The 144179-nt window shown below is 40.6% G+C and overlaps 1 protein-coding gene across 1 annotated transcript; it reads left to right on the plus strand.

Moving 5' to 3' along the window:
- The first annotated feature begins 321 nt into the window (after positions 1-321).
- On the plus strand, positions 322-85816 carry TUBGCP3 (tubulin gamma complex component 3). Its single transcript, XM_081084513.1, has 22 exons — positions 322-577; positions 8891-8998; positions 12495-12562; positions 17177-17254; positions 18322-18536; positions 20902-21074; positions 23327-23445; positions 24510-24635; positions 28532-28600; positions 29231-29363; positions 30778-30944; positions 49048-49158; positions 49735-49843; positions 57290-57479; positions 59755-59890; positions 60965-61033; positions 65298-65433; positions 76441-76529; positions 76659-76790; positions 78482-78622; positions 80635-80751; positions 84447-85816. The coding sequence occupies exons 1-22, from the start codon at positions 502-504 to the stop codon at positions 84603-84605; spliced, it is 2721 nt and encodes a 906-aa protein (XP_080940639.1). The 5' UTR covers positions 322-501; the 3' UTR covers positions 84606-85816.
- The last annotated feature ends 58363 nt before the right edge of the window (positions 85817-144179 follow it).

Below are 144179 nucleotides of genomic sequence, written 5' to 3' on the forward strand. Positions count from 1 at the left end.
AAAATTATTCAATCCTGTATATCTTTAAACAGACTTCTTACACCAAAAGTGTGACTCGAAACGACTTTTTTTTTTTTTTTTAAATTATGGACTATAAAAGCGCTCCTGGGCACCAACCAGTTTCACAGCAAGTCAGTGACCGCACCTTTTGGGGCCAGAGCACTTGGAGCAACACGTGCAGGCAGCAGCTGGGCGGTTGGTGCCGGAACTTTGCGCACCAGGCGGCGGTCAGCGCGGGGAACCTTTAGGCTAGCGCACAGGCGGCCCCGCGCGCCCGGAAGAAGCGGGGCATTGTGGGAAGCGCCCGCAGTTTCGGCGGGTTCCGTTAAAATGGCGCCCTTGTCGCCGGCGGTTCCCGCGGGGCCTTAGGTTTTTGGGGACACCAGGAGCCCGTGGGGCACGTGGCGGGGCGCGGCGGGGCCTCCTGAGCGCGCCGGCCTCGAGGCTGGCGGGCTCGGGCCGGCGGCTCCGCGGGGCCCCCGTGGGCAGTCTCCGGCGAGGATGGCGACCCCCGACCAGAAGTCGCCGAACGTCCTGCTGCAGAACCTGTGCTGCCGGATTCTGGGCAAGAGCGAAGGTAGCGGGGCTGGGCCGGGCGGCTCGGGGTCCGTGGAGGGGCCTGGAGGCCGCTCCCTGCGAGTGCCGTTCGGAGGCGTCCCAGGGGCTGGCGGGGCGGCCCCAGGCTCTGCAGGCCGGCAGTAGCGGAGCCGCGAGGGGCGCGGCCGGCCGCTGGGGTGCTGCTGCCTCCCGGCCGAGGGAGGGGAGGCCGGGGTCCCCGGGCAGAGGGCAGGAGGGCAGGGCCTGGCGTGGGCTGAGTCACCGCTCCCCCCGCGCCCAGATCCCGGGAGGGAAGCCTGGGAAGACGTCAGCGCGCGAACCGCGTCCACCTTCTCTGAAGCCCCAGGACGGGCGGGCGGGCGGGAGAGCGGCGGGCTGGCCCCGTCACACGTCTGTGACCGCGCTGCGTGCGGCCGCGGAGGGGCTGTCGGCGGTGCGGCCACGTCAGGTGCCCCTTCCCTCAGGAAAGGATCGCAGGTTTGAGTGTGATGCACAGTGGGTGCTTACGACCTGTCCCTGCCATGCGTTTCTATGAAGGGCTGAGGGCTGGGTTTCATGCAAAGCTACTTCTGGAGAGCGCGTAAAGCGAGCGAATACTGCCACCCGCACCCAGTTCTGTACAGTATGCAAAGCCATTCTGTGGTCGTGGTACTGTAAACAAAAAAAGGGGGGGGGGGAGACTGTCTGTCGTTTCTTGATATAATCTTTTTTTGTTGTTGTTGGCGGGAGGGAGTGGGGAGTGGGGATGCACCATGAAGGAATTTTCTGGGTAATCGTAGCAACTGGGTTACTTATTCCTTAAGCACCATAATGTGCAAAAGAAATCGTGCAGTGTTTGCGAGACGACTTGAAGCAAAATTACGTCTCAAATAGTAATTTATGATTGTGTACATACTTGTGTCACGATTTATGACAGTGCACATATTTTATTTGGTGTTCTGTGATCATGTTATGGGCAAAGGATGGCATTTTGGGGGGTCAGTCTGTTAAATGGCACTGACTTCACATATATCTTGCTACTTATGTGAAGGTTCACTCTGCCGAGAACTCTTTGGGCACCCCCACCCCCAGGCACTCCGCTAGGTGCTGGCGAGGCAGAGCTGCACAGACAAGGCTTCCCTCTTGTGCGCTAGTGGGGACCTGGTACAGTAGGTAAATGGATAATGTTAAGTAGTGATACATGCTGTGATGCAACGACAGTCGTGCAGAGGGGTGCTGGGGGAAAGCCTGTGAGGAGAGGCTTAACGCAGACCTGAGTGGAGGGAGGGAGGGAGGGAGGGTGGGCCCCGGGAACACCTGGCGGGGGGGGGGGGTGTCTGGGTGGAGGGTGCAGTGGCCGTGTGCTGGGTGTGAATGTGCGGTGTGGGCTGCGTGTCCTCCGAGGTACCCGTCTGACTTGCTGTTTTTAATGACGTTACGGTTTGCCTTATGCTTTTTTAATACTATGAAATTGGGGTATAATAGACACTTGTTACTTTTAATGTGAATTTTATGAGTCAATTTTTTATAGATAATTAAAAAAAATTTTTTACAGTTGGTTTCAAGAGATTCAGAAACAAACCACCTACCTTAAATAGTGCTTGACATTTTTATAAAGTTGTATAACCATTATTTCCTACCTTTCCCAGTTTATAACAGCTGTGAATTTGTTTGAAACAATTTTGCCAACCAGTGACAGGAAAATTCTCTCTTCACATCCCTGCCCCTTCCCCAGAGCACATTTTACTTATTATATCTTTGGAAACAATTTGCTTGATGTTATAGTGTTCCAACTCTGTCAGAGGCAGTATTCCTTTGCATACTTTGTAATTCACGTTCTAGCTGCAAGAAAAAGGAGAAATAAAGGAATTTTTATTAGATAAGTATTTCAACATAAATGCTTAAGTACGACTGTGGTACACTACATATTAAAGTAAGGTGATTGCCCTAATCTGTAACACCTCTGAGTGTACTATGAGCCATGGTTCAGACAGATAAAGGAAGGGTGTCATGTTGATTCATGGACCCACAGGAGAGGGAGAAAGAGATAGAAACGTCAGTGATGAGGGAGAATCATGGATGGACTGCCTCCTTCACGCCCCCTCACCGGGAATTGAGGCTGCAACCTGGGCATGTGCCCTGACCGGGAATTGAACTCCGAGTTGTAGGTCCATGCTCAACCACTGAGGTACACCCAATGGGCTTAAACAAAAACTTTTAGGGTTCTTCAATCATAAGAGTATAAAGGGACCCCAAGACCAAAAAGTTTGAGGACTGCAAATCTAGAGCAATGTTTTTTATTTTGTTTCAGTTTTAGAGCATTGCTTTTCAACTAAAGCTGTGCATCAGAATCATCTGTGGTTACACAAGAAACTGGTAGCATTGATTGTGGCAAGGGGAACTGGTGACTAGACAGTAGTCCAGGAAAGAGGACTTTATTTTATTCTATCTTGGTGCCTTTGGGATTTGAATTCTCTAAATGTGATACTTACTCAAAATTAATTTTATGGATCCCATCTCCAGAGATTTTGATCTTCTAGATCAGTGGTTCTGAACCTGTAGGTTGCGACCCCTTTGGCGGTCGAACGACCCTTTCACAGGGGTCGCCTAAGACCATCCTGCATATCAGATATTTACATTACGATTCATAACAGTAGCAACATTACAGTTATGAAGTAGCAACGAAAATAATTTTATGGTTGGGTTACAACATGAGGAACTGTATTTAAAGGGCCAGAAGGTTGAGAACCACTGCTCTAGATCTTTTTGTAGCTTAGCATCTGAAACATTAAACACACAGTCATTCTGACCTTCGTCTGGCATGGGGAATTGCTGGTTTATGTGCTGGACAGTGTTAGTTGGCTTTCCTTTGCAACTCACTGTCCCTTTTCCTGTCCTTTAGAAAAACAGCAGCATGTACAGAGGAGATGCAGGATGGCAGAAAGTTTTCTTGCCAAACAATTCAACTTTCCCCCCATCACTTTCTGAATCCCTAGAAAGCGTACAGTTGTAGAGTTTTTGTATTCACTTGAGCTGTGCTTACTTTTGTGCATTGAGTTCAGTTGTCTTCTTTTACCTGGGATACCAAAGGCAACTGTCTTTCATTTACAAACTCTTGGGTCCACATCTAAATGTTGGAGCCTTCACATTTGGGACTGATCTGCAGTTCCATTGCATTTCTTGCCCTGGTTTTGCATTTCCTCTAGTTCAGTGGTTCCCAACATGGGGCACATGCCCCAAAGGGGGACAATTTAATTTTAAGGGGGGCAATTCCAGAACAGTGAATTTTTTGAATTTCTTATGATTCTAGAGGCCTCATATTCAGTATATAAATATATATTGTGACATATTTATGCATTATATGTTTTGAAACTTTATTTGCTACTTTTTCATATTACTTCATATTATTATTATTTTTTTAAACAATTTAGTGATTTCTTCCTCAGTACTTCAACTGTCCTTATGTTCTTTTATTTTTCTCTTTCATGGATGCCATATTCTTAGGAAGCTTGTTTAGACCAAGTTAATGGCTTTTTAGGCTTCCTCCACATGAATAGGAGTTTACTTTTTGAATAATAAGAATTATATGTCACAGGGGGGCATCAGGATTTTAGAGATGCTTAGGTGGGGCATGCCCCCCCCCCAAAAAAAAAAAAAAAAGTTGGGAATCACTGTTTTGTTCCTTTTCTGCTTTGCAGCCAGGGATACTTTCTAGACAACAAATCTAATCAGATCTGTTAAAGAGACTTAATTTGTTCTCTATCTGTAATCTATAGGATGAAGACCAAATTATTTTGCTTACAGTTAAAAACTATGGGTGCTTTATTGAGTTGTGATTTTCTTTTTTTTTTTTTTTATATATTTTATTGATTTTTTTACAGAGAGGCAGGGAGAGAGACAGAGAGTCAGAAACATCGATGAGAGAGAATCATCGATCAGCTGCCTCCTGCACATCCCCACTGGGGATATGCCCGCAACCCAGGTACATGCCCTTGACCGGAATCGAACCTGGGACCTCTCAGTCCGCAGGCCGACGCTCTATCCATTGAGCCAAACCGGTTTCGGCTGAGTTGTGATTTTCATGGCTATAGTAGACAGCATGCATTTAAACAACATTTTCAGTTTAATAAAAATAACATTCATTGAGTATACTATATGATTACACTCTGAGATAGTGTATTTAATTTACAAATGACTCAGGGAGGTTGGAATAATTATTGTTAACCTCATTTTATTGGTGAGGAAACTGGGACTTGGAGAAATTAAGTAGTTTGCTCACTGCCACCCAGCTAGTGAATTGTAGGGCCAAGATGGAACCCAGGTCTCTGATTCCAGAGCCTGTTATCTTGAATTAATTCATTCCTACTCTTCTGTGTAGAATCTGACTGCTTATTTCTCATTGTGCTGACTGAGGTGGGAAAGTCACAGCCCTGCCGGAGGGATGGCCTCTCTCCTCTGCCCTCATCAGCTTGTTTTGTGTTAGCAGCACATCTGCCTCTCTGGAACTTGTCACACAGTGTATCCTTGATTTCATTGGTGTCCAGTTCTTAAATAAATGTTTTCAGAGGCTTGGCAGAGGAGTATTACCTGCTTCCCTTTCTAGGCTCCTGATAATCACCCACCCTCACACATTCCAAGAGCAGATTGGAGGTGAAACTATAATACATTCCTTTGCTACTTTGTGGTCAAAACATTGAATACTTTAATTTTTAGTTTGGATTAAAGAGCTCCTCACTTGGAGCTCTTGTTGAAATGACTTCGGTTTTTATGGTTTAGATTTTAGAATCCAATGGCATTGGCCTCTTTTGAGGAACAGTGTACCAAGTAGCTCTGTGAGTCTTAATATTGTGTCCTTTTCACCGGTTTCTTTGGCTTTTCACAAGGCAGGCTCTACCTCTCTTAAAATTCGCTTCCTTAGAGAGGCCTCCCCAACCAACCTATTTCATGAAGTCTTCCCTGTAATTTGCCACCATGGTGTCCTGCTTGTTTCCTAAGTAGCTCTTATCACAATCTAATTAGACCCAATAGACCGGACATCTTCTGGATAACCTTCCTGACAAAGCTGGGGGTGTGGCTGGCCTGCAAACTGCCGGCCCCTCACCCAGGCCCGCCCCGCCCCCCAGTGGGGACCCCCATCCCGATCCGGGGTCCCTTTCAGGGCAGGCCAGCTGACCTCCACCCATGCACCAGGCCTCTATCCTCCTATATAATAAAAGCCTAATATGCTAAGTGTCTGGTCGTTTGGGCCTCCATTTAATCAATCATAATATGCTAATGATATGCTAAGGCCGCTCAACCACTCACTATGACATGCACTGACCACCAGGGGGCAGATGCTCCAACTGATAGGTTAGCTTGCTGCTGGGGTCTGGCTGATAAATCAGGTCTGAGCGAGATGGCTGGACACACCCCGGAGCCCTCCTGCAGTGCCTACCCAGCTGACCCTTCCCAGCCCTGATAGTGCACCGGTGGGTCCCTCGGCCTGGCCTGTGCCCTCTTGCAATCCGGGCTGAGGGACACTACCCCCTGAGTGCACAAATTTTGTGCACTGGGCCTCTACTTGTAATTAATAAAAGGGTAATATGCAAATTGACCCTAACGGCAGAATGACCACTGGACCACTCACTATGAGGTGCACTGACCACCTCTTGGTCCCTTTCCCTGTCTGTCAGGTACCAATCACCTGATGGTGAACGGGGAACCGGGGGTGGGTGGTGGCAGGGGGCAGGGCCAGCTGCGGGCAGCTGGGGAAGATGGCCCTGGTTGCAGGCCAGGTCTAGGAACCATATCCGTGCATGAATTTCGTGCTCCGGGCCTCTAGTTGTTATAATAATGATATATTTATATTAACTAAACTTCATACTTTACATATATTTCCTCAGTTATTACATAATGTCCCTTTACTATCCTAGGGTTTCATCCAGGATGTTATGTCACCTTTAGCTTTCATGTCTCATTGGGCTCCTGTGGCTCTGACAGTTTCCCAGACATTAACAATATTTTTTTGATGACCTTGACAGTTTTGAGGATTGAAAGTCAAGTATTTTGTGTCATGTCTCAATTGGGATTTGTCTGATGTTTTTCTCATGATTAGACTGGGTTTATGTGTGTTTGGGGGGAAGATCCCAGAGGTAAAGTGCCTTTCTTATCATATTGTATCCAGAGTACACACTATCAAGGTGGCTCATTGCCATGGATCTTGATCTTGATCACTTGGTTGAGGTGGTATTTGTCAGGTTACCCCACTGCGTAGCACTCTCTCCCCTTTTTATACTCTACTCTTGGGAAGGAAGCTACTGTGCAGCCAGTTATTAAGGAGGGTGTGTTAATATTTTATACACCTCCATGAGGGGCTAATACCTACAAAAGTTTTTTAAGTTATGTGGGATCAATGGTAATATACCTCTTTCATTCCTAAGTTTGTTTCTTTTCTTATTTTTCTTGGTTACCAATTTATGTTTCTTGATTCTATTAATTTTTTTTGGTTTCACTGATTTTTTTTCATATTTTTGTTTTAAATTTTATTGATTTTTGCTCTTATTTTTATTATTTCCTGATGCTTACTTTGAATTTAATTTGCTTTTCTTTTTCTAGACTTTATTGTATAAGCTAATATTATTGATTTGAGACCCATCTTCCTTTTTAATAAAAGCATTGTATATTATAAAGTTTTCTGTAAACACTATTTTAGCTGTATCCCACACATTTTAATGTGTTGTATTTTCATTCAATTAATGATATTTTCCAATTTCCCTTGAGACTTTCTCTGGCCAGTGTATTAAGTAGTAGTGGATTAATTGACTTTTAAATATTTGAGGATTTTTTTAGATAACATTCTTTTATAGATTTTTAAGTTAATTCTATTACTGATAAATAACATATTTTGGATAATTTCAGTTATTTTATATTTAATATGGCTTATTTTGTGACCCCCCCCCCCCACCCCTGTCCCCCAAATGTAGTTTGCCTTGAGGAGTGTTCCATGTGCATCTGAAAGGAATGACCTTGACCTTTGTTGATGGATGGAGTGTTCTGTAACTTGGATGTAGTTGGGTGTTGTTGTTGAAGTCGATATGCTGGCTCACTTTCCCATCTATTTTTCTGACTACCAAGAACAGCACTTCTCATAGTGGAGTCTGTGGGCTGGGGGTTTAGTTTTGTTACTGGTTTTTATTTGGTGTAGGATTTGGCAGCACTGCAGCGCGGTTGAGCTTTAGTGGAAAGGTGGAGCTGGATGTAGGAATTTTCACTCCCAGTGTGGAGGTGGGGGTGGGGAGGGGGCTGGATCCTTAACGTTCTGCCCTCTACTTTTACTTCATATTCTTTTCTCTCTTGGTGTTCCATTCACACCCTGTTTGGTTTGCTTGGGTAGGGCAATTGAGCAGTTGTCAAGGATCCAGGAGTCAGTTTTCTATCCAGACTTTCAGCCAGTCCTCCTTCTGCCCTACTTCATCCACATCTTCTGAGGTACTGAGTTCCCTTTCTGGAGCCTCCCTGGGCTTCTTTGTTTCTTGGCCTTTGTCTCCCCTAACCCCCTTACCCCAGCAGGCATGGAGCTTCAGGTTTCACTGTCCCCCTGAATCAGCTCCCACCAGCCCATTTGCTTTCCAGCTTCTCACATTTTGTTGACTTCTCTTTTGCATTGTTTCTGCCTTGTTTTCTTTGCCCTTATTGATTTATGACTTAAAAAATATGAACAAACTTTGGCCCTGGCCTGTGTCACTCAGTTGATTGGAGTATTGTCCTGTGCAGGTGAAAGGTTGCTGGTTCAATTCATGGATTAGGGCACATACCTAGGTTTTGGGTTCAGTCCCTGGTGGGGGCGCATATTGTGACTTTTCCTGTTCCTTTAAAAAAAAATGATTATCCGTCCAATTTGTTTTCTATCTCTTAGAAATTTTTCAGATTATCTGGCCTGCTGCTGTCTCCCTTTCTTATTTTATAGAACTGTTATTTAGTTTATTCATTTTGATTTCTTAATAGCTTTTCCACCCTCTCATTTTAAAACCTTGGGAGGGTGGAAGGTAAGTACATGTGCCAGTCCACTATCTTGAACTAGAAGCTTCAGGTGATCAAAAGTGATTGGCATGCAACAGACCAAAGAATTTCTGAGGGAAGGAGGTGGGAAGATTAACCAAAGAATTTATATGCATTATGCGTAACCATGGACAGAGAATAGTGCAGTGAAGACCTGGAGATGGGTAGGGAGTAGGATGGAGGGGATCAATGGGAGAAAAAAAGGATACATCCGAAATCCTTTCAACAACAAAGATAAATTTTTAAAAATTAAAAGTAACCTTCAAGACAAAAAAAAGTGATTGGAAATAATTTGCATTCTTTTATTACCTTTCAGCTGATGTAGCTCAACAGTTCCAGTATGCTGTGCGAGTTATTGGCAGCAACTTCGCCCCAACTGTTGAAAGAGATGAATTTCTAGTTGCTGAAAAAATAAAGAAAGAACGTACGTATTCTTCCTAAATGTTAAAATGTGTTGGATTCATAAACTTGCCAGACCTTAACGTGCACGCACACACACACAGGGTGGGGCAAAAGTGGGTTTACAGTTGTTGGTATGGAAAATAATACATTAATAAATAATACAAAAATAAACTCTGTACTCACCACTGTTAACCTACTTTTGCCCCACCCTGTATGTAGTTCCTAAGGCACTATTATCTATTTATCTATATGTTTCTATGTATGTATATATGTGTGTGTATGTATGTTAAAAATAAAAACAATTTAATCCTGTCTTTTGTTAGAACATAGTGTAAGAGAATTGTTTAAATACTATTATAACAACACTAGAATCCTGATGCATGAAATTTGTGCACAGGGGCGGGGGGGTGGTGGGGTTCCCTCAGCCCAGCCTGTACCCTCTCCAATCCGGGACCCCTTGGATTTGAAATGGGCTTTGGCCTTATTTCTAAGTGTGCTGGCAAACCGGTAATGACATCTTCTAGATCTGTTCTTGGCACAGTTTCCCACCCTAGCTCTTGTATTATTAACTATTTGGCCACTGATCTGTGTGGATGTCCTTTTTCAGAACTGTGTAACTGAGCTGGATGGTGAGGTAGCAGGTGCTAGAGTTGAGGCTGGGGCATGTGAGTAACTGGATCTGGCCATGGCTACATTTACATGTTTAGAGGTTGATGAGCAATGCAGGTCTGAAATGATGATTCTGCTGATATGAGTCACTTAGTGTGTATGTCTTATTTAAGGTAGAGAGGTAAAAATGCAGTATTTATCCAGCTATCTATATATATAAAAGGCTTATTTGCAAAGTGTCCCCTCGGGAGTTTGACCGGGAGACCAGGAGTTCAATCGCTTGCTATGACGTGTGCTGACCACTAGGGGGCGGCATGAAATGAAGGAAGGCCCTGGCTGGCAGCTGGGGAAGGGAGGCCCCAGCTGGCAGCCGGAGGATGGCTCAGGCCAGCAGCTGGAAGACCCTGATCGGCCCGATAGCTGGCAAGGCCTAGGGACCCTACCCGTGCATGAATTTTGTTCAGCGGGACTCTAGTTAACTTGTAAGAACTTATTTTCCTTTCTTATTATAAAGCTGATATATAAGAACACTGTACTCTGTTCTTAAACACTGATGATTATTACGTTCTAGATTATTTTTACATTTTAGGTTATTTTATATTTTATATTACTAATGAGAACTCCATCTGTTTATTGGATACTACTTTAACAGACCAATCCCTTTGCAAATTTACATTTCCAGGCCTCCTGGTGAGCATGCTACACGTAGGTGTAGTAGCTAAAAAAAAGTTTGAAATTCAGACTTAGAGAACTGGCAGCTACATTGTTGCAGTATATGGCAAGGAAGTGGTGGAATTTCTTTTTTTAATAAGAAAATACTAACCATGTACAGTCTTTTTCCTGTGTATCTTCTGTGTTTTTGAAATAAGACTTGCTGTATATTGACACAGTTTGCCTCTCTGCCCATTCCCACCAGGTGTTCACAGCTTCTGTTAGGTACCCCTGCCATTATCCTCCTGGGACCCCTGCCATTATCCTCCCGGAGTCCCCAGCACTGATGTAGCCCAGCTATAGTTCATAGAATGTTATTGATGGCCCTCTAATGTAATGGTCATCATTGATCTATCATTTTTCAATAATTCTTACACATAGTTTTTATGGTTTAACATTTTTGAAATTTGATTAGTTTTTAAAAAAATATGTTTTTATTGATTTTAGTGCGAGAGGAAGGGAAGGGGAGAGAGAGATAGAAACATGGTTGAGAGAGAAACATCGATTGGCTGCCTCCTGCACAACCCTGCTCTGGGGATGGAGCCTGAAACCTGGGCATGTGCCTTGACTGGGAATCAAACTGTTGAACTCTGGGTGCATGGGTCAACACTCAACCACTGGGCTACAACCAGTCAGGCTGAAATTTGGTTAGTTTTTGATAGATGATTGAGTTACAGTAGTTTTGTTCTCTGGAATAATACAAAAAAGTTAAATTTTCCATTTTATGTGGCTCACGTGAAGTATGAAACGCTAATATGTTTTATATTGAAACAAATTGCAAAACTTATCATGTGTGATAAAATTTAACACTTATTAGTTTCTTAATTTTTCACATTGGTGAGTGGAGTACATTGTAACTCAAGGTTCGTTTTGCTATGTTTAGCAATCTATTAGATGAAACTTTTCTTTTTTTGGTAAATATTCTGTGTTCATTTTTATTTGTATTGGTTTTGTTGTCCTCTGACTAATTTTATATCTGGAATTAGTGTCAGTCTCATTCTATAGAAAGAGCATTATTTAATTTCATGGTAGTGTTTATTTGGAGTATTTTTTATATAAGCTTTAAGTGATAGTAAAGTATATTAAATTTTAGTTGCATTAGTTTTGTTGAATGCATTTTGTAAGAATGCATTTTAAAGATAGTTTTACCTTTTGGCATAGGAAGACTTGAAAGTGGAGATGAGATGAGGATGATGTCACCTCTGGTATGTGGTTCATATAATCAGTACATGATACCCACACCATTTCCTAGCTAATAAATATGAGAAAGTGTTGAATGTAAAGTCAGCCATTGTCTTTCTAAAAGTGAATTTGAACATTCAAAGCTCAGTGAGTTTAGCTGATGAAATTTTAAGAAAGCAGTCCTACTAAATTGGGATAAATAAACACAAAGGTTACTTGGAGAAGCTCTTAGCTCGCTTTTAAAAATGGTGCCTTTTCTCGTGGGTGTAACAGGGCTTCTTAGAAAGAGATGGTGCGTGAGTATTATAGATGTGGGTGAGCGGGGTCTCTTCCCTCAGGGATCCAAATCCTGTGTGTAGTCTTCTTCATGGAACAGAGTAGAGCATGGACTTCTCATTTGTAATCGGGAAATTTGTAAGTGTAGTGGCAAGCATCTGAAATGCTTACTAATAGAATGAATTAATGGGTGAAAATTAGCTAGTAAGCTGTTTTGATTTTGATTTTGAAACAGTAATTGGCTATTAATTTTGCTGTATGTGTTAACAAAAATGCTTTGAATGTATAGTTTTAAGTCAGACTATTATGAACGGTATATTTTTTTGTTACTACCCTTTGAATTTAGGGTTCCAAAGATGTTTTCACTTCACATCCCTCCCTCCAGATAGCAATTATTAACTATGGTAGTTAAACTGATGGTAAGAAAAACTACATTGTACTATTTATTCCTATTTGTAGATAGAAACTAAAAGGTCTCATCATTCTTTTTACTTGAGTTAATTTTTACATAAACTATTTGATTCCAAACTAAAGTTGTCCATATTTTCCAAATGTCATAGAGATTACATGAATTGACCAATTCACAGAGCTGAAATGTCACTCATTGTCTAGTTTTTTTTTGATTCTTAAGCTCAGGATTCTTTTCAGACTCGAGTTATTTGTTACTATAGGTGAAATAGTATAAAAATGAATTTTGCTGTATGTGATTAATATGCTTATTTTCTTTTCTAACTTTACAGTTATTCGACAAAGAAGAGAAGCAGATGCTGCATTGTTTTCAGAACTCCACAGAAAACTTCATTCACAGGTATTCACAAGTATTCTGAAGGCCATTCCAGTAATGGTGAGGCCGTGAGAGTGATCTGCAAACATCTGAACATTTTTCTGTGATATCATTAAACTTTCTGTATTGAATAATGGCTTTTAATTGTGGATGGAGTTTGCTTTTTAAAAGATTTTCAATGCTAGAAGTGAGTTTTAGCTGGATTTAGTGATACATTGCTTATAGAGTTGAAAAAGGCTACATTGGGAAAGTAATCAGACTTATATACACAATAAGTATGTTTTACAGAAGCCTTCAATCTGTTACTGGGAGGAAGCACATTGGTATAGCAGCAAAAGCTTATCTTGTTGATACACTTCATTGTTTATCCAATCCTAATTTGTACTGGTACAGTGAATAATTTAAAAATTGATTTTGAACATTTTGTGATTGGACGTTGATACTTGCACACAGTGCTTTTTCTAACCTATTTTTATAAAAGACTGCCAGCCTATACACCAATAAATTAATTGAATAATAGGGTGAGATTTTTGTGATCCTAGTTTATCTAGCTGTCTCTGCTTTTTATGGAGAAGAGAGTTAAATCCAGAGAAGTTTAATATTTTGCTTAACAAATATTAGGGTATTACAGCAATAAAAATCACTGAATTGCACCTAAGGCTGCTCATAATTAACTCATTATTTTTCAGGTCTTTTATTTATTTGTAAAAATAAGCTTAATTTATTTTGCTGACCACTTTGATTCCTTAATTCAACTTGATTTACCTAGATTCACTGTTTTAATTATGCTTTTTCATCTCTGATAATATTTACTTTGCTGGTAGTAATTCTTACCTACTTCACCACCTCTCGTTTCCCTTTCCCTGTGCAGTTGCATCTCAGTGTGCAATCCCTCTATCAAACGCTCTTCAGCAGACTGACCCTGACTGTTAAATTATCTATTCTTCTATGTTAAAAAAAAAGTTGACACCACCTTTAAATATGTTGCTTACTAATTTTCTATATGCAGTTTTGGGGGTTTTTTGGTACTTTCTCCACTCTCGACCCCGTATATATCTTTGTTTTTCTGAAACAGCTGAGGATCTAACCCAGGACTGTTGCTGCACAGGTAGAACATCTGCCGTGTTCTTGATGCCTACTAGGCATTTTTATGTAGCCGCTCCTTAGGAAACACTCATAGGGGCTTGCAACTTGGCATCCTGGGAACTGAAAGGATCATACTTTAAAGACTTCATACTTCTAGGAGTCCATTCACATCCACCCACATTAAACCTGCTTCTCTTTCCATGTTCTCCCTTTTGATGAATGATAACACCATTCATCGATTGCCAAAGACTAGAAATCTGGATGTCATTTTGACTCTACCTCTCTCCCCAAATTTGATCTGTTCCCAAGTCTTATTGATTGTTTCTCTTATCTGTTCCTATGGAGTCAGGCAGACCTGGGTTTGAATCCTGGCATAAAGCTTTGTGGTTAAGTTATATAACTTTCACCTCCGCTTCATTTATTTATGGAATGAAGAGAATAAAGCTGTGTCTCAGTGTGGTTGTGATGATTATGGGATATGATGTCTGTAAGGACTTGTCCCAGCAGGCCTCCTTTAAATGACAGCTGCTGATGACAAACTGCCCTCTAACGCTTAAAGGAAACGGGATTGGTAGAGAGAGCCCCAGAGGCTCAGCTTATGGGGCTTGTCACAGTTACCTTAGCAGATAGTCAGAGAATCCCAGCTGAGCCTCTGGGCATTTCCCCTCCAGATAACTGCCATTTCCTAAGGAGGGCCTCTGTGTCTTGGTTTTATCTCCCCTGTAGTCCATTCTCCATGGGACTGTCAGTAAGTGCATCCTTCCTGCATGGAATCCTTCAAAGGCTGCCTATTGTCTTCCCTTAAAAATCCGAATTTCTTGGTACACCATACAAGGCATCCTTTGATCTGATCCTTCATTCAGTTTTCAGTTTCTATTCTCATGTCTGGCTTCAGCCAAAATTATTTCTTTCAGTTCCGTGAAGAAGCCATGCCTGTCCCCCTTTTCTACCTTTGCATCACCCATCTTTCTTTTTTTTAAATTTTTATTAAATATATTTGTATTGAATTTAGAGTGAAAGGGAGAGGGAGAGAGAGAGAGAAACATCAATCATGAGAGAGAATCATTGATTGACTGCCTTCTGCATGCCCCTAACTGGGATCAAGCCCACAAACCAGGCATGTGCCCTTGAACCTGGGACTCTTCAGCCCGCAGGCAGTGGTCTATCCACTGAGCCGTTTTGGCTAGGGCTGCATCACCCATTTTTCTGAGAGATTCACATTTCCTCTGGCACTCCTTTCCTAAGCCTGGAGCACTTGAATGATCCTCCTATACCAAAATGTAATTTGTCATACTGAAATAATTTGCCCATTGTCAACTTACCCCTGGACTGAGGACTCTGTCAGAACTGGGCCTCTTTCTTCCTGTGCTGTCCCAGCTGGAGACTTCGTTGTTTCTGCAAAGTTCTGTGTAAATCAATTTTTAAAATTAGGCAATAATTTAAATACCCTGGTTGAGCTATTCTTTAGAGAAACTTTCAAGGAACATTTTATATAATGAAGAACTTGCATAATGTAAGTAACCACCCCATAATTTGTTTTGTAAATAAATATATTGATATATTCTAGCCTGTGCATAAAAAAGGTAAGGCTATATGAATAAAGTAGAATGCTCTGGAAATTTGGATGAAACATATTGAGGGTGTGCTGCTGTTAATGGTTGTGAATCAGGGCAGAGGGTTAGGTAATGGAAAATTAATGAAATCTGTCAGATAACCTTACATAGAAACCTAGGAGTTAATTATCCTGACAACTAAGATCTTGAGTTTGGGTATGTGTGATGCCGAGACTTATATCTTGCACTTTTGAATTCTTTAAAAGAATTTTTTTCAACTTACTAGGTTTTTAATCCTCGCCTGAGGATATGTTTATTGATTTTAGAGAGGAAGGGGGAGAGAGAAAAAGAAAACATTGATGTGAGAGAGAAACATCCATCGGTTGCCTCCCATATGCATCCCAAATGGGGATTGGATCTGCAATCTAGGAATACGCCCTGACAGAATCGAGCCTACATCCTTTCCATGTACAGGATGATGCTTCAACCAACTGAGCTGCACCAGCCAGGGCTAAAATAATTTTTTGTAATACTCTATTTTGTGGCCTAAATGGGACATTGATAAGGGTAGGAGCAACACGAATTTTATGATGGCATTTTTCTTATAATTACTATACTAGGGGCCCGGTGCACGAAATTCGTGCACTGGGTGTGTGTGGGGGGGGGGGAGAGTGTCCCTCAGCCCAGCCTGCCCCCTCTCACATACTGGGAGCCCTCAGGCGTTGACCCCCATCACCCTCCGATCACCTGATCGGCCCCTTGCCCAGGCCTGACGCCTCCGCCAGAGGTGTCAGGCTTGGACAGGGGACCCCCATCTCCCCCTGATCACTGGCTCTGGCCCCCGCCCAGGCCTGACGCCTCTGACCCAGGCTTCAGGCCTGGGCAGGGGACCCCCATCTCCCTCTGATCGCTTGCTCCACCCCCCGTCCAAGCCTGACGCCTCTGACCCAAGCTTCAGGCCTGGGCAAGGGGACCATCATATCCCCCCAATCCCCGGCTCTGCCCCCCACCCAGGCCTGATGCCTTGGCCAGAGGAGTTGACCCTCATCACCCTCCGATCACCAATCACCAGATTGGCCCCTTGACCAGGCCTGAGGCCTACGGCAGAGGTGTCAGGCCTGGGCAGGGGACCCCCCAGCTCCCTGCGGTTGCAGGCTCCGCCCCTGCCCAGGCCTAACGCCTCTGGCCTAGGCATCCGGCCCGGGCAGCGGGGACCCGCAGCTGCAGTGGGGGGCGCCGCGATCGTGGGCTTCGCTTTAGGCCCAGGCAAGGGACCCCTAGCTCCCGGGACTGCCAGCTTCGACTGTGCCCAGCTCCCATTGCTGGCTCCACCCCTACTTCCTGCTATCACTGGCCAGGGCGGTAAAGGCGCCTGATTCTCCGATCATGGCTGGGGGGCAGGGCAAAGGCGGCCCCAGGGCCGCCTTTGCCCTGCCCCCCAGCTCTTAGCTCCCCCTGGGTTTCCGATCACTGTCAGTGGCAGGGGGCTTCTTCCTGCTTTCCCTTTCACCTCCCTGCATTGTGCCTACATATGCAAATTAGCCGCCATCTTGTTGGCAGTTAACTGCCAATCTTAGTTGGCAGTTAATTTGCATATAACCCTGATTAGCCAATGAAAAAGGTATCGCTGTATGCCAATTACCATTTTTCTCTTTTATTAGTGTAGATTTGGAAAGTTGGTTATTATAAGAATTATTTCAGAGGGAAAATACTGTTATTTAGGAATAGGGTAATTTAGAAAACATGTTCTTATTAGGGACTTTAGAATTAGTTTTCAGGGGATTAAAGGTTCCAAAGATACTACCTCTTGAGAACATTATCTGTAGCCTTCTGATGGATAGTGCTATTTGCAGTGCTTGGAAAATAAATTTAGATTTGATGTTACTATGTGAGTTTTAAAATATAATTCTATTTTGGAAATAAGGATAATTTAGAAGAAACAAGGGTAAAACTGGGGAGTAGTACAACATTGTCCTTTTAATGTTTTCTTTCTAAACAGGGAGTTTTGAAAAATAAATGGTCAATTCTCTACCTCTTGCTAAGCCTTAGTGAAGATCCACGCAGACAGCCAAACAAGGTGAGAAGCTATATTTTATCAGCTCAATACGTTTATAAAGGACACTTTCCATTTGTGGTTGGGACAGTTATGCCAAATTTTTATAGAAATTGGGTTGTTATACTTAAGAAAATAGTATGAGTAAAACAAGCTGATCTTGTATTTTGGGCAGTTATGGAAGGCTAAGAGATTTTTTTTCCCTTTTTTTTAAAGGATAATTTTAATCGTTCTGTTTTCTTAAGATGTTTTGCAAAATTGTTATTTAAATATAACAATGTTTAATTAAAATAGAGCATACACTAGCAGTTTTCAAATTTTTTACTGTTGTGACGTTATTAGTATCACCATAGCTGCGTAATTCTTTGAGTTAGGAGACCTTTTATAACTTTTTTGTGTTTTTAGATATCATTATGAACATTAATTAGTTATACCAGTGAAAACTTTGTTGTCATACAGGTTCAATTTTTGACCTGTGCAGTGTTTGAAAAAGCAATTTGGCTGCTCCATGTGCCAGCGTGCTTGTTACAATAAAATGCTCTACTACATTCTCTCTCTCTCTAAAAAAAAAAAAAAAAAAAAAAAATAATGAAAAAAAATATTATGACTTCCTCCCTCATTAATATTTCTATCTCTCTATCCCTAGCCCTTTTTCTCTCTCTCTAAAAAGAAAAAAAATCAATGAAAAAAATGCTCTACTACAGAAATTTGAGTGCTTAAAAGTTGAAGAGTATGGATGAAAGAGTCATATTTATATCTAAAATCTTATTCTGAGTAATGAGCATTCTTTCATTATAAAAGATTGCCAAACTTAAAAAATTTGAGTAATGAGAGTTTTAGTTTGCATGGATTCTGAATAAAGTGTTTAGTTCTCACATCACATGGGAGTTTTATTGTTCAGAAAACTTGTGAAGCGATATCAGTTCTGGCATATTTCAAAAGTATAACAACTAATTTATTGTCTGATAAGTGCAAAATTCAGTTACAGAAATAGATCTAAAATCTAAACACACATTATCTTTGTTGATTTGGGAAAAGTGTTCTGTAATTTTATATCTCCATATACTTAATACATTTTAATTTATTTTCAGGTTTCTAGCTATGCCACGTTATTTGCCCAAGCATTACCAAGAGATGCTCACTCAACTCCGTACTACTATGCCCGGCCTCAGACTCTCCCATTGAACTACCAGGATCGCAGCACCCAGTCAGCACAGAGCTCTGGCAGTATGGGAAGCAGCGGCATCAGCAGTATCAGCATGTATGCCCTAAATGGCCCGACCCCTACACCACAATCTGTTCCAGGGTAAATCAAGTCTACATGATTGATCCCTGAAATAGTAGAAATAGGAAAGTCCTCAGGATTTAATCAGGCATTTTGTGTTCACTGAAACTACCTTTAGAAGCTTGTACGAGTATGTGTCGGAAATGTTGTAGGCACTGTGTCTGATATGTTTGGTCTTTGGATATTACTCTCCCTAAATACTCAGTTTCAGATGGGAATTCTTTCCACTTCTAATCTTAGTTGACTGTAGATTTTTGGCCAACTCAAGCTATTAATGCAAATGCATATTAGTTCACAAGCATGATGTGCAGAGCCTTCCACTTTGAGGTAACTGATTGACATTTCTCTTGCTACATTCTCATATTTATCTATCAGTGAACATTGTCCCCTTAATTGATGTATGCGATTCTCTTCATTGAGTTATTTTGAGTAAATGTAAATTAAAATAAAGCTGTCTCCTCAGATGCGAGATCTTCAAACTAAGAATTATGGCATCTTAAAGTACAAGTGAATTAAGATGAGAAACTATGGAACACACGATACTTTGCAGCTTAACCTGCTGTTACATCTAATTACATTTTGCAGAAATATAGAATTTATGGTTGAGAATACAGCAGATACCAGAATTCCAAAGTGTACTAATGGACTTAGAACTTTGGTTGTTTACTTTTACATACACATTTCAGTGCACAGTTCATTCCTGGAAATCGTATTAAAGTAGACTGTTATAAAATACCAGAAGAATAGTGACCAAGGATTCACCATCAAATGACGTTTTCCACATGAGCATAATATAATTATAAATCATTGTTGACTTAATAAAATTATGTTCAAGTTATTAGAAAATAGAATGTACCATACACATGGATTATAAATGGAGTCTAGAGTTCTAGAAAGACAGCATTACACATTCTATAAGTTTAATCTCAAACTTGTATCCTGGTTAAAAGAGTAGACACTTTCTCATTTTTTCACCTTAAAATTTGAAATAATTATTGTCATGATATGAAAAAAAAAACTTTGTAGAGAACTTTGAACTAAAGTGGTTTTTTAGAATTTTTCTCTTAAATTTAGAACTGTATTCAAAGACATAGTTTTGGTAGTTATTTTCCCCATTGAAAATAGAAAAATGTAAGAGCTGTTTCGGTTTTTGCTTTTCTCTCTTACTTCATCAGTGGATTATAGATGGACCCACTAGTATTTTACCAGTAATAAATCAGCTCTGCCACTTAGAAGAAGCAGTGGCATTGTTGAAATTTTTGTTTTTGCATTTTTAGTCTCAGGAAGTGATAATTTTGTTGCAGTTTTCAAAACATATGTCATTGGAAATCAGCTGTCATGTTCTTAGATCTTCAAAGAGCATCTTTGACATAGTCTCCCAATTATTAAAAGTTAACTTTTAGACCTTAGATTTTTTCCTTAGATTTTGTTTGTACATTTAAAATGTATTTTTTAAATATATTTTATTGATTTTTAACAGAGAGGAAGGGAGAGAGATAGAGAGTTAGAAACATGGATGAGAGAAACATCGATCAGCTGCCTCCTGCACATCTCCTACTGGAGGTGTGCTCGCAACCAAGGTACATGCCCTTGACCGGAATCGAACCTGGGACCTTTCAGTCGGCAGACCGACGCTCTATCCACTGAGCCAAACCGGTTTTGGCTGTTTGTACATTTAAACAATTAATTATAAATTAGGTTTTTCTTTTCCTATTGAGCACCGTGAAGGCTGGGAGACAAGTGAGGTCAGGGAAGAGAGACATAGTCCAAGTTTTATCACTCCTGTGCTCAATAAATGTTGAGTGGATGAAATGGTGTTAATATTGAAGTTAAGTCCAGCCGGTGTGGCTCAGTAGTTGAACATTGACCTATGAACCAGGAGATCATGGTTCGATTCCTGGTCAGGGTACATCCCAGGTTGTGGGTTGGATCCCCACTATGGGGTGTGCAGGAAGTAGCCGATAAATGATTCTCTCTCACCATTGATGTTTCTATCTATCTCTCTCTCCTTTCCTCTCTGAAATCAATAAAAATATATTTTTAAAAAATATTGAAGTTAAAATTAGTAATGAATTTCAAAGTGGTTTTAGAGGAGTAGTGTATGTTATATGTTTGTAAAGAAAAGTCAAATAGATTTTGGTTTTAATGGTGGGAAGTATGTGTGGAGGTGGCAGTAAGAGCTTGAATGCCAGCTAAGGATCCCAAGGAGACTTTGGATTGATCATTGTTGTCATATTTGGATGTGGTTAAGTCATTCACCTGTCTCAGATTTATAAGATTATATAATTCAATGTAGTCATATAAGAACACTTTCTGAAAGTGTTTTTGTCTCTTCATTGACTAGCCTGGGTATTTGAAGATATAAAATGCGCTTTTCTTTTTTTAGACAGTCTCATCAAGCTCCAGGAGTAGGAGACTGTCTTCGACAACAGTTGGGGTCGCGCCTAGCATGGGCTTTAACTGGAAACCAGCCTTCTTTACAAACCACTACCTCAAAAGGTATACCCAACACTGTTTCTCGCAATGTGACAAGGCCAAGGAGAGATTGGGATGCAGGTGGTGAGTAAGGATATATTTCAATGTAGCTTTTTTTTGAACATTTAGAATTTATGCTTCACTTGTTTTAAAATACTGATCATAACTTCTGAGTGGTTTCTGGTTCTTATGATGAAATTCAGAATCATAAATATTGTCTGTGATACTTGGGAAGTTTGGTTTTGTCACCCCATGTTACCCTACCTTGTATTCACCAGCGTCATCCACTTTTTAGGTCATTGTCTTAGTGTTTTTCTCTGTCTGGACCTCTCTCCCCTTTCTTGTCACAGTCCCCTTATCTTTTTATTCTGATTTTCTTCCTGAGAAAGGGGGCTGGAATAGGCCCCCTAGTAAAAGTGACCACCTTCCACCACAAGTCCAAGTTCCATGAAGGAGGGGCATTTTTGTCTTGTTCACTGTGCTAGTAACTAGCATAGTGCCTAGAATGTTGAAGAACCTAGTTGAAGATTTATTTGGTGGGTTAATTAAATGCCTCATTGAATTTTAAAGTTCTGTTAGATTCCAAAGCAAGTTTGAATTTCTTACATGAGAACACACAAATAGCGATATTTGGAACATTATTATCCTAAAAAATAGAAGAATGGGTTTTATTATTGGTTCATAATCTACTGATTCTGAAATTCCTCTAGCTATTTTCTATCCTTGTGTAGGATGGGAGGATGAGCTGTGCCTTTTAGACTTGTGAGGACATTCATACACAGCTTGGCTTGTCCCCGTGTAGCTGCACTTACCAGCCTCTAGCTGTCCTGTGACATGTGACAGGTGTGTGCTCTTGGGCGCAGAAGCTCTAGTGCCTAGACCAGCGGTTCTGAACCTGTGGGGTCAAACGACCCTTTCACAGGGGTCGCCTAAGACCATCCTGCATATCAGATACTTACATTACGATTCATAACAGTAGCAACATTACAGTTACGAAGTAGCAACGAAAATAATTTTATGGTTGGGTCACAACATGAGGAACTGTATTTAAAGGGCCAGAACGTTGAGAACCACTGGCCTAGACGGAGTCAGAGTGCCCTTCTCTGCTTCTTTATTTTTGTTTGCTATGACTCCTGATCCCTAATCAGTGCCTTCAAATCTGTTCTATACAAAGCTAAGAGATAAAAGGACTTAAAAATGTACTTGATTAATCCAAAAGAGCAGAAGAAGTACAAAGGAAGAAAACGGTGGGATAAATAAAAAACATACCAGAATAAGGTACATTTAAATGCAAGCATATTGGTAATTACATTAAACTCATGGGGATAGATACTTTTTTCAAAATATTTAAAGAAAAAAGAGACATTTTAAATATAGGGACACAAATAGGTTAAAAGTAAAGGGATGAAAAGAATATCTCTTATAAACACTAACTAGGAAAAAGATGGGTGACTATATTATTAAAGTCGATAGTGGCAGGAGTGTTAGAAAGGACAGGACATTTCATAACAATAAAAGAATCAGTTGTTTGGGAAGAAATAATGCTCCTAAATATATATATTCACCTACTGACAGAGCTTCAGATGCATAAAGAACAACTGAACGAACTGCAAAAAAACCCAGACAAATCCGTAATTACAGTTGGAAAGTTCAACCTGTCTCTCAGTAATTGATGGAAAAAGTAGATAAAAATGGTCAATAATGATAAGTAAGGGTTGAGCTATACTACTAGCAAATTGATGTAATTGATATTTACAGAATATTTTCCCTACGACTGAAATACAAACCTGTTCTGACTGTGCTTTCTGGGTTCTGAGAGTGCTGATCTCTGACTGTGTACTCTGATTAAGTTTCTCCTGTCACTGATATAGTGGGTATGCGGGCATTGCTTTTGAGTAACACCTAAATTCTGACTTAGCTTTTGTTCCAAGGTTTCTGGAAATTATAAATAACTTTCCTGCTGTATTGGGAATGGACAAACATTGGTACACTTGCTGTATAGTAAGCCAGTTTTTCCAAACACCATCTATGAAATAATTATTCATCCCTTTGTGATTGATTTGTGCTGCTCTTTGATTATATATTAAGTTTCCACATGTTGCATTGTCCTTTGAAAAGACTTCTGTATGAGGACTTTGTGATCTCCATATTTTTTTCAGAAAATTCTTGTTTCTAATAATTTCATGCTCTCTTTTCCATTTTAAGCTTGTTTACTTAGTTTTAAATTTTTGTCCTGAATACAAATATATAATCTGGAACTAATTGTGTCATAAAATTCATTTCATTTAAAAAATGTGTTTTTCAGTAATTGCTCTCTTATAAAAACCATTTTACAGGTACTTCAGAAGTTACTGAGGCAGTCCTTGTCAGAGACATTTTGTACGTATTCCAGGGCATAGATGGCAAAATCATCAAGATGAACAACACTGAGAATTGTTACAAAGCGGAGGGAAAGGTACAGTAACTAAAACCCCTTCTAAGATATTAAAAAAAGAGAGAGAGAGAGAAATGTGATTAAGACCAAATAGGAGCTATTAATTTGTGAGGTGTTATTGCGGTAATGAGGGCTGGACTTACAGAATTGTGTGTACGCCCCCCCCCCCCCCCCCAGCTGGTTTTGCTCAGTGTATAGAGCATCGGCCTGCAGACCAAAGGGTCTTGGGTTTGATTCCGGTCAAGGGCATATACCTTGGTTGCAGGTTCTTACCCCTCCAGGTCCTTGTTGAGGCATGTGCAGGAGGCAACCAATTGATGTATTTTTCTCATATTGATCTTTCTCTCTGTCTTTCCCTCTCTCTTCCATTCTCCCAGAAAATCAAAGGAAAAATATCCAAGGGTCAGAATTAACAAAAAGACCAAAAAACAAAATTGTATGTACTAATCAAGTTGCACTATTAAATTCTTGTTTATATTTCCCTGTGCAGTTTGTGACTTAGGTAGTCTTGTTACAATGCCCTTGGTCAGTCTTTCCTATCCTTTTGCATCCTTTCCCTTGCATTTCTTTCTTGTTTTCACTGATGCAGTCCCCCTAAGTTGATTTCTTTATCTCGTGATGGTGATGTCGGAGGTACCTGAGGGACAGGATATGGCTTGGCATCTCTGCTGCTGGATATTGGCTTCCAGATAAGGTGCCTCGGCTTGCTTTTCCTTCCCATTCTAGAATCTGCCTTTTCCACAGCCCCTTCTTGTTGATGGTGTGTTCTTCTTGACTCTCAGCTATTTCACAAGGTGACTGACATCACAGACTGTCCCTGCCATGCTTGGGGACCCTGACCAGTCACTCCTTGGGGTGATGCTGCTCAAGCTTAACATTTACTCAGAGGTGTTTTACTTCTCTTCCTATCACTTGAGGCTTTTGTTTTTCAGAATCTCATTGGTCTCACTTTAATGATGGCATATTAGTTATTTTTAAATTAAATATGTCGAAGCCCAAGAATCATATTAAAAGTACAAATGGTTGAGAAAAATAATAATTAAAATTCTAGTGTTAATTTTTAACTCTTGATATTTACTTTTTAGGCAAACCTGAATAAATCTTTGAGGGATACGACAGCCAGACTTGCTGAGCTGGGATGGTTACACAATAAAATCAGAAAGTACACGGACCAGAGGAGTCTAGACCGTTCATTTGGACTTGTAGGTCAGGTATGTTCATTATTACTAGAACGTTTGGGATGCCATTCACTTTGGGAAATGCTTAATCCACTTAAAATCTTATGAAAATAATTCTTAAGAGGGTTCTTCTTAAGTAAAGAAGCTTTGGTAATGTCTACTGTATCAGTCATGATCCATGCAAGAAAATAGAAATCACAGTAGGTATTGACAAAGATAATCAAATATAGCACATTGTTTCCATAGCTATTGGACAACTACAAAAGCAAAAGAATATAAACCAGTGATGGCGAACCTTTTGAGCTCGGCGTGTCAGCATTTTGAAAAGCCCTAACTTAACTCTGGTGACGTGTCACATATAGTAATTTTTTGATATTTGCAACCATAGTAAAACAAAGACTTATATTTTTGATATTTATTTTATATATTTAAATGCCATTTAACAAAGAAAAATCAACCAAAAAAATGAGTTCGCATGTCACCTCTGACACACGTGTCATAGGTTCGCCATCACTGATATAAACACTACTTAAAATAGAGGTAAAACTTGGGAGCAGAGAGAACGTGTTGGGGTTATCAGAATACAGTATGTTGGAAGAGGGGCTCCCAGTGGACACAGCTCTCTGAGGGGGTGCTGCTGGGACACAGGCCTGTGAACTGAGACACTCCCAGCTGCTGTGTGTGCCCTGGGCAGCACAGTGAGACTGGATTGGGAATGCTCCAGAAGTTAGAGGGAAACCAGCTGCTGCTGCTGACCTGAATGGTCACAGCTAGAGCAGTGCGTAATTGGTCCTCTGGATCCTGACAGGAGGCAGCCAACTCCTTTAATGGTTAAGCAGCATAGGATTTTGCCCTCAAATTGATTTTTGAGCAGTAATTATTTCTTTTTTTTTCTTTTTTTTAAATATATTTTATTGATTTTTTACAGAGAGGAAGGGAGAGAGATAGAGAGTTAGAAACATCGATGAGAGAGAAACATCGATCAGCTGCCTCTTGCACATCTCCTACTGGGGATGTGCCCGCAACCCAGGTACATGCCCTTGACCGTAATCGAACCTGGGACCTTTCAGTCCGCAAGCCGACGCTCTATCCACTGAGCCAAACCGGTTTTGGCAAGTAATTATTTCTAATGAAGTCTCAAAAAATTATTGAGGGGGAGAGAGAGAGCTGAAGTAAACTGCGAGACAGCACAGCACAACACAGCGATGTGGCTGGTGCTTAGGAGCGTGGCTTTAAAGTGAGACTGCCCAGGGGTCACGATGGCTTCACCTTTTAATAGTTATGTCACCTGGCACAAGTTACCTCCCCTTGGCCTTAATTTTTGTGTATGTAGAAGGGAGGTGGTGATATTAGGTAAAATGAAGATAATCTCCAAGGTGGTTAGCATTAGGAGACAGTGCCTAGAAAGCTGTTTTCCCGAGGCTAGCACTGCTGTTAATACCATTCACCAGTGTAGAGAATTGGCGAGATGGGTCAGGGACCCTTTCCTCTCATTGTAACACAGATGAGTAGCAAGGCCTTCAGCGCTCCTCCTGAAGGTTTTAATGATAAATGGAATTTGCAAGCCAGTTGAGCTCATTGGCCATCCCTCCCAGCTGCATGCTTTGATTTCTGTGAGTTGTTGCACTCTTTTCAGAAGGGACCATTTTATCATATCTTAATATCATTCTCTCATGAATGCAAATTCCACTGATATAGCCTAGTCAACTTATTAGATATGAAATAAAACAAACCCACAATGAATACAGGAAAGTTAAATAACTATTACATAGATGTTCTATTAAGTAAATTGCTAATCACTACAGTAATGTCATATAGTATTTTATATTGCTGGATTTAAAAGCCTTTTCTCTCATATTTACTTTGAATAACAGCACTCTAAAATTAGTAGGGCAAATGTAATTGTCCCCATTTTACAGATATAAAAGTTGAATTTCAGAAAGTTTAATTGAGTTGTCCATGTTGTCTTGACTAGTAGAGGCAGATATGGGATCAGAATATGACATGTAATTTCTACTTTGTAGTTCTTTGCATCCCACTCTCAATTCCTGTGCTACCTGGGCACCGAAGAAGTAGTGGTTTAGCTTATTAGAAGAATCACTGAGTGCTCTTTTGGAGTGGTCATTTGTGGCAGTTAGCATGGGTAATACTAATTGGTGCCTGTTGGTCCAGAGTAATTATTATTAGTCCCCTTTTACTCTCAGAAGTGTCCTGGCTCTAGACATTCTAAATAGAACAGATTTTATTTTTAAAGGAAGATATTGATTCCTAAGTATGAATCTTATATTTGCTCTATAATAAACCAAGATGAGAACAACTTCAGTCAAATCAAAACCTTTCATGTTGAATACACAGGGTTCTGAAATGCTCAGATTGTAATTCTTTTATTTTGGTGGGAGAGTTCTTATATGCTGATTTGTATACTCTGTATATTTATGTTCTACATGATGAATTATGATTTATTTCTACTGATCAGCAGTTTGGTTTTTTACTTTTATGTGTTTGTGCACATGTCTTTCTGTCTTAGACACTGGGATGGGGTTTTTGGAAAAAGTGAGGTTATGCCTGAAAAGATGCCATGTTGTTTTATCTGTAAATGTCACTTAGCTGACTATTGAAGTATTCCTTTGAGTCTACAAAATTTGTATATAAAGTTTTGTAAAATTTTTATAGTTTATAAGGGAGGAAATGTTTATAGTAGATAAAAGTCCACAAAAAATACAGTAAAAATAAACTTAATAGATGACTGATTATGTATTGCCTTAAAATAAGCAGAAAAGTGTAGAGAGTGATACTTAGAGAAAACAGGTTTTATCCTTTGCAAGTTCTGTTCTAGGCTGTCTCGGAAACCAGAGCTTCCCATTGAGTATCCCTGGGTTTACATCCCACAGGTCATTCCAAAAAGTTCTTGTCACAGGGCTATGTGAAGGTCCTCCTTACAGCTTCTGATTTGAAACCTTTTTAGCATTTAAGATTGGAGAGATACAAAAACATTTTTAATAATATGGATGAGAAAAATGAGCAGTGCAAACCAAAAAACACTGGGTGAAAATTGGCATTAAGTTGGCAATTAAAAATTTTTTTCAATTAAGAGCATAAAAAAATTACATTTTAATGCTATAAATTTAGAAGGGGCATAATTTAAAAATAAAGAATCATTATCTAAAGTGAATATACTTTTAGCTTTATGAAAAACATACTTTGTTGTTTTTATTTCTTTTCTCTTCTGTAAAGTTCATGCTAAGGGACAACACTTCCCTATCATTATTTAAATATTTAAATATAGCCGAAACCGGTTTGGCTCAGTGGATGGAGCGTCAGCCTGCGGACTGAAAGGTCCCAGGTTCGATTCCGGTCAAGGGCATGTACCTGGGTTGCGGGCACGTCCCCAGTAGGAGATGTGCAGGAGGCGGCTGATCGATGTTTCTCTCTCATCGATGTTTCTAACTCTCTATCTCTCTCCCTTCCTCTCTGTTAAAAATCAATAAAATATATTTAAAAAAAAAATTTAAATATACTATATATTGTGGAGGTTAAACCTGCCAAAAGACCGTTGATAGAAAGAGAATATAAGGCATGCAGAACACCTGAACTTCGTCTTAAAGCAGTGGTTCTCAACCTTGGCTGCACATTAGAATCACCTGAGAATCTTTTTAAAATTCTGATTTCTGGGCCCCATCCTCCAGAAATTCTGTTTCTTTGTTACTAATGTTGTGGCCCCACCCCATAACAAACAGAATTTCCGGAGGATGAGGCCCAGAAATCAGAATTTTAAAAAGATTCCCAGGTGATTCTAATGTGCAGCCAAGGTTGAGAACCACTGTCTTAAAGCATTGTGCTTGTGCAGTTCAAATGAGTTGATGTATAATGACTGTGTTGTGTGTAAAGATTATGTTGTGCTTTAATTATACTTACCCCTTTCTGCACAGAGCTTTTGTGCTGCCTTGCACCAAGAACTCAAAGAATACTACCGATTACTCTCAGTTTTACACTCCCAGGTAAATACCTTATTTTTACTTGAATTTCTTCATGATTTGAAGTGTTACAAAATGATAGTTACATAGAACTTTAAAGTTTTTCACATATTACTTTTGTAAGATAAAAATCTGTTTGTTAATACTGTTTGTGAGGTCTGGATATCTATAAAGTTTCACTGTTTTCCTATAGGCAGTTATTGCTAATTTTAGGGTCCTGTCTACCATTTAAACAAATCACTTGTAGTTTGAAGGAACTATTGTTCTTTTTTTTTGAGTTTGAACACTTTTCTTTCTTTTTAATATATTTTATTGATTTTCCACAGAGTGGAAGGGAGAGGGATAGATAGCTAGAAACATCAGTGAGAGAGGAACATCAATCAGCTGCCTCCTGCACACCTCCCACTGGGGATGTGCCTGCAACCAAAGTACAAGCCCTTGACCGGAATCAAACCTGGGACCTTTCAGTCCGCAGGCTGACGCTCTACTCACCGAGCCAAACCGGTTAGGGCAAACTATTGTTCTTTCAGAGGGAAACTTTTGCTTCGTTTTTATGAGAATAAACCTGTCTCCATATTTACTTTACCTGGATTAAGAAATGGTTGACATATTTAGTGACCTGTACTTACACATTATATCTTTATTGTTTTTTAGCTACAGTTAGAGGATGATCAGGGTGTGAATTTGGGCCTTGAAAGTAGCTTGACACTCCGTCGCCTCCTGGTTTGGACATATGATCCCAAGATAAGACTGAAGACTCTTGCGGCCCTGGTGGACCATTGCCAAGGTTGTTTTGCATCTGATGGACCTGCTTCATCTCAAAGCAGGATATAGGGAATGTCATCTGGGTTTATTTTTGTGCCTGTTCTTTTGTATCTGTTTTATAGCTGTTTATCTATATTTCTCTTTTACTTGACTCTTAGCCAGAAGGCTTTTCTAGAGTTTCATTCCTCCTGAGATTATGTAGGAATGTTTAGCTATATGTTACAAGTTCCCATGTTTGTATGTCTGGCTTAGTTCTCTCCTGGACTCTCGGTCTGTGTTTCTAGTTGCCTTCTGGACCTTTTTTCTTATTGTTTGTACTACCATGGCCAAAAATCTCTCTCTTTTATTTTCTCATTTGTGACATTGGGGCACTAATAGTCTGTACCTCTTGAGATTATTACGACTGTGAGATGTGAGATGCCAGTCATCTGCTCGTAGTTCATGGATCAGTGTTCGATGCTGTTCTCCTATTGGATGATTCACAAAGACCTTAACTTCAGCATGTCTAAATCCAAGTTCATCATACCGTCTGTGCCCTGCCTCCTCCACCTTTATACTCCTCCCAGTCCCCTCTCCCCCCATCTGTTTCAATATCCAGTTAGCCACTAAAATCCTGATACCTCTAACACCTTCATAGGTCTCAAATCACTGCCTCTCCCAAATCAGTGTCCTCAAACAGGATTCTGTTTGAATCCTGCTCTTTATTCTCTCTGTGCTATTGTAATAACCTGCTTACTGACTCTGTCCTCAGTCTCATCCACCTCCATTTTTGTGCATGCATGAAGAATCTTATTAAAATCAGATCACCTTAGTCCTTCTCTTAAAATCTTTCAACAGTCTAATAAATTCCTGAATTCTTAACCTAAGAAATTCTTCACGTGCTTATATTTTTGGACTTGATTTTTGCCACTCTCAATTCATTATATTGAGCTATGCCCCCAGGATACAGGGGACTGTAATCTCAGTGTAGTGTAGTGTTTTTAGGAAGTTGAGATTAGCATATTATATCACAAGAGAAAAGGAAGAAAATAGAAACTATTAATTAAAGTGTAAGTATTGTTTTGTAAACATATATATATTTATATTATTTGTATACTGGATTGCAGTATAAAGTGTGAATCTTAATGTGTTTCTCAGTCAAAAAAGTTGAAAAATCATGTTCTGAATCATATAACAAGTCAAGTTTTTGCTACTAAAAAACTCTGTAGGGATCATGGAGAGTTGAGTGACTCGCTCTGACCCATGTAAAGCCAGGGGAAGACTCTTGCTCTCTTGGCTCTTGATCCATGACATGTTTATTGCTGCTTCTATGTCCAAAGTGGTATCAAGAAAACAAACATACTTTATCTTCATTACTTGACCATTTTGGTTAGTTTTAAGTTACTGGTTTCTACTGTGAGTCTAAATTTGGGTGTTTTTCATGTATTCCCCCTCAGGAAGGAAAGGAGGTGAGCTGGCCTCAGCTGTCCATGCTTACACGAAAACGGGAGATCCATACATGAGGTCCCTGGTGCAACACATTCTCAGCTTAGTGTCTCATCCTGTCCTGAGCTTCCTTTACCGTTGGATATACGATGGGGAGCTCGAGGACACCTACCATGAAGTAAGGAATGCTACTCGATTGTCAGACTTGGATTTATGAAGCATGAACACCCAATTACTGTTTTTCCCCTTGTGATTACTGTTTTCCCTTAACGGTAATGCTACCACACTTTATTCGAATGCTGTGGATATTTTGTACAGTGCTTGAAAGCCAATTATCTCGTTTTTTGGCAGAACTGTATTTGGTTAATGGAAAATTGTTATCCCATTTTTAATAGTGTGAAACTCAGCAAGGTCAAATCACTTATTCAAATTTACTAGCAATATCAAGTTTACGGCAAAGTTAGGACTAGGTCTCCTAAGTCTTAGTCCAGTTTTCCTTGCAACACAGTATTATATGTTCTGTTGCTTTGCATGATTCCATGAAACTAACTATGGTGCTAACAATTTTAATGAAACAAGTTACTTGTATACGTACCCATAGTACAGTTAGTTCTGCTATAATGCAATGTGTGTTCCTAAAACAATCACCATGCTAAAACCACAGAGTAAAAACCATAGAACTTTTGACAAAAGGTAGAATGAAGGGGGCATCACACTAAAAATTCTTATCAGTGGTGTTAAATAAAAAAGTGTATAAGAACTTCATTGAAGTTGTAGCACAGTTTTAAACACATATTAAATTGTCAAATAATATATAAATTCTAGAATAAATGTGGTATTTGCCTTGAAAGAGCCCTAATGTTGGCTTGTGGACATGGGCCAAAGGAGGCTTGTCTGAAGTGGAACAGAAAGTTGTGGTTGCTGACACGCATGATGATGGATTAAGGCAGCTGGTGGTTTGAGATGTGTCTCTGTGTGCAATTTGTGGATTCCTGTGTGGCTGGGTTACTATTTTCACCTAGTTTCTCATGGAAGAAATTGCCCTTAAAATAATCATGAAATTTGTGTTAACATTCAAAGTTTCCTAATTATCAATGATGCCGTAATAAGTTTTAAAAACACGCACAATAGCAGAACCAACCGTATGTGGTATTTTGTGGTGCTTTTGGAACACATAAGGGGTGTTCTGTGTTCTCTGTGCATATGTATTGTGCAAATCACTCAGTATGTCTTGTGGCTCTTTCCATGGCAGTATTATAGTTGTACTTTATTACTGCATGTTATTTCACTGTATGGACTTAATATTTTACTTAGCAGCTCTCCTATTGATGGCGATTGTGTTCTTTGTAGTTTTAAACCTTATGAATATTATTAAAATCAACCTCCTTACATGTGCCTCTCTGTGCATATTTGTGAGTTTCTCTCAGGTAAGTATTAGGAGGTGGGATTGCTGGGTGTGGGGAATGCATACTTTAAATTTTGATTCAGCCATTTGAGCTCTGGAGTGGCTCAACCAGTTTTCCTGACAGTCATCAGTTTCCTGCTAAGGTTCTTGTTCCTCCATCTTCATTAGCATTTCATATTACCTAACTTTAACAAAAGTGTTTTTAACCTTAAGTATGAGATGTACCATTTCCAGTGGTATTTATTTGCATTTTACTGGTTACTAGTGAGATTGACCAGCTTATCATGTTTATTCATTATTTTTATTTCCTCTACTAATTGCTATTTATATTCTTGCCCAGTTTTCCTGTGGATTTGTCTGTCTTTTTAGAGTTGAGTCATGGAATAATTTTATACATTTGGGTAACTCATTTGTAGTGGTATTTTTTCCCTTTAATTATTTTTCTTTTAACTTTATTTTCACATTATTCAGATTGAGAGAAGAGTTGTTAGATAGTACAAAGAATCATAGTCTTGACCAAAACTCCCTGAATGTTTTGCCACATTTTATATAGTAAATTCCCATATACACTTGAATCTGCTTCTGGACTGTTTTTATATTGTTGGCTATTTGTCAGTATTATTTAAATAACTATAGTTTTATGGTTTCATATCTGATAGGAACAGTTTGTTCTTTTTATAGCTTTCCTGTCTGTTTTTGCACATTTCTACTTAGATGTGAATTTAGAATCAGCTTGTCAATTCTGCCAAATTAAAAAATATATAGGGATTACACACTGATTTATAGATTAATAAGAAATATTTTCATGCTTTCTGTGTTCTTTTTGTTAAATGTATTTTTAAACTATGAATTGAAAACTTTGAAAGGTCTGATATATATGTTTTCATTTGACTAATGATTACCTTTCAGTTTTTCAGAACTTTCTTTAACCTATATTTTTCTAAATGCTAATGTTAAGAATAAAAATCTGTTCCTACTTTTAAGGTAAGGAATTTTGTGTTGCCTCAGATTCTTTTCTGCCATGCAGTTAATTTCTATAGCTTTTGCTGTGTTGTATTATTTTCAACATTTTTATATTCAATTTGTAAAAATTTCCTGCTCTTTTAAGGTTTTAATTTATTTTACTTTGCCTTTAGATTTGTATCACTTATTTAGACTTACATGTTTTATGTTTAACTGGTCTTATTCCTTACCACTAAGCTCAATTATAATTTCCTTTATTGAGATCTACATACAGAGGAGTACACAAATTATAAAAGTAAAGCTTGATACCTTACTACAAAATGAGCTACCATCCAGATCAGGACAGTATCTTATCGGCACCCTCATTGTATGCTCTCCTTCCCACCACCACCCACTCACTGCCCCTTTCCTTCTTCCTAAAGGTAAACACTTTCCTCACTTCTAATAGCATAGTTTTGTCTTATGTTAAATTTTACATAAGTGGAGTCATATTTTGTATATGCTAAAATGCATTTTACATGCCATTTGAAGGGAAGCATCTTTGTATTCATCATCGTTAAGTATGAATCTTGAAGTTTAAATTTCTGGAAAGTGCTATATAATTGTTTTTTAATTAAAACTTTAAATCAAACAAATATTCAAGATGAAATGGAGACTTTAATTCTTGTGCAGTTAAGTTTTTATCACTTATGTGATAAGGAAACTTAGGAAGTGCTTTCATTTTGATAAGAGCGAAACATCATTTTCGATTAATTTGAGGTCTGTTAGTCTGTAATTACAGGATGAGGTGAATTTTGGAAGCTGTTTTTACAATGCATATATTACTAATTTTACTTTTGAGGTTTATCGATTTATCACCCATTAAAATTATACCTATATAACTAAAAAATAATCTTTTAAGGCAGCCTTCTAAAATTAAATTATTAAAGGATGAAAATTTATTTGTTTATTTATTTATTTTTATTATTAGATAGGATCTTTATTGTTCAGATTATTACAGTTGTTCCTCTTTTTTCCCCCCATAGCTCCCCTCCACCCGGTTCCCACCCCACCCTCTGCCCTTACCCCTCCCACCCACCCCCCACTGTCCTCATCCATAGGTGTACGATTTTTGTCCAGTCTCTTCCCGCACCCCCCACACCCCATTCCCCACTGAGAATAGTCAGTCTACTCCCTTTCTATGCCCCCGATTCTATTATATTCACCAGTTTATTCTGTTCATCAGATTATTTATTCACGATTTTTAGATTCACTTGTTGATAGATGCATATTTGTTGTTCATAGTTTGTATCTTTACCTTTCTTGTCTTCTTCCTCTTCTTAAAGGATACCTTTCAGCATTTCATATAATACTGGTTTGGTGGAAATGAACTCCTTTAGCTTTTTCTTATCTGTGAAGCTCTTTATCTAACCTTCAATTCTGAATGATAGCTTTGCTGGGTAAAGTAATCTTGGTTGTAGGTTCTTGGTATTCATCACTTTGAATATTTCTTGCCACTCCCTTCTGGCCTGCAAAGTTTCAGTTGAGAAATCAGCTGACAGTCGCATGGGTACTCCCTTGTAGGTAATTGACTATCTTTCTCTTGCTGCTTTTAAGATTCCCTCTTTGTCTTTTGCTCTTGGCATTTTAATTATGATGTGTCTGAGTGTGGTCCTCTTTGGATTCCTTTTGTTTGGGGTTGTCTGCGCTTCCTGGACTTGTAAGTCTATTTCTTTGACCAGGTACGGGAAGTTTTCTGTCATTATTTCTTCAAATAGGTTTTCAATATCTTGCTCTCTCTCTTCTTCTGGCACACCCATAATTCGAATGTTGGTATGCTTGAAGTTGTCCCAGAGGCTTCTTACACTATCTTCATACTTTTGGATTCTTTTTTCTTTTTGTTTGTCCAGTTGGGTGTTTTTTGCTTCTTCATATTTCAAATCTTTGACTTGATTTTTGCGATCCTCTAGTCTGCTGTTGGAGCTCTGTATAATATTCTTTATTTCAGTCAGTGTATGCTTGATTTCTAGTTGGTCCTTTTTCATATCCTCGAGAGTCTTACTTGATTTCTTGAGGGTCTCACTAAATTTATTGGCGGTTTCTAGAAAATTCTTGAAAAACCTTATAAGTGTGGTTTTGAACTCTGTATCCAGTAGTTTGCTTTCCTCCATTTCTGTCATTTGTGACCTGTTTCTTTGTCTCCACATTTTTTATGCTTCCCTGTGTTGATAGAGTGGCTTTCTGTGCTAGGTGTCCTATAGGGCCCAGTGGCTCAGCCTCCCCAATTACCTGAGGTGGACACTCTTGATGCACCCCTTTGTGGACTTTGTGCACAGTCTTGTTGTAGTTAAGCCTTGATTGTTGTAGGTATCACTGGGAGGAATTGACCTCCAGGACAATTGGCTGTGAGAATCAGCTGTGTCTACAGTGGGAGAACTTCTGTGCTGGAGACACCCTTCTGGGGCAAGACTTGCTTTAGTGGGGCTTTGGTGCTCACTGAGTCTGCCCCCTGAGTGTGTCCTTTATGGATCTGAGGAGTTGTAACCTGGATGGTCCCACTCTGACCACTGGGTAAACTGGCTCTTGGATCTCTAAGGAGGTGCTAATCTATCCTTTGCCTGAGGCTACCCAGCAGGAGCTATGGAGAGATCTGCAGATTCCTCTTGTTTGTTTGTGGTTTGGAAGTTCCCAGATGAGGCCCAGCTGTGAAGCAATGCAAGCTGCTGTGGGGTCTTGGGCCTTCTTTTGGAAGTTCTGGGTCTCTCTGACCCAGCTGCAGTTTGTTAGGTAATTTTCAGATTGCAAAGGGCCAGGCCTTTCATATGCAAAGGCCTCTGCACACAGCTTGGGTAGGGCGGGGTCTCAGGGAATCAACAGGGTTTAGCAAACAGCTATGGCTGATCCTCAGTCCTACCCCAAGAGGCCCCACGTCTCAGTGTCCCAGTCATCGCCGCAAGCACCTTTGAGAGAAAGCTGCTCTCGAGTTCCGAACGCTGCCAGACAGTCCAGTTTCTCCCCGTATGATTCTGGGTCCCCAGAGACTCGCCCGGAACTGGAGTTCAGAGCAGTTAGGAGCTTGAGACTCCCTCCGGTTTGAAAAAGACAACCACGTCCTCAGTTGTCAGCCCTTTCCACGTGTGCCTCCATACCTCTGCACTTACTTCTGCACCTCCTCTGAGTCTCAGTGTGCTTTTCTCTTTCCTTCTAGTTGTAGAATTTCCACTGAGCCAGCCTTCCTGTGGTTCTGGATGATGTCCGTTTTGTCTTTTAGTTGTATTTTTGAAGTGGTTGTGCGAGGCAGCAATTTCCGGTGTTTACCTATGCTGCCATCTTGGGTTTCCCTGAAAATTTTTTATTTAATAAAAAATATATTCTAATCCCTCCCTCATCCAGTAATTATAATATGTTACTTATAATATGAATTTGTTTACTGCTATGAACTTCTTAGCTGCTGATCAGTTAACTTGATGAACCTGGTTTTCCTCAGAGGTTGGCTTGGGAATTGTTTGAGATATATAGTGCTACCAATTAAAACAAAAATTAAAGCCACAACTGGGTTATTATCTTTTTAAAGTTCGGTACCTAATTTCTACTTTTGTCTTTTTTCTTGAGAATAATTTAATTCGTATTGTCTAGCAACCAGATTTTTAAAGTAGTCCTTAATTATATTACTAATTCGTTATGGACATCTGTGTTTTTAAAAGAGTTTTAAAAGTACCACCAGTTTTTTATTGATTGTATGCCTTATGGGTTATTCAGCCTTATTTATTCACTTATTTTATTGACAGTAATTATAGGACTCGAATTGATGTAAAATGTAGAGAATTGGACACAAACTTCCAAAATTGATTTTCTTTTGGACTTTTTCTTTACTATTTCTGAACATTGGTTCACTGAGGTAAAACAAACTTTTTAAGACTAGTATAGCTTAAATTTGGTGTACTTTTTTTTAAAGAAGTCTTGTTTCATAAAACATGTATAAGGCAAAGTTCCAGGTTTTATTTATTTAAAGATAAAATACAAAATAAGTATTTATGACTGTTGAATACAATATTAGCATTAGTAGCTCAAATGCTCAATCACTTAAACTTATCTCAGCTTGCCTCATTGGTAAAGTTATTTATTTTTAGATGTCTTTATTTAACTGTAGACTTCTGGAAATGTTGGAAGAATTATAAAAAACATTCCCAGGTACCCTTTCCTCAGATTACCTGAATGCTAACATTTTACTGCAATAAATTTATCTTTTTAAAAAGATTCTATATTTAGTGGTATTCATACTTAGGATCTGAGTTTAAATGGGACTTTAGGAAATTAAAGATTTGTAAATTTTTATTTTTTAAAATATATTTTTATTGATTTCATGGGGAAGGGAGAGGAAGAGAGAGATAGAAACATCAATGATGACAGAGAATCATTGATCAGCTGCTTCCTGCACACCCTCTACTGGGGATCGAGCTTGCAACCTGGGCATGTGCCCTTGATTGGAACCGAACCTGGGAACCCTCAGTCTACAGGCTGATGCTCTAAACAATGAGCCAAACCTAAAAGCTAGAGCTAAAGATTTGTAAATTTTTAATTTGCTAGTATTATACCTCAGATGTTACTGTTTACTAGTTTTGCTTGTGGGATTTTAAAAAATTCATTGTGATTGATAGAGCTAAAGTTAATCCTTCTTGACAATATATTTTATGTTCTTTGTGATGGGCTTGCATTGTTTAGTTCTGCTATGCCATTAGCTTTATCACTTAACAGTGTCTTGTTATAACTCATCTGCTTTATTGCTGTGGGGTAGAGCTTAAGAGCTCAGGTTCTGGAATCATATAACTTGGTTTTGACTTTCCCCTTCAGTTTCTAATGGCTCTGTATCCTGAGTGAGTAATTTAGCTTCTCTTGGCTTTACCTTCTGCATTTTTATATGTGCAGAATAGTAGTGCCTATTTCATGGGATTTGGTGTGTGTGTGAAGATTCAGTCAGGCAAATAGTAAGCATGCAATGTGTTATCTGCTGATAATATAAGAAAAACATTGCATACAATTTGAATATCCAGTAGCCCTAAGATGTCGGTGGCCTTTCTTTATTTTCATTGTTCTCTGACTTGTGTGTTTTCTGTTGAACCCTAAATTTATAAATATTCATTTAAGTCTCTTTAATTTATTCTGGGTTCTCTTTAATTTATTTTAAATCATATGTTTACCATAATAATTTGGTAGTTTAGACAATTGTATTCTGTGTTTGATCCTTAAGTAATTAAAATTTGGGAATTATTTTTTTCTTCAGTTTCTACATGGGCTAATTTTTTCTTAATTTGCACAATGAGTTATAACTTGGTTGTAAAATCAGTTGTCTTCAAGTGTATGTATAGTTAACTCTAAACTGGTATACATGAGCTTTATAACAACCCATTTAATAGTAATTTATTTAATATTTGCATAAAATTGCTACTTTCTAGAACAAAGAAAGCACAAAATATGAATAAGCAGATAGTAAAAAAGGAACCAAATAGAAATTTTAGAGTTGGAAAGTACAATAACTGAAATGAAAAAAATTATTCATGGGGCTCAACAGCAGGATTCATGGGATTCAAACAGAAAGAAGAAAATAAGCAATTTGAAAATAGATCAGTTAAGATTATCCCGTCTGTGGAACTGAAAAAAAAGGTGGCAAGATGAAAAGAGCCTAGGAAAACTCCTGTGCTACTGAAATTTGATGAAAAAACATAAATCTCTACATTCACGGAGCTCAACAAACTCAAAGTAGGATAAACTAAAAAAGATCCATAGTCCCAGGTTCGATTCCAGTCAAGGGCACATGCCAGGGTTGGGGCTCAGTCCCCTAGTAGGGGGTGTGCAGGAGGCAGCCGATTAATGATTCTCTCTCATCATTGATGTTTCTATCTCTCTCCCTCTCCCTTCTCTGAGATCAATAAAAATATATTTAAAATAAAATAAAATAAAAAAGATCCACAGTAAGACACTTTATAGGCAAACTAGGAAGACAAAGAGAAAAATATTGAAAAACCTCAAGTGAGGAAAACTCATCATATAGAAAAGGATCCTCTGTTATATTTAACAGCTGATTTCTCGTAGAATCCACAGAGGCTAGAAGGCAATAATATGACATATTCAAAATGCTGAGAGAAAAGGGCTGTTATTTAGGAATTTTGTAGTCTATAAAAACTCTTTCAAAAATGGTAAAGGAGATATGAAGATATTTCCAGGTAAATAAAGCCTGAGAGAATTTCTAGAAATTAGCTCTCAAATGAAGAAATAGAAATTGTGAATAGATCTATATAACAAGTAAAGAGATTGAGCCAATAATCTAAAAAAACTTTGCAATAAAGAAGAGCCCAGAATCAGATGGCTTCTCTAGTGAATTCTACTAAATATCTAAAGACCTAACATTAATCCTTCTCAAACTCTTCCACAAAATAGAAATAAAAGCCAATAAAATACTAAGCATAAATTTAACCAAGGAAGTATAAGACTTGTATGCTGAAAACTAGAAAACATCATTGAAAGAAATGAAAGAAGACCTAAATAAATGGGAAAACTTTTTGACTTCATTACTTTTGATTTAATGTAATCTGTCAAAATTCCAATGGCCTTTATTGCAGAAATGGAAAAGCTGATTGTCAAATTGGCATGGGAGGTCACAGAGCCCCAAATAGCCAAAATACTCTTGAAAAAAAAGAACTAAGTTGAAGGACTCACACTTTGTGGTTTCAAACATATTAATAATGCAAACTAATCAAAACAGTATGGTACTGGCATAACTATAGTCTGGTAGATGAAGTAGAATTGATTCTAGAAATAAACTCATTCATTTTTGTGGACTTGGTTTTTAATAAATGTCCAAGATCACTTAATGGAGAAAGAATTCTTTTCAACAAATGGTGCTGGGACAACTGGATGTCCACATTGAAAGAATGAATTAGGACCTCAATTGCATTCCACATATAAAAATTAACTCAAAATCAATCACACACCTAAAGCTATAAAACTTTTAGAAATAAATATACATATAAATCTTTGTGACTGTGGATTAGGCAATAGTTTTTTTAAAATATATCACCAAAAACATGAGCAACAACAGAAAATAAATTTTATAATTAAAAATGTATGTACATCAAAGTATATGATTGAGAAAGTACAAAAGAACCCACAGACTAGGAGGAAATATTTATAAATCATATATCTGATAAAGGCCTAGTATCCAGAATATGTAAAGAACTATTATTACTTGACAACAAAAAGATAACCCAATTAAAAAATAGGCAAAGTACTTACAGATATTTTTCCAAAGAAGATAGACAAGTGGCCAGTAAACACCGGAAAAAATTCTGATCATTATTAGTCCTCAGGGAAATGTAAATCAAAAACTACAGTTAGATACCACATCACACTCACTGGGATGGTATTGAAAATATAAAGCAAAATAATAGTTCATGAGGATTTGGAGAAATTGGAATCCTCATACATTGCTGGGGGGAATATAAAATGGTATAGTCATTGAAGAAAACATTTTGGCAGTTTTCAAAAAGGTAAATAAATGAAAACATACATTCATATAAAAACTTATGCATGAATATTCACAGTATTATTTATAGTAGTCAGGAAGTAGAAACAACACCAGTACTCGTCAACTGATAAATGAGTAAGCAAAATGTATATCTATACAGTGCAATATTCTTCAGCCTCAAAAAGGAATGAAATTTCAATACATTCTGCAACATGGATGAATCCTGAAAATATTAGGCCAAGTTAAATAAGCCAGGTCCCCTTGTATAATTTCATTGATAGGAAATGTGCAGAACAGGCAGATTCTTAGAGACAAAGTAGATTGTGTTGTCAGGATTGTAGGGGAGACAGGTAGGGGAAATCACAGCCTAGTGAATATGGAGTTTCTCTTTGGGTGGTGAAAATGTTCTGGAATTAGTGGTTGCACAAGCATATTGTGAATAATACTAAAAAGTATTGAATTAACACACGTTAAAATGGTGGCCTTTATATTATGTGATGGGTGCTAGCTACATCTGGCTCCTAAGATTTAACTTTCTGGCTCATTTGCTTAGTCTTCTGCCTCATTGCTGGTTAAAGGAGTTCCTTGCTATCCACCACGTAGTCTCTGTGCCTAAGTAGAGCTCAGTGGTTCTGAATCTGCATCCCTTTGGCCCACACTTGGGAAGCTCGTAGGGAGTTTAAGAATTTCCAAATCTCCGTGGTGTTTGTGATATGTGGCAATGCTTGACCTGGTATGCCCACCTTCTGAACCCCTGCAGTACCAGCCAGACTTGAGTGGGACATTGCAGAATTTGCCCCAGAGATTGGGGGTTACAAAAGGGAGAGGAATTCAGAGTTCCTCCTTATTCCACAGCAGCAATCATTTATAGAAACTTTCCTTGGGAGTTTTTCTGTGAGGAAAAAAAAATGTTTTTGGTCAATTAAGAATAGGAAACAGTGCATACTAGAGAAATTCTATAGTGAAGAACTTTTATCTAGTGTTTCTAAACTTAATATTAAATTAGTAACGTAGTAATAATGGATGTGTGTTTTTTTTTTTAAATGTATTTTGTTGATTTCAGAGAGGAAGGGAGAGGGAGAGATAGAAACATCAGTGATGAGAGAGAATCATTGATCAGCTGCCTCCTGCATGCCCCCAAGTCCGCAGGCCTACACTCTATTCATTGAGCCAAACCAGCTAGGACTGGATGTGTGTTTTTATTAACATTCAATGAGAATGCTTAGTGGCTATTTTAAAGTATGTGCAACGACTTAACGTGCAATGTGGAAATACATGTTTTCTATTGGTGACAGAGTCACAGGAACTGTTGCTTGTTATTTGAAGGAAAAGCCACATTTCAGATAGAGGATAATGCAAATAAGGTGTAATAAACTTCCTAGTCACAGACCTCTCTGCATTCTGTGTTTGTGGACTCCCAAGTCCAGAAACCCTTAGTTAGAACAGAACTTAAATAACGTCTCGAACTGGCCCTGACACCATGGAATGGAGCTAGCTTTAAAATATATATATATTGATTTCAGAGAGGAAGGGAGAGGGAGAGATATATAGGAACATCAGTGGTGAGAGAGAATCATTTTTTGGCTGCCTCCTGCACGCCCCCTACTGGGGATCAAACCTGCAACCCAGGCATGTACCCTTGACTGGAATCGAACCTGGGACCCTTCAGACTGCAGGCCAACACTCTATCTACTGAGCCAAACTGGTTAGGCTGAATGGAGCTAGTTTTCTGCAGAATTATCACAGGGGTGAATGTGAACATCCATCTCTTGGTTTCCTGCCTTGGAACTGGTGGAATGCCAGTCACATGTGGGTCTGGGAACCATCTCTGCCCTTGTCTGTTTTTGTTGGGCTTCTTGGACCTTCTTTTTCTGTGGCCCAGCTGTGCACTCCTCGGTAACTTTCCTGCGTTAGGCTCTCTATGATGGCTATTCAGAGTTCACTTTAGGTGTAAGTAGCTTTGTTGCTGTTGGCCTGGGAAGCTCTTTCAAATGCCCAAGGTTACCTGTTTCCAGGAAAGGCTTTCTCTTCCCTTCCTGCTGCTGAGTAATGCTCGGTGTCCTGCCTTAACTGCTTCCGGGTTTGGCTGATTTGCAACCCAAGGATGAGTTTTTGCTCTTTTTACCTGAAATAAAAACTTCCAGGTGGCCTCTGAGCATTGCTCTTTCTGGTTTGGCATCATTAAAATTGGTCTTTCGGTCCACTAGTTAGGATTTTACTTTTAATTGTTAAAAATATATTATTCCCTAGCCCAGTGGAACAGGGACTGGTGTCCAACTTTTATTTATTTTTTTGTATAAAATGCAAAGGCAGGCAAAAATAGAAGGCTATAATAATTTACAGATGTTCTGAATGATTAGTGTAGAAAGTACTTTCAGCATTTGGGGAGAGGTTTCTATTTGGCTTTTTAAGGGTAGCACTGTAGAAGAAAACCAGGTTTTTTTTGTTTTTGTTAGGCTTTTTAGTAGCTTATCTGGATTCTCTCCATGATAATATGAGTGAGGTAAATAAATATGCCAATATGTTCAAGGTAAAAACAAGATAGCTTAGTGTTAGTTATTATTATTATTATTACTACTACTACTAGAGGCCCGGTGCACGAAATTAATGCAGGGGGTGGGGGCGGTTGTGTCCCTCAGCCCAGCCTGCACCCTCTCTAATCTGGGATCCCTCTCACACTCCAGGACTGCTGGCTTCCAACCGCTCACCTGCCTGATTGCCCCTAACTGCGTCTGCCTGCCAGCCTGATCACCCCCTAACCACTCCCCTGCCAGCCCGGTCCCCCCTAACTGCCCTTCCCTGCAGGCCTGGTCCCCCCCCAACTGCCCTCCCCTGCAGACCTGGTTCCCCCCAAATGCCCTCCCCTATAGGCCTGGGTCCCCCCAACTGTCCTCCCCTGCCAGCCTGGTCACCCCTAACTGCCCTCTCTTTCAGGCCTGGTCCCTCCCAGCTGCCCTCCCCTGCAGGCCTGATTGCCCACAATTGCCCTTCCCTGCTGGCCATCTTGTGTCCACATCGGGGCAGCCATCTTTGACCACATGGGGGCGGCCATCTTGTGTGTTGGAGTGATGGTCAATTTGCATATTACTCTTTTATTAGATAGGATGATGATGATGATGATGCTGATGATGATTGGCCTGGTGCAAGAAATTCATGCACTGGTAGGGTCCCTAGGCCTGGCTGGTGATCAGGGCCAATCTGTGGGGTGACTGGTCAGGGTGATTGGGCCCCCGCTCGCACTGGCCTTGGTGCTGCCCGCTTGCTGGTCCTGTCCCCTGCTGCTGCCGCTGGTCACCTCCTTCTGCAGGGTGACCTGCGGGGCATTTGGGGGGGCCCCACTTGCACCTGCCTTGGATGGCCTGGCACCATCAGTTCAGATGTGCTGGTGGTTCTGATGTTCGGTCGATTTGCATATTAGGGTTTTGTATAGATAGATTATTGCCTTTTGAATAAACTTAGCAGAGCTGTATAGGATAGGGGCCTCAACTAGGAGCAGGAAAAGAAGAGAATATTAAAAGTACGATCTCTTGCTTTCAAAATTAGAAAATTTTCTATTTTGCTTCAAATGTTTAAATGCTCTAATAACCTCCATCCTTGAATTAGAAGGTCAGTGAACTATAGATAATGTAGGGACTGCTTTTGGGATTATCTGTCTCTGTGGATCCATTAAGCTTTCATTATTTTGTTCCTTTTATACTTTTGCTGATAATTATTGAAATTTAAAGGTTTCCCATATACATATTTTATTGTTTTGGTCCTTTTATGCTCCACCACTGAACTAGTGTAATTTATCAGTTTACCTTGTCAATTCCCTTTTCAGGCTTCCTCTGACTCAGAGCCTTTTTAGCTTCTCTAGGTGTGGATCTCTTGGTATTGCCTGCAGGATTGACAGGTTGAAGTTGGGTCTTTTGTGGTCTGTATTAATGGATCTGGTTCTTAGAAACTAAGTTCCTTGCTAAGAAAATTACCCTTTTCACTTCTGTTTCTAGTAGGGAGGCCTTGGCATTTGTCCAACGGTTAATGAGAAATCGTGGTACAATTATGTTTTATTTTTCCCCTCAGTTCTTTCTGTGGTTGACATAATGCTGAAAATTAAAGAACCTTGAGTGGAAAATGCATCAATAAAATAAAAGCATATTGCAATTATATTCTGACCTTGATTTTTTCTCTATAACTATATATTTTTCACAGGATTAATTAAACTCTAAGATGTACCCATTCCTCTCAGTGTTTGCTACTAGATGTTTGCTAGTAAAGTAATTGCATGCTACTTTGCCCTCAGATGAAGTGATGCTTTCATAACTTCTAAAGAAGACAGAATTGTCTGAGGTTCTTATCTTTGAAATTAAATTTTCTTATTGTTCATACTGATAAAAATCCTGCTGCACTCCAACTCTCAGGATAAATTGGTGTGTTGTCTGGAGAAACTAGCTCTTCTGTCTAACTGAATAACAGATAAATGCACTTTATATGCAATTAGTCTGTGAATGGCAAGCTACAGAGCAGTCATAGCATGGTGATTGAGTAACCTTTTAGATTAGTACTCCTGGTGGATTATAACATGTTTTTATTTCTATCAGGGATAAATTAAGTATATGTTAAAGTGATGATAGTTGCATTATAGTAGTATTGTTTATCCCGTAGAAACATCATTAGTTATGTGTTTAAAATTAGAAAGGGAATATAAATTAAAAATTAAAAGATAAAAGATCAATAAATACTTTAGTAATTTAAATTAGTGCCTAATGATAAGAAATTTGAATTGAAAATAAATATAGCGATCTCATTGTGGTCATAAAAATGTTGGCATTTATTCAAATGCCTACTTATAACGGAGACCATACAAAATTGATACCATCTAGCCCTAACTTACAAGGGTCAAATATAAGATTTTGACATTAAAAATTCTGTTTCCTTAAATATTTACCCTTGGTATTACATTTGTGTCAACAGAAGAAACATCTTTTTTAGTTGGTTGCCCTGGGAAAATGTAGTTGCTAAAACAATTCCTGCTGGTATTATATGTTTGCTCACTGGCTTGAATTACTCAGTTTTTTTGAACAATATTTTTTCTAATTTAAAAGTATTTGTGTAATTACAAAATTTTTGAGCATTTAAACAGTAGAAAAGTAAAATTTATTAGTAATCTCACGATAAACAGATAACCTGTGTTAATATATATTCCTTTTTTTAGTTTTAGTTATACATTTCTGTATGTATCATACCATGCATAGCATTTTGTAAACTTTTTTACATGAAGTCAATAATGAAATTAATTTCTTGCCATTAAATATTATTCTTTTATACCAAGTCTTCAAATATAATCTCTGAAACTCCTGAGTAGTACATAGGGTTATATGTTTTTGTGGATATATGCATTTTTCCTGGGAAAAAGATATGTACTTGTTATATGGTTCTCAGAAGGGTTTGTGATTGTTAAGAACAAACTTTAGTTGGGCTGGCATGGCTCAGTGGTTGAGCATTGACCTATAAACCAGGATTGATCCCCAGTAGGGGGCACACAGGAGGCAGCCGGTCAATGATTCTCTCTCATCATTGGTGTTTCTTTTTCTCCCTTCCTCTCTGAAATAAATAAAAATATATTTTAAAAAAGAACAAATTTTATTTTAAATGACTACATAATAATGTTTTATAATTCATTATATATTTCCTTGCTTGTGCCCTGACCAAAAATATTTTATCCCAGTAATGCAAGGGTAATATTTTATTCAGAATTTCATCTATATTCGTAAATGAAACTGACTTATAATTCCATTTTGGATATTTTATCAGATTTTGCTAGTGTTATACTGGATTCATAACTAGCATTCTGTACATTTTTCTGTGATTTAGAATACTTTAAAATAACAAGAACGATAACTTAAAAAGTAAGCTCTTAATTTGTTTTTATTATACTTCAGTTTAAAAGTCTGGGTTTTAAATGCCTTGGTGATAACATCTAAACATATTGCTCTTTTTAGAGTCTCCCCTCTCCTTTTTCTTGGGTTAATTTTGGTTATTTAAATTTTGCAAGGAAACCATTAATTTTGTATTGCTATGAAAATAATAAAAACATTTTTAAAATTATTTAAATCCATTTAGTATCTATGGACACACCTTCCTAGTCAGGTTTGTGTGTTTACCTGTTTGTGATTTGGAATTTATTAAGTTTCACCAAAAAGGCACTTTAGGTATTTTATGACTTAAATGGACTTTACAGTCTCCTTGGGGAATCAAGCCGCCATATATAGCAGAGCCAGTGCTGAGCCTCAAACTATCCAGCTTCCAACTGAAACAACTGTCAGGTACTGAGGTTGTGGTCCAAATGCCATTTCTCCTTAAAAGGAACTAGAGCTCTTTGGCAAATTGACTGGATGTAGGTCTGATATAGAAACAAACAAGATGAGCCAGGAGCACCTTCTAAACCAGAAACAAGGAGGACAACTCAGGTGAAGTCTGAAGAACTCAGGAACCTGCTTGAAGATGCTCCCACATCCCAATCAGGATAATAACTCATGGATCGAAACTCCAGATATATGTAAATTCATGTTCATGATGATAATTAGTCACCACTGGAGGATGGTAAATAACATCAAATATCTCCTCTTGATCTCTTGATATAGTCAAATTTCCCCCCTTTCAATCTATTGATATAGTTATAATGGTAATTTCTGATGAGACATCCCTAGCTCAGAGGAAAGGATGGTGTGTATTAAGTAAAAGTTGCTGACCTGGCCATTAAAGAGAAAATTCTGTAGAAGGAAACACAGTTCCCTTTATCTTATTTTATCTAAGATAAAGTTTGAAGGAGAGAAAGATCTAAATAATAAAAACACAATTGGAATACTAAAAGAAAATAAGGGAGAATATACTGTAATCTGGGAATGGGAAGGTTTTAGGAAGATAGGAGACTCAGAAGCTATAAAGGAAGGCATTTACCTACAAAACACAAAAGTAGAACAAAACAAACAGTGGCAAATCATTAACTTGGAAAAATTAAATTTGTAATACTTAATGATTCACAAACAGTCACCATACCTAATTAACAGTCTGTTGCTAAGAAAAAGACAATAGTCAGTGATGGCGAACTTATGACACGCGTGTCAGAGGTGACACGCAAACTCATTTTTTTGGTTGATTTTTCTTTGTTAAATGGCATTTAAATATATAAAATAAATATCAAAAATATAAATCTTTGTTTTACTATGGTTGCAAACATCAAAAAATTTCTATATGTGACACGGCACCAGAGTTAAGTTAGGGTTTTTTAAAATGCTGACAATGCTGAACTCAAAAGGTTCATCATCACTGCAATAGGTCAAGGACCTAAAAAGAGTTCACAAGAGAAGAAAAGCAAATGGCAATCAGCATTGTGAAACATGCCCAACTCCCTTTGTTGTCAGTAAAATTGCAGTATAAGCAACCATGATTTTGCTTAACTGACTGACAAAATCTAAATGAGCAAGGATGCAGAATATCGAGTATCCTGCTGGTAGGAATGTTAATCGACACAGCTATTTGGAAGAGAAATTGGCATAAAAAAATAAACATTTGACTCACCAGTTCTGCTATTAGAAATTGAGTTTATAGAAATAAAAGCACAAGTCTATTAGTATATATGACTAAAAAATGAGAATGGCCTCATTGGAATAGCAAGCGAACTGGAAACAATAGCAATTTAGTTTTCTTCTTATCATTCCTTGTTTTTTCTGATGTCAACTATCAGGCTGGTTGGTGGGGAAAGCAAATGTGAGAAGCGTAGTAGACAGGGGACAAGCTTCTGAGTGTGGGTGGTTCTTGGGCAGAGCTACAGGAGAAAGTCACTTCCTGTTGTGCCATTAGGTACACTGGTGCTGGCCATTCCCCTGTGTCATGGTCGGCCTGTAGCCGGCAGTCTGAGCGGAGTATGTTGGCCTAGGCACCTCTTGTTCCTGACTCCGGGCTCGCAAGAGAGCCACAGAGGGCTGGCACACTGGTAGAAGGAGACACAGCTGAGTCGATGGAAGTAACAGACGGAAAGCTATGAAGCAGGCTTGAATTTAATATTCAAACAGCTCTAGAAGTCGCTATGTTTTTACTAAGGTCCAAAGCAGATTCAGTAGTCCTCATACTTAGATCTTTGCTGATACACGGTAGAGGCCATAATTGATACTCATAATGAAAACCATGAGTCTTCAAGAGAGCTTAACTTGTTCTCCTTATACTTTGGTTTGAAAAGTCTGGGAAATATGTGATTTCATTTGGAGAGATCTATCCAAAATGCTTTTTAAAACAAATTTTAGTATATAAACGGTAAGTTTCCCTGTATTTAGAGAACTTTGCTTTCTAGAATAACATTCTTCAATATTGCTGTTAGATAATATTTTGCCATGCATATAGCTTATTAATGTTTCAATGCCTCTTTGTTTTCAGTTTTTTGTAGCATCAGATCCTACAGTTAAAACAGATCGACTGTGGCATGACAAGTACACTTTAAGGAAGTCGATGATTCCTTCATTTATTACGATGGATCAATCTAGGAAGGTAGGATTACAAGAGATTTTTGGGATTTTGATATTTTAATGCTATCTCAACCTGGATCATGTGACAAAATGGATCTTCAGTTAAAATTTTGTTGCATTTTAGGATTAGCATTCTTTTTTAAAAAAATTTTATCTTTATTGTTGAAAGTATTACAGATGCCAGGACTTCATCACACTATTATCTGGGTCCATGGATTATGCATATATGCATATAAGTTCTTTGGCTAATCTCTCCCCACCCACCCACCCCAGCCTTCCCTCTGAGATTCATCAGTCTGTTCCATGTTTCTATATGTCTCTGGATCTATTTTGTTCATCAGTTTATTTTGTTCATTAGATTAGATTAGGATTAGCATTCTTGAGGCGAAGTATATATTAATTGGATACATCAACATATTAATATGTGTTTGTTAATAACATCTTTTCAGTTCCTAGAATTCACTTCATACCATCCCACATATTCTTGTTATTTAATTTTTAATCAGTTAATTTGTTTCTTATGAATATTTGTTATAGTTGGATGATTGACCATTTTAATTTTATATAAAGGTGACTCTAGGATATTTTCCTTTTTTAGGTTCTTTTGATAGGAAAATCAATAAATTTCCTGCACCAGGTTTGTCATGACCAGACACCCACTACAAAGATGATAGCTGTGACCAAGTCTGCAGAATCACCCCAAGATGGTAGGATGATGGTCGTTGTGGTGATGGTGGTGGGACTGTGATGATGGCGGTGGTGATGATGGTGATAACGATAATATATATTGTTTGAAGTATTTTTGTTCAACAGGACTAACACATTTTCTAAATTATTATCTAAAAATACCTTAATACAGGTATAATGTGTATAAAATGTTTATTACTATTTAAATGTTGCTTACCTTTTTATACGGTTAAACAATAAGTGGTGGAATAGATGTAAACTGTTTTACTCTCATTATTTTTTAATCCTCACCAGAGGGCATGGTTAGAGAGGGGAAGGGAGAAAGAGGAGGGGGGGATTGGAGGGGGAGAGAGAGAGGGAGGGAGGGAAAAACCACCGATTTGAGAAATATTGAGAAACACTCATCAGTTGCCTTTAATTGGGGATCGGCCCTACAACCCAGAAATATGCCATGATTGACAGTTGAACCGGCATCCTTTCAGTGCACAGGACATTGAGTCAACTGACACTCCGGCCGGGCATGTATTGCTTTTTTTATGTAGTGACAGTATGCCAAAATAAGAACATAAAGAAAAAATGTTGCTAATGCTAGCCACACTTTGAAACTCAGAGGCTTGTCCAGAAATCAGCAAGGATTTACAAGTGTTTATTGTATTGAAAATGCTAAGTATCTTTCTGCCTGCATTAAATGACTTATGGTTATTCCTCATTCACTGCTATTTTCTATTTTTTCCATTTGCTGCCTGCCTCAGCCTCAACAGTTTCATGGTATTTTGTGTCTTGTCTATATTTGCTATTTAGATTGTCATCTTAGTTCATTCAAGTTTACTTTTCATATGACATTGTGGTAGCTATAGGGGAAATAATATAAATTCTCCATGGTTGTGACTTTCATTAGCTTATAATCTAAATGTGTAATAGAGGCTGTTTGGACCTGAGTCTTGTTTTCTTGCCTTCCTCCCTTAACAACATGAGCTTCAGCAGCTGCTCCAGCTTCTCCACCAACTGCTGGACCCTGGGCTCCATGCAGTTGTTCAGCCACTGGGCCTAGCGAGCCAGCAGAGGGTTCAGCATCTATGCAGGTGCCAGGGACTTGGGCTCCCAGATCTCTGTGTCTCACTCCACCAGCGTGTGGGGCAATTGGGGGTCCTAGGGCCTGGCTGCAGGGATAGCTAGGGGTCTGGCAGGCATTGGGGGCATCCAGAGCAAGAAGGAGGTTATGAAATGCCTGAATGACCACCTGGCCTCCTACCTGGAGAAGGTGAGAGGCCTGGAGGCTGACAGTCGGAGACTGCAGAGCAAAATCCAGGAACACCTAGAGAACGAGGGACCCAGGTCAGAGACTGGAGCATTATTTCAAGACCGTGGAGGACCTGAGGGCTCAGATCTTTGCAAGTTCTGTGGACAATGCCTGCATCTGGGTGACATCCTAGACAACAGCAACTCTATACAATCCATCCAAAAGATCGTCACCTGCAGGATTGTGGATGGCAAAATGGTGTCTGAGGTCAATGACACCAAAGTTCTAAGGCACTAAAGGCAGCAGAAGTGGGGTACTCTTTTGGGGAGGGGGCAGGAGGCCATTAAAAAGTTAAGAAATTTAAAAAAGTGTGCAGTGAAGTAATAAATAAAAGAAAGAAAGTGATAAATGAATTGAGATGTACAGATAAAGTGTTTTAAGTATATAATACAGTAGAGAAGAATATTCTTAATTGTAGACGCCATATAGATCACTGTATAGACTTGCTATATAGGTCACCAGATCTTATAACCAATGTGCTACTGTTTGCTTCTCTGAGTTTAACTATTTCAGATTTTACATATAAGTGATATTGTTCAGTATTTGTCTTTCTGTGTTTGGCTTATTCACTTAGCATAATGTCCTTCAGGTCCAACCATGTCACAAATGGCAATTGCCTTTTTTAAGGCTAAATAATATTCCATTATATCTATAGATTACATTTTCTCTACCCATTCATCTGTCACTAGATATTTAAGTTGTAATTGTAAATACCTTGACTATTGTAAATAAAGTTGCAGTGAACATGGGAGTGTAGGTATCTCTTTGAGATTCTGATTTCAATGCCTTTGTATAAATATCCAGACATGGAATTAATATATCATATGGTAGTTCTTTTTTTTTTTTTTTTTTTGAGGAACCTCCATACGGTTTTCCATAGTGACTGAATTAACTTACATTTCCACCAATACTGTACAAGGATTCCTTTTTCTCCACATCTTCACCAACATTTGTTACTTCGTGTCTTTTTGATAACAGCCATTCTAACAGGTGTGAAGTGGTATCTCATTGTGGTTTAATTTGCCTTTTCTTGATGATGAGTCATATTGAACATCAATTCATGTACTTGTTAGTCCAGTGTGATTTTCAGTATCTTAGAGAACTCACTAGGGCAGACTTTCAGAATGTATTGAAAATGTAAACTTTTACAAATGGAAGCATAAGATATGCCTGAATCATCCTATATAATAAAAGCCTAATATGCTAAGTGTCCGGTCGTCCATTCAACCAACCAAAGCGTAATATGCTAATGATATGCTAAGGCCACTCAACCACTCACTATGATGTGCACTAACCACCAGGGGGCAGACACTCCAACCAGTAAATTAGCTTACTATTGGGGTCCAGCCAATCAGGGCTGAGTGAGATGGGTTGGACACACCTTGGAGCCCTCCTGCGGTCCCTCCCCAGCTGGCCAACCTCCCACGTTCCTCCCCGGCCCAGATCGTGCACTGGTGGGGTCCCTCGGCCTGGCCTGCCCCCTCTCGCAATCAGAGACCCCTTGGGTTTCAGCCTGATCCCTCTCAATGCAGGAGCGCGCCACTCAGCCAGAAGTCGGGTTCACGGCTGGCTAGCGCAGCAGCGGTGGTGGGAACCTCTCCTGCCTCCAAGGCAGTCGGACATTCCCTGAGGGCTCCCGAACTGTGAGAGGGCACAGGCCAGGCTGAGGGCCCCCCGCCCCCTGAGTGCATGAATTTCATGCATTGGGCCTCTAGTTAAGGAATAAGAATGTACAGGGAAGCTCTGGATGGTATGTCTTCTGCTAGGCCACTTTGGACTAAAAGTTTTAAACTTTTTCTTTGTAATGAAAATCTTTAGTGATTCAAACAATGGTATAGTAAAAACATTTCTGGGAGAAAACATCTGGATTTTTTTTGTTTGTTTGTTTTTTTAAAAAAAATATTTTTTATTGATTAAGATATTACATATGTGTCCTTATCCCCACGTTACCCCCGCTCATGCCCTCACCCCCCCTGTTGTCTGTGTCCATTGGTTAGGCCTATATGCTTGCATATAAGTCCTTTGGTTGATCTTTCCCCCTTACCCCCCACCCTCCCCTACCTTCCCTCCAAGGCCCAAAAGTCCAATCAATGCCTCTCTGTCTCTGGATCAGTCCTTGTTCATCAGTTTATGTTGTTCATTATATTCCACAAATAAGTGAGATCATGTGGTATTTATCTGCTCTCCAGTTCCATCCATGCTGTAGCAAATGGTAAGAGTTCCTTTTTCTTCTTCCTCTTAAAGAATACCTTTCAGCATTTCATATAATACTGGTTTGGTGGTGATGAACTCCTTTAGCTTTTTCTTATCTGTGAAGCTCTTTATCTGACCTTCACTTCTGAATAATAGCTTTGCTGGATAAAGTAATCTTGGTTGTAGGTTCTTGGCATTCATCACTTTGAATATTTCTTGCCACTCCCTCTGGCCTGCAAAGTTTCTGTTGAGAAATCAGCTAACAGTCGTATGGGTACTCCCTTGTAGGAAACTGATTTTCTTTCTCTTGCTGCTTTTAAGATTCTCTCTTTGTCTTTTGCTCTTGGCATTTTAATGATGATGTGTCTTGGTGTGGTCCTCTTTGGATTCCTTTTGTTTGGGGTTCTCTGCGCTTCCTGGACTTGTAAGTCTATTTCTTTGACCAGGCAGGGGAAGTTTTCTGTCATTATTTCTTCAAATAGGTTTTCAATATTTTGCTCTCTCTCTTCTTCTGGCACCCCTATAATTCGGATGTTGGTATGCTTGAAGCTGTCCCAGAAGCTCCTTACACTATCTTCGTATTTTTGGATTCTTTTTTCATTTTGCTTTTCTGGTTGGGTGTTTTTTGCTTCTTCAAAATTTCAAATCTTTGACTTGATTCTTGCGATCCTCTGGTCTGCTATTGGGAGTCTGTATAATATTCTTTATTTCAGTCAGTGTATGCTTAATTTCTAGTTGGTCCTTTATCACAACATCGAGGGTCTCACTAGATTTCTTGAGGATCTCACAACATTTATCGGCGGTCTTACCAGTCTTTTCGAGGATCTCACTACATTTATCGGCGGTCTCACCAGTCTTTTCGAGGGCCTTACTCAATTTATCGGCGGCTTCTAAACAGTTCTTTAAAGACCTTAAAAGTGTGGTTTTGAACTCTATATCCAGCATTTTGCTTTCCTCCATTTCTTTCATTTGTGTCCTGTTTCTTTGTCTCAGCATTTTTTTATCCTTCTCTGTGTCGAAAGAGTGCCTTTCTGTACTAAGTGTCCCAATTACCTGAGGTAGACACTCTTGGTGCACCCCCTTGTGGGCTTTGTGCACAGTCTGGTTGTAGTTAAGCCTTGATTGTTGTAGTTATCACTGGGAGGAATTGAACTCCAGGCCAATTGGCTGTGAGAATCAGCTGTGTCTGCAGTGGGATAACTTCTGTGCTGGAGACACTCCTCTGGGGCAAGACTTGCTTCAGTGGGGCTTTGGTGCTCACTGAGTCTGCCCCCTGAGTATGTCTTTTATGGTTCCACAGACCTACAAACTGGATGGTCCCACTCTGACCTCTGCGCTTCCTGGCTCCTGGATCTCTAGGGAGGTGTTAATCCAGCTTTTGCCTGAGGCTATCCAGCAAAAGTCTCCTTGCAGGGCTTGGGCGGGGTGGGTCCCATGGGATCAACAGGGTGGGGCTAGCAATTATGGCTGCTCTCAGACTTGCCCTCAGAGGCTCTGCTTCTCAGTGTCCCGGTAATTGCTGCAAGCCCCTTAGAGAGAAAGCTGCCCTCGGGTTCCGACCGATGCCAGACAGTCCTCCCTCTCCCGTATGAGTCTGGGTCCCTAGAGACTCGCCCGGAACTGGAGCTCAGAGCCTGAGACTCCCTCCCGATTGAAAACGATAACCACACCCTCAGCCGCCAGCCCATTCTGCATGCAACCTCCACACCTTAGTATTTTACTTCTGTACTACGCCTCCTCTGAGTCTCGGTATGCTTTTCTCTTTCCTTCTAGTTGTAGGATTTCCACTCAGCCAGCCTTCCTGTGGTTCTGAATGATGTCCGTTCCATCTTTTAGTTCTCATCTGGATTTTTAAAACTACATAGATCAGTGATGGCGAACCTTTTGAGCTCGGCGTGTCAGCATTTTGAAAAACCCTAACTTACCTCTGATGCCATGTCACATATAGAAATTTTTTGATATTTGCAACCATAGTAAAACAAAGACTTATATTTTTGATATTTATTTTATATATTTAAATGCCATTTAACAAAGGAAGATCAACCAAAACAATGAGTTCGTGTGTCTCCTCTGACACGGGTCATAGCTTCGCCATCACTGACATAAATCAACAGAAATATTCACTTTCTCCTTAAACTAGGTACACAGCTCACTGAGTAGTGTCCTCATGTTATTGCATCATCGTACTTCCCCTTCTACAGAAAATAGGTTCTGTTTTCCTCAGTGTGGGCACCCTGCTTTTCCCATATTAATGTGTAATTGGAATAGTGGCAGTGCTAAAATAGGTCCTTTTTTTTCTCTCTCTCTTTCCAATTTATTATGCATCCATTTAGAAATATTTGCCTATACAATTTTTATGTTTATAGTTCCCTCTTTCTAGCACATACTTATACATATTTACATATATGCACACATGGACTTTGTACTTTGAATTTTCTCATTGAATTGTATAGCTTGTAGTTTGTTCCACATTGCACAAAAAAATCTATCCTACTCTTTTTAATGGATGTGTAATAGTCTATTGTATATTTGTATTTTTCTTTTGTTCTCTCTCTTTCTCTTTTTTTTTCAGTAATTGTTTTTGAAAGTATTACGTATGTCCCCCTCCCCCCCCCCCATTAACTTCCTTCAGCACCCCCACCCCAGGCTTTCACCACCCTATTATGTGTGTCCATGGTTCATGCATATATGCATACAAGGTTGTTGGTTGTTTGCCTCCCACCCACCCACCCACCCTCCCCTGCCTTTCCTCTGAGGTTTTGCATTCTGTTCCATGCTTCCTAAAATAGGTTCTTCTTAATGGGTCTATTATTTTGAAGAACAAATAAAAACAATTCTAAAGTCTTCTGGTATTTTCAAATTGATAACAGATAGTGAGGGAGACTTAACCTGAACACTGCAGACCTTGCCTCTTCTTGTTTAACTTTGAAAAGTAGTGTTCTACCTTTTTATTTTTTTAATGTATTTTATTGATTTTTTTACAGAGAGGAAGGGAGAGGGATAGAGAGTTGGAAACATCCATGAGAGAGAAACATCAATCAGCTGCCTCCTGCGCACCCCCTACTGGGGATGTGCCCGCAACCAAGGTACATGCCCTTGACCGAAATCGAATCTGGGGCTCTTCAGTCCACAGGCCGACGCTCTAGCCACTGAGCCAAACTGGTCAGGGCTGTTCTACCTTTTTTGAAGCTTAGATTGTTTCTCGACATTGGGATTATTTGCTAGCTCAAGTGTTAATTATAGTTTTTATATAAAAGTAAGTATATAGATATAAATGGTTTTGTGATATAAATTAGCATTAAAAAGCATTGTTAATCTTTACCTGTGATTTCTTTTCAATTTAAAACTGTGGAAATGGGTTTTTGTTGGTTGTTGTTGTTTTTTACATTATTGCTTACAGTTTGACTTTTTTGTTGGTGACAATCTGCTCTTATTACATGTCCCCTGGAAAATCTTCAGGTCTTTCCTTAGTTTACTCTCTGATACTCTGCTAATGGCTTTATGACAACAGCACCTAACCTTTACACTGAGTTGCACAATCCACAAAGCTCATTACATGTGCCATTTTGTTTATTCTTCAGACTAGTTTTGAAATGTCTTATAGGCATTTGTAGGTGTTCAACTTTGACCCGCCATGTTCTCTTTGCACTTTTCAACAAAGTGAGATTTTTGAGTTAGTTCCATTGTAAAAGGTAATTTGAACTTTTTAAAAAATCTGTGATGAACGGTGCTGTTAGGTGTTCTCCTGTAGGTCACAATGCAAATGTCTGCTATGAATCCAGCCATACATTAGTATTTTCAGTTTCTTGGGCTCGGGACTCTAGTTTGCCTCCCAGCCCATGACCTGTTTGGGCTGCCACCAGTGCCTTTTGCAGGCATTGGCAATGACTTGTACGTGTGTGTGCCTTCAGTTTTTCCTTTGTTAAAATACAAATTACGTATGTATGTGTACTTTTCCTTTTGTTCTTTACAGCTGCAGACTTATTCACAGATTTGGAAAATGCATTTCAGGGGAAAATCGATGCGGCTTATTTTGAGACCAGCAAATACCTATTGGATGTTCTCAATAAAAAGTATAGCTTGCTGGACCACATGCAGGCCATGAGGCGGTACTTGCTTCTCGGGCAAGGAGACTTCATAAGGCACTTAATGGATTTGCTCAAGTATGAAAACCATTTTGATTTTCATAAATATACAGTAGATTTCAACATAAGAGTCTTACAATTTTTGTTTAACGAATAAATGACATTAGAGGGAAATCTGTTGCATTTCTATACAACATATGGTAAGATAAAATCAGGAAAAGAAAATTGTCACATTGTCGTGTGAAAGTGTCTTTATTTTTGCTTGTTCTGTGCTTTGTCTCAGGAGAAGCCTGTGCACTTCACGAACACTGTAGCCCTGGCAGTCTAGTGTAGGAGGAGCACACAGCATAGTCACAATTTGCTTAGCCTAACTTTGAAAGTAGTCGTAAAAAGAAAATGTATTTTAAGATTGAACTTTTTAGTTTAAATTGCTTCTTGTTCTAAAAGTAACTCAGAAAAACAGCGATTACTACTCTTTTTGTTTTGTTCCATTAATTAAATGTGCCCTTCCCCTCTGTCCATCGAGATGCAGACAGCTCTGTACCAGAGCCCGTCATGCTCCTGGCTCTAGAGTAGACAATTAGACCCTCCGGATGCAAGCCGGGGCTCCCAGGCAGCACTGGTGAGAGTGAGCATGCGCGTGTGGGCCACAGCATGGGACTAGTGATTTTCCCAGGCATGTTAGAATGGAAATTACTATTATTTTTTCGGTGTTCCCTTTAGGACACTTAAAAAAGTATACTACTTCTCAATCATATCTGTGCTAATCAAGCAGTTGTTTCAGAGTCCCTTAAGGGGCTTGTTGAAATGGATCGCTGGACCCACTTATAGAGTCTGGTTCTGTAGATCTGGGGGAGAGCCCAAAAATGTGCATTTCTAACAAGGGCCCAGCTGAAGGTGATGCTGCTATGTGAGAACCCCTATTTCAGTCACATAAGCTCCTGTAGCCCCACCTCTAACTAGAAATCAGTCTAGTTATGAAAAATAATCTAGATTTTGGGGGCATGTATGACAATAACTGACCTGCATGCTCATGGGTAATGTTTGATTGATTAGCTCATGAAAGAGTTGATTATCTGCTAAACATGAACTCTTTGTGATTATACTTACTCAAATAGCATGTCTGCACTGTAAGTAGAGAAGGGGTTGCTTGTTAGTTAAATACTGGTCACGAGGCCACTGCCTGTTGGAAGGGTGAGTGGTGGTGAGTGTTTTAAGGGGAAATGTTCTTTAAATGCCAGAAGGGTAAAATGGGAGTACATGTGAGGATGTGGGATGAGCAGACCCATTGGTGTAGCTGTGCACGTTGAAATAGAGGTAGAGATTAGCAAGGTGTTTCTTACAGTTTAAAGTTAAAGCAACATTTAGAGGATGGCAATAATACAGATCAGATCATTTAGCTGATTAACATATTAAAACTATGGTAGGTTTTAATATTTAGAACAGGGGTGGGGAACGTCTGGCCCAAGGGCTGTATAAGGCCTGCAAAATCATTTGGTCTGGCCCTGCCAAGGCATTAGGGGAGAGTTAATTAAATGTTTCACCAAATATAGCAGGCTAACTTTTAAGTTGGTAATTTTGTGTGACCCACAAATGATGTTATGAATATCCAAATGGCCCTTGGCAGAAAAAAGGTTCCCCACCCTTGATTTAGAGCATCTCATTTTTGGTATTAAATGAAAAATTTATTTCTTCTAAACGGCATGTTTTAAGTCTAGGGGAATACCATCAATGTCTCGCTTGCCTCATATTTATTTGAGTGAAGCTAAGGCCCCTTTTCACCTGTCCTGCCTGGTCTTTTAGTGCCGTGAAGGCCTGCAGTGGATAGGGTTAAATGCACACGTGGGGATGACAGGCTGCATTCTTAACTTGATCAGCTCTCGGTCAGTTTCATATTTGGAAACTGAGATATTAATACCCTTTCACGAATGTTTACTGATGATTAAGTAGTTTTTAGCCTTTAGAATCATGACACCTACCTCTATCTGATTGTTTTGATTTAATGAAGACCCTCCCTCCCAGTGGACCCATGTAGGAAATTTTACACTAGTTCATGCTACTATTGGCCAGCCTCTAGTTGGAAAACTTTATTTGTTAACATGGATGGCACTTTTAAATATTTTTCATTTAAGCTGAATAAAAATTAATTTTTTTTTGAAATTTTAAGGAAATTTATTTCCCCAAATACTTGGTGAAATCCTATTTACAGTTAATTCTGGGAAAGTTTTGTTACCATGTCATATTGGTTCCATTTGTCTTTGTTTTTATAACTTGAACTCTTTTTATAATTTTAAGTTTCTACATAGCTCATTAAGAATTCAAGTAACATTTTCTTTTTAAAAAATCTGTTAAGACCAGAACTTGTCCGTCCAGCTACGACTTTATATCAACACAATTTGACTGGAATTCTCGAAACTGCTGTCAGAGCCACCAACGCCCAGTTTGACAGTCCTGAGATCCTCAAAAGACTGGATGTGAGGCTGCTGGAGGTACTGTAGCTTCAGGGTCTGTACAGTCTGCACAAAGCAATGAGCTCTCCCCTACCAGCAACTTTCCCCTGATGTTTTCCATGTTGTTTAAGGCGCGGCTAGTCTAATGGGGAAGAGCCATTACTGAAAGACTGGGCAACCTGAGTTTGAATCCCCAGTATGTCGTCTGTTATGGCGTTATCTTAGACAAGTCACTGCCTGTCTACACCACACTAGGTTTCAGTTCTCACCTTAAAAAGGGCTCTTGGGCAGAGAACATGCAACACTTATCACAGTGCTTGGCAGCCGTCATGGATGCCCAGTAAATTGAGGTATGGTTAATGGTAACGTTGATAGGAGGCACAGTGATGAGGTAGAATTATAATAATAATATTTATCAAAAATAGATGTTTTTAGCCCAGCCGGCATGGCTCAGTGGCTGAGCATCAACCTATGAACCAGGAGGTCACAGTTTGATTCCCCGTCAGGGCACATGCCCAGTTTGCAGGCTCAATACTAGTGGGGGATATGCAGGAGGCAGCCGATCAATGATTCTCATCATTAATGTTTCTGTCTCTCTCTCCCTCTCCCTTTCTCTCTGAAATCAATAAAAATATACTTAAAAAAAGATGTTTTAGTTTTAGTTTGATAGAAGATAACATTTCTTAAGGAAATGAGTATCATAAACATCAGATACTGTTTGTTTAGCTATGATAAAGGACCATTAGCAGGACCTGTTGGGTTTTTAAAAATATATTGATTTTTAAGGATTTGGAACATATAAGGCAGTAGGTTTTGTCATAAAGAAATGGTGATGAATTTTAAATACATTTTATATATTCATTTAAAAATATTCCATTCCAAAAATATTTGTAGAGCACCTACTGTGCACCTATCATTGTCTAAATGCTAAGAATCCAGGAGGTACAAAGAAATGCAGTTCTCTGCTGTCATGCAGCTAACACTCAAAACTGTTGAGCAGTTTTTAAAAATTGGGTTTTATTTTATTACCTTTACTTTGAGGATTTGACAAGTTTTTTGGCATTAAGCTTAACACTGGTGGCAAGTCCTGCAGTTGTTTGTTTTTGCTCTTAGGTGTCTCCAGGTGACACTGGGTGGGATGTCTTCAGCCTGGACTACCATGTTGATGGACCGATTGCAACTGTAAGATCATTCTGGGTATTTTTGTAATAGTCACAGCTATTTAGCTTGCTAAGCATTTTGCTGTTTTAGAATTGGCTTTCTTCTATTAGAACTTCTAATTAAACTAATCACTTGACATCTACGATATACTCAAGTGAATGAATATTTAAGCCCAAATTGTGTGTGTGTTTTAAATAACCATTAATGAGTGCTGAAATGGTGTATTATTTTAAGAATTCTTAAAAATATCAGTTGTTCCATCACAGGTTTCACCAAGTATTTAATAAATGGATATTCATTTTGTTCCATTATTCTTAGACTGTAGTAACTAATTTAGGATAACTTGAACTATTAAACGTATTTTAGGGAAGTTGTATTTTTATTTAGATAAAGTTTGATGTTTAGTATTCATTTCAACTGATGAGGAAATAGCAGCACTATTGTTCATAGTGCTTTTACCATGCTTAAAGGAAAGTACTGTTTCTTTTAACAGTTACCAGATCATGAAAGATTGACCAGCAGAGTTGCCTTTCTTGGGCCTGCAATTTAAATGCCCCTTCTTAAGTGCTCATTCTTTCTTTATTCAGACTGGCATGGAATCTCCTTGGCTGAGATACCTCTTTAAACTTATTTCAGCCATTTTTATGTCTGAAATATTGAGAAAGGACATTCATTTTTTTAATTATTAGGAAAAGTATTCTGTTTAGAAGTAATATATTTTGGGTCTAAAATTTCTCCTTAGTGGTTCTTGCAGAGTTTTGACTCCATGGCTGTTCTGTCTCTCAAGGTATAAGCCACACATGCTGCTAAAATACTTTCATCAAAGCCATACCCTCCCTCTTTTCACTTCCAAGTTAACAGATTTGCCACTGGCAAATGGCTCTATCATGTCTACTGTGAAAGGTAGCTACTGGTGCAGTTCTTTTTACAAATAAGTTACTAATGTTTAAACTTTACCAGATCAAATCTATCAGATTTTAAATGCATAACTGCTCGCAAATTTAATTTTTGGTCATATTCAAGTTAGTTTTTAAATTTTTTTTATTATCAACCTCATAAAACAATTTTTCTAGTTTATCAACACATACATGTTTAAAAGTGATATCTTTACCTAGCAAATGCTAATTTGGTCATTTTGAAGGTCAATCTTCATATTTTAAGAATTCAAACTTGTCTTAGCAGAGTAAACAATAAGCTAAGTTAGTAAAATATTTAAAAGATAAATACCTTGACCAAAACTATAAATCAGTAGTTAAACAGGTTTCTGCAACTGATCATAAATCTCAAACTCCATATTTTAAACACACTTATTTTTTTAGAGGCATGGAACAGGCCAAGGATAGAAATAAATGTTTTCATGTTTGACTTATATTCTAAACAGTTTTAAATAATTTTAATATCTGAAACAGTATATTTTAACAAATTATTTAAATTAGAAATTTTCATATTATCTAATTTGTTAATATTGTATACATTGCATATTTTTCATAGTATAAAAGATACCATAATAAAAACAGTTGTATCAATTACTTCACAAAATGTAAGTGCCTTGAGTGATAAAGTGAAAATGATCTATAAAACTGAAATGGTTATTTCATAATATTGTAGCTCTTACTAGTGAGTATCAAAGTTCATGCATTTCAAACTGTGTGTATACACTATTAAGCGTGCAATATTTAAAAATTTTTTAGAGTTTTGAAAACTCTAGTAGAGTCGAAGGAAGTTTATATAATATTTATTTAAAAAAACAAATTAAGGATATATTCCTATCTATGGCCAATAGGTACCAACTCCAGTGGGTTGAATTGGGAAGGAGAAAAGGATCTCATAATTTGATTAGCAAGGCCTTCCAGAGATATCTTATGGGAAATGATCCCTGGAATGTCTGGTCTTTGCTGTTCCAGTCTTAGGGTTAGTTTATGTCCTGGGTTAGTATATTTTCAGCCAAATGCTTTACCTGTAGTCATATTATTGTACAACTGCAGGTATTCAGGCTAATATTAGAAATTGAAATAATTTTTAACTATCAGATTAAATTTTATGCAGTGGTATGCAGAAATTACAGGAAAGGTAAGAGAGGACGATTGCATTTAAAAGTATATTCTTAGAGTCAAATTTTGAGAGAGAATGGTTTTCTGCTTTTTCCCTGTTAAATTAAATTACAATATTATCCATTCCCTTTCTATTCTCATTAATTGAGATTGTCATTTTTTGTACAGTTAGTTATAATAGGTACATATCTTATATTAGCTATATAATTACATCTTATATAACATATAATTTTAGCTTCTTATTAACTCTGAAAAGGGATGTGGAAAGATTATCTTTAATCTTCTCTTTTTGATAATGGGCAGGATAAAATCCAGTTATTTCTGTCATTGGTCTCCAGGGTATTAGATAAGGTATCAGAAGCATATTTGTTTACTTTTATCTAAACTTTATTTTACAAATAGGCGATGAACTGAAAAAATATATACCTAGCAAAACTAAAATGTGAAAGATGTTTTCCCCTGTGTAAATGCAGTGGAACATGAATTGTTATTAAACAGAATTTCTGTAAATCAGGTCATGTTAAATGTGCTCGGGAAGTTTGGTACTTAAGGGAGCCCTGTAAGATATTATTTGTATAGCAAGGAATCCTTTAATTTATCTGTAAAATTATTTAATTTGGTCACCCTTCATTTAAGTAATTGCAAGAATATTAATAGTGTAAGCAGCACATTAAAATGGGTAATTTCTAAAACATACATAGTTGGTGTTGGAGTCTCTCAAAGCAGCTCCTAATCACTCCTATTTAGACATGTCATCATTAGTATTGAGCATCTACCAAATACTGGCACAGAAAAGCATACAGAAGAATAAACAGATAGTCCTTGTAAAAGGTAAAAAGTGCCAAGAACATACCAAATAAGACAAGGTAAAACATTCTATAATTAAGTGCTAAAATTGTAAGGGTCAAGCAGTAAAGAGGGGAAATGGTGAGACCAGGGAAAGGTGTGGCCTTTGTCCTTGAGGCACAGGTGGGGTTTGGGCAGAAGAGAATGATGGGCTAGGTCAGTGATGGTGAACCTTTTGAGCTCGGCGTGTCAGCATTTTGAAAAACCCTAACTTAACTCTGGTGCCGTGTCACATATAGAAATTTTTTGGTATTTGCAGCCATAGTAAAACAAAGATTTATGTTTTTGATGTTTATTTTATATATTTAAATGCCATTTAACAAAGAAAAATCAACCAAAAATATGAGTTCGCGTGTCACCTCTGACACGTGTGTCATAGGTTCGCCATCACTGGGCTAGGTCATAGGGCAGTAATGTGAGTCAAGGCCCAAGGACGTGAAGTTACAAAGCTGGGCACAAGAGTGAGACGCAGACTTTAGGAGAAGAGCGCGCACTCCTGAATGCTCAGCCTTGACCTGCTGCTGAGCGCCAGGCCTGCTCAGACCAGTTACTTTCAGTAACACATGTAAATGGGTTCTCTGTAAATCAGGTCATGTTCAATGTGCTGGAGGCATTAGAAAGGGTTGAAAATGTGCCCATGTCGGTGCTGCACACACATGTGTGTCAGAAAAGTGTTGGACTGAAATCTGCAGAAAACCCTGTTACCTTTATGCATGGGACATACTTACACTAGAAAATTACTTATGGTTTATCTGACATTCAAATTTAACAGGGTGTTCTGTGTTTTTATTTGCTAAATCTGGCCACTATAGGAGGGAGGTCGGCATAGAAAGCAGGCCTGGCCCTATCCCTACCCACAGAGCTTATTCTCCCTGGTTGTGAAACTACTGTCTTCAAAAGCAATAAGTACATGTGTTCAAATAACCTGGAGGCCTCTTTTCAGACGAGAAGATTCTTCTTGGTCCTCCTTCCATGAGATTCACCACCCTCACCTATCCTTCAGGTGGGTGGGGGTAGAAAACACTGCTATGCATTTGGACTTGCTATGAAGATGAGGGTTAGGCCAGGTTTAAAAATCTCACTAGACCATTTACTAGCTGTGTGACCTTGCTTAGGTCTCTATTTCCCATCTGTAAAATTGGCATATTATTGTGAGTTTACTTGGCATGCTGCTTAGCATGTAAATAATTAATGTCGTTGTTATATGATGATACTTTCTTAAAATGTACTATATTAGTTGCTTACATACTACTTAGCATCTATTAGAGTTGATTGTGTGTTCCCTGCTCTGGTTTTTTTGTTAAAAAAGAAAAAATTATTGAGACCTGTACTGGGAGAATCCTTATGTCACAGAATACTATCAGCCTGTCTTCTGCTGTTCTTTTTAGGTGTTTACCCGAGAATGCATGAGCCACTATCTAAGAGTGTTTAACTTCCTTTGGCGGGCCAAGCGGATGGAATATATCCTCACTGACATACGGAAGGGGCATATGTGTAACGCGAAGCTCCTGAGAAATATGCCAGGTAACTCCCATCAGAAGGCAGTCAGGTGAACTGTGCGTCCCACCTGGTGCATGCATACCAGCAACTTCACCCTCTGTGTTGTGTCCAGCAGTTTAGCAAAAATGAAAGTTGTCTTAAAAGTAATTGAACTGAAAAGTACTTCATTATTGTGCTTTTGGATTGGGCTTTTGTGATAAGGTTCACTTGTAATACTGCTTATCTTGATCTCAGTGCAAATCAGACAAACAACAACATTGAGTCAAGTTAGATTTTTTTAGACCATGAAATTTTAGAATCACATTTGTTTTTCACTGTAGTATTCATATGTGTACTTTAATTTAAAAATAATTACTTTTAAGGAAAGAAAGTTGTTTAATAAATCACCGACTCATTTAACATTCACTTAGTGTTTTAATTAAAGTCTATTTGTGTATTGCCTTGATGTTTTGTTTTGGTTCATAAACCAGAAGATGGACATATTTTATAATATTATTTTGTAATTAATAGCTATAGTAAAAATTCTTATGTCAGATAGTCAAAGTTTATTTTAATGTTATAAATACTGAATGATTTCAATTATGAATAATTTTGAAATCTTTATATTGAATTTGAACAAAGCCTTTGAGAAAATATTTCAACAAGTATGTCTTTAAAGAAGAAATAAGCTATTATATTCTTAATCTTTTTTTTTTTTTAATATATTTTATTGATTTTTTACAGAGAGGAAGGGGGAGGGATAGAGAGCTAGAAACATCGATCAGCTGCCTCCTGCACAGTCCCCACTGGGGATGTGCCGGCAATCCAGGTACATGCCCTTGACCGGAATCGAACCTGGGACCCTTCAGTCCGCAGGCCGACGCTCTATCCACTGAGCCAAACCGGTTTTGGCTATTCTTAATCTTTTAATTGGTAAAAGTAATTATTTAAAAAGAAGCAGTTGTTTAAAGGAAGGCGGACGTGACCTCTGCTTGTAATTTCGGTCAAGGCTGGTCCTTGAGCCAGCTCCAAAGCTCCAGCATAATGGCAGCCCCGAAGCCTGAGGTCTAGAGGGCACCTGGCCACGTGCTGACATATGGAATAGGCAGTTTTTACTGAGTGCCCGTGTTTTCTCTGTTGCCAGCAGGTCTTTTCCAATGGGTCATGATATTCCTGCTCTTGGCCTAGCTTCCTCTGGACTCATTTTATAGAGAATTAATCATAGGGATCCTCTGAAATAGCTGAGAAGGAAGTGAGGGGGACATTTTCTTTTCAATGCTGTAATGGTTGTGCACAGTAAATACTGCCTTCAGCAGCCACTTTCTAGTAAATGTGGAGTGACTGGCACGTGGGCGCCTCTTGAAAGGAGGCAGAAGGAGGAATCAGTTGAGGAGAGAACCTCGCACTGTCTCCCGGCTCTGCCTCTCAGGAGCCTCTCTCGTGGTGTGTCACAGGATTACTCACGTATTTCCTGGGTGTGCACTCGCCAGTTACTCAGTTTACCTGCAGTGCTCCTTCTCTGCGTTCTTTTTAATACTGTTGAGTAGAGCGGTTCTTAACTGTCACTTCTCTGTGCCAGCATCTTTCTTGTCTGATTTAGATCAATCCCAGGTGAAGCAAATACTTTGTCATTGTATCACTCTTCTCCTTTCAAATAAGCATTAGTATTATGTTTAGCCCTGGGAAATCTAAGCTCTATAACAATTTTAAATATTAGCTGGTTCTGATATATTTTTCTGATTTGAATATCAGCTTAACAATGTCTGTATAAATTTGCTTTTCTCTTGTATTGAGTAATCAGCTATGAGTTTTGTTTTCTTTCAAAGATAACTAATACATTTGTTTGATCAGTTTTCTATGTATGGGAAAAATATATTTATCTTTTATAAAATCAATAACTTTAATTTTACTAGATCTTATTATGTATAGTTTAGTTTCAGCTTCTTTCACTAATCCCTTTTCCTTAATAAAACTTCTAGCTGGGCCAGGGTGACTCAGTTTGGTTGAGCATTGTCCTGTGCACCAAAAGGTTGCTGGTTCAATTCCTGGTCAGGGCACATACCTGGGTTGCGGGTTTGATCCCCAGCCTGGGAGTGTACGGAAGGCAACTGATCGATATTTCTCTCATATGTGATGTTTCTCTCCCCCGCCCCAACTCCTCTCCCTCCTATCTAAAAATCAGTAAAAACATATCTTTGGGTGAGGATTAAGAAAAAATAGAACTTCTAAAATATTTTTAATAGTATAATACTTTCTTTTTAGTTGAATGTGTAGTCCTTTTATTTAATCTTTTCCCCCCACTAATATAAATAATGCCATAAGCTTTTTTTTTTTTATAAGTGTATATTTATATAAGCCTCTGAATATTTCTTTAGAATAGATAAATTGGAAATGGAGAATTGGGAGGTTAACAGGCATGAATTTTAGTTTTACTTTATACCTGCTAATACTTAGTGTTTCTATTTTCACTTTATTGGTACGTATTGTCTGTTTACATTCAGGAAAGTTACAATTAATTTACTTCCCCATAAGCACAGCTCTCCCTGCTTGAAAGTTGTCTGCATTGCTATTTTTGTGGCTAACATTGGATTATTATATTCAAACAAATTATCAGTTTGATAGGTGAAAATGGAAGTTCATTTTAATTTTTAAAATGCCTTTAAAATTATTGATCAGTGTCAACACTTCTTTTTCCCCTCCCCTCCCCTCCCCTCCCCTCCCCTCCCCTCCCCTCCCCTCCCCTCCCCTTTCCCCTTCCCGTTTCCCTTCTCCTCTTTCTCTTGTCATTTATGTTTCTTGAGGGAAGTTGTGTGGTTTTTGACCTTGTTTCTCTTGGGGTATAATGTTCTTACCTTTAGTTTATAAGGAAGTGTTTTAAAGTTGTTAGTGGCCAGGCAAGTTAATGCACAGAAATCAGCCAGGTAGTTAGGCTTGTTAATGCAGCAAATTTAGGAATGTCCCGCCAACCATAAATCTGAGGCAAAAATATAAAAAGATTCTATAAAGTACTTCTGTAAACATCCTTTGGAATTCTACACGTATGCACAGTGTGTGTAGGTGGTTTGATCATATGTATAGTATCAGTAATCATCACTCTAGGAATCATTTTAATAATGTTCATCAACATAAATGGGTTAGAGTAAATAGTTACCCTTGAAAATGATGTGTTTAGGACAAGCGTTTTTGATAATGGTCTGTCTACCCAGATATTTCTACCCATTTTTATCTATTTCCCATTCAACTGAACAAAAAATTGTTGTTGTTGTTGTTGTTTTAAATTAAATCTTTATTGTTCAGATTATTACAATTGTTCCTCTTTTTTCCCCCCTTAGCTTCCCTCCACCCGGTGTCCCTCCCGCCCTCCGCCCTCCCCCCTCTCTCCCCCACTGTCTTCATCCATAGGTGCACGATTTTTGTCCAGTCTCTTCCCGCATCCCCCACACCCTTTCCCCCCCAAGAATAGTCAGTCCACTCCCTTTCTATGCACCTGATTCTATCATAATCACCAGTTTATTCTGTTCATCAGATTATTTATTCACTTGATTTTTAAATTCACTTGTTGATAGATGTGTATTTGTTGTTCATAATTTGTATCTTTACCTTTTTCTTCTTCTTCCTCCTCTTAAAGGATACCTTTCAGCATTTCATATAATACTGGTTTAGCGGTGATGAACCCCTTTAGCTTTTTCTTATCTGTGAAGCTCTTTATCTGACCTTCACTTCTGAATGATAGCTTTGCTGGATAAAGTAATCTTGGTTGTAGGTTCTTGGCATTCATCACTTTGAATATTTCTTGCCACTCCCTCTGGCCTGCAAAGTTTCTGTTGAGAAATCAGCTGACAATCGTATGGGTACTCCCTTGTAGGTAACTGACTGTGTTTCTCTTGCTGCTTTTAAGATTCTCTCTTTGTCTTTTGCTCTTGGCATTTTAATGATGATGTGTCTTGGTGTGGTCCTCTTTGGATTCCTTTTGTTTGGGGTTCTCTGCGCTTCCTGGACTTGTAAGTCTATTTCTTTCACCAGGTAGGGGAAGTTTTCTGTCATTATTTCTTCAAATAGGTTTTCAATATCTTGCTCTCTCTCATCTTCTGGCACCCCTATAATTCGGATGTTGGTACACTTGAAGCTGTCCCAGAGGCTCCTTACACTATCTTCGTATTTTTGGGTTCTTTTTTCATTTTGCTTTTCCGGTTAGGTGTTTTTTGCTTCTTCGTATTTCAAATCTTAGCCTTGATTCTTGCGCTCCTCTGGTCTGCTGTTGGGAGTCTGTATAATATTCTTTATTTCAGTCAGTGTATGCTTAATTTCTAGTTGGTCCTTTATCACAACATCGAGGGTCTCACTAGATTTCTTGAGGGTCTCATTAAGTTTATCTGCGGTTTCTAGAAAATTCTTGAAAAACCTTAAAAGTGTGGTTTTGAACTCTATATCCAGTAGTTTGCTTTCCTCCATTTCTGTCATTTTGTGTCCTGTTTCTTTGTTTCAGCATTTTTTATCCTTCGCTGTGTCGATAGAGTGGCTTTTTGTGCTAAGTGTTCTATAGGGCCCAGTGGCTCAGCCTCCCCAAGTACCTGAGGTAGACACTCTTGGTGCACCCCCTTGCGGGCTTTGTGCACAGTCTTGTTGTAGTTAAGCCTTGATTGTTGTAGTTATCACTGGGAGGAATTGACCTCCAGGCCAATTGGCTGTGAGAATCAGCTGTTTCTGCAGTGGGAGAACTCCTGTGCTGGAGACATCCCTCCGGGACAAGACTTGCTTCAGTGGGGCTTTGGTGCTCACTGAGTCTGCCCCCTGAGTGTGTCCCTTATAGATCTCAGGAGTTGTAATTGGATGGTCCCACTCTGACCACTGGGTATACTAGCTCTTGGATCTAAGGAGGTGCTAATTTAGCCTCTGCCTGAGCCTACCCAGTAGGAGCTACGAGGAGATCTGCAGATTCCCCTTCCTTGTTTGGGGTTTGGAGGTGCCCAAATGAGGTCCAGCTGTGAAGCAATGCAAGCTGCTGTGGGGCCTTGGGCCTTCTCTTGGAAATGCTGTGTCTGTCTGGCCCAGCTGCAGTTTGTTAGGTAATTTTCAGATTTCAAAGGGCCAGGGCATTCATATGCAAAAGCCTCTGCCGCAGCTTGGGTGGGGTGGGGTCTCAGGGAATCAACAGGGTGGAGCAAACAGCTACGGCGGATCCTCAGCCCTGCCCTAAGGGGCCCCGCATCTCAGTGTCCTGTAATCGCTGCAAGCACCTTTGAGAGAAAGCCGCCCTCGGGTTCCGAGTTCTGCCCGCTGCCAGACAGTCCAGTTTCTCCCTATTTGAGTCTAGGTTCCCAGAGACTCACCTGGAACTGGAATTCAGAGCAGTCGGGGGCTTGTGACTCCCTCCCTATTCAAAAAGACAGCCGCGTCCTCAGTTGCCTGCCCTTGCTGCGTGCGCCTCCATACCTCTGCACTTCCGCACCTCCTCTGAGTCTCAGTGTGCTTTTCTCTTTCCTTCTAGTTGTAGAATTTCCACTCAGCCAGCCTTCCTATGGTTCTGGATGATGTCTGTTTTGTCTTTTAGTTGTATTTTTGAATTTGTTGTGGGAGGCAGCAAGTTCCGGTGTTTACGTATACCACCATCTTGGTTTTCCTCAAAAAATAGTTGTTGATACTAAAATAGTTTAAAGATTTTTTTCCATGCCGAAACCGGTTTGGCTCAGTGGATAGAGCGTCAGCCTGCGGACTGAAAGGTCCCAGGTTCGATTCCGGTGAAGGGCATGTACATGGGTTGCGGGCACATCCCCAGTGGGAGATGTGCAGGAGGCAGCTGATTGATGTTTCTCTCTCATCGATGTTTCTAACTCTCTATCTCTCTCCCTTCCTCTCTGTAAAAAATCAATAAAATATATTAAAAAAAAAAAAAAAAAAAAAAAAAAAAAAAGATTTTTTTCCAGTGGTATGGAATTTTGTTTTTGGTTATATTCAGTTAATCTAAAAAGTATCTCTATTAATGGCAACTAAACTTGTATTTCAAATAACATTTAACAAAATGAAGTAGACAAATGTAGGTAAATAAGTTTATATTCTTTCTCAGCCTTCTATATTGGGAGGGTGTAAATGAAGGATCACGTTCCCAAAAGATTGGTATTAAAATAATCTCTTTTTGTGGTCTTTATTAAAAATAAAATTGCACATGGTAGGGGCTAGAGAGGTGGTCAACTCCCTTATAGGTGACATGTTGCCATGGAAGTGTTATGGCATTTTGTTAGTTTGATTGACAGCTGTTTTTCTTTCTTGGTAGTTAATATAGTAATGACGCATTTTACACTTGACAGTGTTCCAGACTGAGTGAAATAGCTTAAAGATGAACAGACATTTTCTCTTTAAAAGTTTATTTTTGTCTCACTTTTGTATGTATGGATGAGTCAGTAGTCCTGACTAATGATACATTCATAAGAAGTTCTCTCTGCTGGACATTAAGCCGAGTGCTTGGTTTGTTAGCACAGATGCTGGGCTGCATTGTCCGGCTCAGTCCCCACAACACCAGCATCGGGCTGTGCTGTCAGACTGTGACCTCAGGCTGATTTTCTCGTCTTCTGCCTCACTTTCCTCATTTGGGTTATCAGGATTAAATCTGTGTAAAGTACATAGGCTAGCACTGCCTCGGGCGAGCACTCTGTACAGTTGTTGCAACATGCCTGATGATACAGTGGATGGATGATGTCTGCAGGAGGACCTTAACCAGGATTAGAGATACTGAATATAAGAGCTGTGGAGAATGCTACCAAGTCCTTTGAATCCTTAGCCTTGAGAAATAAATCAGATGGGTAATTTGATGAAGTCACTTTTTAAAATATGGTAGCATCAATTATAAATATAGGTTGGAGGAGGTGATTATGAAATTGTGAAGAAAATGACTTAGGGTATTTTAAAACAAGAAACATTTATAATTTTTAGCAACACTCAGCTCTGTTTATGGTGCATCTCCACGTGAGTAGGTGCTTCTCATTGAAAATGCCAAAACCATATGGTCAAGTCCTTTATCTTTTCAGAGCCATTTGTGTTTTTTAATTGAAGTTGAAGTTCTTTCAGCAACCTTTAGAGGGCAGTAAAGAATTACAAATGAATCTAATACCTCTTAAACTAGAGAATGATCATTCTGGATTTTGTATATACTACTGTCTACTGTTAGTCTAGTGGGAGATATATTGTATTTATTGGACTCAGTGCAAATGTTGCTTTGTTTTTGGGAGTCTTAGAATTATATAGTTCTTTGTGGGTCAACTATAAAAACACAAGTACTTATATTTTAACCTTGTTTTAAATGTATTTTCAAGGTGCTGGGTAAAGAGATTCAAGGGGTGTTTCAGGTGTGAGTTGTTAAATTGTAAGTTTTAGGAATTAAGGGACCAAATTATGCATCGTGAATTTAATCTTATGAATAGGGTTCAGAATCAATGAGAAATTATGAAATACAGCATATATAGTGTTTGATTACTCACATGGGGAAGAGAAAGAATTGTAGTGCTGCAGGGATTTTAGACTTTTATTATGTGGACTCTTTTATCAGATTTCTTTTTAGCAGGCAGTATCCTGAGAGCAGCAGCCATAGGTCTACTCATTCTCAGAGGTTTTCTTTTAAGAGAGTGCCATTAAGATGCATTTTAGACACAAGAAAATGTGATTTTTCAAGAAAGAAAACATATTATTTGGTAGTACTTTAAGACTGTAAAAGAAAAGAACACATATTTTAACGTTGTTGTTAAATTTGCCTTGTTCATGGAAACCTTTGAAAAGGATATGAGTTTAAATAGTCATCTGTTTAAATAGAAGAATACAGACTATCTGCTTTAATTTTGAGGATCTAAGTCCCTCATTCAGTCAATAATAGTGAGGGCCTACTTTGTGCCCCTCTCCTTGGTATCCAGTGATGGGTATGACAAACAAGGTGCCTGTGGTCACAAGGTGCTTATGGTCTTCACGTTTATTGCCCCTTAGGGCCAGATGCACACTTAAACAAGAGCTTACAATACACTGTGATAAGTTGTTTGACATAGAAAGACCAGATGCTATAGGAATACAAAAAGACACTTGTGCACAAAAACTGGTTGCTGAAGAGTTTTGTTTGTTTAAAGGGCAGTTTTAAATGTTGATGGGAAGAAGGAAGTAGAGGTTGATGAATCCTAGAGTGAAAGAAAGAGGACATTTAGGGCACAGGTGGTGCTGGGTTAGCTTTGGAGCTGTGCTGCTGCCACATGAGTGTGTGGGTTCCGTGGCCAGTGGTGGGGGTAGTTCCCACCTGGTGGCTGCTTTTCCACATGACCTAGGAGGGGGAGTGGAGAGAAGGAGGTGGATCAAAGCGTTCAGGATTGAGAGGGCTAAACAGCTGCTTTAGAGTAAGGGAAAATAATGGATTTCTCCACACCATGGAGATTAGCTGAGCTCGGATGCCATGAATTTTGGGTTGACACCAACATTACGTGGTGATTGTTTCTGTAAATGTTTTTGTTTTATGGTCATTCAGTTGCATTTTCATTTCCAAATGTGGGTGACATTAAAGATTCTAGAAGATGAATCAGTAGTGGAGAAATTGTACACTCAAGTACATCAGAGATTATCAACCAAATTAATGAGTTAATTCCTACAGGTCTACTTATCAAACTGTCTTAATGCCAGAAAAAATATTTCTGGTTTGCCAAGGAGCTCAAAAATGAAATGTGAAAATGTTAGCAAAAATGTGCCACCTGCTACTAAAAACCAATGCATTAAATATCTAAGTACTGCAGGTTTGATTGTCAGTGCGACTCCAGTGAAAAAAACTCCAGAGGAGACCCCAAGAAATACAGACTAAAAGAAACAATAAAAACTTGAGCTTTCCTGGAATTGAGCTCTTTTTATTATGCATAGAAAATTGATTTAGAGCTAGATGGTGAAAAGTAGCCGTGAAAAAAATATTTTATGCTTCTGTAGTAAGTAAAGGGTTGCCCAGAGATAGCAGTGAGAGTAATCTAGTTAATACTTCCATAAGAAATCTACAGGAGTATATGAAGAAATTACAGCTTTGTCAGTGATGTTAAACTTTCTCTGGGAGAAAAATGTCAAGGTAGATAAGCGTAAACTACAGTATTCACAAGGCTGGAAAACAAGTTGATGGCGTTCACTGTGAATACATGCAAAGCAGTGCATTTTAGGAAATACTCATTTAGGAAATGGAGGGTAGATTCAGAGACATTGGATATCACAATGAGACCTGAGTGTCATTATGTTTGATTTGTGAAGACATTACTCAATTTGTTTCCCTGTGAAAAAGTCCACCAGAATTCTGTGATAAAATGAAGAGCATTAAAAAAAAAAAACTTCCATAAATGATATCTAGATTTATATAACTTTGTGTCACTAAAAGAAATCACACCCTAGGAAGGTCTTGCAGACCAGTATGTGCTGTGCACGCCTGTACAAATGTTGCATGTTTACATATAACAGACAGTGTTTCAGGTAAGGCTGCCTGGCTCCAGGGGGGAAGATCCAGTCTGTCATCCCAGCTCAGGGTTAAAACCCAAAATGGAAATGGTAGTCACCATTGAAATGGCAGTAAATGGGAGTTACTTCTCTAGAAGCTTACTTAAACCGTAATACGGATGAATACCACTTAAAACAGCATTTTATTATGCTCTTTACATTGAAAAGTAATTTTGGTTAAATAGGCTATGAGTATTAGACTAGAAATCTTAGCCCCACTTGATAGTTTCAGTGAAAAATAAAGTACATTCTTCATTCTAGGCTTACAAATGAAATTCGAAGCTTATACCCTGTTCTTTAGAAGAATATTTGCCATATTCACGGAGTACGGATTCCTAATGGTGTGGAAGAGATCAGGTGTATTTGGAGCACGTGCTGATCTTCTGAGGTGGCTGTGCTATTTCTTCACTGGCCAAATAGTACATGTTAGACCAGGCCAGCAAAATCCCCAGTGCCACTTAATTCTGGAGTATTTGTAAAAGTATATATTGTGACTGTTATTTTTTTCACACCTGTTCATATATTTTACTTCCACATTATTGTCTGAAGAAGGGACAAGAATGATTTTTCAAATAACTGCATACAGCAACAAATTATTTATCCAGGGAGCTGATTAATGGTATATGGAGTTATAACAATATGTCAGGTCTGACCCCTATTTAAATCTCTATGTAGTCGTCCTCTGAGGGCCCCATCTCTGATTGAATCCTCATGTACAATAGTGCCCCATCATACTTGGGTAGTTTTTGAGCAAAAATTAAAAGTGCAAGCAGAGAACGGCTGCTCCGTGGTGACCTTCAAGCCTTTTGATGGTTTTATAATCTCATAAAGAATAGGAGCAGGGTCGGCTCCCTCCAAGGTTCATTTTTCTCTCAGGTGACAAGGTCACATTCGGGTCCTTAAGGAAATGTCACTTTTGTCTCCAAATAGCTAGGGAATAGTAACTGTTTCATGCACAGTAGGGAGATTAATTGTAAAGAAGCCATAAAATTGAGCTTGCATTTATTCAAGATCCTGCATTATTATAAGATAAAAATTTTTATTCAATTTTCAAATACAATTATTTTGTTTTATGCCATTCTTTATTAGCTCCTTATATTCTGTAAAGTAATATAGTGCTACTTGAATAGGTAGCTAAATCCTTTTTTTAGCTTGAATGGCACAGACATTGATTATGAAAGGGTTGTTTCTTAACGGGTGAGGAATTAAAGCTAGTGATTTTTTTAAAAAATATTTTATTGATTTTTTTACAGAGAGGAAGGGAGAGAGATAGATAGTTAGAAACATCGATGAGAGAGAAACATCGATCAACTGCCTCCTGCACATCTCCTACTGGGGATGTGCCTGCAACCCAGGTACATGCCCTTGACCGGAATCGAACCTGGGACCTTTCAGTCCGCAGGCCGATGCTCTATCCACTGAGTCAAACCGGTTTTGGCAAGATTTTTTTTTTTTTTTTTTTTTTTTTTAAGATATATTGTAGATACACAGGATGGAGAGCATGGGGTTGATTTTCAGTGCTTTTCCCTGTGGCCTCTAACATCAGTCCTTTGACTCTTGCAGAGTTCTCTGGCGTGCTGCATCACTGTCACATTCTGGCATCTGAGATGGTCCATTTCATTCACCAGATGCAGTATTACATTACATTTGAGGTACATTTGAGTCATTCCTTAATTTTAGTTTAAATAAGTCATGTCTTATGACTTTGCATGGTATTATTTATGGAAGATACTATACTGGGAAGAACACAGTCTTACCCTAAGTTTCATATCATTTCCTAGGTGCTTGAATGTTCTTGGGATGAACTTTGGAACAAAGTGCAGCAGGCCCAAGATTTGGACCACATCATTGCAGCCCACGAGGTGTTCTTGGATACCATCATCTCCCGGTGTCTGCTGGACACCGACTCCCGAGTAAGGCTGATGTGTGGTTTAGAAACAAGAAACAGAAAAGATCATAATCTCCTTTTCTTGAGTTCCTGTCTAATGGAGAATCTTAGTTGCCTGATGCCCACAGTAGTGATTAAGACAATCTTATTAATAGTTAAATGTTCACAGCGCACGGTTTGTAAATACAGTTGGAACAATAGTGCTGAAACAAGCATGCGCTCTAAAGTGGATGTGAAGATGGCAAAGAGTGGGATAATGTCCATTCATTTCCTAGGTGTAATAATATTCTCTTGTGGTTGTTCAAAAGAGAAAAACTAATCATGAGTGATGGCTTTGATGTGTGGAGGGATAATATCTGAACGAAGTAAACCCAGCAGGGCATGTGAGAACAAAACTGTCACCTGTCTGAAAGTCCAGAAGAATGGTGTGAGAAAATGCAGGGCTCTCCAGGCTCCATGCTCATTTTCTGTTTTTAAAATATATTTTTATTGATGTCAGAGAGGAAGGGAGAGGGCGAGAGAGATAGAAACAACAATGAGAGAGAATCATTGGCTCCCTCCTGCATGCCTCACACTAGGGTTTGAGCCCGCAACCCGACCATGTGCCCTTGCCCAGAATCAAACCCAGGACCCTTCAGTCCGCAGTCCAGCGTTTCTATCCACTGAGCCAAACCAGCTAGGGCAAGTGGTTGTTAAATTTTAACACACAATTTTTTCTCCTTGACTATTGAAGTTATCTTTTTCCTCCTCAAATTATTAATGGTTTTTAAAAAAAATCTGAGATGGCCAAGGATCGAATTGATTCTCTTTAGTTGTGGCACCTGGTGCCGTCAGTCCAGGAAAGAGGACTCATGTTCGTTAGGTTCCCCTGACCCATTCACACCATTGGCGCCTGTGTCAGTGTGTTTGCTATATAACCTCGTGCATATATATATGTATGTATAATTTTGCATGGACATAGTGTTTATTTACGTAAATGATTTTGTGCTGTAGGTCTCATTCTGTCTCTTCTTCCGTGCTGCCCTAGGAGAAAGAATAACTAAACTATGGTAGCTGTATACTGAAGACCACTACACCACAGGCAGTGAGCGAGGGAAATGTTCTGTGGCCTTGATATGTTCCAACACATTTAGAGTCCCGTCCCCCCGCCCCCCGCCAATGGGCAACCACCTTTTCATTCCTAGTATAAAATATGATACCATTTTTTATAAAAACCTTGCTGAATTAAAAAATATATATTTTATTAAGAATTTCCTTATAGTCTTGGTGTGTGGTTTTGCTATGAATCACCAAACCAAAAAAAAACCAAAAACCCTTGAAGTATTTTCCATTCCTTTCCTTTCTGAACTGTAGAATAGTCCAGCTCCTAACTCAACCACTTACTAGTAATTTTGACACTCGGGGTAGCGCTTCAAGTTTGTAAGGTTTTTGTGGGAATGGAGGTAATTTGCATAGAGAGCTTGGGGTATGTCATACTGGTGTTGCTATGATGATACAGAACTACTATGGGATTTTGCCAGGACCTGGTATGGTGCTGCTACATAGTAGGTGTTCAGTAAATGTTTGATAATGAATGTCTGAACAACTAATGAGCATTTTGAGAATGTGAGTTGGTACCTTGTTTTATAGTATCTTATTACTAATTATCAATATTTTATTTGGAAAACTTAGTATGTTGGGGCTGTATTCATAAAAAAAAAAATGTCATCTCTTTAGGCACTTTTAAACCAGCTTAGAGCCGTGTTTGATCAAATCATTGAACTTCAGAATACTCAGGATGCGATATACAGAGCTGCCCTGGAAGAGCTGCAGAGACGGTTACAGTTTGAAGAGAAAAAGAAGCAGCGTGAAGCTGAGGTATGGTTTTTATACTAGTGGATTTATTAGTTTAAATAATGAACGTATTGCCATTATAATAGCAAATGAAACAAATAGTTTTCATGCTGAAATGTTCCTAAAGCTGAGACTGTGCTCACATCCACATTTGGAATCCTGAGGAAGAGCTGTTTTAAAGGAAGAGGTCACCATCACTACCATCATGCTTTAAGAAATAAAGGTGACAGTTTTCACAAGAATCACAAATCTCTTACCACTTTTCATTAGTAAGTGTCGAGGTGCTGATATCTATATGTTGCTGCCATATCAGAGTGGTACCTGACTCTGCATTGTTTTCTGTTTGAAGCTGTGGATTCATATATACTTATGGGAACCAAATTTCTACACATATGGCTCTTTTCAGTGACCTCACTAAAGTATTTTGTGTCCTCCATGACCTTGAATTATGAAGATTTATTGATCAAGTTTGGCTGTTTATGAGATTTTTTGTATTTGACATAATTTGTATAATCTTTTATTTTTTAAAGATGCTTATTCTTGGGTTGGTGACAGAATTATTTTGGTTAATATATCTTGATTAGTTTTATTTTGAGTATTTGTTGCCTTAAAATTAGTGATAGAGGATCATGTTTACCTTGAAAATTTTACAACTTTATAATTTTACACAAATTATTTCTTCTGGATATTTTAGAAACAGAGTAGTTGCTTCATTGTTTTTTTTGCCAGGTGTGGTTGTCTGTGATTATGAAATGTCAGCGTTTGCATGCACTGAGAGGCACACCTAGACACCAGATAGACTGAAGTTCAACCCCAACCCCAAATCACGGGCTCTATGCCTCGTGGTGACTTGACTGACTTCTCTAAGACATAGCTTCCTTTTTGTAAAATAGGAGTGAGTTACTTATTTGCATGTGGTAATAATATGTCAATTATTTAGTGTTTAATAGTTATTCAGTAAATGCTAGCCACTACTGTGATGTTTAAAACTGCCCAGATGCTCCAGAGAATTTGCTCTTCTGGAAAATTACTAAACTATGTAAATCTACAAAAACCAGTCTTTAGGATTTTCATACTCTGATAATAGGATGGCTGCCAGTTGTGTGGGGAGTGACGATTCTCTCTCCAGACTGTTAACCATCAGTGCTGGAGTAGAACAAGATCTACATAATAAGATTTATTCAATGTATTTTATTCAGATATACTTAGGGATGGATACAGGAGAAGATCTAAAAGCTGAGAATTTATTTAAATTCATTAGGCAAAGTAACTTATGAAGCAATCATTTAGACTAAGGTCCAATGACGTTTTAAAGAGATTATGCAAGACGACTCATAACAAGATCTCAGAACCCTGAGATTGCTGAGAGTAATAAATCCTGAGTCTGATGGAAGCTGGTTCTGCCTGCTTCACTCTCAGCAAGGTCTAAGGCAGTGGTTCTCAACCTTCTGGCCCTTTAAATACAGTTCCTCATGTTGTGACCCAACCATAAAATTATTTTCGTTGCTACTTCATAACTGTAATATTGCTAACTATTATGAATTGCAATGTAAGTATCTGATATGCAGGATGGTCTTAGGCGACCGCCAAAGGGGTCGTGACCCACAGGTTGAGAACCGCTGGTCTAAGGGGTGCCAGTCTTTGAACCATCTGGTTCCACTTTTATGTATATGCAAAGTGATGGAAAGATACAAGGCTGTTTATTACAGTATTGTTAGTAATAGCAAAAGACTTGTTTGTGACAAATTATCTAAATTGTTACATGTTCTAAAGTATAATACTGTAGTTATTTAAAACAATGAAGGAATTCTGTATTTGCTCATATGTATTGATATATTTCCAAGGTACATTATTAATTGGGGATAAAGTAAGCAAAAGAATAATTTGGCATCAGAAAATTATTATAGAAGTTTTTAGTAGTACAGAGGGACGTAGAAAGCACCCCCCCACCCCACTCCTGACATTTCTTCTCAGCCCTACACTAACAATATCTTCCATCTAGATTTCAATTTAATTTGGTACTTCTGACTCTTCAGGGTCAGTGGGGAGTGACAGCAGCAGAGGAAGAGGAGGAGAACAAGAGGATTCAAGAATTTCAAGAGTCTATACCAAAAATGTGTTCCCAGTTGCGAATATTGACGCATTTCTACCAGGTACATATTAGAGCAGTGATGGCGAACCTATGACACGCATGTCAGAGGTGACACATGAACTCATTTTTTTGGTTGATTTTTCTTTGTTAAATGGCATTTAAGTATATAAAATAAATATCAGAAATATAAATCTTTGTTTTACTATGGTTGCAAATATAAAAAAATTTCTATATGTGACACGGCACCAGAGTTAAGTCAGGGTTTTTCAAAATGCTGACACACCGAGCTCAAAAGGTTCGCCATCACTGTATTAGAGTAACAAAATGCTGTCCAAATCACATTGCTCATTTTCTGTAATGGACAGTTGGCTGTCAAAATGACTAGGAAGGAATTATTTCAATCAATGTAGTAGTGAGTAGCACCCACAGTAGTTCCCAACCTTGGCTGTGACCTTTGGTGCAGCCAGGTCTGAGAACCCCTGTCTGGGTGGTTCTAGTGTTATCAGTGTCGGGGTGGGGCAGGAAAGGGTGGCTGCTCTGAGAAGACCAGCATGCATCTCTGCAGCTCAGACCTGGAGAGAAGTGCACAGGGAGGTACATCAGGATCGTAAGTGCAAGGAGCTGCCAGGCAGCCAGGGGGCTGAGCTCAAGGAGAACAGGTCTGAAGTTGCTGATGAGGGAAGCTGGTCCACAGAGTCCATATTTCTATTTTGTGGGTTTGGTTTCTGATTTCATCTGTTTTTCAGTGTGATTTTCATGTTGAAAATACAGAGGAAAAGATTTTCATGAAGAATTTTTCCATTTGGTTGCTAATAACTAATTAGAAAGGCAAATCAAACTTAAAAATTACATTTTTGTGTGCTATGATAGTCATGTGGTTCAAAACTTAAAATGAAGCATCACCACATTTGTACCATAGGCATATAGTGTGCTTCCTGCGATCTTGATAGCTTTGAGTTTTATATTTTTCTTGAGTATATCTAAGGGGAAAATGTGTCCCTTTTGCAAGTGCTCTTACTCTGGCGTTAGCTTACTATTGCATTTTGTTGGAAACATGTTTCATAAGTGGTAGTAATGACTGGTTTATGTTCATACAGACATTTTTGTTGGATAGTGTTTTGCTAATTAAATGCTTTCTTTACCCAGTGTGTTGTACATATAGTATGTATTCATGGTTCTTAAAAATGGATTCCTAATTATTAATTCTACTAGAGGCCTGTTGCATGAAGAGATTCGTGCAATAGGCCTTCCCTTCTCCTGGCTGCCGGCACCAGTTTTCCTCCGGCACCCGGGACCCAGGCCTTTGCTCCGGCTGGAGCTGCCTTCCGTCTTCTGTCTTCATGGCTCCAGCCCACCTTCAGTCTTCACTCTGCCGCTTGGAGCCTATGTATGCAAATTAACCGCCATCTTTGTTGGCAGTTAATTTGCATATCATGCTGATTAGCCAATGGGAGGTGTAGTGAAGGTACAGTCAATTACCCTGTTTGTCTATTAGTAGGTAGGATACTATTAATTGAGAGAGTTGTACAGCTGCAAAGGAGTAGTATATAACTTAAAAATGTGTCCATGTGCTCATTTCTAAAAGGGACAGTGATGGTTACACATTTTCCTGATAGAGTTTGTACATTTTTTAAAAAAGTAATCTTCATCAGTATAATCCCTGGTGTTACCCCTATTACAGACTTAATCTCTGTAAATCATTACCATTCACATGATTGCTTTTCTTTATCAGAAAAAAAGTCCTTTTCTCTTTGTATAGGTATGAAATGGTAGGGCATTAACAGTCATTATGAATAAACATGCAGAGCCTCAAACCTGTAGAAAGAAATATTCCTCAGGATCCCTTTAGTGACCTTCACACACCATCATAATTCATCACTCAACAAGAAATCACTGTATATTGTTAAGATTTTTATTTTTCACTTACAGTGGACATACAATATTATGTTGTTAATTTCAGGTGTATAATATAGTGATTAGACATTTATTATCCTATCTAATAAAAGCCTAATATGCTAAGTGTCTGGTCGTCTGGTCATCTGTTCAACCAATTAAAGTGTAATATTCTAATGATATGCTAAGGCGGCTCAACTGCTTGCTATGACGTGCACTGACTACCAGGGGGCAGACAGTCAACAGGTCGCCCAGTCACTACGATGTGCACTGACCACCAGGGGGCAGACAGTCGACCAGTAGCTATGATGTGCACTGACCACCAGGGGGCAGACACTCCGACCAGTAGGTTAGCTTGCTGCTGGGGTCCAGCTGATCAGGACTGAGCGAGAGGGGCCAATCACTTCCTAGGGCCCTCCTGCGGTCCCTCCCTGGTGGCCAGCCTATCGCATCTCTTCCAGGCCCTGATCATGCACTGATAGGTTCCCTCGGCCTGACCTGCGCCCTCTCGCAATCCGGGACCCCTCAGGGGATGTCAGAGAGCCGGTTTTGGCCCGATCCCACAGGCTAGGCCAAGGGACCCCACTGGTGCACAAATTCGGGCACTGGGCCTCTAGTTTTTTAATTATATACTTTGAAAAATACTTTTTTATTGATTTTAGAGGTAGGAAGGGAGAAGGAGAAAGGGAAACATCAATGATGAGAGAGAATTAGTGATTGGCTGCCTCCTACATGCCCCCTACTGGCAATCGAGCCACAACCCGGGCATACATCCTGACATCCTGACATCCTGACAGGGAATCAAATCATGATCTCCTGGTTCATAGGTCGACACTCAACCACTAAGCCACACCAGCTGGACAGACGTTTTTATATTTTTAGCAGTATAATCCCTTAAGAACTTTCTTGTAAGTCTTCAGTCATCTAAAAAGACAAAGTGATATTCACACACATGCACACTATATGCTTGTTCAAATATAAAATTACTTTGCATAATATATATGAATCTCCACACATATAGCTCTCCAGAAGCAAGGAGAGGGAAAGTGGCAGCTGTTAGAGTTTAGGAAGGATTGACAAGTATGGGGGTGTTTCAGTGACTTTTTCTCTGCAGACAAGTACTTTCCCAAACCTGAAAGTATGGAGACAAAACAGCACATACCTTGATAAATAAATGTCTGCTAGCTGTGCCACAGGTTGTGCAACTTGATGGGTGGAGTTTGTACTTATTAAGTAACTCCTTCAACCCTAGTAGAAGCAGCGGGTCAGTTTGTTGTATTTAAGTCTGAGTAAACTCTGACATACATTGTCTTTACTGAGCCGCCTTGGAAAGGAGGTGATACAGCCACATTCTGCCCTACCCTTTAGGATGGAACCCTAAAAATATGGTTGAGAGCATGTATCCATTTTTTATATTCTCAATTTGTTTTCTCAGCAGGGCTTTGTGATTAAATGCTCTTACTAGTATAACTCATATGAAAGATGAAAAGTTTAACACTAAGTTTTTAAGGTAAAAAGAATAGGATGTTTTAACATCATTTGCTTTGCTCTTTTGATTGTTCTTGTAGAACTTGGGGCAAAATGGAAAAATCTATTGGTTAGTTCTTTTAGATAAAATTTATTGGTTGCTAATTTGTATTTGTAAAATGGACATCTCTTCCTAATGTGGGTTCCATTAGGTGGGTAAACCGCAAGGTTCTGGAGCAATTCCCATTACTCAGGACACTTGCCATCGTGGTGTTTATGTTTGGAAGGAAAAGTTGACCCCATGTGGGAATACATTGGGGGGTGGGGAGGCGGGGGCGTGTTTTGTGGATAGTTCCTTTCTGAAAAGAATATTTTGCTCTTTTTGTTTCTTTTTAGGGGATTGTGCAGCAGTTTTTGGTGTTGCTGATGACCAGTTCTGATGAAAGTCTGCGGTTTCTTAGCTTCAGGTTGGACTTTAATGAGCATTATAAAGCCAGAGAGCCAAGACTTCGCGTGTCCCTGGGCACCAGGGGGCGGCGCAGTTCCCACACCTGACTGTTTCCCACCGGGTTAGGAGCTGCAAATGCTATTAACTGCATTATTTGACATTAATATTCACATTTAAATTCTCAAGGCAACTGGCATGCTGCGGGCACCCACCATTTCTGCCCACAAATTCTTCAGTGTTTTAAAGGCATGGCATCTGGTAGAATCAAAGTCATGTTTTTTATACATTGGAGTTGAAGATGTTTGTAATAGCACTAAATTAAATAGGCTGGTTTGCACTATTCACATTTATTTTTTAAAGTCTTCATACTTCAAGGATACCACACTTTGTTGAGGCTTCTTAAGCTCTTCATGATATAATTTATATTTGTCACTTTTTAAAAAGGTCACAGTTTCTTTTAGAGAACATTAGGGCAATGGATATTAATCAGTTAAGATGGTAATGTCATTGGTATTTTTTTAACATCCTCTTTAGAGGCAATTTTTGTTAATATAATCAAATTAAATCTAAACAAAATGTCCCTACTAAGAAAATATATAGAGCATTTTATTTTGTTTCTTAGTGTTGTAAAATATTAACCTCTGTAAGAACCTTTATATCTTAGTGCATTTACATGTTTATTCTTTACAAAGTTTACATTTTTTATATTTAATTTGCGCTTTCAGATGACTGCTAAAATAGTGTAGAACAAAGTAAGAGTGATGTGGAACAAAAACATCCTTAAACCTAGATTTTTTGAAACCATTGGCTGAAGTGTAAATATGGATGACTAGAAGGTTAATGAAGTATTTTATTTTCAAAATTCTGATAAGCATTGGGAAGAAATTGACTTGAATAATGAAGGTTTCCTTTTTCCTTGCCTATTTTTTCATTGTAAATATTTATATACTACTGACCAGATGTTGGAGGGAAATGTTTTTGTAAAAATGTCATATTAAGTCACATAAATCTGCCTTTATTATGTTGCATAAGTGAAAACTTAGAAAATTAAAAGCAATTATCTTTCACACATATTGGTTCTTTCTTGAGGAGTCTATGGGACACAGTCCACTTGCCAAGTTTTGGGGGCAGGGATTGACAGAGTTCGATTTGATTGCTTCAGTATATGAATTATTTTGTCAGCAAAACTAACAAATTAGACAGTGTGTAAGTTTCAATGTAGAGTCAAAGGGAATATTACCCACCCAGTATTTACATGATATAGGTGACCTTTCATAGCTGTGAGTTCTGCATCTGCAGGTTCAACAAATCACAGATCAAAAATATCAAAAATAAAAAAAGTCATGCTGTTGCTGATGTGTAGTTAGGCCTCCATGGTTGTGTCTGCACTGAACATGTACAGATTTTTCTTGTCATTCCCTACACAATACAGTATAAGTTATTTACATAACATTTATGTTAGGTATTCTAAAGCTGATTAAAAGTGTACAGGGAATGTGCGTAGATATATGCAAATATTACGCCATTTTATGTATGCAACTTAAGCGTCCTCGGATTTGGGTATGAGTGTGGGGTCTAGAACCAATCTCCCACAGATACTGGGGATGACTATATACCCTTTTAGTTATCTGATATCCGCATCTGATTCCTGTGGAGTCCTGGCTATGTAGAAAGGAATCCATGGTGAAGGTCAGAACTTCTTAGGATATACATTTTATTTAGTTAAGAAATTCGTAAAAGCAGAAACTTGAAGCAGCTTTCCCGATGCATAGCTTCTCAGAAATGGAATGTGTACTACAGTCTTCAAGAGAAATTGCCCAAAGTGTTTTGACTGTGGAGCTTGCTTGTATTTGAAGTTTTCTTCCGAGATTAATTCTCAGTAGAAACCATTCTAGACAATTCTACTTTGGGGATTAAAAGTCCATCTGAACTTAGGGGCCATCAAGCAATCAGGCCAGATTTGTGGGTTATACAGGAGCTTCTGAGAAGGGGACCCCCTCTGTGGAACCAGGACAGTCCTGGCAGGGCCAGGATGCAGGTCTCACTCAGAACAGAACTGTGGGTCTGGGAGATGGAGATGTGGACACAGAGGTCAGGGCAGTCCAGGGATGATGGTGACATGAGGCTTTGGAAGAACTCATTGCAGACTCACTGGAGAAGTCACTAATGGACAGGCAGGCCTGTCACAGAGCAGGGTCCCATCTTCCAGAATCAGCAAAGGGTTTGGTGAGTGGGGGACACCGAGTGGTTGAGATGTGAAGACCCACCACAGTGGGTGAAGCAGCCCTGGAGGCATGGCCCTGGGAGGGTCACTTCATCCAAAGAAAGGTAATCATTCTTACCTTTCAGGGTTGTAAAGATTACTAGGTGTACTGGTTAATTACGTGGATTTTGTAATCAAAGAAAACACGATAATTTCAAGAGAAACATCAGAAGTGCTTTATTCAAAGTAATGTCCATCGCTAGCTGCACATTCCCCCATCTTTAGGTAATTTGTGGATACCGTCCCAATAGAACTTTTCTTGTTTTGAGGCAAACAATTCAGAGACCCAATTAATACATTTTGAAGTGCTGCTCAGAAAGTGCGTGTGCCATCCATCAGAACAAGTGGTAATCTGAAGGCGCAAGGTCTAGTGAATACGGCGGGTGGGTTAATACTTCCCAGGCAAGATCTTTTAATGTGTCTTTAACTGGTTTTGAAGTGTGTGATGGTGGTGCGTTATCATGAAGGGAAAATTACTTTGCTGTGTCTTCTGGCACATTCTGGTTGTTTCACGTTCAAAGCATGGTTCAAATTATTTGTTGTTGGTAACGATCAATATTAACGGTTTCACCTGGTTTTAGAAGCTCATACCTTCTACACCACACCTTCCTGATCCCACCAAATGCAGAGCATTGTCTTCTTTCCGAAGCGATTTGGCCTTGCAGTCGATGTTGATGGTTGACCTCGATGAACCCATGATTTTGTGCATTTGGGATTCTCAATATAAATCCACTTTTCATCGCCAGTCACAATTCGATGCAAAAAAGACTTTTGTGCCGTTGAAGCAACATTTTACTGATGACTTTTTAGTTTTCCATTTGTCTTTCGTTCAGTTGATGTGGCACTCATTTTCCTTCCTTTAAAACAGCAGTTCTCAACCTGTGGGTCGCTACCCCTTTGGGGGTCGAACGACCCTTTCACCGGGGTCACCTAAGACCATCGGAAAACACATATATAATTACATATTGTTTTTGTGATTAATCACTATGCTTTAATTATGTTCAATTTGTAACAATGAAATTGGGGGTCACTCCAACATGAGGAACTGTATTAAAGGGTCGCGGCATTAGGAAGGTTGAGAACCACTGCTTTAAAATCTTTCCCATTGCTTGTAAATGATCAGAAATTGTTTGCTGAGCAAAGTTTAATCTTTCTGCAAGTTGTTTTTGAGTTTGACACGCATCTCCATCCAGTAATGCTTGTAATTGTTGGTCTTCAAACTTTTTCGGTTGACCTGGACGTTCTTTGTCTTTCACATTGAAATCATCACTTTTAACGCGTTTAAACCAGCGTTCACAAGTATCTTGAGATGGAGCATGTTTACCATAAGCTTCCCGAAGTATACAATAGCTTTCAGCGGCACTTTTCTTCAAAATAAAGTAGTGAATTAAACCTTCCTGCAAATGCTCTTTTTTGGGCATGAAATTTGATATTTTTAAGTGTAAAAATATCTATGATGTTAACACCTTCAGAAAATTTGACATATGAAGTTTTGAAGCTTATCAATACAAAATATACATATCAACTCGCATATATATCAACATATGTGTAACTCCATCTATTGAAAAAAATTCGCATTATTAACTGGTACATCTAGTAGAGCTAATGCACACATAGGGTCTGGCTCATGATTGTATGCCATAAGCGTATGTAGACGTAAGTGGTGGACCTTCCCCACACGCCACGTGCGTCTATTAAAAAAATATGTTTTCCCTAAGTGGCAGCCCTGACCAACTTTAAGATCATTTTTGTTGAGAATTTTCAGCTGAAAATATTCGAGAACACCTGAATTGTGAGTAATATATTAATTTTTATAATACTCGTTGCAAATTGATTTTTTTTTTTAATTAAATTCAAAATATTGTGACGTGAGGGATGGTTTCTGTCTTGGACACGTGGCAGTTAACTGGATAAATGGTGCTCTTATGGTCTGGTAGAGTGAAGGCTCTTGTCCTGGGCAGCTCAGGTAAGCTTCAGCCTAGATTTTCTGTCCTGGAGGATGCCTCTTGCCCAGGAAGTTCAGTTACTGTGGCCGAGGGCACAGTTATCCTCAGGGTGGAAGGACTTGCCTCTCTCATGTCCTGCTGCGTTAATAGGTGTGGCTGAAGGGGGGAGTAGGCTTTCCTTTTCTCCTCGAGTATCCACACCAGGAGAATTCATGGCGTTGTGATTTCCCTATTCCTTTGGAGAATGTGTCCTCCAGACTTGAACATACAGACAGAAGGGTACAGCCAACTTGAAAATGCCACTTATTAGGAAAAGAGCATTTCATCAAATAGCCATAGTCACATTCCAACCGAATCAGGAGGCACAAAGTCTATGTAAAAGGTCAGGTGTTGCCAGAAACTGCCCCACCTGTGGGCCGTGTGGACAGCTGAAGCTGTGGGCTGGGCTGTGGGCCACGGTGAACACGGGCTGCTTATGGCTGTAGCTACAAGTAGCGTTGAGAGGCCTCCTATCCCGGTCTTCCCAGAAGAGTGCTGTAGACCTGAGGGTGGCTGGCCGCCCAGGTGAGCAAGAGGAACAGATTTATGAGTCCAGGATTTTAGGGGAGAGGCTAGGGCTAGAGATACTCATTTGGGAATCATCAGCATAGGTAGTATTTGAAGGCACGGGATTCAATGAGATTGACCCTGAAGAAACTACAGAGAAGAGGATTCAGGACCAGGTTTGAAGTTCCTCCAACATTTAGAGGCTGAGCAGGCATGTTGGGTGTCACAGGTGACCAAGAGAACAGTGTTGCAAGAAATCAATGGTCAACTCTTTAGCTTGCTGAAAGCCAGAGTTCGATTATGGTAAGAGAACTGATCATTGCATTTGGTGAGAAGATGATTTTGACAAGAGCTATTTCATTGGGTTCTAGTTGGTAAGTTTTATTGGTTTTTTTTTTTTTTTTTAAGAAACAACTTTGGGTTCCATGTATATTTCCTACATAATTAAATTTTGAATGTATTTAAGACATGTAGAGTTTAAAGATTAAATATAAAGCCAGAAGCCATCCAATGTTCTACCTGCTGGTATGAAATGTAGAATATGACCAGTAACCTGGAGCTCCCTTTTGACTCTTCCTGATTCTATTTCCTGCTCCCTCTGTGCAGGTAAGTCACCTGGCTTTTGTGGCGTCACTCCCTTGCTTAAAAAAAAAAAAAATTATCACCTATGTATGCACTCCTAACAATAGATTGTTAGTGAAATATTTATTTCAACATTTTATATGGGGGTCCTGTTGATCCTTATAATTTAAGTGTGTTAATAACTAACTGATAGCTCCAGCTGTAACTGAAGTTCACTCATTGCTGTTAACTACAGGCACACCTCCTTTATTGTGCTTTGCTTTATTGCACTCAACTGATACTGCGTTTTTCACAAATTAAAGGTAAGACCCTCACCAGCAAAAAAGATTGTGACTTGCTGAAGGCTCAGATGCTGGTTAGCATTTTTTGGCAAAGTATTTTTTAAGGTATGTGCATTGTTTTATTAGACATAAGGCCATTGCACACTTAATAGACTACAGTATAAACAACTTTTACATGCAGTAGGAAGTAAAAAAAATTCATGTGACTCGCTTTATTACACTGTTTGCTTAATTGTGGTTGTTCTGGAAACGAACCCGCAATATCTTTGAGGTATGCCTGTATCAAATGTTTTTATCATACCACATTTTACTCAGCCAATCTATGTTAATGGATGTTTGGATTATTTGCAATTTTTAGTTATTACAAACAATGCTGATGTGAACATTCTTGAATATGTTTCTTTGGGCTCATATGCAAGAGTTTTTCTAGCGTAAATACCAGGAGTGGAGTTGCTAGGTCATAGGATAACTTCAACTTTACTGCATAGTGCCAAACTACTTTACAAAATGTGCCAAATGTCATTCCTACCCCTAGTGCTTGAAAGTTCTTGCACAGTGTCCTGGAACACTTGGCATTGCCAAAGCTTGGCCAAATCTGGCTGCTATATGATGGTATGTTGTGGCTTTAATTTATATTTATTAAATATTGATGAGGTTGGATATTTTTAAATATTTTACTGGTTATTTGAATATTCTCATTTTTTGATTACGGTTTCTATTTTTGTACTTTTTGAAGGGTTGTTTGCCATCTTGTTACTGGTTTGTAAGAGTTCTTTATATGTCTGGGGAGACTGTTTTGTGAGCTTCTTTGCAAGTCAGTGAGGCCTGAGTGTGGCCCATCTGGGCTAGGACAGTTTCACTGGGAGCCTGCACCCTGGCTCTGGGATCTAAGAACCTGTTGGATCAATGCCCAGATAACTACGGTTCTGAAGACCTCTAAGGTCACCTGGCAGTTGTGTCCCTTGGGGTCCCAGCCTCACCTGAGACCTTTGCCCCATGGTTTCCCAGCATGCTTGCCTCACCCTTGTTTTGTTGTAGCGGTCTCTCGGCAGGAGGGACTGTTATCATAATAGTCACAGCACCTGATGCTCACCAGGTACCTCCTACAGTTTACCTTTACCTGCACAGCCACCCAGCAGGGTGTTTTTGGGCCTGTGTAATTTGAGGAGATCCAGGTCCAGGAGGAAAAGTGGCCTGAGGTCACCTGGCCCAGTGAGGGCAGGCCACCAAAGCCTGTTTGGCCCTACACCAGCCATTAAGGCCAGCCTCAACGGGGCTGTTCCTCCCACCAGCCCAGCTCCTCCCACCATGCTGGCAGGCTGCCTGGAGGAGGTGTTAGGAAGGCACTGCCACTCCAGCTTCCTCCTGCTTTGCTGGGGAAGAGAGTAGGGGTTCAGCACCCTGGGCCACCCAGCCTAGCCTCTGCCCTGTTCAGAAGCACATCTCCAAGCTCAGTGAGGGGGGTGTGGGCTCTAGGAGGAGAGGAAGGAGAGTGGCGTGAATTGCACATGTCTCTTTGCACTCTGGAAATACACCTCTGCTTTCCAGAAAATTGAGTCAAATGGTATGGAAATTTGGCTAAGTGATTATGGATATTGTTCTGTAGACATGTTGCCAGGTGTCTCTTCAAGAAGAGAAATAAATTTGTATTTATCTGCCTTTATTACGGGCTTAAGATTTTAATAAAAATGCTGCAAGGGAATATCACAAAGCAACTTGCCTGGGGCAGAGATGAATGTTGCTGACAAAAGTTTCAGACTGTCTTGTCTCATGTGATGTTTCCATTGCTAATCTGACCCTGTCACCCCGAGGGACACTGGAGAGACTGATAGCCTACATTTTTCCCCAACAGGTGATGCAGGACCCAGCCTCCCCAATGGAACACCCTGCTCCTTCTAGTCTGGAACTTGTATTAATTTTCAACTTAAAAAAAAAATGGAAGGCATACTTTATTATTATTTAAAATACAGAGGGATGCTGGTGATGTGACGCAGTCTGTTAGGACACAAGTCATACACTGTAATGAGTTGTCCCAAGAGAAAAGAGGTGTGGGGGGCAGGGAGGGTTCCATGACTCTTGGAGGGACAGTGGCTGCTCTTTGATGTGCTTTCATTTTTTGAAGAATGTTTTAGCTAAGTATAGAAATCTAGGTTGACACGTTCATCACTGAACATCGTGTTTCCTCATTTTCTGTCCTCCTTTATTTCAGATAAGAAGTCAGTGGTTATTTTTATCTTTGTTCTCCTATATATACTATGTTTTTTTGTGTGTGTCGGGGGAAGGAGCTGTTTCCAGATTTACTCTTTATCTCTGATTTTTAACAGTTTGATTGATGTGCCTTGGAGGGTTTTCTTTGTATTTTTCCTACTTTGGGTTTACAAGCTTCTTGGATTCGGGTTCTCTATTATTTTGTCATTATTTCTTCAGACATTTTTATTATGCTCCAATTTCTCTCTTACTGGAATTCCAGTTACATTACATGTATGTTGGGCTGTTAATATTTACCCAGAAGTCTTAGAATCTCCAACCTCTGTCCCTACTCTATTTTCCCCTTATGCTTCTGCTTGGATAATTTCTATTCACATGTCTTCAAGTTCACGGATTGTTTGCTCTGTTGCTTCCAGTCTGCAAATAAGCCCAGAAGGAGGGTTCTTCTCTGATATCGTATTTTTTATTTCTAGCATTTCCATTTGGTTCTGTTCATGGATAATATCCTCCTGTTTTTCTAGTTGTTGTTGTTTTTTTTAACATATTTGTCATAAAGTTTTTCTCTGAAATTCCAATATCTGATTCATTTTCATGTTTGGTTCTGTGGACTATTTTTTCTCCTGTTGGTGGGGTATTATTCTTGCTTTTTGATGTGTCTTGTAAATTTTTATTGACTTCCACAGTCAATTTTTCTGTGTAAAAGAACAGTAGAAATTAAAAATGATAAATATGTGAGGTGATGGATGTGTAAGTGAACTAGATGGGGGAATTCTTTCATGATGCTTATATTTATCAAGTGATTACAATGTACGCTTTAAATATCATATACTTTCATTGTCAATTATACCTCAATAAAGCGGAAAAAATAAAATAATTGTAGAAATGGGAGTAAATGATATTCTCATCGTGTACAGGGCCTTTTCCTCTCTCAGTCTGTGTTGCAGTGGGTTGAGTCAACCTACTCTGTAGTTGAGCTAGATTTGGGCTTCCTGGTTAATTTAGTTAGATTCAGTCCACAGAGGCTTACAGTTATCTGAGGGCTGGGTCAGAGCTTTCTCCTTCATCGAAGTGGCTGTGGGGTTAATCTCAGTTCTGCTGCCTTATCCTCAGATTTTATCTTGCTCCTGTACCTGTACCTTCACCTGCCCCTGCACTGGGGAGCTGCCAATCTCCCCTTTCCCCCCATAGAAAATGCCTCTACTTTGTACTCAGGACAGGGTGTTTGCTCCCTGCCCTCAGACCTCAGCAGGCCCCACATGGCTGCACCTGAGGGCTGGGGGTCCCTCAGCTCTCCTGCCCCTAAAGAAGGTGCGGGGGTCCTCACGATTTTATGGCCTCTGCTGCTACACTCTCAATCTCAGCAGGCCATTGTTCCTGTCTGGGGGCAACCTCTTTGCTAGCTGTCCTGCGCTTTCCTAATCTTCCTCCCATCACAGATCGCTGGAGCAGGGGCTGCAGGTTCTCCTTGCGTCCTGGACACACAGGCGCTATGGACTCTCGCCCCACCCCCACACGGCCTTTACACATTGTCTCCTTCTTTTGCTTGGAGGTTTCCACCCCACTGCTCCCCCGAGGGCAACATCTGCGTGGGCACCCCTTGCCTATGACTGTGTAGAGGATCTGGGTTGTTCTCACTTCCAGGTGGGAGTAACATTTCTGCGTGGCCTTCCGCAGTCTGAGTGGAAGCAAAGGTGTCAATTTAGTATTGTAGCTCGTGAAATATTTATACTTTGTAAGGAGATGGGAAGTGACCCTGAAACTCTTTTTGTAACACACAGATTTGCCAGTTACCTCAGGGCCAAGCACTAAAGAGATGCCAAGGTTTTCTAAGAGATTCAGTTTTACAAAATGTGTGGATCTTCTCTGTGAGAAGAAATGGCCTTCAATAGTACGCTACTGAGCAGATCTTTTCAACAGTGTTAAGACAGTCAGCCCCTTGCAAGGTAAAACCTCACTAATAATTTTTAAATTTATATTTTTATTCACTAATGATATTTTGACATTGAGTGAGGAAGCAGCTACCTTTCCAAAGGAATGTGTCTGAAGAAAAAACATTTCACAAATGAATGTTCAGAAATGTTATTTTATTATGCAGTTTTGTTGCTAAGAATGATGTGTCATTTATTTTTTAAAAAAGAAGTTTGACTTAAAAATTAACTTGGAAATATAGTTTTTAAATACTCCATGCAGCCTAGCTGGCATGGCTCAGTGGTTGAGCATCGACCTATGAACCAGGAAGTCACTGTTCGATTTCCGGTCAGGGCACATGCCCGGGTTGTAGGCTCGATCCCCAGTGTGGGGTGTGCAGGAGGCAGCCAATCAATGATTCCCATCATTGATATTCTATCTCTTTCTTTCCCTCTGCCTTCCTCTCTGAAATTAATAAAAATATGCTAAAAAAAAAACAAAAAAAAAAAAACAAAGCTCCACGCAAAGGGTTTCAGTTGGTTAGACCAGTGGTCGGCAAACTCATTAGTGAACAGAGCCAAATATCAACAGTACAACGATTGAAGTTTCTTTTGAGAGCCAAATTTTTTAAACTTAAACTATATAGGTGGGTACATTGTTATTAACTTAATTAGGGTACTCCTAAGGCTTAGGAAGAGCCACACTCAAGGGGCCAAAGAGCCGCATGTGGCTCGCGAGCCGCAGTTTGCCGACCACGGGGTTAGACCATTTGTTAAAATTCTTTAAATTCAACACAATTTAATGAGTCTGGAGCAAAAACTGATTGTTCTCATGAGTATAGAAATTTGCTGCCTCCATTGAGACAGAATGCAGAGTTGGTCAATGGGGTTGAATACAGGCAGTCCTCGGGTTATGTCAGAGTCGATGTATGTCGTTTCATGGTTTTGTTGCCATCTCCCATTTATTTATAAAAAAAAAAAGTTCCGTCATTTCAACGTCTGTATATATGTGCTTTATGTTTTTTATTATTTATTTACCACAAGTAAAGGTCAGGAATTGTTTTTTAATTTTTTTTACTGTTTACTTCATTCCTGCTGTGTGTGTGCTCCATGTGAGTGATGTAGGTGCTTATGTAGGTGGGTTCCGACTTACGGCGAAAATCGCTTTACGTCGCACCGTAGGAACAGATCTCTGACATAACCCGAGGACCTACTGTAATGTGCAACACGGATTAGAAGTGCAGCCAGTGAGGCACTTCTTCATTGGGATCCGTGTATCCTCATGAGGATTCTTCTTTTCAGACATGTAGTCATTGAAACAATTGAAATATCATGTCAAATGGTTGTACAGCAAAGTGCTAAGCCCAATATTCCATAACTAAGGAAGTATATTTAAACATAGGACTCCCTGAAACCATTATTATTTATACCGTGTGTTAGCAGAAGCAAATAAGTTGACTGATAAATTTAAAATTATTTAAAAATATTTCATTCTATATCATTCTTCTAAAAGTTCTATGTCTATATCAAATTCTTGTTTTATATGCACAATGTACTAATACTTCTTGTGTGTGTATATACATACATATATATATATATATATATATATATATATATATATATATATATATATATATAATTTGTAAATAAGTGTACTGGCTTGTGGGAATTCATGCTTGAATTTTTATATACTAGTTCTAATTTTAAAAAGATTACTATTTTAGTGCACTCTCAAAGAGCACTGGTGTAGTTAGGATTTGGGGAGATGTTGCAGATAATTTCTTTAAAAAAATTCTTTTTAGTTCAGTTGCAGTGGTTCAGAGTTTGAGCGTCAGCCTGTGAACCAGGAGGTCACGGTTCAATTCCCTGTCAGGGCATATGTCCAAGTTGTGAGCTCGACTCTCAGTAGGGGGCGTGCAGGAGGCAACCAATCAATGATTCTCTCATTATTGACTTTTCTATCTCTCTCTCCCTCTCCCTTCCTCTCTGAAATCAATAAAAATATTTTATTTATGCCCACAACCCAGGCATGTGCCCTGACCAGGAATCGAACCATGACCTCCTGGTTCATAGGTCGACACTCAAACTCTGAGCCATACTGGCCAGGCACAGATAATTTCTTAATAACAAAGTGCCAAAGGTAGCATGTGATTCATTTTCTTTTTCTTTTTTAAAAATATATTTCTTTATTGATTTCAGAGAGGAAGGGAGGAGAGAGAGATAGAAACATCAATGATGAGAGAGAATCATTTATCGGCTGCCTGTACACACTCCCTACTGGGGATCGAGCCCGCAACCCAGGGATGTACCCTTGGCCTAAATCAAACCTGGTACCCTTCAGTCCGCAGGCCAACGCTCCACTCCATCCACTGAGACAAGCCAGCTAGGGCGTGATTCATTTTCTTAATAAAGAAAGAACACATTCAAAGTTATCCCCATGGCTGAATTTCATTGGCTTGGAGGAGGAGAGGTAGGGAGGACAGCATTCGTCCTATCGCTGCTAGAAAAGCGAGAAGTCAGAGTAGCATGGCCATGGACCCACTTCCACGAGGCCACCACAGCTCCATTACATGTTCTTTGCCGTCTCCACACAGCCTTCGTTTTTCTAATGGTCCCAGTGCAGTGCAGGCTGCTTTATTTTGCACCCTGCAGATTGTAGGGGAGAGGGGCCATTCTGTTCATGCAGAGGCTGTGATAGGGTGCAGGAGTTACTAGCCCAGAGTACAGATTTCTTTCCCTCAATGTACAAGAAAAGATTCTTGGATCCTTCTTTGTGTCTCTGTCAGCTTTTGTATGATTTTATTTCTGGGATTCAAGACGTGGAGGAGAGGCCACAGAACAACAGCGTGTCTTGGTCACCAGTGACACACTTCTCATTGGATCTGTGTGTCCTCATGAGGAATCTTTTTTCAGACACGACAGTCATTAAAACCTAGTATCAAATTGCATTGTGGACTGGGGTCGGCAGGCACTGCTGCCTGGGCTGCGTCTGGGGCCACGTGATGACAGAAGGTCACAGCTGAGGCTCAGCTGCTCCTTGGGGCTCTCAGCGTGGCACCCAGAGCTCCACCCAGCTCTGCAGATCTGGTGATGGTCATGAGCACAAATTGGGGCCCAACAGCATAGACACATAACTTTAGACTAATATTCTATCCCTCAAGAGCCCATTTTTGTTTTAGTTTTTTAATTGAAAGATTAGGTAACAGGATAAGGCAAGTTTACTCCTCAAGTTAAGCTCCCTGTAGCCTGCCCCTTTGCGTCACCATTTGGGATGAATGCAGAACTGTGACATGTGCTGACTGTCTCATCGGGGCTCCCCTGCCCCTGCCGTCCCTCCGCCCAGGTCCCCATCAGGGGCAGCTCCATCTGGATGTGCTGTGTCAACTGAGTTCTCACACATAACATTTTAAATCATCACTCCAGGAGCTAATATATATTTTTATAATAATCTGCAAATATTTTTATTAATTTCCTCTGAAGAAGGAAGGGAAACCTTGCCTCACTTCCAAGGAAGGATATAGCTCCTGCCTTGCCCAAGCTGATGTGTTATCAACCATATCATTAGCTTGCCTGCTTTGTCTGCATGTCCTTGCTTAATATTTCATGTCACTCTGTGGCCTTTTGTGCCAGGATCCAGGCGGCTCTGAAATATCCATTCATTATGTCCCGGGAAACTCATTGTTGATGTTGTTACTTCTCAGCAGTTTATAGATGTTGACAACCGGAGACATTGGTTAAGTGACCTGCTCGTAACCAGCCACCTGGCCAAGAAGGGAGGTGAGCACCGAGCCGTGGGGTTGCTGGCTCCTACTCTTTCTTGCTCGCTGCTGTCGGCTCATTATTCGGGGCCTCTGTGTGGTTGTCTTCGATGGCCATGAGCTGGATTCTCTGGAAAACATGCTGACCCAGGAGGGCAAACATTGCATTGAGGGGAGAGGCTGGGAGAGAACTGGGCAGGTGCAGGGCTGGACCAGGAGCCGCCCCGTGGAGAGCTCTGGCCAAGCCTGCTTGTTGGTGAATCTGGCATCAGGAAGAAAGGGCCAGGCTCTGTGCCATCACCTTGCTTGATCAGTGACAGGTCATCCTAACAGCTAAGGCTGATATGAAGGCACTGAGAGCTGAAGCCATGGCTGCCTCGGGGTGCTCTACCCCATACAATGCAAGGAACACCTGCAGAGAAGGGAGTGGGAGGAACCAGGCCTGTCCAAGCAGGTAGTCCTGGAACCACACTGGTCCTCATCTCTGCCCTGCAGCATCCTTCCTAAACCCCCCTCTCAGCATCGCCTTTGCTGGGTCTGGCAGCTTACCTGGTGGTGTGATGCAAACCCACATTCCTGAGGGGCTGAGGCCCAGCTACCCACACCCTTCTCAGGCTGCTGTCCCTGTCCATTCCAACTGCTCTAGGGGCACCCACCGTGGGCCGTTGGGTCCCACATGCTCCTCCCACAGCCCTGCCTCCTCTGCAGTCCAGGCTGGTTCTTCTCGTGGATGGTGGTCTTCTTGTCTGCTCCTCCCTGCACACTGAGCTCAAAGAGGCGGCTACTCCTTGTAGTTCAATGTTGCAGGTGGGAGTAGGACCGAGTTGACATCACTTGGCACTGGTGCCCTAACTGATGGGAATTTGTATGTCCTTTATGTTGGGATTGTGGTGGGTTGAATGGTAGCCCCCCAAAAGATATATCTGCAGAAAATCCCTAGAACCTGCCAGTGTTGCCTTATTTGGAAAAAAGGTCTCTGAAGATGTCATTAAGTTGAGGTCCTGAGATGAAATCATTATGGATAATCAGGGCGTGGCCTGAATCTAGTAGTGTCCTCCTGACAGACCCACAGATGGAGGAGGTGGAGGCCATGTGAACACAGAGGCAGAAATTGTGGTGATGCAGCCACAAGCCAAGGAATGCCTGGGGCCACCAGAAGCTGGAAGGGGCAGGAAGGATCCTCTCCAAGAGCCTCCGAGGGAGCATATCCTGAGACACCTGGATTTCAAACTTCTGGTCTCCAGAACAGTGAGAGAGTAAAGTGCTCCTTTGTGATCATTTATTATGGCAGCCCCAGGACCCTGACATGGAGACACACAGTTCTTGTCCGTTAAAGGACTGTGTGAGTGCCGAGGGACAGGAGAAATGGACTCTACTGAATATCTTCTGTTTGCCTCTCCAGACACGCTGTCCACCCTTGTCCACCAGCCCTGGCCCAGGAACACTAACCTCGATGAATCAGTCACATTAACAGACTCTTGTACCTCCTTCCTACCAAGTGTCTCCCCGTGGATGGTTGTTCTCCACTGCGGCCACACCTTTTCCCAGGTGTCTTCACTGGCATCTGGAGCCATCTGGGTCCTGCCCTGGGTCCCTGTCCCTCACTGAAGGGTGCTTCTCAATCCCTGTTGCTTTCCAATCTGGCCTCTGCAGCCCCCTGTCATCTCACTCTTGGGTACCCACATTGGGTTCCCACTTTCTATTTCCTGATGCGGTCCCGACAGGTTCAACTATCTTGACTGCTCAAGATTAAACGGCACCTAGACTTTTGGACACACCGAATGTAATTCTAGACTCAGTTGCATCTTCTTTTCTGCCTTTTATTTTAACCACGATTCTAGGTGGTGAATAAAAACTGCCACAGCATTAACTGATACATGAAATAGGAAGTCTTTGATTGATTTGTCCTAGTCCTGTGGGAAGGCTGGCATGAGCTGTGGCTGCCCATTCACTCTGCCTGGCTTCCATGGTGGTGTTGGAGCTCTCTGGTGATTGAGGGTGGTCAGGCAATTCTTCAGAACCACGTGAGGCTGCGAGCACCTGTAAAGACGCTAGTGGTCCAGAGCAACTTGCTTTGAAAGTCTCTTTGTCTATTCTGCCCTTTCAGGGTTCAAACTCTCCCTGCCTCAGAGGAGAGAGGGGCAGTCATACTGGAAGGGACAGCAAAGCCACTCCCCTAGTGGCATCTAAATCCCGCAGTGCCCAAGCCGGAGGTGTTTGTGGGTGGGTAGTGGGCACTCCAACCCTCGTTGTACACGTCTGTCCATCTGTAGATGAGCTGGGCACAATGTCAAGTCAGCTCCAGGTTCTGAGAGCTGTGAGGGGAGCTGCCCTTCTGCCTGCCTCCAAGAGTGAGTGTGCCCAAGGGTGGAGAGCAGGAAGAGCTGCATAGTTTCCAGCTGTGATTACAGCACATGACTTCTGTGCCATTTGGATTTGGTGGCTGCTCTACGGCTGAGCCCTCACACTGACCAATGAGAATAGCCATGCGAGGCATGAGCACCTTTTCTTTTCACAGAGCAGGTTGGGGCCTGGGGGTGGTCTAGGGTGGCTAGGGCTGTGAGGCTAGGGAGGCTCAGGGAGGTGGTGACCTGACAATAGAGGCAGCCCCAATGGCCACATCCTCTTACTCTTAGCTGTACTTTCCCTTGTCTCCACATCAGTACGCCCACCCAACCATTCCACCAGATGGCCTCCCATTGCTTCTTCCATTGGCCGGTCTTCTTCAGAGGCTACCCTATAGGAACAGGGAGAAATATGGGGCCTGGTTTTCATTTGCCTTCTCTCTGAACATCTGTGCCGTTTCTAGGGGTGCATCAAGCAGCTCTGGGGCTCTGATGGAATAATTTAGCATCCTGTGGTCGCCCTGTCAGTCCAGACCTGTGGACCTTTCTGCCTTAGGGGCTCTTCCCCACCTCCTTCCGTTTAGGTTGCCATATTATGACAGGCCAGGGCAGGCGTGTTCTGATGGCTGCTGCTTTTATTTTTATTTTCACCTCCTCCTCGACCTGCACACACTTTGCTTTCATCCAGGGTTTAGGAGGTTTGCTGCAATTTAAATAGGATGTTCTTGCTTGTTGAATGCTAAACCTGAAGCCACACAGCTGATTGGTAAATCAAACTTAGCAAATAAATCAACCATTCTCTTTTAGTATTGTATTTAGGTCTTATTACTCATATCTCCCTTCATTAGAGGTTTTTATTGTCTTCTCTTCGGCTCAACAAAGACAACAAAATCTGCCCTGTTAATTTTGTAATTGAGGTCTATGCAAACATATTGCCATTGCCGTGGAAAAATGTTTACTCTCTCTCAGCTGAACACACAGTACATTTTTAGTTGAATAAGATCCAACTGAAAGGCATAAATCAAGGGTTTAAAAATAGATTGAGGATTGCAAACGCTTAGTACGTCAGTATACTAGTCGAGTATTAAATGGCAGCAAAACGTAGATCAGACTGCCTGGCGTTGCTGGTAGAATTCAATTTAACCTCCTTAATATGTCCCTGCATTTCAGTTCATTTCTCATAAAAACCTACAGAAAGGCTCCTGACAGGAAGAGTCCGCATTGGGAGGGATAGAATAGCAAAGGAAATAAGATGGTAAAATAGTTACCCTTTTCTTTATTCAAAAACTGAAATCTGCTGTTATTGTGTTGTTGTTTTTTCACATTTGTGAGAGGAAACAGAAATACTTATTTATGTAGTGAGGCTTCAGGCAGAGTTCAAAGATGGAGCCTGTTGGACACATCTTGGCCAGGATGATGTACCTGTCCATGGAAACGAAGACACTTGAGGAGAGAGAGAAAAACACACAGATGGCTCCCCTAAAACGCTGTGATGAGCTCATGCTCACTGAATTACTCCATATCTGGAGACAAGCTGGAAGTCAGTGCAGATGGGATTGGCTAAACAGGACTAAAGGCAGGGATCAGAAACAATAGGGAGCTTGAAGGGGCTTTGGGATGGGTGGCCTTTTCCGAGGTACTAACGCAGAATCGCTTTTGAGAAAACCCACCACCTTTAATCAACACATCGACAGTATCTATTGTTATAACTACAAATGTTCACTTTCAGAATTTTATTTTGCATACAAAGAAACTGAAGCTTGCAGACATTTAATAACTTAGCCCTCAAATCACAAAACTATCCAAAATTCAAATTCGGGTCTCAATCTGGGCTTGTTGAGGGTACAAAGATGACTTAGACCTAGTCCTAGATGGTGGGACTTCAGCCTAACAGAAGAGATGGCAAGCGTGAGCAATAATTGTAATGAGGAGGAGTAGATGATAACAGCCAAGTGACTCAAAGTGAAATAAAGCTTCAGAGGAGTGAGGTTTAACTAAGTGTGGGGGAGACTGGATCAGACCGGGTTTGGAAGGATAGGACTAGCATGGCTGGAGAGAGGAAGTAGATGATAACAGCCAAGTGACTCAAAGTGAAATAAAGCTTCAGAGGAGTGAGGTTTAACTAAGTGTGGGGGAGACTGGATCAGACCGGGTTTGGAAGGATAGGACTAGCATGGCTGGAGAGAGGAGAGGGCATGAATAGAGGTGAGGGCACATGAGGGTTTTTTTTTCTTCAGAGTTTCTAATGCTCTGCCTTATGACTGTTATATCTTGACTGACAGCATCAGAGTCCAGAATCATGAATAATAGCTCTCATTTGCTGAGCATGTTTTCTGGGCTCCAATCACATGCAAAGGCTTTAAATTCATTGACTCATTTCCCAGCAATCCTATTGCTTGCCCATTTTGCAGGACGAGCACAAGGCTTGGGTAGGGAAATCACCTTGTGTATGGTCACTTGGAGCCCAAGGGCTGGGGAAGGGTCTCACAGCCTAGTCTATCTGACTCCAACCCCAGGGGCTTTGTCCCTGCATCAAACCACCGCCAGTCTCCCCAGACCCTCAGGGTGAGCTCTGCCTGGTGTACCTGCCACTCTGGTGCAACCTAGTGTCTTGGTGCCTGGAGGGCTGATTGTCCAGACTGACACACCCATGTATAAAGAGGTCTCCTCCTTGGTCCCACCCTTGGGGAGGAGGTCACAATGATCTGAGAAGCCTCATTTTCCAGTGGAGGTGGAGGGTTGCTGGGGGTGCGGGCTCTCAAGTGGCAGATGCATATCTGGGACGAGCTCTTGACCACCATTATCCACTATGTGACCAAGTCGGAAGCTAGAGGTGACACCTAATAGTCTAGCCTGAACTTTCCCAAGGGCCAAGCATGATGGTTGTTATTCTTGGATGAGCCATGGAGAGGCAGAGTAGGACGGTGCTGGAGGCTCTGGACCCGGGAGCCAAGCCCAGGCTCTGCCTCTGGCCCCATCCTTCCTCAGCCTGCGCCTCTGCACCTCCAGACCCCAGTTGATCATGGAGTGAGCCAGTGAGGCGTGGGGCAGTTGATTTTACATGTCAGCCAGGCCATGGGCCCCCATGCTTGGTCAAACACTAGTTGGGATGTCACTGTGAAGGCATTTTTCTCACATGAGAATAACATTTAGCTCAGTAGGATCCAAGTAAAGCAGGTCGCTCTCCATGATGTCGGTGGGCTGCAGCCTTTCATTGAACCCTTAAGAAAGACACCGAATGTCCTGCATAGGATTCTGCCTCCAGATGGGTTTCAGAATGGAATGTTCCACCCTCTTCCTGGGTTTCACCAAACTCACCAGCCCCTCAACTGGGTGAGACAATTTCTTAAATCTTTCTCTCTCTCTCAAGCACACACATATTCTATTGATTCTTTTTCTCTGGAGAATCCCGACTAAATCAGTTAATGAGAGTGTGATAGTGTGTGCCGCTTTCAGGGCTACAGAGAGGAATGGGTGATGGCACGGGGGTGATGACAATGGGTGATGGCAGGGGGCAATGACAGTGGGTGATGGTAGTAGCTGATGGGAGTGTGTGCCGGGAGGTCTGTTGGATGGAATGTACTAATCTAAATAAAGACCCTTCGGACAGGGCCTGGCACGTAGTTAGTTCTTGATGGTGGCCAGAGGAGAGTCACTTTTCTTGTTAATGAGGACTGTTTTCTCAAACTTGTTTTTCTTTTCATTTTTCATAGGGCCTAAATTAATCTTAGAACCACCCATGAGCTGAGTGCCACTGTTTCCTACTTTGAGTTAAAAAACCTGGAATGAGCCCAGCTGGTGTGGCTCAATGGTTGATCATAGACCCAGAAACCAAGAGGTCTTGGCTCGATTCTGAGCTAAGGCACATACCCTGGTTTCAGGCTTGATCCCCAGTAGGGGGCATGCAGGAGGCAGCTGATCAATGATGTTCCTCTCTCATCAGTGTTTCTATTTCTCTATCCCTCTCTCTTCTGACTCTCTCCAAAAATCAATAAAAACATATTAAAAAACAACACTTGATATCAACCCTGGGGATGTGGTGTTGCTAAGGACATGGGTGGTCCAGATGGAGTTAGGTTCATCCAGCTGTTCACCCCCCTGGGCGGCCCGACGCGGTGGCAGGCTTCCCTGCCGGGTGCTGCCTGCCAGGCCTGTGCTGTGCAGGGCTGTCAGACTGCCTTTATGGAGCTCTATTATCAGCGATTTAGAATCAAGCAGGTAAAGTGCGTTCTCAGTTGAAAAACATCATGTGGGATCTTTAGCTGAAACACATTTTCTAACAAATATTTCTAAAGTCTATTTGGCCACTTAAAAAGTAATGTATTTCTTCAAGAGTGTTTGGGCTTGCCACTTTTAGCCTCTTAAAGGTTCATGAAATTTTTCCTTTTTCATATAAAACTATGCAGCGATTTAGTCTGCCACAAGAAGCAAACCTTTTCTGGGTCTTAAAGGGGTGATTAAGGATAGAAGGGGTAATGCTGGCGAAAGAGCTCCTCTGCACACACAGAAAGGGTTCTAATGGAAGTCGCAGAAGAGCTCTGAACTCCCAAAGCAGATTTCAGTCACGGGAATCTCAGAGCCTCACTTGCTCAGAGGTGGGCTGTGCCAGGGGGGAGCCAGCAGCCACATTGGCCATTTACATTTAAATTACTTCACGTTAAATACGCTTTAAAATTCAGCTGTTCAGTCACACAAGCTACATTTTGAGTGCTCCTGGGCCCCAAGCCGCTGGTGGTTCCTGCACTGGGTAGGGCCCACAGAGCATTTTCTTCACTGAGAAATTCTGCTGGACGGTGCTGCTCTGAGCAGGCCAGCTGTGGCCGTGGGCCAAATCCAGCTCTCCGCCTGTTTTTGTGAATAAAGTTTTATTGGGACACAGCCACACACACTTTTATGGACTGTCTGGCTGCTTTTGCACTACTGTTTCTGAATTGAGTTGCAGCAGAGACCATATGACCTGCAAAGCCTGAAGTATTTTCTATCTGGCCCTTTAAAGAAAGTGATTGCTGAGCCTGCTCTAGACCACAGAGTTGAGGTCAAGCTGGGCACATCTGTGAGGGTGGCGTGATGGCCTGCCTTACGCTGGCCACATGGAGCTCATGAGCACTGGCCTCGCCTGTGGTACAACTGAGCGGACAGGTCCAAAACGTGCCAAGCAGGGATATGATGGTTTCTATGCACAGCAGCTCCAGCGCATGCCACAGAATTGCTGAGTGGTAGGTGTAAGGACACATGGCCTCGTGTGCACATTTTGCATGCATGTTCACATGTATGGTGTGTTCACATGTGTACACGTGATGTGAATGTGTGTGCATGAGCGCACATGTGTGTGGGTGTTATGGGGTATGCATCCAGCCAGCTTGTAAGCAATGCTTCTGTGGGTGATGGCCATGGGGCTGTCTGACACTTTCCATTTCCAAGGCAGAACAAGAGGGAGGACCACACAGAGCAGAAACTACTCCCTCCCCCCCCCTTTTTTTTAAATAAGGAAAAGGCCACCAGATTATTTTTCAGAGAGACTGTGGGAATAATAGGCCTGCTGGTTCACTACCCTCTCCTGCCCCCCCCGCCCCCGCCCCCTGGGGAAAGAAACACTTTATTCCTGATCACACCAGGAGACATATTTCTCTCTGCAGGGCTGCTTCTAGAAAATGCAGTTCCCTGTAGCAGCACAATCTCTGGAAGAAGAGAAAGCTGACTCTTAGAATCAAAGTGATGACAATGGTGCCCAACGCTGATAGCAAAGTCCTCCAGACCAATGGACACACACAGAGACATGCTGGGCTTGGGGCCAACATGGGGCAGTGAAGGGCTGGTGTTAGTCGCTTGGAGGCTGGACTGGAGAGAGAAGCTGCCAGGCCAGTGAGAGAAAAGGTGGACCATCGCATTCAATCCTCCTCCTTGCAGGAAAGCGTTCGTGAGGGGTATACTGAGGAGTTCACAAGCAGCAACTGGGTCCTGCAAGGCTCTGGTGTGGGAATTACACAAAAGCAGCATCTTTTGTAAGAATGAGTGAAATTCCTGGAGCGGGCTTAGCTGCAGAGCATATGCTTTTGTGAATACATTACAGGGTGTGCTGATGGATATCCAGTTAAAATACTAGTGATGACAGAGACTCTAGAGTCAACTACATGTAAGCATATTATCTAGATTCTTTAAATGACTACTTGAACTACTTACCTTTTCTAGTTTTGTTTTTTCATTTGGAGTTTTAAGTTTCTCGGTAATATCAAGACAGGTGGGAAGATGCTTTGGGTCCCTTGGCCTCAGAAGATGCAGGATTGAAATCAGCTCTTTTTTTAAAAAATTAAATCTTAATTGTTCAGATTATTACAATTGTTTCCCCTTTCCCCCCCTATAGCTCCCCTCCACCCGGTTCCTACCCCACCCTCTGCTCTTACCCCCTCACTGTCCTCATCCATAGGTGTATGATTTTTGTCCAGTCTCTTCCCGCACCCCCCACACCCTTTTACCCCCGAGAATTGTCAGTCCACTCCCTTTCTATGCCCCTGATTCTATCATATTCACCAGTTTATTCTGTTCGTCAGATTATTTATTCACTTGATTTTTAGATTTACTTGTTGATAGATATGTATGAAATCAGTTCTTTGAAGCACAACCATTGGCTTGTGGTGCTGACTTATTGATGTAGGTAACTTTATTTGGAATTAAAGTGAAAAGTAGGGGAGATGTCGGGGGAAAGTTCAAATGTATGACTGTCCATCAACATTTCCACTTGTTTTACGATTTAGAACAAGCATGTCAAACTCGCGGCCTGTGGGCCGCATGCCTCATTTTCTTGGCCCGTGTTAGCCTTTGAGTTTAACATGCTTTGTTTAGAATATAACAGCCAGAGACAGTAGCTCTCAACTTATGCAGGCGCCAGAATTGCTTGGAGTAATGTTGCAGAGCAGGGCCCTAGTAATTTTGCTTCTAACAAGTTCTCTGGAGTTGTGGACGCTACTCATCCAGGAACCTTATTTTGAGAGCCACCAATCTGAGAGACAGAGCTGCAAGCTACATCCTGACACCTGCAGAGGAGGCAGGGTTTTTCAGAAAACAAATCCAGAGCTTCTGCATTTGGAGCTAGGGAGGATATAGATAAGAACAAACTCAAAGGGAAATGTGTTTGCGCATGGCAAGGAGTACGCAACAACATCAGGAAGAGCAGAGGTGGCTCCGAGGCGTTTGCGGCCATTCCAGCACATTGGTGGGGACTTACACTTCACTGTCTCACCATCCACGGGTCTGACACTGCATGGTGCCAACTAGGAGCCAAAATAGCAAGAGTAATGATTAGCCATATCTTGAACTCTGTGTAGCTAAAGGGATGAGTGTTCATTTGTTGCACCAATACCAGTCAATGACTAGAAGCACATGTGCCAGGAAGAGAACAATAGAGCTGGGTGATGGAAGAAGTGAGAGAGCAGGCTCAAGACCAGGACAAGACTAGTACCCAAATAACCTTGGCAAGGTATTTGCAGAAAGAAACTTCTTGATATGTATGTGGTGCATGAGTGCATATGTGCATGAAAGAACTACTGGCTAAAGGCTCCCCCAATGGGGAGGAATTGGAACTTAATAACAGAATCACACATATTTGTACTGGTATATTATCTGAATTTTTTTCTTTGGTGTTTATGGGTTAAGTTACCTAGTAAACTGCACATTGTTCATTCTTTCATTTGGGTTTCTCAGTCGTTTTGTTGTACTTATAAAGAGCTTATTTAGAATCCATTCCCATACTACTAAAAATAGTAGTGTAAAATTATGTGACATTGCATTTTGATCAGATGTTCCTGGGGATCCACTTATATTTTCACGTAACAGGAGACAAAAGGCTCCTTACCTGTTTCCTCATAGTTCCCTTTATAATTCTTAGGGAATGTTGCTTGGATAACAACAATATTTTTTGTATGTCAAATTAAAATAGATATCTAATGTCTTTATTTTTTTATTTTTTTACTAGAGGCCTGGTGTACAAATTCGGGGCCGACTGGGGGGCAGGGCTGGCCAGGGGGATGGGCCATGGGTGGTTGGCCAGTTGGCCCCGCCCCCTGGTCGAACTCCCAGTTGAACTCCTAGTTGAGGGGACAATTTGCATATTAGCCTTTTATTATATAGGATTCCTCTCTTTATCTTCTTCACATCTTTACTTGGCACATAGTAGCAAAGGTGACAGCCTTTACTTGTTTCTTTGGGACACATGCTTGAGCAGACACTGACACACATTTGGATTAGAGTCTAACAATTATACAACTTTCAAACTCTTAAGGGATGATGCCCAGTCTGACAGGGGGTTCTTGAACAGACTGATCTATGGTTAATAGGGAACAGTGGATGGTGAAGGGGAAATCTCTCCCCTATTCTGGGAAATAATTCAAGCATTCCCTCATGATAGCCAATAGCATCATTTTTATTTATATTTATTTTTGTTAATCCTCATCTAAGGTTATTTTTTCCATTGATTTTTAGAAAGAGTGGGAGGGATGGGGAGACAAACAGGGAGGGAAATATCAATGTGAGAAGGACACATTGATTGGTTGCCTCCTTCATGTACTGTTACTGGAGCGGAGGCCAATCCTGAAATCAAGATACATGCCCTTGACTGGAATCGAACCCACAATCCTTTAATCTGTGGGCCAATGCTCTAACCACTGAGAAAAACCAGCTAGGGCTATAGCATCATTTTTAGATCAGAAAATACAAAGAGGGAATACTGTTTTGTGCTCTTTTTCTAAATATTAAAATAGACAAGTCTTATAAACACTCCCCATAATATTTTTCCTTTCATTACCTATTCTTACTGCCCAGGATAGATTAGTGTTTCTCAGAGTTTCACTTCTGTAAGTATTGAACTAGTTTGTAGCAGACCAATTATCCCACTGAAAATAACTAGGAAACCTAGATAAAAACAAATGTGTACATTAAAAAGCTACCATGAACACAAGGGGTCAGGATTCTAGAAAGACGGTAGATTCATTGATGTAAGCTTTGTACTTTAAGCCCATCATCCCCTTATGGCATTTGTTAATTCTTATGCAATCAGAGAGAGGGTGAGAAAAATAGCATAAAGCAGATACTCAGAAGGTTTTCAGTAATTTCCCAGGAGTGGGAAGACAAAATTGTGAGTTCAGGGTTTCTGAAACAGCCAGGACTTGAGGTGCCAGAGAGAAGGCATGTGAGTTATAGTGAGTCTAACCTTCTGATCTGCTTGTCCCCTCAAAGCATTCTCTAAGTTCTTAATGTGCAGGCTTAGATAAGATGAGCAAAATGTGGTAGCCATATGACCTTGGCTGAGCAGCTTAAAGAGAGTTTTCAAACAGTCTAATGGTGTAAAAATAAAAATGAAATTTAAGGGCCCAGGTAAGCTTTATGAGATTTAAATAGGAACTTTTTTAGAAATAAAAAATAAAAGAAGCTGAAAATAGATTTTACAAAGACTGAAACCTGGTGTCAAAATAATTCAATATGATCTTCCCTTATTTGAATTGGATGACAGAACTATAGACTCCCTAGGGTTTCTGCAGTTTTTCATAATTTAGTGTCCAGCATTCAGTCAAAAGCACCAATCACACTGATGGCCAGACAGATTCTGAGGTACTCCAGATAGTGGAGTTATTGAATACAGCTAAAAAACAAACAAACAAACTACAACTAATACAATTCAATAAAACAGATGACAAGATGGTGAGTTCACAGAAAAGTGGAATCCATAAAATAGAATCAAATGGAAAATTTAGGATTAAAAAGCACAATGATTGAAATTTAGTACAAAACAGAGGAATAACAATAGCTGGAGAGAGTAAGTTAACTGGAATTAGGTCAGTAGAAAATATCTGGATAAAAGCCAAAGAAAACAAAGAATGAAAAATGAAAAGAATTATAAGAAACATATAGGACACAGTAGAAGATCTGAGATGTATAATCGGGGAAGGGGGAAGAGAAATAATGGTACAAAATCAATATTTGAAGAGAGGACCTAGAATTTTCCAAAATTTAGAAAATAAGTTAAGCCGCAGATTTAAATATCACTATAAACCCCAGGTGTAACAGGTGCAATGAAAATACATCCAGGTACATCACTGTAAATCTGCTGAAACCAAAAGACAAAGAAAAATTCTTAAAAGTGCCAGAGGAGAAAAGGACTTTTACTGTCAAAGGAATAACAGGAACACTGACAGTGACAGCAGACTTCTCTATGGAAATGATGAAAGAAGACAATAGAAACTCATCTTTAAACAAAGACAATAACTGCTAACCTAGAATTCTATACTTAGTAAAAATATATTTCAAAAATAAAATAGGCATTTTTAGACAAAGAAAAACCCAATAACATATCTACCAGATGCTTCATGAACCTCTCCAAATCTGCCTTTCTGAAAAAAAATGGGACAACCACATTTTGTTCTCAGTAATTCTTTCCAACCTGGTCACCTCATGAGTCAAGCAGAGGAATAACCTGTCCACAATCTGAATGAGTTTGGATTAATATAATTTGCTGAGAATGTGTTTTGGTCTCTCCCCTCCCTCTGAAAATGCTGTAGGTTGGATACCCCATTTGGAGCATACTTTTACCTCTCATATTATAGAGACCCAATATTTGTTTTCCCAAGCCTAGTAAGCATTATGGTACAATACAATTCTGTGTGTTTTGTACATGTATGTGTATGCTTTGCAGGTGCTGTAGAGGCAGGGAGATGTGGGAGGGCTGACTATCAGGCTTCATGGACAGAATTCTCAGACTATCTGAGACTAAGTTTCCTTTAAACCTTATCCTATTTAAAAAGAGGAAGCTTTCAATGCTCTTCTTTTCAGACTCAATAAATTTTTTTGGTTCTTGTTTCCTTAAAAAAAAAAAAAATCTACACAGCCCTAGCTGGTTTGGCTCAGAGTGTCAGCCTATGGATTGAAGGGTCCCAGGTTTAATTCTGGTGAAGAGCACATGCCCAGGTTATGGGCTCGATCCCCAGTAGAGGGCATTCAGGAGGCAGCTGATCAATGATTCTTTTTCATCAATGATGTTTCTATCCCTCCCTCTCCATTCCTCTCTGAAATCAATAAAAATATATAGTTTTAAAAGCCTACACAAATAAAAAGAAACACATACCCTCTAGCTTAATGTTTAAATAAATGAATTCTACTTGGGAATACATGAATAAAAGAACTTTCCTTCTACCAAATGGTTAACCATACATACATATGTGTATACATATGTTCTTTATTCCTAAGAATGGGGTGGATGGATGCGTTCTCATTCAGTCAGGATTTCATTCTTTACAGAGATCTCTCGGAGCTGATGGCCATGCTGACCACTCTCTGCTCTTTGAGGTTTGCTTGTCCTCTTCAATTTACTGGAAAGATTTCCTGTTTGGAGAAATGAGATTTTCTTGAGAAATTTGAGGTGTTCCACTTATTTCCATGAGCATGCAGTTCAGAGTCTGTCATGGAGGTCCCACAGCTACAGACACTACTAGTAAGGAAGCCTGAAACCAGCTTCAAGCATCCCTGGTGCTGTGTGAACTGGAAGGAGATGGTGAGAAGGAGTCGTCCTGGGTGGGGGAATGAGGCCAGTTGGGGGCAGTCTTAAGCTGTGTGGACAGATGTGTGGGATGTAGAATGCTGGAGATAATGAATCATCAACGTGACTACAAAGTCTAACTCAGAGATGCTGAGAGGACAGGGGGAGGACTGGCCTGGATAAAAGGCTCAGAGATGATCTGGAAAGTTCCTGGGAGAGCATGGGGCCAAGAACAGAAGCCATGGCGAATATGTGTGGACCAATTTAGCAGTTAGGAAGTCATATCAGAAAAGGCAGTGGGAAGGGCAGCAGATAAGGGACCCTCAGAGATATGAGGCTCAGCCCTAGGTGGGAGGCTGCCTGCAGTGAGGGGCAGGTGTGACTGGTGGTTTGGACCTTCTTGGGTCTGGTCACAAGGGACAGCAACAGCCGCAATGTATATGTTTGACAGCAGCTTCACCTGTCCTAGTTATTCCTGAGGAGGAGGGACAGCCTCTTGCTCAGTTAGGTTGAGAAGGAGAGGAAATACCCATATGTGGCCCATGATGCCTTAAATCTGGACTTGATAGACCAGGGTGTCCCTGCATTGACAACCACCAGGAAACTCCTGTGGGGCTCACAGCTGGCCTACCCAGGAACTGTGTCACCTGCTCTTTCAGAGAGCTGTTCACAAGGCATGTGCATCTCTTGGGTGGATGTTTTACTTCTCTTCATAGTAAGATAATAATCCCAGAACTGGGATCCACTTATCTATTATTCCAGTTTACCTGAAAATTTTCCAATTTTTTTGAGGATTTTGTCCAGAACTGATAAACTTTCATAGGGATCATTTTTTGAGTTCTTTTTGTCTGTGGGGGGAAAAAATAAATACAATGATTAAGCTTTGGTAAGTAATTAAGGCATAATTCCAAAAGTCTTTTCTTTAAAACTTCTGAGGAAGCAGCATCGTGTGCACAGCGTCATGATGGTTGCATAGCCTCAGGTGAGGCCCTCAAAACATCCTTTCCTTTCTTGAGCCCAGAACCGAGAACGTGTGGCTTGTGCTCAAGCCTGGGTGGAAGCATACACCTTCATACTTTCTCTCTACGCTCAGAGGGTGCACTAGCGAGAAACTACTCCGTCACTTGGGTGTAGGAAGGGCCCTCGTTCCTCGTGGTGAGCGCCAGTTCCTCCTATGGAGCTAATGCTCCTGAGTGATTGAACCTGTCCTTGGACCTGGACACAGCTCACAAGTGGGTGACTTCCCGCCCTGACTTCTGTCAAGCCCTTTCTACCAATAATTGTGTGGACTGGTCCTGTTGCTGGGGAAGAGGAACAGTGTGGGGTTGCACAGGGCTGGGAGGGACTCTGCATGTGCCTGGTCCGAGGGCCGACTCCAGTCCGACAGAGTCAGGGTGGAGGTGGGCTCACCTTAGAGTCAGAGTCACTCCTCCTTTGGGCATGACCTTCACTGTGCCCTGCAGCCCATGCTCCTTCTCCTTCCTTACCCTTCTACTCTCAAAGGGTATCAAGAAGATCCACCTCCCTTTAGTTTTCCCAAAACTCCTTGGAACACTAAAGAAAAACCTTTAAGCTTAGCACATTTATATTTGTTGAACGCATGAATAATAACTAGTCGGGTCTTCCATTGGCCTGTGGGTTGTTGGGGTAGAACAACACCTTGTTTATCTATCAGCACTGAGATGCTCACTCACTATTGAGTGAGTGAATCTTTTGTTAAAGCTAATGTTAATAGGAAATTAATGATTATGGCATAAAATTACATATGCTTCATGGGACACTTAATTTTTAACAGAGCCCAAAGTCTTTTTTTTTTAATAATCCTCACCCGAGGATATTTTTCCATTGATTTTTAAAGAGAGTGGAAGAGAGAAGGAAAGACAGAAAGAAACATCAATGTGAGAAAAACACATCTAGTGGTTGCCTCCTGCATGCACCCTTACCAGGGCTTGGGCAGGGGAGGAGCCTGCAACTGAGGTACATGCCCTTGATCCAAACCAAACCTTTGGTCCACAGCCCGACACTCTATCCACTGAGCCAAATCGGCTAGGGCAATCCCAAAGTCTTAAACTAAAGTTTAGACACAGTCAAGATTTCAGGAATGGTGTTATGGACCATGAGGACTGTGGCTGTTTTGGCAATCAGAGCATCCTCGGGCTTAGGTTGTCCATTTCCCCCTCTATATTTGCCCTTAGTCCTCCTCCACGTACGTAAGTAGAAGTGGACATAAAACAAATAGCAACACTTAAAATCTGTGACGTAATCACCGGACCGCAAGCCTCTCCAGGACAGGCACCAGGAAGAATGAACTTAATGTTCCCCCCTCGGACCTCGAAGCTTTTATCTGGCACACAGTAGTTGCTGACTAATGTCTATTAAGTAAGTGAGTTATCAATAATGCATACTTGGGAAGAATACTGACTAGTTGTTCCTCTGTAATAGAAGTCACCATTACTATAATGATGATGTTAGCACCTTGGCACTCTCTCTATGTGCCCAGAACTGTTGTGTTTGAATTATCCCATTGGACCCCTCAGCAATGCCTATTTTACAGATGCAGGATCTGAGGCAGAGAGTAATTCACCCCTAGTGAGCCCTGGTGTGGGAGCCTAGGGACCTGTGAGAAACTGTGTGACTAATGCCCCTTTCAAGGACATGTGGAGGATCCTGCACCACAGGGTTCCCTGGAGATACCCAGGGAATGGGCAGCTCTGAGAACTGGTCCTTGCTTTAACTCCAATGGCACCCAACCCCCCTCCACCCTTCCTGTCTTTCTCAGGGAGGATTCCATCTGGACTGTTAATTTGCTAGAAATGTTGCCTCTGTAGAACAGTGCAGTGGTATTTTACCTTTCAAGTATTTACTTTTACCTTTTAAAAAATGCAGTCAAACCCTGGCCTTGTAGCTCAATTGAAAACAACCACAGGCTACTCTGGTTCCTCCCCAAAAAAGAGTAAAAATTATTTGCTTGAAGAAATAGCTTTTCAAGAAAAAAAAAAATACTTAGATAATAAGCTTTCTTTTCCCCAAGTTAAATCTATGTCTATAGCTATATCTGTATCTATATCTATAGCTATTATCTATCATCTCTATATCTATCTGTTTGTCTATTATCTATCTACCTACCTATCTATATCATCTATCTAGATCAGTGGTTCTCAACCTGTGGGTCGCGACCCCTTTGGGGGTTGAACAACCCTTTCACAGGGGTCGCCTAAGACCATCGTAAAGCACACATACAATTACCTATTGTTTTTGTGATTAATCACTATGCTTTAATTATGTTCAATTTGTAACAATGAAATTTGGGGTCACCCCAACATGAGGAACTGTATTAAAGGGTCTCGGCATTAGGAAGGTTGAGAACCACTGACCTAGATAAATGGCACATAAGTTTAGCTGGTGGATTGCTTAGTATTATCTGCCAGTTCTTTGGAGAGGAGTATATTTGCATAGCTCCTTGAGAGAAGGTAGGAAACTTGACAGGCGTTAGTTTTATAATCATTGACTTTCACCCACTCACTTGGGAAGACTTTATGGGGTGCCTGCTGTCTGGGCCCAGCACAGCACCTTTCTGAGCAGTGCCTGTCTTGGGTCCTACCTATGGTGCTTCAGACCTCTGGGGAGTGTGGGCTTTGTGGGTCTCCTACAAGGAGCCATGCTCATTGTAGTCCGAGTTTCTGAGTTCTCTCGGAGGAGTCACCCTCTGGGAGATGGCTGTTTTCTCAGTGATTTTTGGTGTGGATGCAAAATCTGTACTTTTCTAGAATGGAGAAGATTTCTAATGTTATAATTACATACAAACAATATGTAATTATATATGTGTTTTCCGATGGTTTGAGGTGGCTTCTGACCCGAGTGGTAAGGGCTGCTAACCCAGTCTGTTCCTTAAACAACTTTCTATTCAATAAAAGGCATACACAGGGTCTATCTCGTGAGCTTGTTGGGAAGATAGTGTAAAAGATAGCATGTGACAGTGTCAGGCCTATGCACAAGTTCATTATTATCATTGTCATCACGGTATTCAGCCACATGTGGCCCAAGGGTAGTCACAGATCCTTGGATTTGTTTCTCTTAATACAAGGCACTGAAAGGTGCATTGAGACAGCATTTTTATCATTATTATTGTTACTACTATTACTTGCAACAAGGTGCTACTTAAATTTCTATATACATTTTCCTGTCTAGAACAATTAGATTCAAGGCAAAAAATTCATAGATTTCAGCCCATGAATGAGAAAATGGAGTGCTCCGGTGTCACAGCATGGAGGCAACCTGACAAAATTGAACAGGCATCAATCTCGGCTCACAAGTGAGAAGAGTCTGAAATGTCACTTTATCTCCCAGACCACAGCCTCTTCAGAGATAGGCTCAAATGATAGATTTGGTATTCTAATGGGTTCTGGATACTGATCACTCAAAAACAACCTTCTGACCGACAAGGTGGGTCTTTCCTGTGGCAGCAGCCGCCGCCACCACCGCTATGGGAACCATGTTTTCAGTCTCCTCAAAAACATGGGCACCACCCTCACTGTCCAGGGCCTGAGGGTCAGGGGCCACATCTGACCACAAGAAGAAACAACACAGAAAAAATAAGGCTATCCTGAGCCTCACTTTATTTCTTAATTAAAATAAAATGGCAAAATATTTACTTTTATTTATTTTTTTAAGGCAGTCAAGCCCTGGCCTGGTGGCTTAGTTGGTTAGAGCATTGTCCTGTATAGTAAAAGGTTGCTGATTTGATTCTCAGTCAGGGCACATACCTAAGTTTGGGGTTCAATTGCCAGTGGGGGTGTGTATGGGAGGCAACAGATTGATGTTTCTCTCACTCCCTCACTCTCTTTCTCTCTCTCCCTTCCTCTCTCTAAACATATCCTCGGAGGAGGATTTTAACAAATGTAGCCAACATTCCGTGGGGAAGCACCTGACTATTTCCCAGGCACTGCTGCCTTGAAGATCTTTGCAGGCAAATGGTGTTTTGGGTCACCCTAAAGTTCACGTTAAAGTCCTGCCTCCCGATACCTCCGAATGCCACCTAATTTGGAAATAAGGTAATTGCAGATGCAACTAATTAAGATGAGATCATACTGGAGTAGGGTAGTCATAATCCAATATGGCTGGTGTTCTTATTAGAGGGGGAATTTAGACACAGAGACAGATATACACAGGGAGAACACCACATGATGACAGGGGCAGACATCAGATGATGCACCTACAAACCAAGGAACATCAAAGACTGTGTGTGGGAAAGCCTCAGAAGCCAAGGACAACATGGGACAGATTCTCCCTCACAGCCTTGAAGGAACCAACCTGCCCTTGATCTCAGACTTGTGCCTCCAGAACTGAGAAACAATTGATTCCTATTTTTCAAACCACCCAGGCTGAGGTTCTTTGTTATGGCAGCCCCAGGAAACAAACACAGATGGAGAAACTGGTTACCACTGCGGGTGATGGGTCTTACATTTGCTGAAAGCTAGCAGTGCCCTGGGAGCCTTGTCATCTGGCAAGGGAGAGAGCCCTGCTGCATAGGTAGAACACCGCTGAGTGTGCCCTCCAAGAAGTTGGCCCCACTCCAGCTCCAGCACAATGAGGAGACCCACTACACACACAAGCAACGTGCAGCAAACTTATCTCCAGATCTCAGGACTTTCAAGGATGAGGGCGTCACCTGAAGCAGCAGCTGCTTATCCGTTAGCTCTCCACCGACGGGAAGGAAACTGCATTATATCATGACCAAGTTTCTCTCTCTCTCAACAAAAGTTCCATCAACACATGCACTCTATTTTTACTCTTCTGTTTTAAAGGTTGGTGCCAACCCAATACATTGATTTGATAACCCACTCACGGGTAACCATCCCAGTGTGAAAGCCACTGGCTTGGAGGTGCCCCTCCTTTCTTTGCAAAGGTGTCTAACGAACCAGGTCAGGCTGAGGGGAAGTCAGCTGGTACCCTATTTCCCAGGAAAAGAATGGATTTCTCTCTAGTTGCAGCCATTTCCTGGTCTGATCTCTTCTCTGTTTCTGCCAAAGTATGTCTTTGTCATTTGCCTTCAGTGGACATGGAGAAAACATGTTCTTATATTTTCAACTGCTTTTCCAGTTCAATTTCTCCATGATCATCTCTTTCTAGTATATTTCCCTGGCCCATTTCCCAGACCAAATTCTAAGTACCTGGAGGTGAGGACCTCAGAACCCAGCACCTTTTGCAAAACAGCGCAACACTGTCAAATTGTGTTTGAGTTGCTTGTATAGTTAGTAGAATATTATGGAATTTAGCCTTTTCTCCATGTTCATGAATCTACATTATTGCCACACATTATCATAGAAACATCTTTGCCAATCCTTTGCTCAAACGAATCTCAAGGTTGTGACACTTCATTCACCCATTCATTCATTCAGTCAACAGACACCTGCTCTCTACAAAATGCTGGGTGGCATGGAGGACACAGTATTTCCCCCAGGAGGCCACATTCTACTGGGGGTGGCAGTGGACACGCAAACCCAGTGTGGTAGGCGCTGATACCAAGCACAAATGTGCTGTTCCCTCAGGAAACCATGGTCCCACCAGCTACACCTTACATCTTTCCCTTAATTTTTAGGAACCAAGCTAAATTGGGAGCTGTCTTAACACATCCAGTAGCTTTTTCTAAAAATTAAAAGGTCTGACTCAGGCTGAGGAGGAAATAAGAGGAAGCAAAGCACGAATTGCAGATAAGGCTCCCAGGGATGGCTTTTGCCAAGGCTCGGACTCTGTTTCTGTGACCCCTCCCCCGTTGGGAAGGTTGAGACTTCATGTTGCAGTTTTCTTTCCATTAAAAGGGATAAGCCTGTAATGCAATGTCACTAGCTGTCCGTGGGCTTGTGTGCCACTCTGCCGTTCCATTCACCTCTGACAACTAACTTGTTCTGGGCGATCATCTGGCTCTGGTATTCTGTTATCCTAAGTGCATCACAAATCCAAAATAGACTGTTGCAGAGCAAAAGGAGAGGGAATCAATGCCTGACTAGGAAGTAGGAAACATTATATTAGTGTAATGAAAAATATCATCATACTAATCTGAAAATGGTGGCGGTGACTATGAGGGGAGAACTTTCCAACTCCTCACTGTGCAGACACACTTAAACTTGCCCAGTCTATTTGGCCAGCATGCAGAAACACCTGTTTGAAATGATGGGAAAACCAGCACTCATGGTATGGCGAACGAATTGCAATGAGGTAGAAATTGCTTCGCTATTATTGTTTTACTCAGGAAATCTTTGGATTTACCCCCCTAGTTAACAGGACTTTTTGGGTTCACTATTGCTTCTTACATCCTACTTCTCCAGTCCTCCTGCATTAAATCCTTGATGAAATTTTAATAAACTCCTATCAATGTGTAACTCTCACATTTTTCTAGCAAATGTCAGTCACATCAGTAATGTAAATGAGCTTAACTTATCCATTAAATTTTTTTTGGCAATTCTTTTTAGGGAACGAGATCCAAGAATAGTCTGTATACTTAAAGTGATGCTGAATGATTAAAGGTGGGGAGAGTGGGTGGATGGGAAGAGATCAACCAAAGAACTTGTATGCATATATGCATAACCCATGGACACAGACAATAGTGTGGTGAAGGCCTGGGGTGGGGGGTAGAGAGGGCAGGGGTGGGCTAGAAGGGGTCAATGAGGGAAAAAAGGGGACATACACAATACTTTCAACAATAAAGCTTTTTCGAAAATGAAACCTCGTAAAGAAATAGACAAATATATGTTAGTAAATTGAAACAATAAGAAAGCAGATCGCAGTAATCTTTTTATCAGACAGTAAAATCAAGCCTAAAGCGCTAAACATGACAAAGAACTGCTCTTTTTAATACTAAAAGCTAGAGTAAGCTAGAGTTCACAATGAAAATATAACAATCATGAAAATCTATGCAGAAAATAACACAAGAATCAGACTTATAAAGCAAAAGCTGCAGAAAATGCAAGAATACATATACAGAAACATATTTATAATAGGAAACTTTTGTACGCTGTTCTCAATAAAAGATTAAGGTGATAAATATAAGGAGAGAGGACACTTAAACAACATAATCAATAAGATAGATATTATAAATGTACACTAAATACCCTTTACATCTCAGTAGTAGAGAATACATCTTCTCAAATGCTCATGGAATATTCACATAATTGGTTTTATATTAGGTCAAAAGAAAATGTAAGCCAATTTCAAAGTAGAGCTATTAAAAAGAATATTCTCTGATCACAGTATAATAAAAGTAGAAATTATTAATAGAAACAAAGAGAAAATGCCCTAGGAAATTAGAAAACATTTTTATTAGACAACTTTTAGATAAAAAGTACAAACTAAACCTATAGAATTTCTGAAAAAATAATCTTACCTAATAATGGACAAACATGGAAATTGACCATGCCTCTGCTACGCTCACCAGCCAATCAGGAGAGTATGCAAATTAACCCAACAAAGATGGTGGTTAATTTGCATAGTAGGCACAAAGTGGCAGAGTGAAGACTGAAGGCTCCATCTAGAGCCGTGAAGACTGAAGGCTCCGGAGCGAAGGCCTGGGTCCTGGGTGCCAGAGGAAAACTGGTGCCAGCAGCCAGGGGAAGGGAAGGCCTATTGCACGAATCTCTTCATGCAACGGGCCTCTAGTGTTAATTAAACTACTATGTATAAAAATCTATGGGATATGTTTAAAGGAGCAGAACGCCAAACACTTATTGGTAAAATAAAAAATTACTCAGCTCTAAAACCTAGAATGAGGGCAACAAAGTAAACTGTAAGAGAGCATAAAGAAGGAAGAATTAATGATAAAGACAGAAATTAAAGAGATACAGAATGGAAATGTAGTGGAGTTAATTTGTTAAAACCCTGGATTTTGGAAAAATTTATAAACCAGAACAACTACTAGTTTAACTGATCATGGAGGAAAAAAAGCATAAGTTTAAAAAATAAGAAATAACAGGAGGGAAATAGCAATGGAAACAAATGGCATTTTAAAATTCACAAGACAATTTGAAGATCTCCATGCAAATACATTTGAAACATATAAGAAAAAGATAATTTTCTCGGGAAATATATTGATTGCTAAAATTGACCCCATTTGATTAAGTAAGCTGAAATTAATCACTTATCCTAGGAAAAAATATAAAACATTCTAAGTAAGTACCCCAGGGGAAAAATAACAAGATAAGATGGACTCACAGGGCATTTCTAACAAATCTGAAAAGACCAGATGGTTCCAATGCTCTAGAAAATTTCTAAGAGAATCAAAAAGGAAAAAAAAACACCTTTTAATTCTATATTATAAAGCAGGTATAACACTGACACTTCAACGTGATAAAGATTGTACAATAAAACTACAGACTAATGTGACTTGTGTATTTATGTGCAACAATGCTAAATAAAGTATTAACAAACAGAATGAAATACCATTTTAATAAAATAATTAACATGACCCAGTGGTGAAACGCAAGGTGGGTTCAATATTAGAAAATTTTGGGAGAGAAACCAAGATGGTGGCATAGGTAAACACCAGAGTTTGCTGCCTTGAACAACAATTCAAAAATACAACTAAAAAATGGAATGGACATCATCCAGAACCACAGGAAGGCTGACTGAGTGGAAATTCTACAACTAGAAGGAAAGAGAAAAGCATACTGAGACTCAGGAGGCGCAGTGAGGAAGTAAAATACTAAGGTACAGAGGCGCACATGGAGCGGGCTGGTGGCTGAGGGCGCAGTTGTCATTTTCAATCGGGAGGGAGTCTCAGGCTCTGAGCTCCAGTTCCAGGCAAGTCTCCAGACTCATACGGGAGAAGCAGGACTGTCTGGCATCGGTTGGAACTTGAGGGCAGCTTTCTCTCAGAGGGGCTTGCAGTGATTGCCGAGACACTGGGAAGTGGGGCCTCTGAGAGCAGCCAAAACTGCTAGCCCCGCCCTGTTGATCCCATGGGACCTGCCCTGCCCAAGCCCTGCAGGGAAGCTTTTGCTGGATAGCCTAAGGCAGAGGCTAGATTAGCACCTCCCTAGAGATCCAGGAGCTAGGGTACCCAGAGGTCAGAGTGGGACCATCCAGTTTGCAGCTCCGTGGAACCATAAAGGACACACTCAGGGGGAAGACTCAGTGAGCACCATAGCCCCACTGAAGCAAGTCTTGACCCGGAGGTGTGTCTCCAGCACAGGAGTTCTCCCACCACAGACACAGCTGATTCTCACAGCCAATTGGCCTGGAGGTCAATTCCTCCCAGTGATACCTACAACAATCAAGGCTTAACTACAACAAGACTGTGCACAAAGCCCACAAGGGGGTGCACCAAGAGTGTCCTCCTCAGGTAACTGGGGAGGCTGAACCACTGGGCCCTAGAGGACACTTAGCACAGAAAGCCACTCTATCGACACAGCGAAGGATAAAAAATGCTGAAACAAAGAAACAGGACACAAAATGACAGAAATGGAGGAAAGCAAACTACTGGATATAGAGTTCAAAACCACACTTTTAAGGTTTTTCAAGAATTTTCTAGAACTGTGATAAACTTAATGAGACCTACAAGAAATCTAATGAGACCCTCGAGGTTGTGATAAAGGACCAACTAGAAATTAAGCATACACTGACTGAAATAAAGAATATTATACAGACTCCCAACAGCAGACTAGAGGATCACAAGAATCAAGTCAACGATTTGAAATATGAAGAAGCAAAAAACATCCAACCAGAAAAGCAAAATGAAAAAAGAATCCAAAAATACGAAGATAGTGTAAGGAGCCGCTGGGACAGCTTCAAGGGTACCAACATCCGAATTATAGGGGTGCCAGAAGAAGAGAGAGAGTAAGATATTGAAAACCTATTTGAAGAAATAATGACATAAAACTTCCCCTGCCTGGTGAAAGAAATTGACTTACAAGTCCAGGAAGCGCAGAGAACCCCAAACAAAAGGAATCCAAAGAGGACCACACCAAGACACATCATAATTAAAATGCCAAGAGCAAAAGATAAGGAGAGAATCTTAAAAGCAGCAAGAGAAAGACAGTCAGTTACCTACAAGGGAATACCCATACGACTGTCAGAGGATTTCTCAACAGAAACTTTGCAGGCCAGAAGGGAATGGCAAGAAATATTCAAAGTGATGAATGCCAAGAACCTGCAACCAAGATTACTTTATCCAGCAAAGCTATCATTCAGAATTGAAGGTCAGATAAAGAGCTTCACAGATAAGAAAGAGCTAAAGGGGTTCATCACCACCAAACCTCTTTAAGAAGAGGAAGAAGAAGAAAAAGGTAAAGATACAAATTATGAACAACAAATACACATCTATCAACAAGTGAATCTGAAAATCAAGTGAATAAATAATCTGATGAACAGAATGAACTGGTGATTATAATAGAATCAGGGGCATAGAAAGGGAGTGGACTGACTATTCTTGGGGGGGGGAGGGGAGAAGGGGATGCGGGAAGAGACTGGACAAAAATCGTACACCTATGGATGAGGACAGTGGGTGGGGAGTGAGAGAGGAGTGTGGGGTGGGAACTGGGTTGAGGGGAGTTATGTGGGGAAAAAAGAGGAACAACTGTAATAATCTGAACAATAACGATTTAATTAATCAAAAAAGAAAAGAAAAGAAAATCTTGCTACATCATATTAATAGAACTAAAAAAGAGGTTATCTCCAAAGATGATGAAAAAGACTTTGACAAAATGTAAAGGAATTTATGGATACGTTCTTTACATGTGAATATACATAAATCTCTCTTACAGCCAGAATTTTACTTATTGGGTAAATACCAGAGGCATTTCTGCCAAAATCATGAGCAAGGCAATGATGCCCACTAACAATACTACAGCTCAAGAGCTAAAGGTAATTAAAGATGAATAATTTTAACTACAAAAATATTGAAATATTTTTTGCATGAAAAATTCAGAAACAGTTACAAGACAACTAACAACCCCCCCAAAATTTGTCACATATATCTCAGACAAAGGTGTAGTATTCTTAACATATAAAGTACTCGACATTGAGGATAAAAGACCAAAAACTTAGTGGAAAAATAAACATAATGAACAGAAAATTCACAAAAATTATATAAAAACGAATATGAAAAAAAATGAACAAAATGAACAAACATGATATAAAAAGCCATTAAATATATGTTAGTCAAACTCACTAATAATTATAGAATTTCAGATTAAAAGAACACTTAAATATCACTCTTCACTCATAAGTCTGCTGAAAGTTTAGCAGTATGAGAACACACTATTGGGAAGGCTGGGGGGAAGACTTCCCTGTCCTCTGTCTCTCCCACTTCCTGCAGAGTGCAGGCAGGAGTAATCACCAGTTTGCATTTACTACTATTGAAAATTCTGTCCTCTCTGCTGGAAGAGAGATGTGACTCACCATGATCCTCAGGACCACCGACTTGGTAACTATCATTAGCACTGGACTCTTTGAAGGAAAACATGGGGGAAAAGGAGAGACATATTCTTGATTACACACTTATGAACATTTTGGCCCATACTTCATTTTAAAAGGTTAAAGAAGGGGGAGGTGGGAAAAGAGTAACCAAAGAATTTATATGCATATATGCATAACCCATGGACACAGACAGTAGTTCAGTGAAGGCCTGGGGAGGGTGCAGGAGCGGGGAGGAGGACATGAACGGGGAAAATAGGGGGACATCTGTAATACTTTCAACAACAAAGATAAATAAATTAAAAAAATAAAAGGTTAAGTGGAAAGTTAATATCGTTTTTTACGTTTTATTAGAAAATGTGTTTTGGAAAGTTATGTAAATATGAAGTTAGGTACCCCATGACTATTAGTCATTCATTTTTTGACCCAGCTATCCCAATTCTAAGAATTTACCCCGGAGGTCATCTCCAACAATAAGAAAATACATATGCACCAGGTTATTTCTTTATTTGCATATGTGAATGCTTCCCCCTATTGACACAGAGGCCGCACTCTCCTACACGTCTCCCCAGGAGCCCCTGTGTCCCAGAGCCCAGCTGGAGGTAGGCCTTACACTTCACTCCCATCACTCCCTCCCACCCAGACCTCTTGGTGCTGAGAGGCTGGAGACTCCCCTGCACTTACTAGACTAACTTAATTAACTGTGTGCAAAATGCTTTGAGACACCCCTGGGCAATGTGCTGGGTACGTGCAAAGCATTACTGTTATGATGCAGTAACATTCCCTCTAATGAGCAGAGACACACTGCTGAGACCCCCTTGGAAGAGCCAAGATGAGTCAGTGCAGGCCATTGATTAGAATGCTGCTTGCATGTTCCTGGGAGATGATTAAGGGACAGGCAGATGGCACACCACAATCCAACATGGAGAAAACCAGCAGATTTGGCATTCCAAGGGACAACTCTCTGAAATGGCCTGAATGCTTAAGAATAGGGAATTTACAAATGCTGTTCATGACTCTTGGGAGTTTACTTATTGGTTATACTAGTTTTTTGCTTTATTTATAACTAGAGGCCCAGTGCACAAAATTCATGCACTCGGGGGCGGGGGAGTGGGGCCTGCCTAAACCATCGGTCGGACATCCTTAGCACTGCTAAGGAGGTGGGAGAGGCTCCCACCATCGCCGCTGTGCTTGCCAGCATTGAGCATCTGCCCCTTGTGGTCAGTGCGCATGATAGCGACCGGTCATTCTGCTGTTCAGTCTATTTGCATCTTAAGCTTTTATTATATAGAACTTACTTGGAAGATCATCTTTGGTCTCACTGATTCCCCATTCAGCAATTGTGCAACAGGCAGGGTACAGGTTGCTCAATTCTGATCTTATCTGATCTAATCTGATTTTTTCTTTGTTTAAAAGCCTATGCAGGCTTCTGGTTGCCTTTAGAATAGAGTCCAAAGTACTCAATATGGTCAACGGGTCATGACCTGTCCCTGCTCTCATTTAACTTCATCTCTCACTGCTCTTCTCTCCCAGCTCTGGGCTCTACACCGGACTAGTTATTGCAGCACTATTTGTCATTGCAGAAAATTAAAACATGTGAAAAGATCACACACCGATAATAGGGGCTCCAACTACAGTTCATATACACGGTGGTATACTTTGCAGTTGTAAAAAATAGAGGAAGATCTCTATCAGGTGATATTGAGTGATTTCCACTTTACAGTGTTAAATCAAAAGAGTGAAGGGTGTGTACCCCTCATGTAACAAAGTAGGGGTATATGAATATGCATGTATCTCCTCATCTGTGCAAAAGGAAATACAGGAAGGGTAGAACAGAATGAATGAGATAGGTCACCTATGGAATTGACTGGGTGATGGGCCAGTGGTAATTTTATATATATACTAGAGGGCCAGTGCACGAAATTTGTGCACATGTATGGTCCCTAGGCCTGGCATGCGATCAGGGCTATCTTCCCCGGCTGCCCGCAGCCAGCCCCTGCCCCTCGCCGCCACCCACCCCAGTTCCCTGTTTGCCATCAGGCAATTGAAGCCTGACGACCGGGGGAAGGAACAATGAGGTCAGCCATTCCCACTTGCTCACTGGCCCTGGGCCCCCCAGCGGGTTGTCCTCTATGTGTGGGGTGACTGATGGGGCGGGGGCCTTGGCCTGGCACCACCCGTGTCCCCCGCCACCTACTCCCAGTTCCCCATTCGCCATCGGGCGATGGGAGCCCGCTGGCCAGGGAAAGGGACAGAGAGGTGGTCAGTGCACCTCATAGTGACTGGTTGAGCGGTCGTGCTGGATGTTCCGCCATTACATTTTGCATATTACCCTTTTATTATATAGGATACTTTTTCCCTATAATTATGACTTTAAAAACCATGGTAATGCTTCATGTATTCCAATATAAATCAACATTTAAAATCAACAGGATGTGGAAACCAAAAAGAGATGAAACAGTAACAAATGACCCTGACTTTATCAGAATGAGTAACACACAATGAACAGGCAAGGAAGCAAAGAACTACTGTGGGTAACTTCGGAAAGCAGTATGTTACTATAGACTGTGAGGCTAAAGATGAGAAACTACCCACAAACACTGTTCTCCTGTTGGTAAATCTGATTTTCTTGGGAGTGTGGGCTAACAATCCTTGAGCTCTACGACTAAGCACATGGTTAAATATATTGTGGAAAACGGAAGCCAGGTTTCTAACGAAGAAGGACTAGAAGGAACCCTGAGAGAACCCTGCGCTGCTGGGGTGGGATCAGAGGTAGCAAGTGGTTTCAGAGAAAGGAAGGAGGGACGGAGAGAGGCAGAGAACTCAGTATGATGTATCTGTGTGTGCATCTGTGTGGTCTGTGTGTGCATGCATCTGTGTATGCCTGTGTGTGTCTTTGTGCGTGCATCTGTGTGTGCCTCTGTGTCTGTGCGTGTGTCTCTGTGTGCTCATATGTTTCCAGCTCCGTCTGCTGGGAAAGCCTGGAAGCAATGCCATTCTACTGGATTTACTCAGCACCCAGTTCTTGGCTTTTAAGTGCAGCTCTTCGGTAAAAGAAACCAGACTCCAGGACTGAGACAGGGATGGTACAACAGGCCCTAGAACACCTCATGGTGCCAGAAAGTGAGGGCGTGCTCAGAAAGGACGGGGCATGTTAAAAGGACAGAGGAACAAAATGCAAGGGACATGCAAGGCAAATATGGGATAATTTGGACAAGAAAACAATGACACTGGTTTTCATTTCAGCAAATTGTCTGCTGGAGGGATGCATTTCCTCCACTTCTGGTGGAGGAGGGAGGGTAACCTGGGAGGACATTCTCCATTCCCCCACCCCAGGGGAGGAGCAGTGACTTAACTGAAACGTTGGGAGGGGATGGGCAGTGTGACAACGCCTTCCTTGCCCTCTGGCATCCACCTGCCTGCAGGGACAACATTCCTGCCAGCTCCTCTAGGCGTACTTTTTCCAGGGTCAGATCCTTGGACAGGGATGGGAGGGAAGCTGGTGGTCTCTGGGCCTTGACAGAGACTGAAAATCTGTCTGACCTGGTGAAGTGGCCATGCTCTGCAACCTCGCTTTTCACCCTCCAAAAAGGAGCCGTCTCCATCTGCCTCTGTCGGGCCTCTCTGAGCTCCCCACTAAGCTCTGAACTCAGGCAAGGGAGTTACTGGGTTGCATTTACCATTATTGAGAATTTTGTCCTCGTTGCTAGGAGAGAATTGTGCATTATCTGGCGGTTCAGCACCAACTGGCTCATCCTCATCAGTGTCAGTATCTTTGAAGAAGAACATGGAAAAAAATGGAACATGGAAATGTTTTCTTGATTACACACTTATAAACACTTTGGTCCATACTTTATTTTAAAATGTTAGGGTGGAATGCTAATAGAGTCTCCACTGGAAATGTGTGTTGGAAAGTTAATGTGTAACCAGAGAGTCAGGCATCACCTGAGTGCCTTGAACCAGCAGTTGGGTCTGGGCAGATGTTGGTGAGCTAGTGCCAGGACTTAAAAATTTATGCCTGGATGCAAACTTTCAAGAAAAAGCTGGACTTCCCAGCTGCGTTGTGCATTTTCACGCTCTGCGTGTAGATTTCTGGTGCCCGGCTTTCTCCTTAGCAGGTGCCAACCAAATATTCTGTCTTGGTTCTCAGTGCGCTACTTTTATTTATGTTCATTTTGAACAACATGAAGCTGTATTTTTGGAAAAGTATGTTCTTTGCATTTATTCTCTACTAGCAGTGTGGCCTTGGGCACGTCCTTTTTCAGACCTTAATTTGATCCCATCAAATGGGGTCATGGTCACTGCCCTGCTCTCTAAGAAGCTTAGGTGAGCATCACACATGCTGGCTTATGGGAAGTTCCCATTTTCCTGTGCCCCCTGTTCCCGCAGTGATGGAGCCCCTCTTGTGCACATGCACCCCAGAGACCACCTCAAAATGAAGGGAACTTGTCTCTGTCGGTCTAGCTTTGACCTTCCCAGTCTCGGGCAGGTTATGGAAATGGTTTGGGACAACCGCCTCTTTCACATCTCCATTTGCTTTTGCCCCAGAAGAACCTGGCCTTAAGAATGTGAAGATGATGGGATTGTGCATTTAATACCATAGGCCCCTAGGAACACATGTAATTATAGGGTTAAAAAACATATACTTGCTTTTTTTCCCCTTGAACAATGCTTGTGGTGGTGTTGTTGCTGTCCTGGGTGTTTCCGCCCCGGATGATTTATTTGGATTCAATATCTCTTGGACTAGAGTTTCATCTTGGGAAAAGCATACAGGACACGTTAAAGCCAGTGATGCAGAACCCACACCCTTTTGCTCTCTAAACAGACCCAAGGCAGTCTGTGAATGTAGTGATTGGCAACAGGAAGCCAGGGACTCCATGGACACGGGAGTTGGCTGCCTAAAGAATCTTGTCTGGGGTGGGGAGACCACTGTCTTTCTAAGTAATTTCTGGAAACCTGAAACCATCCAGATTCCTTGGACAATAAACATTGACTCCCAAAGATACGAGGCTGGAAACCTGGCCCCACATCTGTATATATATAAAAGGCTAATTTTTAAGTGTCCCTTTCACCATCCCACTGTTCGCTATGATGCGCACTGACCACCAGGGGGCAGATGCTCAACGCTGTAGCTGCCAAGCTGCAGTGACTTGACAGTGGCGGTTCTCAGGTGACACACCTCGAAACCAGAGAGCATGGAGCCCGATTCCTTATCAGGCAGCGCAATTCCACCTTCGGCCATGGGTTATGTTGTTGCTAGGGTACTGTTGCCCTGAATCTGCTTTACTGCACACTTGCATTTGCATTCCACACCCTGTACGACAGCAACTTTGCAGAGTGCCCTCTTGCCCTCTTGCATGTCAGAGAGCTGGTTTTGGCCCGATCCCTGCAGGCCAGTCCATGGGACCCCCACCTGCCAGAAAGACCCTGCTCACTCCACCACAATGCGGCCCCAGGTGCAGCTGGCTGGGGAGGGACCAGAGGAGGTTGGCTCCAGGGCATTTCCGGCCCATCTCGCCCAGTCCTGCCCTGCCAGCCACCTTCTAATTAATTTCTTTTCAATGTGCACGAATCCGTGCACCAGGTCACTAGTGGATCATAATTCTTTCTGATCCTGTCGTCATCCTGTTCTTTCCGAGTCTTTCCCTAAGCTGTCCTCTTGTAGGCGCGAACAGTGTTCCTGATGTCTACATCATGAGGCATGGTTTTCTCCTTTACATCCTTCTGACTCCTCCTAGGAGATTATAACGTAAGAATCCAGGGCTTTGTGCCAAACAGAGCTGAGCCACATTCTGGTTCTACTCTTATCGGAATGTGATCTTAGACATGTTGTCTCTCCCATCTTCAGTCTTCTCTTCTGTAAAATGGGGTCTGTATTTCATTGGGCTTTTTATGAGGTTCAAATAAAGCAGTGAATGTAGGAAATATGCTCCTGAACTGTGGTGGAGGCTGAATATATAAATAGCAGGTGTGATTTATATTCTCTGCAACACAATGGTCACATTTTTAGCTTTCCTCTGTTCAGTATGATGTTAGCAGTGGTTTGTCATATATGGTGTCATAATAGTGCTCTTTATTACGTTGAAGTATGTTGCCTCTATTCCCACTTTGCTGAGAGGTTTTTTTTTTAAATCATAAATGAATGCTGGATTTTATCAAATGCTTTTTCTGTATCTATTGATATGATCACATAATTTTTATCCTTCATTTTATTTATGTGGTGTAGCATATTAATTGGTTTATGGATATTTAACTAACCTTGCATCCCTGGAATAAATGCCACTTGATCTTTTTAAAAATATATCTTTTTACTGATTTCAAAGAGGAAGGGAGAGGGAGAGAGAGAGAAACAGCAATGATGAGAGAGAATCATTGATCAGATGCCTCCTGCATGGCCCCTACTGAGGATTGACCCCGAAACTGGGGTATGTGCCCTGACCAGGAATTGAAACATGACCTCCTGGTTCATAGGTCAACGCTCAACCATTGAGCCACACCAGCTGGGCTCCACTTGATCTTTTTAACATATTACTGAGTTTGGTTTGCTAATATTTTGTTGAGGATTTTTGCATTTATGTTCACCAGGGATGTTGGCTTATAATTTTATTGTTATGTCTTTGTCTGGTTTTGAAGTGAGAAAAATGGCGGCCTCTTAAAATGAGCTTGGGAGCCTTCCCTCCTCTTGAGTTTTTGGGATAGTTTGAGAAGGATAGATGTTAATTCTTTGTTGGGTGTTTGCTAAAGTTCACCTGTGAAGCCTTCCAGTCCAGGACGTTTGTTTGTTGGGAGTTTTTTTTTATTATTAATTTGCTTTCATTGGTAGTAAATTGTCAGTCAAGATTTTCTGTTTCTTCTTGTTTTAGTCTTGAAAGATTACATATTTCTAGGAATTTATCAATTTCTTTCAGATTGTCCAATTCATTGGCATAAAATTGTTCATATTATTTTCTTATAATCCTTTGAATTTCTCTGATGTCAGTTATCACTTCTCTTTCATTTCTGATTATATTTATTTGGATCCTCTCTTTTTCTTGATGTCTGGTTAAAGGTATATATATCAATTTAGTTTATCTTTTCAAAGAACCAGCTCTTGGTTTCATTGATCTTACATATTGTGGTTCTTTTTTAGACTCTGTTTCATTTATTTCCACTGTGATCTTTATTATTTCTTTCTTCTACTCACTTTGGGATTTGTTTATTGTTTTTTTTTCTAGTTCCTTCAGGTGTAAGCTTAAATTGTTTATTTAAGATTTTTCTTGTTTCTTGAGCTAGGCCCATATTACTATGAATTTCCCTCTAAAACTGCTTTTGCTATGTCCCATAGTTGTGTTTTTATTTTCATTTGTCTCAAGGTATCTTGATTTCTTCCTTGATCTCATTGTTAACACATCCATTGTTTAGTAACATGTTATTTCACCTCCATATGTTTGTGTTGTTTATTTTTATTACTGTAATTAATTTCTAGTTTCATACTATTATAATAGAGAGGACACTTGATATGATTTCAATCTTCTTAAATTTAATAAGACTTGTCTTGTGTCCTATCCTGGAAAATTTTCCATGTGCACTTGAAAAAAGAAAAAGGATATCCTATTGCTTTGGGATGAAATGCCCTAAAAATATCAATTAAATCCATCTGGTCTACCAGTAATTGTAATTTAAGGCTGCTGTTTTCTTATTGATTTTCTGCCTGGAAGATCTATCCATTGATGTCAATGGGGTGTTAAAGTCCCCTGCTATGACTGTAGTACTGTTGATCTCTCCCTTATGCCCATCAATATTTGCTTTATATATTTAGGTGCTCCTATGTTGAAGCACCTAAATATATTGATCTATTTATCCTTATGCAATGTCTTTCTTTGTCTATTATTATAGTCTTTGTTTTAAACTTTATTTTATCTGATATAAGTATTGCTAAGCCACCTTTTTTTCCCCCATCCCATTTTCATGCCTTTTCCATCCCTTTATTTTCAGTCTGTGTGTATCATTCGCTCTGAGGTAGGTCTCTTATAGACAGTGTATATAGGGGTCTTGTTTGCATACCATTCAGCTATCCCACATCTTTTGATTGGAGCATTTAACCCATTTACATTTAAAGTGATTACTGATAGGTACATAGCTATTGCCATTCTATTATTCATATTTATGCTCCTTTTCCTCTCTACTTCTTCTTAAAGAAGTCTCTTTAACATTTCTTGTAATACTGGTTTAATGGTGATGAACTTCTTTAGCTTTTTCTTGTCTGGGAAGCACTCGGTCTCTCCTTTCATTTTAAATGATAGCCTTGCTCCGTAGAGTAGTTCTGGCTGTAGGTCCTTGCTTTCCATCACTGTAAATATATCATGCTAACCCCTTCTGTCCTGAAAGTTTCTGCTGAGAAATAAGCTGACGGTAACTATCTTTCTCTTATTGCTTTTAAGATTCTTTGTCTTTAATCTTTGCTATTTTAATTATGATGTGTCTTGGTGTGGGCCATTTTGAGTTCATCTGGTTTGGAACTCTCTGCAGGTCCCAGACTTGTATGCCCCTTTTCTTCACTAGGTTAGGGAAGATTTTGTCATTATTTCTTTAAATAGGTACTCAATCCCTTGCTCTCATTCTTCTCCCTCATGCACACTTATGATGTGAATGTTGTTATACTTGATGGTGTCCTGAGACTTCTAAGCCTCAAGAGCAATGCCAGTGTCACACTTCCCTTGGGCCATCTCTCAGACTCTGGGTGAACCAAAATCCTTACTCCAGATCCCATGAACACGCAGCAGTGGGCATAAATTTCCTGACATTAGCTGGGGGTCAGGACTCCATGCTCTGAGTCCCATGCTCAGAGGACTTCTCTAGCCTCAATTTCTTTAAATATAAAATAGTTGGTTGGACCAGAACTGTGGGCCTTGTCGCTCTGGCCACACAAACACACATGGAATAAGGCTAATCCAACTGAGATGTCCTTTAAGTGTGAAGGACACCTGGGTTTTGATGACTCAGTGAGATAAAGACTTAAAATATCTCAATAATAATTTTATATTGGTTATATGTTGAAATGTCATGAAATAAAATATTATTAAATTAATATCAGTTGTTTTTATTTTTTGGAAAACAATGGCCAGGAGAAAATGTAAAATGACATCTGTGGCTTGCATTGTATTTCTTTTTGACAGTCCTGGTTGAGATCAATGATTCCCAACCTGTCCATGCTTCCAGGTGGGGCTGGATACCAGGGATTTCCAACAAGTTCCCTAGGTATGCAGGCGCTGCTAGTCCAAGCACCTCACCTTTCTTAGGTCTAATGGCCTAAAATTCTACATCTTTCTTGGGAGTTTGACTCTTAGATGTAAGCACTCAAGCTATGGGACATGGGGATATGATTCTAGCCTCTAACCAAATCTCTGCTACCTTGTGCAATTTGCCTCAGGTTATTGGGAAACACACATTGACAATCACCCAAGCCCGTCCAAATATGGGCCAGATGTTTGATAATAGGAGGCTCCTTACCAACTAATCCAGGCATATGCTCCTGAGATTTTGATCTGGGTGACATTTCAGTAGCTGGACCTACTGGCGTAATAAAAACCCGAATAGTTTAATAATGTTCGTTGATTTACACTAACTTCTTTCTAAATAGATACTGTTTTGCAGAACCCTGCACAGAGTTCCTGGGTCTGGGTTCTCCTCTGGAAAGTGGAGGGCAAGGTGGCTTTGAGGATGGAATGACACTTTTGCCTATGTGCTCTGAGCTGGCACCTGCAGTGCCCACTGGCACCATCCCTCTAGAAGAGTAAACGCTGTCCTTGCTCCAAGGATGACTGTGCTTGTGCAAGTGCTCTGAGGAGAGCAAATGAAAGGGACATGCACATCCTTTTGTAGTAGGCAGGTAGACAGACATGAGCAGAGCTAGGATGATGGGCCTGGTACAGCAGGTCACCAGGGCAGAAAGCCCTGGGTACCTAGCAATGGACAGTTGTAGCCTGGGACCTCACCCTAGAGTAACCTTTCCTCCCTTAGCATAGAGCTGTTCATGTGGTTTGGTCTCAACCGTTCGTATCACTGGATGTGGTTTAGACCCCAGAGCTTTTCTCCCTAGAGATAATATCTAGGCCTCAATTGTATTTCAGCTCCAGGCCCTGAAAAGCAGCAAAACCAGACAAGTGACACCATGTTGACTTCACAACTAGCTACATGAATAATGACCCCCTGCCCTGGCAATGACCAATCAATCAGAGGAGACCCTGACCCTAAAAGGATACCCCTGGAAAGCTGTAGAATATTGTATTGAAATCTTCCCCTGGAATCGCCCCTTAAATCTCCACCCTTAGAACCCTTAGGAGGGAGGGCTCAGTGTGTTCTCTCTCCTGGGAGCACCCCTAGCTTTTCCCTTCCCCCTCCCTATTCTCCCATGCGTGTCCCTTTACTTTCCTCACTTCTAAGTTCCAAGGGCCCTTCCTTTGCCTCTATAACTTCTTTCCTAAGCTTATTTCTTTTACAAATTACTACTTCTACCTCTGTGATTTTCTAAACAAACTAGAGGCCTGATGCATGAAAGTTGTGCAAGGGCCTTGGCCCTGGCCCCTGCCTGCTCCTATCATGGGCCTCTGCCACCTCTCCCTCAGCTCCTGTCCACTGCGGCTTTTTTTTGAAAGGAAGGACATCTGGAAGGATGTCTGGTCTAATTAGCATATTACACTTTTATTATTATAGACGTTCTCTTATAGTTTGAGTCTTGGCTCTGAATAATTTCCTAGCCAGAACTCAAGTACCAAGGTTGTTGAACCCAGGTCCTGTTTGACCCCATGGGTCTAATACCTGATGCCGTTCCCACCACCCCCAAGAGTGGCAGGCTGATGAGAGAGGAGACAGCACCCAAGGACTGGCTAGGCAGGGCCACCTTCCCCTTGCTGCAGCTCAGAGCATTTAAGTGGCGTCTGCAGACGCTGAAGTTCCAACTCTAAACCAATGACAAGGCTGATTTTCAAATGGGTTTAATGATGGACAATCTGCATACCAATTGACTCATCTGCGCACGGAGGGCTTAGAACAATACAGGAAAACGATGTAAAAAGGTCTGTGCTGCGATGACAATCGCTTCCCAGTGTGCTGACCTTCGGTAAATGAAGCAAACAAAAGTACAGTTCTCTTTGGAGAAGACATTAATGCGTCATTAAGAATGGGTACAGCTGCATCGCGCAAGCACTTTGTTAAAAATATTCTTTTCATTTTGTGTCTGTCCCGTAATTATAATGGAAGTATTGTGCAAGTCAGCCAGTCAGCGTGTGCAGAAAAATATTTATGTTTTGTAATATCTGCACGGTTTCTGAAGTGTATTGTCAAGTGTAGCTGCCGTATCGGATTTTGCTTGTCGTCACCTCTTACTGACAGTCTCTCAGTGTTAAACCGGCCCAGCACCCATGTTACCATGAGACTTGACTATTCTTTCTCCATATTTGCATGGCGCCCGTCCTGGCCATGAGGAAGGGCTCGCTGTTGAGTTCCGTGGCTATGAGCCGGTTAATTTGAAGAAATCGAGGCTGTAACTTCCTCCATCACGAGGCCCATGGCTTCTGCTCCCCTTCCTCTCCGCGTGGTTAGGCCAACCGTGTGGCCAATGGCCTCAGCGCCCACCGAGGCAGAAAGACCCCAGCAGCAGAGTAGAGACAACCGATGTTCTTTTGAGAAGACGATTTAGAAACCTCCCCTAGTTGGTCTTTCAAGCTGGGGCAGACCTTGGAGGGAACCTAAGGTTTTCAGTGTCTGACAAGGAGACCAGATCTGGGGAGGGGAGAGGCTGGGTTAGGGCTGCAGCAGGAGCATCCACTTAATCCCTGGGTGTGGAACTGGGAGCCAGGAAGGCATAAATAGGACTGAACTGGCTGGAGGGATGACAACGGCCTGGAGTGACCACACATCCCACACCTGTTCGAGCCTTCAGCACCCCAGCACCTCAAAGGACACTGTTCTTGGTAAGTGCCGCAAAACGAACTGTCCTTAGGAAAAGAAAGCTGGAAATGTTAGCTTCCTTCATGACATTGTCAGGCCCAGGTGACCCCCCGCCTTCTCACCCAGACCAAGGCCAGTCTGGACTGTCCCCCAGGCCGGTGTGGGTGGGAGGGAGCATGCACCACTGGGCTCAGGGCCAGGACCCACGTGTCCTGCTCTCAGGAGAGCCGCTCAGGATGACTCTTGTGTTGTTCACCCAACCTTGGGACCTGGGGCTGGGGGACCCTCTCAGGCCTCTTTTCTTGAGCTCCCATCTTTGGTGACCTCTGTGGGAGGTGGAAGGGGGAGAGGGAGTAGGTGGTCTGAACATGTAATGGCAGAAAGGGGGGTCATGGAAGTCTGCCCAAGGGTGGTCTTGGGCAGAAAGGGGGGTCATGGAAGTTCCCCCTTTCTGCTGCCTTCTGACCTCTCTACCATTGAGTCATATTCCCAGAAGGCCATCCCCCATCCACTGTTCCACTGTCCCATTTCTCAATATGTTAAGTGGTCAGGACAAAAAGGTCAAAGCCAAAGGCATATGGGTGCTGCTTGGGTGTGATTGGAACCAATCACCTGCAAAAGGACATTCCGAGGCCATGGGAGACATTTGAATATGGGTCAGTTATGAGCCCATATTCAGTCCTTTATAGAATGTTTGTTACTCTTCTCAGTGTTTACCAGTAAAGACATTGTAGATATATAAAAGAAAAAGGCCCTTATCTTAGCAAGAAAACATTTTCATGAAATGTTAAGACATCTTGGAGAGGCTAAAATATTACCAGTAACAACAAATGTATATGTGTGTGTGCGTGTGCATGTGTGTGTGGAAAAAAAAGATGGCAAAATGTATATAATTGAAACTGAATAATGGAGGTTATTTATACTATTTCTCTACTTTTGGGTAAGTATAAAATTCCCATATAGCCCAGCTGGCATGGCTCAGTGGTTGAGCATTGACCTATGAACCAGGAGGTCACGGTTTGATTCCTGGTCAGGGCACATGCCTGGGTTACAAGCTTGATCCCCAGTGTGGGGTGTGCAGGAGGCAGCCAATCAATGATTCTCTCTCATCATTGATGTTTCTATCTCTCTCTCCCTCTTCCTTCCTCCCTGAAATCAATAAAAATATCTTTTAAACACACACACACACACACACACACACACACACAAATTTCCATAATAAAAAGTTAGCATACATAATGTATGCTACTCTCCCATGGAGTTCCAGATTTTAAAAAGGGCTTGAACTTACTCCGTTCCCCCGGGAATAAGTGGTAAATTTGGGGAGATGGGGAAGGAAGGACCTGTGGCAGAAAGCCACCACCTGCCTGATGAAGGCCCCAAGAAGCATGTTTCCTACCTGCCACACGATCCACTGCGACTGTACCTGAAGACGTGTTAACCGGCTGCTCAGCTTTGTGACAGCAGCACAGCAGCAGGACAAAGAGGGTCACTCCTCTATTCGCTGCCATGTTCCCTCAGCTGAAGGAGGAGGACCTCCTCCTGAAGGCCCCTCAGCTCCCCTCACCTGAGTCTCCAGGATACTGTGGAATGTTTAGGGACCTGTGACATCACAGCAGGAAGTGGGCCGGGTCTTGTCCTGTGTGTGGGGAGGGTCGTGCTCTGTGTCTTTGACTGGGAAGAAGTGGAGAGTCTGGTGGGGGCCCTAGGGTAATGAAGATCTCCTCTACTTGCTTCAGTTGCCTAGTCTGGTGCCTTCCTCAGTTATGCAGACCCTGAGGTGAAGGGGTAGGATATTAACCAGGACTCTAAGTGCAAGTGGCACAACCAAACAAAATCTGCTGAGGTGAAAAGAGATGTATCAGAAGGAGGGCAGAGAGCTAACTGAGTTACAAGACAAATGCTGGAAGCATTAGTTCCGGGTGTCCTTGAAGAGCAATGGCTGATACCCTAGGCCCGTGGTCGGCAAACTGTGGCTCACGAGTCACATGCGGCTCTTTGGCCCCTTGAGTGTGGCTCTTCCTAAGCCTTAGGAGTACCCTAATTAAGTTAATAACAATGTACCTACCTATATAGTTTAAGTTTAAAAAATTTGGCTCTCAAAAGAAATTTCAATCATTGTACTGTTGATATTTGGCTCTGTTGACTAATGAGTTTGCAGACCACTGCCCTAGGCCCTCCCATTCTCTCCTTAGGCTACTCTGTTGCCACAACCTGCATGGTGAGGTTCAGAATCTGAAGGAGGGGTTGATGCACAAATGAAAATGCTAGACAAAAATAAGAATTATTAAGGGGTGGGGCCAGGTGGAGTCTCTTTCTTGAAGAGACACACCGAGTCCTGGCCTTGTCCACTTTTTATTCAGTTTTAGATACACATCTTGCCCTCAGTAAAGCACGGCAAACAAGTAGCAGACAGTCTCAAAGGTCAGTAAAGATCAGTAAGGTCCAGTAAACATTTACTTGGAGGCTATCAGGTCAGGAGATTGCTTCCAGCCACTGCTAGCTCAACATGAACAATCGGTGCCTAGCGTAATCCCTGCTAACGCTCAAGGTCCATCGGCCTCCTATGTTCCTTGGTGCACTCTCATGACAGTGTTGGCATGCGGTGGCTTCCCATACTCTCTTCCCCCTTTCCCTCAGCATCAGCCCCAATCTCTCCCTGGTGGTAGACTTTCATCACAAGAAATGACCATGACTGCATGTCTCATGATACCATACTGCTCCATTCCCTAGAGATTCTAGAGTTTTCTTCAAAAGCACAGTGAAAAAGCCCCAAAGAAAGCATTATGGTTAGCTCACCTGGATCACATCCAATCCCAGCACCAATTTCTATGTATGGAGCTCACAGTGGGGTACCTGGTCCACCCAGATCAAGGCTCTTCTGTGGGCTGAGGGGGGTTTCAGGTGGACAGCCCCCGATCACAGGGAGTGCACAAGAACAACAGCATTCTCTACAATCAGGTAAGGACCCTAAAGACAACTGGCCCACCAGGGATCTTTTGGCTTTTTAATGTTTTGTTTTTTATTGCTGATGTGGGGAACCACTGCAGATTTTTATTTAAGTTTCTTCCTAATAGATGTAGTAGAATCCAGTCTACCTCAGGGGATGATCATGGAGCACAATACAAATGTGTGCAGTGTCCATTTGGCATATTGAGCATGATGGGTTCCATGTCCCACTTGAGTTAATGGTCTGATGATATACCGACCAGTGGCCTGGACTCTTGTTATTCAAGTGTGATCCTTGGACCAGCAGCTTTAGCTCTCAAAAGAAATTTCTAGAGTCTAGACAGTGAAAATACACACAAACAATGGCACCATGAATGAAAGTAGAACTCTGATCCTACTGCAGTGACCACTCAGTAAATAAAACTACCATCCACAGTAAGCAGTCCAGGTGGTGAACTTATATTCCTTGGTAACCAGTCCAGGAAGTGAAACTATCATCTACAGTAACCAGTCCAGGAAGTGAAACTACCATCTGTCGGGGAGGAAGAATTTTCCTCTACTCTTCTAGGGTCTTTCAGCTGGTCTAATAATTAAATATACATGAGATTGGCAAGAGAAAAATAACCAAATTTAATTACATATGTACATAGAGTAATCCTACATATAGGAGAGAATTCGGGACCCCACATACATAAGAGGTTCAGGGACAGAAAGGTGAAGTGAGGAAATATGATGTTCTAAGCTAAGGAGTGAGGTAAGGTGCGTGAGGCTTCAGAGGGGATGAGGGTAATTCATAGGATGATAACAGTCTAAGTGCCCATCAGCAGATGAGTGGATTAAAAAACTGTGGTGCATCTACACAATGGATACTATGTGCTGTTCAATAATTAGATGTTTTCCCTGCTATTTATCTAGGTTATAAAAAGCTATTTCTGGTAATAAGTCTAATTATGGGCAAGACTCCCTTTTAAATTCTTGAAGGGAGAGATAAAAGTGTTTTCTTAAACATGCAATATCTTGATTTCCTTCAGCTTACAATAAGCCCCATGTTTTATTTATTTATTTATTTACAATACACAAAATAAATCTATTACCAGATTGTAGATACAAAATAATTAACCATTTACATGCAATAAATATTAATATTTCAAGGAAAAAGATTTAAAATATAATAATATTACCAAGACTGTACTAACATAGTATAATATCACAAAAGTAGGAAACATTAAAAATCTGCAAATAACAGGATTACTTCTATTATATTCTATAATATTTTTTATCCTTTGGCTCTGTTTTTGTTCATCAGTTTGTTGTTCATTATATTCCACAAATGAGTGAAATTATGTGATAAAATTTATCTTTTTCCAACTGGCTTATTTCACTTAGCATAATGCTCTCCAGGTCTATCCATGCTACTGCAAATGATAAGCATTCCTTCTTTTTTACAGCACACAGTATTCCATTGTGTAGATGTACCAGTTTTTTAATCCACTCATCTGCTGATGGGCACTTAGACTGTTTCCAAATCTTAGCTGTGGTGAATTGTGCTGATAAGCCCCATGTTAAAAGAGCATGCCTTGGTGAACCTGATCGGAACCCTTTCATATCCACAGTAACCAGTCCAGGAAATAAAACTAGAACTACAGAAACCATCCAGGAAGTGAATGTTTTATCCATAGTAAGTAGACCAAGAAGTACAGCTATCTGCAGTAGCCATCCAGGTAGTTAAACTACAACCCCTGCAACAATTGGCCCCAAATGGTCCAAACCTGTCTAATCACTGATAACTTTTCTAATTGTTACCTCCAATTTCAACTTAGGACCAACCAGAGAAAGCTGGGGTGCAAGTGGAAGGAAGCTCTGGGCCTTTCCCTGTAAGGGTATAGGAAGCAAAGCCAGAGAGACTGACCCTGGGCAGATGTGTCTTAAATAGCCATGTAAAACAGCCTACCTTTACTATCTTGCCTGTTCTGGAGGCCACAAGTCTAAATTAGGTCTCTTTGGGCCAAAATCATGGTGCCACAGTGTTGAGTGCCTTCAGGGAGCTCTATGGAATCGGTTTTCTTGCTCATCCAGCTTTCAGAGCCCAGCACATTCCTTAGACCAGGGGTGGGCAAACTTTTTGACTCGAGAACCACAATGGGTTCTTAAACTGGACCGGAGGGCCAGAACAAAAGCATGGATGGAGTGTTTGTGTGAACTAATATAAATTCAAAGTAAACATCATTACATAAAAGGGTACGGTCTTTTTTTTTTTTTTTAGTTTTATTCATTTCAAACGGGCCTGATCCGGCCAGCGGGCTGTAGTTTGCCCACGGCTGCCTTAGATTCTGGCCCACTCCTCCATCTTCAAAGTCTGTGCCGTCTCTGGTTTCCTCTCTTCTTTCTGCCTTCCTCAGCCATTTACATAGACCATTGTGATAACATTGGGCTCCGTGATGGTTAATTTTATGGGTCAATGTGGCTGGGTCATATCTGCCTAGACATATGGTCAAATATTACTTTGGATGTTTCTGTGAGAGTGTTTTTTGATGAGATTTATGTTTAAATTGATAGACTTTGAGTACAACAGATTACTCTCCATATTGTGAGAGGGCCTCATCTAATCAGTTGAAGGCCTGACTTCTCCGGAGCAAGAGGGACTTCTGCCAGCAGATGGTCTTCAGACTTGAATTGCAACAGTGGCTCTTCAATGGGTCTCCAACCTGCCAGCCTACCAGCCTACCCTATAGATTTTGGACTTGCCAGAGTGTTTAACCAAGTGAACCAATTCTTGCAAATAAATTATCTATCTATCTATCTATCTATCTATCTATCTTCTATCTATAATTATCTATCTATCTATCTATCTATCTATCTATCTATCTATCTAATCTATTACACACACACACACACACACACACACACACACACACGGCTCTGTTTCTCTGGAGAAACCTGACTAGTACAGGCATGAATAATCCAGAATAATCTTCCCATCTCAAATTCAGATGATTAGCAGTCTTAATTCCATCTGCAACATTAGTTACCCTTTGCCATATAGCTCAAAATATTCACAGGTTCTTGGGATTATAGACCTAATTATTATTATTATTATTATTATTATTATATAAATATAATTCTTATTATTATAGACCTAATTATAGACATTTTGGGGGTATCATTATTTTGCAGACAGCAATGTCTTTTGTCCATTTTCCAATTAGATTTTTTTTTTACTGTTGCATTTTGAGGGTTCTTTATATATTCTAAATATAAATACTTTGTTAGATATATGACTTGCAAAAAATTTATTCCAGTCTGTAGCTTGTCTTTTCTTCCTCTTTACAAGGTCTTTGGTAGAAAAACAATTGTTTTTATTTTTTTATGATGTCTAGGATATTGATTTTTTTAGTGGATTATGTTTTTGGAGTCATGTTTAAGAACTCTGCACCAACCCTTAGGTCTTGAAGATTTTTCCTATCTACTAAAAGTTTCTAATTTTACATTTAAATCTATGATTGATTTAGATAAAGTGTGGGGTTTAGTTCAAAGTTTATTTATTTATTTATTTTTGCCTTTATGTTTACAATTGCTCCACACTATTTTCTGAAATGTTTATTTTTCTTCCATTGAATTGCTTTTGCCTTTTTGTCAAAAATCAGTTGGCTGTAATTGTGTGGGGCTATTTCTGGGTTCTCTATTCTTTTTCTTCTGTTTCATTGATCTATGTGTTATGCCTTCACCAATATTACACTATCCTGATTATTGGAGCTATATAAAAAAAACTGCTGGGACTTTGATGGGAATTGTGTCAAACCTGTACATCAATTTGGGGAGAATTGTTAAATTATGTGTGCGTGTGTGTGTGTAATGTACTTTCTTCATTAGCACACTAATATGGTCAATTACATTAAGGCATTTCTATTGTTTTACCCCCCCCTTTTTTTTTACTGATTCATTTCTGTATTTATTCTGCTATTGAGTCCATTTTCTAAGTCTTAAAATATTTCAAATACAGAATATTTTAGTTCTAAAATATCCATTTGCTTTATCTTTATATTTTCTATTTATTTGCTGAAACTTTCTGTGTCTTTGTTGAGGCTATACATATATATATATATATATATATATATATATATATATATATATATTTTTAATATTTTTTATTGATTAAGATATTACATATGTGTACCCTCTACCCCCCCTCCCCCCGCTCATCCCCTCACCTCCCCGTTGTCCGTGTCCATTGGTTAGGCCTATATGCTTGCATATAAGTCCTTTGGTTGATCTTTCCCCCTTGCCCCCACCCTCCCCTACCTTCCCTCCAAGGCCCGACAGTCCAATCAAAGCCTCTCCGTCTCTGGATCAGTCCTTGTTCATCAGTTTATGTTGTTCATTATATTCCACAAATGAGTGAGATCTTGTGGTATTTATCCGCTCTCCAGTTCCATCCATGCTGTGGCAAATGGTAAGAGTTCCTTTTTCTTCTTCCTCTTCTTAAAGAATACCTTTCAGCATTTCATATAATGCTGGTTTGGTGGTGATGAACTCCTTTAGCTTTTTCTTATCCGTGAAGCTCTTTATCTGACCTTCCATTCTGAATGATAGCTTTGCTGGATAAAGTAATCTTGGTTGCAGGTTCTTGCTATTCATCTCTTTGAATATTTCTTGCCACTCTCTTCTGGCCTGCATGGTTTCTGTTGAGAAATCAGCTGACAGTCGGATGGGTACTCCCTTGTAGGTAACTGACTGTCTTTCTCTTGCTGCTTTTAAGATTCTCTCTTTATCTTTTGCTCTTGGCATTTTAATTATGATGTGTCTTGGTGTGGTCCTCTTTGGATTCCTTTTGTTTGGGGTTCTCTGCGCTTCCTGGACTTGTAAGTCCATTTCTTTCACCAGGTGGGGGAAGTTTTCTGTCATTATTTCTTTGAAAAGGTTTTCAATATCTTGCCCTCTCTCTCCTTCTGGTACCCCTATAATTCTGATGTTGGTACGCTTGAAGTTGTCCCAGAGGTTCCTTACACTATCTTCGTATTTTTTGAATCTCTTTTCTTTTTTCT

This window comes from Myotis nattereri, assembly GCF_964212035.1.
Source record: "Myotis nattereri genome assembly, chromosome: 2".
In the NCBI taxonomy this organism is placed as follows: Eukaryota; Metazoa; Chordata; class Mammalia; order Chiroptera; family Vespertilionidae; genus Myotis; species Myotis nattereri.

Coding starts and splice junctions, on each gene's coding strand:
- TUBGCP3 (XM_081084513.1), top strand. CDS start 502: ATGGCGACCCCCGACCAGAAGTCGCCGAACGTCCTGCTGCAGAACCTG. Junction 49,159..49,734: donor CGATGGATCAATCTAGGAAG/GTAGGATTACAA, acceptor TTCCTTTTTTAG/GTTCTTTTGATAGGAAAATC. Junction 49,844..57,289: donor TGCAGAATCACCCCAAGATG/GTAGGATGATGG, acceptor TGTTCTTTACAG/CTGCAGACTTATTCACAGAT.